The 144,179-nt window shown below is 43.1% G+C and overlaps 1 pseudogene; it reads right to left on the reverse strand.

Moving 5' to 3' along the window:
* Positions 1-37,446: 37,446 nt before the first annotated feature.
* Positions 37,447-83,092, reverse strand: LOC126474638 (calcineurin B homologous protein 1-like; annotated as a pseudogene).
* Between the last annotated feature and the right edge of the window lie 61,087 nt (positions 83,093-144,179).

The raw sequence follows: 144,179 nt of genomic DNA on the forward strand, positions 1-144,179 counted from the left end.
CTCATAGATGACGATATTTGTCTATTGTAGTTTTGTATTCCATTCAGCATTTTGAGAGCGTCAAAGCTTCATTTCAACGTGAGAGAGCGGTAAAATCAATAGATGTTATTGAATTGAAAGCCTTCATCAGTCTCTTGTTTTTAATTGTTGTTAACAAAAGTAACAGATAAAGCCTGGAAGATCTCTGTGGAATTGATGGGGATGGAATTGAAAAATTTCACCTCGCAAATGAACTTAAAATGTTTCAAATTTATTGTGGAGTGCCTTAGATTTTACAGTCGCGCTATTCGTGATGAAAGGAGACAAGTAGACAAGCTAACAGCATTTCGGGAAATATTTACTGTGTTTGTACGCAACAACCAGAAATCTTATACCCTCAGAGAAAATGTTACAGTAGACAAGAAGCTGGAAGGATTCTGTAGAAGGTGCAGTTTTCACCAATATGTACCTATCAAAACAAACAAATATGAATTTAAAATATATGATTTCTGTGGATTCTTAAGTATTTTACCTGTACAAGTTGGAAATATACACTGTGTTGCAACCAGAAGGATTTACCAACTGAGCAATAAACATTTTGATGTTGTTCTGTGACTGTGTAACCTATATATCAGTCAGGTCGAAATGTGAAAGCGGACAACTGGTATACTAGTATTGGAAAAATAATAGAGCTATGAAGGGAGGATTTTTCTTTTGTTGGCACGATGACGAATAACAAGCATGAGATTTCTCTAGAGTTTGCTATCAGTAAAAGAAGGGCTGCCCACAGTTCCTTTTTTGGCTTCCACAAGACTGAACTCTAGTTTCCTCTGTACCTAAAAAGGGGAAGTGTGTGATCCTGGCATCACGTTTACATGAAGATAATTCGATAGATGCTTACAATGTAGATAAAAGGAAGCCATCCAACGTAAATTTTACAATAGCGTTAAGTGTGGTATTTTCACAGAGCATAAGCTGAATGCTTTGTACAACGCTGCAAGAAATGTGCACCGTTGGTCACTGGTTATATTTTTGTAATGATCAATACGGATGGAATCTATGCACAAGTGTATTATTGTGGCAACAGTAAGAATTGTACCAGAAGGAAAGGGTTGCTGAATCAACTATGTTATTCATTGTTGTAAATTCTGCAGAACTATTGAAATTTTGTACAAAGAACTCTAGAACTATGGCATATTTATCAAGAATTCTGAAAAAATATACATTTCTGAAAAAAAGGGTGCCAACTTCACAGTAAGTGAAAATATTTTCTCCTTAAATTGCAATTATCTCGCAAACTATTAGCTGCACAAAAAAATGTTATTTGGATTTTCGATAGAACTATTGGGGCTCTGTTGAGAACTCAGAACTGTTGTACGAATTTACTTTTTGCGAAAATCGACAAAAAATCGTTTCGATACCACAATTTTTACGAGTGCTGTTGTTTTCTTCGTTAAATTCTGCAGAACTATTGAAATTTTGTACAAAGAACTCTATAACTATGGCATATCTGTCAAGAACTCTGAAAAAAATATACATTTCTGAAAAAAAGGGTGCCAACTTCACAGTAAGTGAAAAGATTTTCTCCTTAAATTGCAATTATCTCGTAAACTATTAGCTGCACAAAAAAAAATGTTGCTGGGATTTTCGGTAGAACTCTTGGAGCTCTGTTCAGAACAGTGCTCAGAACTGTCATACTTATTTACATTTTGCGGAAATTGACAAAGAATATTTTCGATACGAGAATTTTTTCGAGTATTGTTGGTTTCTTCGCTAAATTCTGCAGAACTATTGAAATTTTGTACAAAGAACTCTAGAACTATGGCATATTTATCAAGAACTCTGAAAAAAATATACACTTCTGAAAAAAGGGTGCTAACTTCACACGACTGAAGGCCATTGGTCACTGCTTTGTCCGTGGTGAGAGGTAATGCCTGAAATTTTGTGTTCGCGGCACACTCTTGACTCTGCGGAACCCGGAATATTGACTCTCCTAATGATTTCCGAAATAGAGTGTCCCTTGCGTATAGCTCCAACTATCTTTCCGCTTTCAAAGTCTGTTAACGCCCGGCGTCTGTCTCCATTTTAAACCTACGCCGTGAATCTCATACTTAGATCAAATGCACGTCACTGTGGCAGCAGCCGGTGTGTAAGACAATGAACTATAATCGTAATCAAGTGGAGAACATTTTCACATGAATCACAAGAGTATAAATGACAACTCGATCGATGAACTGCCCTTTTATACCTTGTGTACGCGAGACTGCTGCCATCTCTAAATGTGCATATCGCTTTTCCCGTCACTTTTATCACCTCAGTGTATTTTCAGTCATTATTGTTCCCAATGCTTTATCGCCAATAGTGTAAACAGATCGTAATGGATATTTTAAAGCTACGCCGTAAATCTCATACTTCGATCAAATGCACGTCAGTGTGGGAGCAGCCAATGTGTAAGACAGTGAACTAGTATCCAGGAGCATAGAAAGTCAAATCTCCACCTGGACATCCAAAATTAAGTTTCCCGGAATTTCCCCTAATCTGACAGGATGCTTACTTTAAAAGGGAACGACCGACTTGCATTCCCAATTTACCCCAGTCCTAGGACCCCAGTCCTAGGTTGTGCGCCGTCTCCAATGTCTTCATCTTTCTTCAAATACGCTTGCACGCTACAAAAATTCCTCATGGTTATTACAGAGTAATTAATGAATAAAAAATACAACAGGGGTTCTTCAGTCCAATTGAAAGAACTACGCCATAGTGACATACAAGGTGATTTTCCGGAACTGTTAAACACATCGTAATTCTATTTTCATGCAGATCAAATAACATAAAATCCTAACTAAACGACGTATGGTCTCTTTCCCTAGCCACTAGTTTGTCAATTACTGAGGCATCACTATTAACTTACATTTCTCAGATGTAACTGCGATAAATGAAGGCTTTCGCGCAATAACCAGATATTTCCACTTCTGCCCAAAATAAGAATTTACTTTCATTGCATAGTTAGAAGGGAAAGCAGAAAGGTCGAAGGAGTATATAGATGGTCTAAACAAGGGCGATGTTCTTGAGGACAATATTATGAAACTGAAAGAGAATGTCGGTAAAGATGAAGTGTGAGATATGATAATATGTGAAGAGTTAGACAGAACACTGAAAGACCTAAGCCGAAACAATTCCCTGGGTGTAGACAACACCCCATTAGAACTACTGATAGCCTTGGGAGAGCCAGCCCTGACAAAACTCTACCATCTGGTGAGCAAGATGTATGAGACAGGCGAAATACCCTCAGACTTCAAGAAGAGTATAATAATTCCAATCCCAAAAAAAGTAGGTGTTGACAGATGTGAAAATTACCGAACCATCAGTATAATAAGATACGGTTGAAAAATACTAATACGAATTCTTTACAGACGAATGGAAAAACTAATAGAAGCCGACTTCGGGGAAGGTCAGTTCGGATTCCGTAGAAATGTTGGAACACGTTAGGCAATACTGACCCTACGACTTCTCTTACAAAATAGATTAAGGTAAGGCAAACCTACGTTTCTAGCATTTGTAGACTTAGAGAAAGCTTTTGGCAATGTTGACTGGAATACTCTCTTTCAAATTCTGAAGGTAACAGGGGTAAAATACAGGGAACGAAAGGATATTTACAATTTGTACAGAAACCAGATGGCAGTTAGAAGAGTCGAGGGACATGAAAGGGAAACAGAGGTTGGGAAGGGAGTGAGACAGGGTTGTAGCCTATCCCCGATGATATCCAATCTGTAAATTGAGCAAGCAGTAAAGGAAACAAAAGAAAAATTTCGGAGTAGGAATTAAAATCCATGGAGAAGAAATAAAAACTTTGAGATTCGCAGATGTCATTATAATTCTGTCAGAGACAGCAAAGCACCTGGAAGAGCAGTGAACAGAATGGACAGTGTCTTGAAAGGACGATATACGATGAACATCAACAAAAGCAAAACGAGGATAATGGAGTGTCGTCTAATTAAATCGGGAGATGCTGACGGAATTAGATTAGGAAATGAGACGGTTACAGTAGTAAATGAGTTTTGCTGTTTTGGGAGCAAACTAACTTACTATGGTCGAAGTAGAGAGGATATAAAATGTAGACTGGTAATGGCAAGGAAAGCGTTTTTTAAGAAGAAAATTTGTTAACATTGAGTATAGATTTAAGTGTCAGGAAGTCGTTTCTCAAAGTATTTTTATGGAGTGTAACCATGTATGGAAGTCAAACGTGGACGATAAATAGTTTAGACAAGAAGAGAATAGAGGCTTTCTAAATGTGGTGCTACAGAAGAATGCTGAAGATTAGATGGGTAGATCACATAAGTAATGAGGAGGTATTGAATAGAATTTGGGAGAAGAGAAATTTGTGGCGTAACTTGACTAGAAGAAGGGATCGGTTGGTAGGGCATATTCTGAGACATCAAGGGATCACCAGTTTAGTATTGGAGGGCAGCGTGGAGGGAAAAAATCGTAGAGGGAGACCAAGAGATGAATACACTAAGGAGATTCAGAAGCTTATAGGTTGAGTAGGTATTGGAGATGAAGACGTTTACACAGGATAGAGTAGCATGGAGAGCTGCATCAAATCAGTCTCTGGACTGAAGATCACAACAACAACAACAACAACAACAACACCAATCTTTATAATCGATTCCCTGATTTAAAATTCCTTCAGATTTCTTTCAAGTCTTTGTTAAACACAAGAGGCGAACTGTTACCTCTGTTAACTGGTGAATCGTCTTTACGTGCCTCGTCCTTTGTTTGCAGTTGGTATGTCGGTCCAGACAAATGTACCAAAGTGTACCAGTTTTAAACTCAACTTTCCTCCCCTGATCTGGTGTTTTAAGTAAATTCTCTTAACTGCATCCGCTTGATGCGGCTGATCCGTACACCAGCACCATCTTTCACAACAGACAGTAATCGGTTTGATGTGACTTCTGAAATTTTCCCGGCCTATTTCTTCTTCCAGTAATTTTCTGGTTTGCAACCGGATCCCATCAACATTCCACCACGATATTTCGGCCCAGAGACGTCCGGCCGTCCTCAGTTGGGTGGACGAAGTACTGAAGGGACCTGATGCAGTCATGGTATTTATGGCGAATTCTACGCATCCGAACCGTACAGGCGGTTCACGTTAGGAGGTGACATGCGTGAGGCAGTCAAGTTGTGTGTGCTGCTCACAGTGCTGAGGTAAGAACAATCTAATCGCTGAGTATCAACTGAGCATGTCGATTGCGTTGTGACCGCATAATTTTAATTATTGGATTCCAATTTTTATCCATTTGAAAGCCATTATCACGATTCATTAAATTATCAGCAAGACATATTTCCACGGATTCTTCAATTACAGAGTACCAGAAGCTGGAAACCGCTGCTAAAATTTTGGCATTATCGTATTCCATTGAGTGTACCATGGAAATGCAATGTTCTGTTACTGCTGATTTTATAGGTTGCCGCAGACGGGTGTGTCTTTCATGTTCTACACAGCGTTCCTGCACCGCTCGTGTCATCCGACCTACATATTCAGAGCCACACTCACAAGGGAATTTTATAAACACTCGCCTTTCTCAATTGTAAATCGTCTTTAACGGATCCGACTAAGACACTGCTCTTTGCTGGTGAACGGAAGATGACATTAATATTATTCTTCCTAAGCAATCTGCCTATTTTAGAAGACACGTTCCCGGCATATGGAAGGAACGCAGTTGATATATAATCGTCATGTCTCCTCAAAGCGTTGCTTCCTGTTATTATAATTGTGCATGGCCTTTCGTATTTGACGCGAAGTATAGCCATTCTCTTTGAAAATCTTCTTCAGATTATTCATTCTTCGTGAAGGCTATCAGCATCCGATATTACATGCGCCCGATGAAATAAAGTACTTCATTCAACTCACCAGATGATGCCCGGATGTCTCTGGGCCGAAATATCGTGGCAGAATGTTGATGGGATCCGGCTGCAAACCCGAAAATAACTGGAGGAACAAATCGGTTTGATGTTGAAAACAGACATATCCGGAGTTCAGAACACTGTGAGTTCTCCGAAACTACTAATCGGACTTTGATGACCGAAACGCAGTTGAATTCGCCATAGAGCTACGATGTTATTAGTTGACATTGTTGTCCTTTCGTCTGTCACAGAAAGATTTAAACTGATTTATCTATAGTTAATATTATTCTGAAGAGAGATTACACTTCATATAGTGTATATTTTTCCACAATTCAGTTGGGTGAAAAAATAATTATATTTTCTTAACAGGTTCAGGAATCATCAAAAGTGAATTGCTTAATTGAATAATCATGTATACATATAACAACATATTCGGTAACGGCTTTCTTATTCCCGGCATGTCAGGTTAGCAATATCACTGTTACATTTTTAAGTCTATACACATTCTTGTTGTAAACATTATTAAACATGACAAGGAATTTGCAATTGACTGTATTGTATCTGTGACAAAGCAGAACTCTATTGCGACAATTTTTCTGCAGAATATTACATGACGATCATTAGCTATGTAATGTAATGTAATGTACTTATGTACATTATCTATGCTGTACTAGTAACCTGCCCTGGCTTCGCACAGGAAGTATCTACGGCTGAACAGCTTGTCTCGCGTTGCGGTAATGCATCATATACGCGAACCTTCGTCGTCAGTTAGTCTTTGCATTAGTGAAATCTGTATCAAAATCCCTATAGAAGTTCTTGATATTAGACTTCCCCCACAGACAAAATAACGCCATGGGCCACTTCACCTTGTAATATGTATAGATGTATAGACATGAACATTGATCAGCCAGAACATTATCACCGCTACATAGCCGGTATTTCTACATTTGGCAAAAATAGCAGCGGCGATACGTCTTGGCATGGAAGCAATGAGGCCTTAGTGGGTCGCTGCAGGGAGTTGGAACCTAATTTCTCGGCACCTAATTTCCGTAAATTCCGGGGAGGGGGCGAGGCACTCTGACGCCATGTTCAATGCCAGCACAGATGTGTTCGTTCGGGTTCAGATTTGGCGAACTAGGGGGCCAGCACTTCCATTGGAAATCGCCAATGTGTTCCTCGAATCACACTCTTGGCTTTGTGACATGATAGCTTGCTGAAAAATGCCGTTGCCGTGGGGAAAAGTGCTCGTCATGTGGAGGTGCACGTGGACTGCAACCAGTGTACAATCCTCCTTGACCACCATGGTGCCACGCACGAGCTCCATTGCACCCATGAATACCCATGCAAATTTTCTCCAGAGCATAATGGATCCGCCGCCAGCTTGTCTCCGTCCCACCGTACAGGTATCAATGAACTGTTCCCCTGGAAGACGCCGGATTCGCGTCCTCCCATCGGCATGATGAAGAACGTATCAGGATTCATCAGACCATCCAACACACTGCCACCGCGCCCACGTCCAGAGCTGATGGCGAAGTGCCGATTTCAGTCGTAGTCACTGATGTCTTGGTGTTAACACTGGCACACGCATGAGCCGTCGGCTGCGGAGGCCCATCGTTAGGAGTTTTGGTGCATTGGGTGTTCAGACACGCTTATTCTGTGCCCAACACTAATGTCTGATGTTAGTTTCACCACAGTTTGCCGCCTGTCCTGTTTTACCAGGCTGCCCAGCCTACGACGTCCGACATCTGTAATGAGTAGTGGCTGCCTAATCCCACGATATCTAGACTTAGTTTCACCTTGGTTTCGCCACATTTTGAAGACACTCACGACAACACTCCCATAGCGCTCCTCGAACACTCGACAAGTAGCGCAGTTTTCGAAATGCTCGTGCTGAGCATTGGGGAAAATTACAATCTGCTCTTGGTCACACTCAGATATATCGTGCGCCTTCCGCATTCAACACACGGACAGTACGCTCACTGATACTTCATACACAGTGCTTGTGTCGGACTAGCAGTAACTCCTCCTCAGGTGATGCTGCTATTGCCTAAAAGGATTTACATCGATAGTACATCGGTGATCGTAATGCTCCTGCTGCTCATTGTATAGGTTCTAGTCAAGCTTCGCTGTTCGCTGAAGTTGAGCCGTCTGTTTACCGCTTCTGCTGACAGACACCGCCTCCTATGTAGCTTACCAGGTCCACGCTCTCATCACTTTTACGAGATGTTGTGGGTCGGCGGGTGGAATAATTGTTGTTTAAAATGTTCCTATTATTTATGCTGTTGTTTTGGCGTTCTCAACACTGGCTCTCTAACTACAATTTTGGCAACCAGAAAGTGATTAGCAAAACGTGAAGCCTGTAAGTTATTGAATAAATCATAGCTTCTTTCGCCGATGGCAAATGAAGCTCTCAATTTAAATGCGCAATCAGCACACAGGTAAGTAATCATAATAACAATCTGACGTGGCTAAGTAAAATATTTTGGGCGAGAGAATGAATTTAATTACACTACACGCAATAGACGAGCTCTGAATTTGCCCTTTGGAGATACGCTATTGCTATAGTTTTATAGTCATTCAGTTGAAACTTCTCACATCTTTATGATTATAGCGAATCTCCCTTCTACTTAAATTTAAACGTCCTAGCCTAATTTATTAGCCTACTTAATCTATCTTGCTTCCTTAATTTTTAAGACAAAAACCAGAAAATTATGAATTTCAACAAAAATTTTAATTTATGGGATCCAGAATACTGTTTCTATTAAATTATTATGAAAAAGGAATCTAAATATAAAATTTTAAGTCTCTAGCTCTTTTCTGTTGCGCCAATGATTTTTACAGAAAAAAACATACGAATTTCCAAAGTGGTTGAAGTTATTGAACTGACATTCAACACACATTGATTTAGTATTACTCATGACATGCTAGAACCGTTTCAGGTTATTTACTTGATTATAAAAGTATTGCGCAACATTCATGACGTCAGAGCTAGTTTACAGCGGACTAGGCTGGCACACAATGGAAAGACTGATGAGAATTTATTACGGCGTGAGTTGGCTGCTTCTCTACAATGTCACTCTAACGGTATGTTAAATATGGAACAAATAATAATACAATTACTGTAATTAGAAATTAGATGTACAAACCGGTCTTGTATGTCAGTCTATCTTCTAGTGAAACTCTATCTAAAACCGTATAGTAGTTTCTGATGTTAGCCTTCAATTACAGATAGAAAAACCCAGCGTGGCACATTAATTTATCGGATGTATAGCTATACACTACTGGCCATTAAAATTGCTACACCAGGAAGATGATATGCTACAGACTCGAAATTTAACCGACAGGAAGAAGATGCTGTGATATGCAAATGATTAGCTTTTCAGGGCATTCACACAAGGTCGGCGCCGGTGGTGACACCTACAATGTGCTGACATGAGAAAAGTTTCCAACCGATTTCTCATACACAAACAGCAGGTGACCGGCGTTGCCTGGTGAAACGTTGTTGTGATGCCACGTGTAAGGAGGAGAAATGCGTACCATCACGTTTCCGACTTTGATAAAGGTCGGATTGTAGCCTATCGGGATTGCGGTTTATCGTATCGCGACACTGCTGTTCGCGTTGGTCGAGATCCAATGACTGTTAGCAGAATATGGAATCGGTGGGTTCAGGAGGGTAATGCGGAATGCCGTGCCGGATCCCAACGGCCTTTATCACTAGCAGTCGAGATGACAGGCATCTTATCCACATCGCTGTAACGGATCGTGCACCCGCGTCTCGATCCCTGAGTCAGCAGATGGGGACGTTTGCAAGACAACAACCATCTGCATGAACAGTTCGACGACGTTTGCAGCAGCATGGACTATTAACTCGGAGACCATGCCTTAAGTTACCCTTGACGCTGCATCACAGACAGGAGCGCCTGCGATGGTGTACTCAACGACAAATCTGAGTGCACGAATGGCAAAACGTCATTTTTTCGGATGAATCTATGTTCTGTTTAGAGCATCATGATGGTCGCATCCGTGTTTGGCGACATCGCGGTGAACGCACATTGGAAGCGTGTATTCGTCATCGCCATACTGGCGTATCACCCGGCGTGATGGTATGGGGTGCCATTGGTTACACGTCTCGGTCATCTCTTGTTCGCATTGACCGCACTTTGAACAGTGGATGTTACATTGCAGATGTGTTACAACCGGTTGCTCCACCCTTCATTCGATCCCTGCGAAACCCTACATTTCAGCAGGATAATGCACGAACGCATGTTGCAAGTCCTGTACGGGCCTTTCTGGATACAGAAAATGTTCGACTGCTGCCCTGGCCAGCACATTCTCCAGATCTCTCACCAATTGAACACGCCTGATCAATGGTGGCCAAGCAACTGGCTCGTCACAATACGCCAGTCACTACACTTGATGAACTGTGGTATCGTGTTGAAGCAGCAAGGGCAGCTATATATGTACACGCCATCCAAGCTCTGTTTGACTCAATGCCCAGGCGTATCAAGGCCGTTATTATGGCCAGAGGTGGTTGTTCTGGGTACTTATTTCTCAGGAGCTGTGCACCCATATTGCGAGAAAATGTAATCAGATGTCAGTTCTAGTATAATATATTTGTCCAATGAAAACCCGTCCGTATATTATCTGTATTTCTTCTTTGTGTACCAATTTTAATGGCCAGTAGTGTACAACTGCGGTATTTATACGGTTTTCAGTGGAAACAGTTTGAGTAATTCATAAATTTACAAAAAGTTACAGAAACTTCTGTATTGCGCTGTCACTGAAATGTTTTAGTGAAAATATCTTCAAAATGATTAATCGTGCAGACTGTGTTACACTATTTTACCTAGATAATGTTCTGAATAGAACTCATCAGTGTTGCAGTTTCAACAGAGAGGTATGAAGCAGGACAGACGTGCAGTGTGTATCGATTCCGTTTAACACCGGTGCATATTCAAACGATGTCTTAATGTGCGCTCTAAAGCGTAAAAGACAGAATTGCAAAGTAAGATTCGAGTAACAAAGGTTTTTCGTACGTCAAAGGCTCTTAAAGAACACTTTATTGTGCATGTAAGTTGAAACGCTGCTTGCACGCTGACCTTCCTTTGATAGGTGAAGCGTGAGATCTAAGGCGAACGAGGAAGGGCGGATCATATTTCTCTTTCCGCGCAGATATGACGTTGTTCACACCCCTCACACATCGTCCCACACCTAAAAACAACACTAACATGAACAAAAGTAATGCACTCTGGTTGCCCTAATATCTGTCACAGAGAGTTACAACTCTGGTCGGTTACATACTCACCGATCGTGAGTAAGTGTGTGAAGTGACACTGATATACGACAATGTCTTCTGGGTGATTTACTTTTTTTATCAAGAGATATACAGAGAATTTCCAAATGAAAACAAACCAAAACATAGACGTGAAAGCAGTTGTTAAGAATTATTACTACAGTCTTTCGCATTATGTAGCCCAAAAAATTAAGCCTTGTTCCATTAAATATGTTTTATAGAACTGAAAATTTGTTTTACTGTTTTAACAAGTATGATACAGTGCTTATGACGCAATGTAATGTGCAAAAGTCACATTAGAAGGACATAGAACAATATGATGCAAAGAGCACGGCGATGTGTGTGTTGGATACATTCGTAATACCGACTTCGGACGAAGATCTGGATATATTGCCCACAAGAAATAATGAGATGAAGTTGGACATGCTTTAGGAATTAGAAACTCAAAAAAAAGTTAAGCGCAAGAGTGGTTTGAATGTGTAGGTTACCACTGTCTCATGCTTCTGCTTTAAAAGATTTGTTATATGAGAGCCTCAATAATTGCTGTTCGCGGACAGGATATGCAGAAGGGCAGGTTAGGACTGTTATTGCAGCGTTATAGCGCTATCTCTGTCAGTGCATACGAAATCGATAGTTCGGAATCCAGCTCTCGATGTATCCGAATATCGATGACTGTGACATCGAATCGCTGGCACAAAATGTCGTTTGGCTTAGTAGCCTAACAGAGTATTCTACACTTCTTAGTGAGACAGGCGCACCGACACATATCTCGCAGGACCAACGATAACTGCGTGTGTAGCAGGACGAGTCATGGAGTTGAACGCCATGCAAAATAAGATGAGTGTTTAGAATCGACAGAAGTAATTGAGTAAGATAAGTGGGTGTTTTAAATTAAGACAGAGCCTGCACAGTCGTTTCAACTGAAAGTTGCAAGCATTTTTTAATAGTCTGAAAGTTTTTGCGACCCAATCCTCAAGATGAGAACATCCTTCTCTTGAAACGTATCGGTTTATATGTGATTACTATATCTGTTTGCTCAAGTAAATTGTACATTTTCGTAGCAAGACTAATCTAAAATGTTCAAAGAAGAAGGAATTGCAGATCTATTTCAATAATGCTGTAGGACCTACCCATGCAACAACCACAGAATAGTAGTAAATTCAGTTTCCTATAGGCAGGTATGAAGATAAAATGAAACTTAATTAAAAACTTGAGCCGAGTTGCGGCTGACGTTGGTGCCGTTGCTAAGCTGGCATCGTGTAATAGGGGATAGTAGCGTTTCGTTTTCTTCTTGTCTTTACTGGCGCCACTACGTTTCGTAGCATTGTCTGTCCACGAGTGGCAGCAGCAGCGTTTATCGATATCTAGTACCGTGGTACTATCTTTGAAGAACGTCAAGTGTTTTCTGGGTCGAGTGTGTCGGAGTTCAGGTGGGACGGAGCAGAAGTGAGATCGGCAGTGTGCAGACATGCCGGGACCGCTGGCAGCACGCAGCCACTGCCAGATTGAAGAGCTGTAGTTGTGAGGGCGACAACCTCGTTCTCCACCGGACCTAGGGCGTTTCAGATGATTGAACATTAATCTAGTAGTGAAACCTCCACTATTTTGAGATCACGCTGTTTGTTCGCGCGTTGCTGCTCGCAGGGTCGCTGAGATGAAGAGCAACGGGTCGAGTGTTTAGAGTTGGCGAAATTAATTAGCCATCCTCCACTTCTTAATATTAATCATTGAATTCCCCGTGTTTATTGAAGAAGTTCAACCAGCGGCATTTTTCCGCCCAGTGGCCACTAACGCCCCAGTTACCTGCCCTGGAGGATAGCGTATTTTCGCGGCAGTGTGCCTCTCCTCACCTTGTCGCTGCTGTCAGTTAAGGCGTGTAGATCGACAGCCTCCCTGATTGTGGTTCAGATATTTTGTCCTTTTGGACTACCTTGGTTGTGGTGGTTCCTTCTGCTTCTGGATGTTCTGAACACCGGATTCTGAAGACACAGTGCTGTCCACCAGTTCCACCTTGCGTGGGTTATTCCATCATTGTGCTGGTTACCAGATGTTAGGTAGATTTTGCGGGAGTGTTGCTCTGCGTTTAAACTGTCACTAGTTTGAGCTGCCATCCGGTTCAGTGAATACAACTCTTGGCTGCCTGGTTCATTGGGTACGAAGTTGAGCGACGTTCCAAGGCCAATCCTTGGAGCACTGTCTAAGACCCATTTCCCTCTTGGTTTGATCAGAATCTCTTTTTTTTTAAATATATTTTAGTTTTGAGTTATTACTGTTTGGGCCTTCAGCCGACAAATAATTTGAATTTCTGGTCAATAAGGCCTTCAGCGATGAATGCAACTTGTCTTAAGAATTTGTAATTAGATATTGTCTCTTAATAGTGATATTTTAGTATCTCTTGCAGAAGCTTAACTGTTTTTAAGAATTTGCTATCCAGCTTTCAGTCGCCAAATTATTTTTGAATTATTACTATTGGGGCCTTCAGCCGACAAATAATTTGAATTTCCGGTCAATAAGGCCTTCAGCCATGAGTGCAACTTGCTTAAGAATTTTTTATTAGACATTGTGTCTTAACAGTCAAATTTGATAATTGTTCCTTATTACCAATCTCATTTGCAATTGGTTCCAAATAAAGTGTACGTGATTTTTAAAAAAAAAGAAAAGTAAGTAACCAACGGTAATGGAGTAAGGCCCCCAACCACACCGAATCCTGCCTTTCCCTAAGTACCACGTAAAACTCGTAAGTATAGAGTTTTGGGTCTTATGGTCTGAAGCTTCCCACTACTTTAAGTATAATTAAAGACCATGGGTTAGGCCTTCTGCCTTTGGGAAACTCGGTGACCGACTTGTATTGTTTTGATTATTATTATTATTATTATTATTATTATTATTATTATTATTATTTGTGAATAAGCCTATTAGGAGAACGCAAAATACTTACAAGTGGGAATTTGAGTTTCTCTGTGCCCATATTTCTTTCATTCTCTTCCTGTGGATTTCCTGTCTCTCCTCGGACCGCGTTGTTCCAGTCTTCTTCTTTGGTTTTTCTTCTTGGTCAACTTGACAGTTGTGAATTTTAGAGTTGAGATTTTTTTGGCATCTTTTGGTGCAACTGCTGCCAATTACAGGTCAGGTTTCATCCCGCCAGTCCATTTCATCGTGTTCCTCTCGGCTCTACTCCTATTGTCAACGAATTCCACGACTTGTATTTTTTTTTAACTTTTAAGTCAACCATAGAATATTAACCTGTTCCTTTCTAATATCACTATGGATATTTGTGTATTGTTTGACTTCCTGTTTGCCTCTGTCAGTACTGTTCAAGTTTTGGGCCTAGTAATTTTCGTATGATATTGCGCTCGCTTCTCTCAGTGTTTTCAATGTCTGTTTTCCTGCTCAAAATTACTGTTTCTAATCTAGATATGCACTCTGATTTTCTTGTTGCACTTAATGTGTGCTAAAACATACATTTCTTCTCCTACATCATTGGGATAAGTCTGTATTCCAGTTCCATTGTTTGCCGTCTAATTTCATTTCGTTTTCTTTCGATTCATTTGCCCAAACAGTTTCCAGGAGACAATTAACTATGGAACTGCTGTAATTTAATTATGTCATATTTGTTCCTCATGAATTTTGGTTCTTGTTTGTTGTGGGTCTCGCATTCCCTCTTTTCAGAAGGTAGGCCTATCTAGGGACCGACATTTTCTGATCTTTCTTTCAAGAGTTCAGTCTGATTTTGAGCTAATGAAAACTCGCTAGAGAAGACTGCTACATTTTCTACAAATTCTAGGCAATATATAGATAGATGGCCTCTGTCTAAAGTGATTCGCTGGTCAGTTTTGAACAGTCATTTCTGTGGCACCGTTCTTATACCACATTCTCAAGGATACAGTTGAAAAGTAATGGAAACAGCTCATCTCCAGCCGGCCGCGGTAGCCGAGCGGTTCTAGGCGCTTCAGTCGGGAAACGCGCGACTGCTACGGTCGCAGGTTCGAATCCTGCCTCGGACATGGATGTGTGTGATGTCCACAGGTTAGTTACGTTTAAATAGTTCCTAGTCCTAGGGGATTGATGACCTCAAAAGTTAAGTTCCCATAGTGCTCAGAGCCAGTTTGAAGCTCATCTCCCCACTTTCATTTCGAAAGGCCTTGAGATTTCCCCCGCACATTTAACGGTGGACTTTATGTTTGCAAGTGTTTGTTTTATGATTGCAAATGTTTTAAGATGTAGATATTTTTCTTAAGAACAGGGTGAGTGATTTGCGTTCAGCTGAGTCACAGGCTTTTTTGAAGTCGTAAATATGCAGCCTAATTTTTGCTGCAATTTCTTTGATATCTTAGGCATGGCTCAAAGTTCAAATGCTCAGCACACTAACGGCCTGGTCTGAATCCTACCTGATATTCTCCAATTTCTGGTTCAAGTTGTCCCTGTGCACCGTGGAGAAGACACTGGGATAGAATGTTGTATGCAACTGATATTAGTGAGATTCCCATGTCGATATTTGTCTGCTCTGTCTCCCTACATGTGTACTACAGCGTTTTTTCAATATTCTGATCCGTATTTGTTCCGTCTGCCAAATAATTTGAAGTTTCCTTTATAGTGTTTGAGCATGCTAATTTGAAGATTTCTGCTATCATTCCATTTCACCCCGCTGCTTCATTGTTGTTCATTTTGTCCCATCTGCAGGTAGTGAATTTGGTTAACTGTCAGAGTCAACACGGGTTTTGAGTTATTATTTAATCAAATCGTCCGCTTAGAAAGGGAGAAATGGAAGATACACCAATTCAGGTGTGTATAAGATAAAATATGGCACCTGTTGCAAATTTTACATAAGCCGAATGGGTTGATATATTAACGATTTTTTATTGAGCACTGTAAACTAGGTATTAATAGAACAGCGTTTGTTCTCATTCCTAAAAGTGCCGCCATAGATAAGGACGCATAGATCGAGATCTTGGACCCCATTTGGGTACACATGAAGAGCTTCAAATATTAAATATTTAAAAGTAAACACCGACAGCAGTCTTTACGAACAAAACCATTTCCACAATGAAGCATTCTTTGTAGTATGAAGGCGTGTTGAAAAGTAATCTCTCTGGATTTTTTACTCTGTTCTCAACATCGTTTGAGTTATTACATGTGATGCTCATTATCCGAACGACTTTTTCGCTTCGCTGACGCAAGTTGCAACCCTCTGCCGTTAGAGGACTCAGAATTGCTGCGTGTAACATGACGGCGTTTGCCACAAATAAGTCTGAGCGTGAGAAACGGCGTGCTGTAATAGAGTTTCTAATCACAGAAAATGTGCACCAACTTGAAATCCTTAGAAGAATGAAATCTGAGTACGACGATGATTGTATTAGCATCAGCAATGTGCAATGTTGTGTTCTTCCGGTCATAATGAAGAAAACGGTTGTCGTAACCACAACGTGTGTGACAGAGCTGAGAGTGAACGTCAGCATACGGCAAGAAACGAAACACATTGGAAGCGGGTTGATGAACTCATAAGAGAAAATCGTCGGATAATACTGACACTGCTCTCAGATGACTCGCAGAGGCTGACTCGATTTTCTCTGAAAAATTCATCAACCCTATTCAGATGAGTCTGGTCGGTCGCCATACGCGTGATCTACGCCGAGCTCTGTCACATAAGGTGTGGTTAGCACCATCTTTTCCTTCATTAAGAGCACGTCCAGCGCAACGTCGCACATTACTGACGTTCATAGAGTTATCACCGTACACAGCTTTCATATGTCATGGATTTTAAACCGGAGGTTCATTTTTTGCGGTTAGAAACACGATTACAGTATGCTGCTTTTCATACACCGACGTAGTTACACTACTGGATATTAAAATTGCTACATCAAGAAAAATGCAGACGATAAATGGTTATTCATTGGACAAATACATTATACTAGAACTGACATGTCATTACATTTTCACGTAATTTGGGTGCACAGATCCTCAGAAATCGATACCCAGAACAACCACCTCTGCCCGTAATAACGACCTTGATACGCCTCGGCATTGAGTCAAACAGAGCTTGGATGGCGTGTACAGGTACAGCTGCCCATGCAGCTTCAACACGATACCACAGTTCACCGAGAGTAGTGACTGGCGTATGGTGACGAGCCAGCTCCTCGGCCACCATTGACCAAACGATTTCAATTGGTGAGAGATCTGAAGAATGTACTGGACATTTTCTGTATCCTGAAAGGACCGTACAGGACTTGCGACATGCGGACGTGCATTATTCTTCTGAAATGTAGGGTTTCGCAGGGATCGAATGATGGTTAGAGCCACGGGTCGTAACACATCTGAAATATAACGTCCACTGTTCAAAGTGCCGTCAATGCAAACAAGAGGTAACCGAGACGTGTAACCAATGGCACCCCATACCATCAATCCGGGTGATACACCACTGTGGCGATGACGAATAGACGTTTCCAATATGCGTTCACCGCGATGTCGCCAAACACGGATGCAACCATCATGATGCTGTGAACAGAACCTGGATCATCCGAAAAAATAGCGCTTTGCCATTCGTGCATCCAGGTTCGTCGTTGAGTACACCATCGCAGGTGATCCTGTCCGTGATGCAGCGTCAAGGGTAACCGCAGCTATGGTCTCCGGGCTGATTGTCCTTGCTGCTGCAAACGTCGTTGAACTGTTCGTGCAGATGGTTGTTGTCTTGCAAACGTCCCCATCTGTTGACTCAGGGATACGAGGTCGTTGGGATCCAGCACGGCGTTCCGTATTACCCTCCTCAACCCACCGATTCCAAATTCTGCTAACAGTCATTGGATCTCGACCAACGCAAGCAGCAATGTCGCGATACGTAAACCGTAATCGCGATAGGCTACAATCCGACCTTTATCAAAGTCGGAAACGTGATGGTACGCATTTCTCCTCCTTACACGTGGCATCACAACAACGTTTCACCAGGCTCGCCGGTCAACTGCTGTTTTAAGTGTCGCTACTGGCGCCAACCTTGTGTGAAAGCTCTGAAAAGCTAATCATTTACATATCACAGCATTTTCTTCCTGTCGGTTAAATTTCGCGTCTATAGCACGTCATCTTCGTGGTGTAATAATTTTAATGGCCAGTAGTGTACGTCACATACCGCCATGTTACTCGCTGCAGTTGGGAGTCCTTTACCGTTAGTGGTTTGTAACTTCCGTCAGCGAAGCAGGGAAGTCGGCCGTGTAACATCCTAACATGTAATGCCTTAACCGACTGTTGTGGTCTTCAGTCCAGTAACTGGCTCGATGCAGCTCTACATGCTACTCTATCCTGTGCAAGCTTCTTCATCGCCAGCTAACTATTGCAACGTACATCCTTCTGAATCTGCTTAGTGTATTCATCTCTTGGTCTTCCTCTACGATTTTTAGCCTTCCAGCTGCCCTCCAGTACTACATTGGTGATCCCCTGATGCCCCAGAACATGCCCACCAACCAATCCCTTCTACTACTCAAGTTGTGCCACAAATTCATCTTCTCCCCAATTTTATTCATTACCTCTGCATTAGTTAAATGATCTACTTATCTATTTTTCAGCATTCTTCTGTAGCACCACATTTCGAAAGAGTCTATTGTCTTCTTGTCCAAACTATTTAGCGTCCATTTTTCACTTCCATGCACGGCTGCACTCCATACAAATACCTAAACTCGATGTTAACAAATTTCACTTCTTCAGAAACGCTTTTCTTGCCATTGCTAGTCTACATTTTATATCCTCTCTGCTTCGACCATCATCAGTTATTTTGCTCGGCAAATAGGAAAACTCATCTAATACTTTAAGTGTTCCTTTTCCGAAGCTAATTCACTCAGCATCACCTAATTTAATTCGACTACATTCAATTATCATCGTTTTGCTTTTGTTGATGTTCATCTTATATCCTCCTTTCAAGACACTGTTCATCCCGTTCAACTGCTTTTCCAGGCCCTCCGCTGTCTCTGACAGAATTACAATGTCATCGGCGAACCTCAAAGGTTTTGTTTCTTCTCCATGGATTTCAATACCAGCTCCAAAGGTTTCTTTTGTTTCCTTTACCGCTTGCTCAATATACAGACTGAATAACATCGGGGATAGGTTACAACGCTGTTTCACTCCCTTCCCAACCACTGCTACCCTTTCATACCCCTCGACTCTTACAACTGCCATCTGCTTTCTGTACAAATTGTAAATAGCCTTTCGCTCCCTGTATTTTATCCCTGCAACCTTTAGAATTTGAAAGAGAGTATTCCAGCCAACATTGTCAAAAGTTTTCTCTAAGTCTACAAATGCTAGAAACCTAGGTTTCCCTTTCCTTAATCTTCTAAAATAAGTCGTAGCGTAAGTACTGCCTCACGTGTTCGAACATTTCTACGGAATCCAAACTGATCTTCCCCGAGGTCGGCTTCTACCACTTTTTCCATTCGTCTGTAGAGAATTAGTATTTTGCATCCGTGACTTATTAAACTGATAGATCGGTAATTTTCACACTTGTCAACTCCTGCTTTCCTTGGAATTGGAATTATTATATTCTTCTTGAAATCTCAGGATATTTCGCAGGTGTCATACATCTTGTTTACCAGGTGATAGAGTTTTGCCAGGGATGGCTCTCCCAAGGCTATCACTAATAATGGAATGTAGTCTACACCCTTGTTCCGACTTAGGTCTGTCAGTACTCTGTCAAATTCTTCACGCAGTATCGCATCTTCCATTTCATCTTCATCTACGTCCACTTCCATTCCCGTAATATTGCCCTCAAGTACATCGGTTTTGTATAGTCCCTCTATATACTCCTTCCACCTATCTGCTTTCCCTTCTTTATTTCGAACTGGTTTTCCATCTGAGCTCTTGATATTCATACAAGTGGTTCTCTTTTCTCTAAAGGTCTCTTTAATTTTCGTCTAGGCATTATCTATCTTACCCCTAGTGATATATGCCGCTACATTCTTACATTTGTCCTCTAGCCATCCCTGCTTAGCCATTTTGAATTTCCTGAAGATCTCATTTTTGAGACATTTGTATTCCATTTTGCCTGCATTTACTGCATTTTTATGATTTCTCCTTTCGTCAATTAAATTCGATATCTCTTCTGTTACCCAAGGGTTTCCACTAGCCCTCGTCTTTTTACCTACTTGATCCTCTTCTATCTTCACTCAAAGCTACCCGTTCTTCTTTTGCTGTATTTGTTTCCCCTGTTCTTGTCAACTGTTCCCTAATGCTCTCTCTGAAACTCTACAACCTCTAGTTCTTTCAGTTTATGCAGGTCTCATCATTTAAATTTCTATCTTCTTGCAGTTTCTTCACCTTTAATCTACAGTTCATAACCAGTAGAATTCCACACCTGCACACCTTGAAATGTCTACCAATTTAAAACCTGTTTTCTAAATCTCTGTCGTATCATTATATAATCTATCTGAAACCTTCCTGTGTCTCCAGCCTCTTCCACATATAAAACATTCTTTCATGATTCATAGCTATGACCAAGTTACGCTATGAGCAAAATTCTACCAGCCGGCTTCCTCCTTCATTCCTTACTCCCATTCCATATTCACCTACGACTTTTCCTTCTCTTCCTTTTCCTACTACAGTCCCCCATGACTATTAAATTATCGTCTTCCTTCACTGTCTGAATAATGTCTTTTATCTCATCATACATTTCTTCAATCTTTTCGTCATCTGCGGAACTATTTGGCATATAAACTTGTACTACTGTGACAGGTGTGGGCTTGGTGTCAATCTTGGCTACAATAATGCGTTCACTATGCTGTTCGTAGTAGCTTACCCCCACTCTCATTTTTCATTGATTATTAAACCTACGCCTGCATTACCCCCAGAAGTCTTGTTCCTCCAGCCACCGAACTTCACTAGTTCCCACTGTATATAACTTTAACATATCCATTTCCATTTTTAAATTTTCTTACCTACCTGCTCGATTAAGGGATCTGACATTCCATGCTCCGATCTGTAGCATGGCAGTTTTGTTTCTCCTGATAACGATGTCCTCCTGAGTAGTCCCCACGGAGATCCGGGAATTTTACCTCCGGATATTTTATCCAAGAGGACGCCATCATCATTTAACGATACAGTAAAGCTGCAGGTCCTCGGGAAAAATTACGGCTGTAGTTTCCACTCGCTTTCAGCCGCTCCCAGCACCAGCACAGCGAGGCAGTTTTGGTTAATGTTACGAGGCCAAATGAGTCTATCATCCAGCCTGTAGTCCCTGCAACTACTGAAAAGGCTGCTGCCCCTCTTCAGGAACCAAACGTTTGTCTGGCCTCTCAACAGATACCCCTCCGTTGTTGTTTCACCTCACCTTCGGTAGGGCTATCTGTATCGCTGTGGCAAGCAAGCCTCCCCACCAACGGCAAGGTCCATGGTTCATGTGGAGCCTTAACCGATATTGAAACAGAATAAATTCTAACTTCTTCAATAATCCGATTGTTCTGTCGAAATTTTCCAGTCAGAGGGTTTCTTCTGCGGTGAGCGGTAGGCTGTTTGGGCTCGTGCTGACGTTCCCGTGGTTTTCGCTTTGAAAGCGGCGTCATGGGTTGGAAGGTGGCTGCCCGCGAGCTGCCGCTATTGTCGCGGAGCGTGACTACAGGCGCCGGGCAGTCGGTTGCAGTGTGTCTAGGGTGGCGGGTGTGACTTGTGTAGTAGCGCGGCCAGGCTATCCATTGTCTCGAAAGGCTCTATTCGCATCCTGAAGAGCAGATCAGGAGACTGCTATTCTGAAATTCTGTGGAGCTGACTCCCGTGGAGTCTGCAATGAACTGGTGGCACTGTTGGAGAGCACTGTGGGAGTCTTGTCAGTTATTCGTGTTCTGGCATCCTGTCGCCACCCTGTTAGTTGTGGATGGTCTTGAGAGCTAAGCTATGTGCCGATAGTTTTTTTTTCTACCATGTCCTCCAGAAAGTGGTGAGAATTTTTATACTACTTCTACTGTTTCCGCACCCTGATTACGTCAGAAAGCTGAGTTATGTTGATTCTCATGTCAACGTCTGAACAGTGCTGTGACAACTTGGTCGTGGTTTGGTAACATTCAGATCAATAGCTACTGCACGTAACAGGTGTATAAGTACCATCCTTAACGTTTTAGTTATGTTGGTTGCTTTTGACAACGAATGCTTGCTTCTAGTATTTCTGTCCAAATGTTCTTTGTTAACGTATTGTAAAGGCCACCTTGACGAATGATGTTTTGTTAAAGACCCTGGAGGTAGCCATTTGACCGTGGATCCTGTACCTATGGGCCGGTCGGAGTGGCCGAGCGGTTCTAGGCGCTACAGTCTGGAACCACGCGACCGCTACGGTCGCAGGTTCGAATCCTGCCTCGGGCATGGATGTGTGTGATGTCCTTAGGTTAGTTAGGTTTAAGAAGTTCTAAGTTCTAGGGGACTGATGACCTCAGCAGTTAAGTCCCATAGTGCTCAGAGCCATTTTTTCGTACGTATGTGTTGTTTTTTGGAGCCAGGATCTTACGTAAGTAAGCTCAGTTTTAATTTGTCGTGTTGTAAGCCTAGTCATTGTTATAAATTGTTTCTTGCAACTACCACTGTTTCTGATAAGATGCATCAGTTCCCATAGGTAGATGCTGTTTGAAATGACTAAGACGTAAGTTATTTGGTATTTGTGTAGTAAAGGTTAAATTTTGAAGTGTTCACTAACTGAATTTATGTAATCGTTGTTGCTCTTTTAAAAATCTGTTCACTGCAGTAGTGAGCCTTGCTATAACGCCTTTTTTTTCAAGTTTTAATTATTTGCTTGGTTTCTGCAAATTCTTTCTTCTGGAATTTGATTACTACGGAACGCAGGACATTATTTTCGAACGAAACATGTTAGTAGACGTTTTTAAAGCTACTTTGGATAGAAGTTGCATCCTGTGAATCAGTGAATGGAGAGAAAAGTAATGAATTACATAAGCGAGTTTTACGTTGAAACGTAGGCACAGAAATGTGAATACTTTACGTTATGCATTTCTACATTATACACATCATTCTAGGATTACTAAATTTATTACAAGTGACAATAAGTCTCGGGTATTTTAAAATTTCCCTAGCGTAGAGCGACGATGACTAAATATACTTATCTACTGTGTAAAGTCTTTATCCCTTTCACATACAGTTTGCTAAAATACAGGCAACAGAACCTTAGTGTTTTCCTTAAGTACTTTTCGTTTAAATGGATGTTAATTTGTGGAATCTCACCTGCTTCCGTTGGATTGACATGACTGTAGCATTAAAGCAGAAAGAAAGTCTTAAAATGCTTTGACTGCAAGAAAACTGACTGCTAACTCAGATTGTAGTAAACGAAAGCCACTTTGAAAACTGATCTTACTTTTTGACATTAAAATCGGTTGAGCTCACTTAGCTTATTCATAGACAACTGAATACATACTTATCAGTTACTGAATAAAGTGGCTGTGCCCTTCATTTATTAAAAAAGTCTAATGACATTAATAAAAGCAGAATGTAACGTTTAGTATGTTTTGATTTTGCGCAGCGCAGTGCAGAATAGGAAAGTACGTGCCCATACTATCCTTCTTTATTCCATAACTGCTTAACTTGGTTCATTTTAGAATTTCAAAGAATTCTTAAGTTTTTGGTCGCTACACCTGTGTTGTTCGTTTCCGCCGGCAATCTAGAAGTTTTTCAAGACGGTAACGTCAAAGTGCTGTCTTAGCTTAAATTCTCATCATCGCCATACTCGACGTAAGTTTCATAATACCACTCGAATATTTCATAATGCGCTAAAACATACTTGCGAAAGAGCAACTTAACATTTAATGGGTTTATGAAGGAAGTTTCACAAGCTACGCTCGATATATTCTTATTTACCCCACCAGATTTTCCCCGTTTATCGCCTACGGCGTTTGCACGGCAAATGTATAACCGAAAAGAAAGGTGCCTTACCTGACATTGCTCTTAAAGCACAACGAATACACGTAAATTCACAATTCAGCGCTCATATTTGCTACTGAACGTATAACCTTTTCGGGAAAAAGATATCCATTAAGTCTCCGTTTAGCTTTGTTACTCATTAAGTATTTTTAGAAATATTTTATGTAAATCAATGCTACTGATCCCACGATATTTAGTGCATAGCGAGAGCTGAGTACTACAAATGACACGAGAAACGCTGTCATCGTTGTTGTATTAATTGTTTGTTCATTAGTGACAGACTGACAGCAATCATGTTACTATTTGTCTTCTTCCATGCCCTATCTTCTTTCCTGTTACTTCATACGGTCGTTCGTATCAGGTAGTATTAATTTGGTAGGTTTAGATTGCCATATTCATCCACTAAGACTCAAATGTCGTACGAGGCGTGTTTTTAATGCGAGTACCGTTCTATCTTCTTTCCTGTTACTTCATACCGTCGTTCGTATCAGGTAGTATTAAGCGGGTAGGTTTAGATTGCCATATTCATCCACTAAGACTCAAATGTCGGACGAGGCGTGTTTTTAATGCGAGTACTGTTCTATCTTCTTTCCTGTTACTTCATATCGTCGTTCGTATCAGGCAGTATTAAGCGGGTAGGTTTAGATTGCCATATTCATCCACTAAGACTCATATGTCGTACGAGGCGTGTTTTTAATGCGAGTACCGTTCTATCTTCTTTCCTGTTACTTCATACCGTCGTTCGTATCAGGTAGTATTAAGCGGGTAGGTTTAGATTGCCATATTCATCCACTAAGACTCAAATGTCATACGAGGCATGTTTTTAATGCGACTACCGTTTTGAAATGTGGCCGTTGGAACTTTGAGGTTGCCGAACGTCCCATGCTTGTAATGTGTTTTCGACTGTTAGCTATCCACGAACGCCTTTACTGTAGTTTTCCCCTGTACTGGCGTCCATTTATGCGTGGGTAAAATTACTCACACGATTCAACATGCCACCGAATTCGTTTATGCGCTGTTATTCGTTTCCTAAACGCAAGAGACGTGAAAGCTGCTGCAATGCAGTACATTGGCAGATTAGTGAAGTGTCTAGAGTTAACGCTATGAGTGCTGAAAGATTAAAAAATGGCGCGGCATTAAAAGATGACCACATAAACGTGGACTATCAGAAACGATGTGGACGACCGTCTGTCGCAATTGATGACCTGGAGCAGAAAGTCGATAAAAAATTAGAGAAGACAGACTAAAAGATTTCATCATCATTTCAAGCCGTTCCTCGCTTTCCAAAAGTGTTCTGTATGAGATTGTGACAGAACGCCTACAGTATCGAAAGATGTGCGCACGTTTGGTTTCAAAAATACTGACTGAAATGCACAAAATAAATCGTTTAGTTAGTTCAGTGATATCTCCAGAGGTACTGTGACAAAGAAATAAGTTTTCGCGCTAAACTATCACAGGTGACGACACATGAGCTGCTGACATTACAACGAAATCAAAGCAGCAGTCCCTGGACTGGAGACATTAAATATCCCCCAGAAACTTAAGTCCGAGCTAAAAAATATGTGCACTATGTTTTGGGGCAGTCATGGGGTTTTGTTTCTCGATTTTTTTTTACCAAAGAGTAGTACCACCAATGCAGACAAGGATTTTGAGATCTTAAAGAAACTGCGAAGTACAGTCCAAAACAAAAGGCCTGGAATGCTCAGTAGAGGGAACGTTTTCTGCATGGCCATGCACGCACCATGTGGCTCATCACAATCGAAGCCTCATCACGTCGTGTGGTTGGATTCACTGACGAAAATGAAATCGCAACACCAAGAAGGAGTTGTGCGAATTAAACAAAACTTGGTACGCATGTGCCTAAAACTGAAACATGGTATGTGTGATTGTGAAGTTATCTGGACACGTTTAACAGGGCTAGGGGAAATAAAGTTAATTGTGGGATGTTATTACCGGCCACCAGGTTCCAGCGTGACTGTTCTAGAATCATTCAAAGGGAGTCTACATCCTGTTTCGCAGAAGTACCCGGATCATGCTATATTATTCGGAGGCGACTTCAACCTACCTAGTATAGACTGGGATGTCTATGGATTCATTACAGGTGGTACAGACAAGCCGTCGTGTGAATTACTTTTGAACACATTATCCGAAAACTGTCTTGAGCAGCTAAATCGACAGCCAACGTGTAATGGAAATATTTTAGATCTGGTAGCCACGAACAGACCAGACCTCATCGACGGTGTCAGTATTGAGACAGGGATTAGTGATCATGATGTCATTACGACTATGGTTACGAAAGTTAAAAAGGCGGTCAACAAGGCTAGGAGAGTATTCTTACTAGAAAGAGCAGATAAGCAGTTGTTAGCGTCCCACTTAGTAAATGAATCGACTTCATTTACTTCCGGTACGATGCACATGGAAGAATTATGGACAAATTTTAAACACATTGTAAATCACGCATTGGACAATTATGTGCCGAAAAAGTGGGTTACGGACGGAAAAGACCCACCGTGGTTTAACAGCGCGATTCGGAGAATGCTCAGGAAGCAAAAGCAGTTGCACTCGCGTTACAAGAAAGATCGGGAGAATGAGGACGGGCAAAAGTTAGTAGAGATTCGTGCTGCTGTAAAAAGAGCGATGTGCGAAGCATTCAACCACTACCACCGTCATACCTTAGCAAAAGATCTTGCTGAAAACCCAAGGAAATTCTGGTCTTACGTAAAATCGGTAAGCGGGTCGAAGGCTTCCATCCAGTCACTCACTGATCAGTCTGGCCTGGCAACGGAAGACAGCAAAACGAAAGCTGAAATTTTAAATTTAGCATTTGAGAAATCTTTCACGAAGGAGGATCGTACAAACATACCGCCGTTCGAGTCTCGTACAGATTCCCGTATCGAGGACATAGTGATAGACATCACTGGGGTTGTGAAGCAGCTGAATGGGTTGAAAATAAATAAATCGCCAGGTCCTGATGGGATTCCAATTCGGTTTTACAGAGAGTACTCTACTGCATTGTCTCCTTACTTAGCTTGCATTTATCGCGAATCTCTTGCCCAACGTAAAGTCCCGAGCGACTGGACAAAAGCGCAGGTGACGCCTACATATAAGAAGGGTAGAAGGACGGATCCTCAAAATTACAGACCAATATCCTTAACATCGGTTTGTTGCAGGATTCTCGAACATATTCTCAGTTCGAATATAATGAATTTCCTTGAGACAGAGAAGTTGCTGCCCATACATCAGCATGGCTTTAGAAAGCATCGCTCCTGCGAAACGCAACTCGCCTTTTTTTCACATGATATCTTGCGGACCATGGATGAAGGGTATCAGCCGGATGCCATATTCCTTGACTTTCGGAAAGCGTTTGACTCGGTACCCCATTGCAGACTCCTAACTAAGGTACGAACATATGGGATTGGTTCCCAAGTATGTGAGTGGCTCGAAGACTTCTTAAGTAATAGAACCTAGTACGTTGTCCTCGATGGTGAGTGTTCATCGGAGGTGAGGGTATCATCTGGAGTGCGCCTGCGAAGTGTGGTAGATCCGCAAATGTTTTCTATCTACATAAATGATCTTTTGGATAGGGTCGATAGCAATGTGCGGCTGTTTGCTGATGATGCTGTGGTGTACGGGAAGGTGTCGTCGTTGAGTGACTGTAGGAGGATACAAGATGACTTGGACAGGATTTGTGATTAGTGTAAAGAATGGCAGCTAACTCTAAATATAGATAAATGTAACTTAATGTAGATGAATAGGAAAAAGAACCTGTAATGTTTGAATACTCTATTAGTAGTGTAGCGATTGACGCAGTCACGTCGATTAAATATTTGGGCGTAACATTGCAGAGCGATATGAAGTGGGACAAGCATGTAATGACAGTTGTGGGGAAGGCGGATAGTCGTCTTCGGTTCATTGGTAGAATTTTGGGAAGATGTGGTTCATCTGTAAAGGAGACCGCTTATAAAACACTAATACGACCTATTCTTGAGTACTGCTCAAGCTTTTGGGATCCCTATCAGGTCGTATTGAAACCAACCTAAGGACATCACACCCATCCATGCCCGAGGCACGATTCGAACCTGTGACCGTAGCGGCGCCTAGAGCCGCTCGTCCACTCCGGCCGGCCGTTCTAGACACGCTGCAGCTACACCTGGAGGGGTGGTCTGGGGTGCGATTTTGTATGACATCAGGAGCACTTTCGTGATTATTCCATACACGTCAGTCTGGTGATGTGATCTATTGTGCTGCCTTTCATGAACAGCATTCCATGGGGTGTTTTCCAACCCGTTATCGCTCACCCGTACCACTGCTGAACCCAACATGTTCTGCAGAGTATCGAGATGCCCCTTGGCCTGTTAGACCACCAGATCTGTGTCCAGTCAAGCACGTGTGGGACATCTTTTTTTTTTCTTTGGTCATCAGTCTACTGACTGGATTGATGCGGCCCGCCACGAATTCCTTTCCTGTGCTAACCTCTTCATATGAGAGTAGCACTTGCAACCTACGTCCTCATTTATTTGCTTGACGTATTCCAATCTCTGTCTTCCTCTACAGTTTTTGCCCTCTACAGCTCCCTCTAGTACCATGGAAGTCATTCCCTCATGTCTTAGCAGATGTCCTATAATCCTGTCCCTTCTCCATATCAGTGTTTTCCACATATTCCTTTCCTCTCCGATTCTGCATAGAACCTCCTCATTCCTTACCTTATCAGTCCACCTAATTTTCAACATTCGTCTATAGCACCACATCTCAAATGCCTCGATTCTCTTCTGTTCCGGTTTTCCCACAGTCCATGTTTCACTACCATACAATGCTGTACTCCAGACGTACATCTTCAGAAATTTCTTCCTCAAATTAAGGCCGGTATTTGATATTAGTAGACTTCTCTTGGCCAGAAACGCCTTTTTTGCCATAGCGAGTGTGCTTTTGATGTCCTCCTTGCTCCGTCCGTCATTGGTTATTTTACTGCCTAGGTAGCAGAATTCCTTAACTTCAATGACTTCGTGACCATCAATCCTGATGTTAAGTTTCTCGCTGTTCTCATTTCTACTACTTCTCATTACCTTCGTCTTCCTCCGATTTACTCTCAAACCATACTGTGTACTCCTTAGACTGTTCATTCCGTTCAGCAGATCATTTAATACTTCTTCACTTTCATTCAGGATAGCAGTGTCATCAGCGAACCGTATCATTGATATCATTTCACCTTGTATTTTAATTCCACTCCTGAACCTTTCTTTTATTTCCATCATTGCTTCCTCGATGAACAGATTGAAGAGTAGGGGCGAAAGGCTACAGCCTTGTCTTACACCCTTATTAATACGAGCACTTCGTTCTTGATCGTCCACTCTTATTATTCCCTCTTGGTTGTTGTACATATTGTATATGACCCGTCTCTCCCTATAGCTTACTCCTACTTTTTTCAGAATCTCGAACAGCTTGCACCATTTTATATTGTCGAACGCTTTTTCCAGGTCGACAAATCCTATGAAAGTGTCTTGATTTTTCTTTAGCCTTGCTTCCATTATTAGCCGTAACGTCAGAATTGCCTCTCTAGTCTCTTTACTTTTCCTAAAGCCAAACTGATCGTCACCTAGCGCATTCTCAATTTTCTTTTCCATTCTTCTGTATATTATTATTGTAAGCAGCTTCGATGCATGAGCTGTTAAGCTGATTGTGCGATAATTCTCGCACTTGTCAGCTCTTGCCGTCTTCGGAATTGTGTGGATGATGCTGTTCCGAAAGTCAGATGGTATGTCGCCAGACTCATGTATTCTACACACCAACGTGAATAGTCGTTTTGTTGCCACTTCTCCCAATGCTTTTTGAAACACTGATGGAATGTTATCTATCCCTTCTGCCTTATTTGACCGAAAGTCCTCCAAAGCTCTTTTAAATTGCGATTCTAATACTGGATCCCTATCTCTTCTAAATCGACTCCTGTTTCTTCTTCTATCACACCAGACAAATCTCCACCCCCATAGAGGCTTTCAATGTATTCTTTCCACCTATCTGCTCTCTCCTCTGCATTTAACTGTGGAATTCCCGTTGCACTCTTAATGTTACCACCGTCGCTTTTAATGTCACCAAAGGTTATTTTGACTTTCCTGTATGCTGAGTCTGTCCTTCCGACAATCATATCATTTTCGATGTCTTCACATTTTTCCTGCAGCCATTTCGTCTCAGCTTCCCTGCCTTCCTATTTATTTCATTCTTCAGCGACTTGTATTTCTGTATTCCTGATTTTCCCGGCACATGTTTGTACTTCCTCCTTTCATCAATCAACTGAAGTATTTCTTCTGTTACCCATGGTTTCTTCGCAGCTACCTTCTTTGTACCTACGTTTTCCTTCCCAACTTCTGTGATGGCCCTTTTTAGAGATGTCCATTCCTCTTCAACTGTACTGCCTACTGCGCTATTCCTTATTGCTGTATCTATAGCGTTAGAGAACTTCAAACGTATCTCGTCATTCCTTAGTACTTCCGTATCACACTTCTTTGCGTATTGATTCTTCCTGACTAATGTCTTGAACTTCAGCCTACTCTTCATCACTACTATATTGTGATCTGAGTCTATATCTGCTCCTGGGTACGCCTTACAGTCCAGTATCTGATTTCGGAATCTCTGTCTGACCATGATGTAATCTAATTGAAATCTTCCCGTTTCTCCTGGCCTTTTCCAAGTATACCTTCCTCCTCTTGTGATTCTTGAACAGGGTATTCGCTATTACTAGCTGAAACTTGTTACAGAACTCAATTAGTCTTTCTCCTCTTTCATTCCTTGTCCCAAGCCCATATTCTCCTGTAACCTTTTCTTCTACTCCTTCCCCTACAACTGCATTCCCGTCGCCCATGACTATTAGATATTCGTCCCCCTTTACATACTGCATTACCCTTTCAATATCCTCATACACTTTCTCCATCTGTTCATCTTCAGCTTGCGACGTCGGCATGTATACCTGAACTATCGTTGTCGGTGTTGGTCTGTTGTCGATTCTGATTAGAACAACCCGATGACTGAACTGTTCACAGTAACACACCCTCTGCCCTACCTTCGTATTCATAACGAATCCTACACCTGTTATACCATTTTCTGCTACTGTTGACATTACCCGATACTCATCTGACCAGAAATCCTTGTCTTCCTTCCACTTCACTCCACTGACCCCTACTATACCTAGATTAAGCCTTTGCATTTCCCTTTTCAGATTTTCTAGTTTCCCTACCACGTTCAAGCTTCTGACATTCCACGCCCCGACTCGTAGAACGTTATCCTTTCGTTGATTATTCAATCTTTTTCTCATGGTAACCTCCCCCTTGGCAGTCCCCTCCCGGAGATCCGAATGGGGGACTATTCCGGAATCTTTTGCCAATGGAGAGATCCTCATGACACTTCTTCTATTACAGGCCACATGTCCTGTGGATACACGTTACGTGTCTTTAATGCAGTGGTTGCCATTGCCTTCAGCATCCTCATGTCGTTGATCATTGCTGATTCTTCCGCCTTTAGGCGCAATTTCCCACCCCTAGGACAAGAGAGTGCCCTGAACCTCTATCCGCTCCTCCGCCCTCTTTGACAAGGCCGTTGGCAGAATGAGGCTGACTTCTTATGCCGGAAGTCTTCTGCCGCCAATGCTGATTATTTGTCAAAATTTAGACAGTGGCGGGGATCGAACCCGGGACCGAAGACGTTTTGATTATGAATCAATGACGCTACCCCTAGACCACGGGTACGTGGGACATCATCGGACGACAATTCCAGTGTCATCCGCAAACAGCATTAACCGTCCCTGCATGGACCGACCAAGTGGAACGCCATCCCACAAACTGACAACGGGAACCTGTACAACACAATTCAAGCACGTTTGCATGCTTGCATTCAACATTCTGGCGGTTACACCGATTTTGTTGATGTACGAGAATTTCATATTTGCAATGGCTTATCTTGCGCTTACAATTACCTGTTATCTTGAATGTTAATCAGTTAAATATTTTACCTAGACAATTGTATTACCGCAACTTCATCGCTCCACATTAATTATTTTCTGGTGTTGAGACTTTTTTCACTCAGTGTATATGCCTCCGTACGAACCCCAATTTCTCTTACTCTGCATATGCGGATCTTACCCGGCATCTATGTTGGTGACAGTAGAATCGCTTCCTTTCTGTCGCAAGTGCTGTTTATCTACGCTTCCTCGATAAAGTTTCGCGAAAAGAACGACTTATTCTTTCCATAGATTCCCATTTGCTTTACGGAGCCTCTCTGTAACACTCATGGATTGATCAAACCTGTCGGTAATAAATCTAGCACGTCTCTGAGTTGCTTTGATGTCTCCCTTTAAACCGACCTGGTGGAGATTCTAAACATCCCAGCAGTACTTAACTATGGGCCGCAGAAGTATTCTGTATGCGGCCTCGTTTGTAGCTGAGGTACACATTCCCAAAGTTCTCCTCTTGGACAAAAGTCAACAATTTACCTTCCCTTACAGCGACCTTGCGTGCGCGTTCGTTCTCGTGTCGCTTTCTTTCTGTACGCCTTGACATCGCAGTGACTGAGTCGAGCAGCAGTGCATCAGTACTGTATCCGAATAGTATAGGGCTGTTTTACCCACTCGTCTGCATTAACTTACAGCTTTGCACATTTAGAACAATCTGCCATTTACCGGGATAACCCTGCAAACTTCTCTAGTTAATTCTATTTTGTCAAAAACTGACATTTTGAGCCCGTGGCTGTGTACAAAATATAGGTTGACTCTTACACAGCAGATTACACAAACAGCCACTTTTTACAATGCTATTTATCTAAACAACACCGTTACCGGTGTCGAACTGACACGTTCATCTTCAGACGGCCAGTTCACGTTTTACATTAGATTTCGCCTTTTGTTTCCCCACCTGACGAAATTTCTTTGGGGTGGTGGTGCCCTACAAGCAAAACAAGATGTGATACAACGTCTTTTTAACTGTGTTGTGCCTCACAAGGACTTGAAGTGATGTAAACAAATTATTATTATTAAAGGGAAGATTCTTCGGTTACTCACGATTAAGAATCCGCATAATTCGTTTGTATCACTTAAAATAGTTGTGAGACACAATTACAGTTAAAAAGACATTGTCTCACATCTTGTTTTGGTTGTAGGACACTACCACCCCAAAGAAATTTCGTCAGGTCGGGATACAAAAAGCGAAATCCAATGTAAAACGTGAACTAGCCGTCTGAAGATGAACCTGTCGGTTCGAAACCGGTAATGGCGCTATTTAAACAAATAAATAGATAGCATTGTAAAAAGTGACTGGTTGCTGTAATCTTCTGTGTAAGAGTCAACCTATATCTGTCGTTAATTATTTTCTGAATTTCTTTAGTCAAACACTCGTTAGATGCCATCTAAAGTCGCTGAGAAAATGTGCAGGTATTTATCGCTTCTAAGGCAACCGCAGAGCTGTAGAACCGTATGGAATCACGAGACGCAGAGATACTGGACCTATTTATTGGGCCCTGCCCCAGCCTATTGGTCCAATAGCATGCAGCACTAAAGGTTCTGGCCGATATTTCACGTGGAATGAGTAGAAGCGATCTGTTTTACTTGGTAAAAAAGTTACTGTGCCCAAGGTCTCATAAATATTGATTTTCCACAACCGGTTTTGACAGGCTTTGGTGTCATCTTCTGATCTTCAAAAAGGTGTTCATTGAGAGCTAGAGCCTCATGTCAAGTTGTCACATTAGTGGATAAACTGTACCACATTGTACAAAGGTTTGTCAGAAATAAAATGCTTACAATCACAAAGTACCTTGTGCACGTGGCCAAACAGATCATCACGCCACCCTGAATAGTCGTTTGGTTGCCATGTTCCCTCAATGATATTAGAAATTCCGACGGAATGTTAAGTAGCTTTTCTGCCTTGCTAGATCTTGTGTCTCCGGGAGGTCTTTTAAATTGTAATACTGGATTCCCTATGTCTTCCGTATCAATTCCAGTTTCTTCATCTATCAAGTCATCCTACAAGTTCTCCCCACACAGAGGCCTTCAGTGTACTCTTTCCACCTATCCACCGATCCATCTGCATTTAATAGTGGAAATGCCTTTTGACTCTTGTAAGACGTGTATATTTCTATTGTCTACTGTCAAACTACAATTTATGAAATACATTTATATTTTTAATAGTATTCAGTAGGTATAATTAATATTTGTCATGTTGGAAATAATTGTGGTAGCAGGGAATGTCTCCACCAAAGTATTGTTGGCAAGAGAGACCGCGCATTGATATAATTTTAAAAAGGGCGGGAGAGACAGCGTATGGATACATTTTAAGAAAAGAGCGAAAAAGACCACGCATTGATACATTTTGTAATGGTAGCAGGGATTGTCTGCACCAGAAAGGAGAGACCGCACTTCAGCGTTCGTAGGAAGTCAGTAGTAAGCGAGATGTGAAGCGAGTCGGTAGCAGGTCTGAAGCGAGGGGTTGAGAGGATCGATGTACCTGCCAGCCACTAGCTATGATTTACAAGAGATTATAAACGGATGTACAGTGACATCAGCTCACTATTATCAAAAGAGGAACTAATATTATTGAATTAATTTTTTGAGAAACTCAAGGCTACTGAAGGTATGTTTACGCATTGCTGGTTGTAAGATTATTGTAAAAAGTAAGTCCCATTTGAACGTTTGTAAAATCATTTCATTCAGAATATAATTAATTTTTGCCAGCAATATTACATTATTGATTATAATCCATCTCTAGAACCATCAACGTAAAACTTCGCAAAATTTTATTGTCGTCAAGAAAAAGTTTAACTACGAATTACGTAACTTCAGTTAAATTAATTAAAGAATAACGCCAGATTTGCTATTAAAGAATAACGTCAGCTTTGCTATTAAAGAATAACGTCAGTTTTGGTAATAAATACAGCCACTTATTATGACATCCCATCAGCAGCTAATAGAGTATAGTAAAACAGAGTAAGTATATTCATGTCGCGGTTCGATGTAGCAGTCAGTCCAGTAACAGTAAAAAAGGGAAGAAACAGTTTTGGGTTATTGCAGATAACGACTGAGGGCCACGACGACGACACATTCTATGTTTCGTCGAAATAATCAGACAATCACTTTTAATAAGCAGCAATTATATTTGTATGCGAAGATTGAGAAAGAGAATAAATTTCAAAGGGAAGATACCAATTGTTATTATTAAGCAAGAGGTAGAAATTCTAAGCGAAGGTTTCATAGGTTATAGTAAAAGGGTAGGTTGCGTAACAAAAGAGATATAGAGGAGACGGTTATTGCGTAGCAAAAGAGATATAGATGAGACGGGAAGGTTTCACTTTTAACACTACCATCACTGCTTTTAATTTCACCGATGGTTGTTTTGATTTTCTCAATGCTGAATCAGTGCTCCCTTCGATCATTTCTTGTTCGATTTCTTCATACTTTTCCTGCAACCATTTCGCCTTGTCTGCTCTGCATTTCGTATTTATTTCACGCCTAAGTGATTTTCATTGCCGTTTTCCATGGACAATTTCGTACTTTTTTCTTTCGGCGATGAACTAAAGTATTTTTTCTGTTAATTAAAGTTTCTTCGGAGATACCTTCCATATACCAATGTCTGATTATGCAGGATCTGTTATTGCCCTATTTAGAGATGTACAGTCCAATTAAACTGAGCAGCCTTCTGTTACATTCATCATTGCAGTATCCACATCCTTAGCGGTCTTCAAATGCGTCTCATCCATCCACAGTACTTCACTATGCCACTACCTTCCACACTGATTCTCCCGTACGATTCCGTTAATCTTAATTCCAATGTTCATCATTACTAAATTGTTCTCTGAGTCCATATTCGCTCTTGGGTATGTCTTACAATCCAATATCTGATTTCGGCATGTCTGTCTGACCACCATTTGATCTTTCCTTGTGTCCGGGCCTTTTCCATGTAAACCTCCTCTTGTAGTAATTCCTGACCATAACAATCCGTATTACTAGTTGAAATTTATTGTAGAACGCAATTACAGTTTCTCATCTCTGATTCCTATTTACAAGCCTTTATTCTCCCTTAACCCTTTCTTCTACTTCTTCCTCTGTAACAGCATTTCAATGGTCTGTGATCAACAGATGTCCTACACCCCCTTACATACCGAAATATACTTTTTGTATCTTCACACACATCCTGTATAACTCCACCTTCCGCTTACGACGTGGTCATCTATATCTGAACGGTTGTTATTGGCGTTGGTTTGCTGTCGATTCTGATGAGAGCAGCCCTATCACTGAATTGTTCACAGTATCTCACCCACTGCCCTACCTTCCTATTCAGAACAAGTCTTACTCCCTTTAACCACTTTCTGCTGATGTTGATACCATCCTATAATTGTCTGTCCACAAATCCTTGTCTTCTTTCCGTTTTACTTCACTGATCTCCCTACATCAAAATTGAGCCTTATAATTTCTCGTTTCAGATTCTTTAGTTCCCCGTATAACGTCCAAGCTTGTGACATTCCTCGCCCCGACTTGGTTATTCCATCTTTTCTTTATGGTGAACTCCCCCTCGGCAGTCCCTTCCCAGAGATCCGACTGGGTGACACATGCGTAGATCATCAGGACACTTCTTCAAAATAGGCCACGTTTCCTGTGGTCACACCTTCTGTGTCTTTAGTGCTGTGGTTTCCACTGCATTCTGAAGACTCGTGCCATTATCACCGATGATTCATCCGCCTTTTGAATCAGTTTCCCGTCGCGTGGTCAAGAGAGTGCCCCGAGCTTCTGTCCACTCCTCCACCCTCTTCGACATGGCCGTTGGCAGACCGAGAGAGATTCCTTATGTCGGAAGTCTTCGGTCGCCATTGTTAATGTTTTTACTCAAAATTTAAGCAGTGGTTAAGTGTGAACCCGGGACTTGTGACGTTTTGATTATTAGTCGAAGCCTCTACCCCCAGACCAGTTTTTTTTTTCATAGAACTTTACGCATAAAACAGAAATTTGACAATTACATTTGAGTAAATACATTGTTGCCTCAGCTGATCACTATGATCCTCTTATCAACTATCGATGTACACTATAGTACATTATTTAAACAATATATCTGTGCTGAATCTAGTGGTACAACACAACATTTCCTACAAGGTAAGTTATAAATAACAATTCTAGTCGCACGGAGTGGCCGCGCGGTTTGAGGCGCCACCTCGCGGACAGCGCGGCCCCTCACGCCGGATGTTCGAGTCCTCCCACGGACATGGGTCTTTGTGTTGTTCTTAGCACAAGTTAGTTTAAGTAGTGTGTAAGTCTAGGGACCGCTGACTTCAGCAGTTTGGTCCCTTAGTAATTCACACACGTTTGAACATTTTAACAATTCTATTGACAAGAAATCACAAGACCGTATTGAGTCTACGTAATACACATATTACCACACCAAGAAAATAAAACCTATCCCAAAAATTATTAAACTAGTTAAAATTTCATAGATTTTAAATGCGCTGCACTTCATGATCTGATTAAGAAATCAAATCCACATCTTGTGTTCCACATCTGCCCGGTCAAAGCCCTTACAGAATTCTTTTAATATTGTACGTTCAGCGACGCTTGTCAGTTTATTTTCACTTACGTTTGCTCCTATACGATATGAAGAATGGCTAGCAATTCATCTCTGGCTATTTTCTCTCCATTATCCAAATTACACTCTTTAAAGGAAAACTTCAGTTTCTGTCTCTTGAATTGAGCTTATTGTCTCGACTTTTCTTAATCTGTCGGAAGTGTGCTAAAACTTAAAACTTGCATGAACTGTAGAAACTGACACGATCGCTGCAACCTTCTTCAAGAAATGCGTGCACGGCCCTGTCATCAAATGGAGTGGTTTGACAGCTCCAGTATGCGGAGAAAGTCTTCCCACCTAATGTTCCGCAACCATCGTGGTCTAAACTTGTGAACCTGCTGTACAATCTCTCAGTGTGTTGGGTACTAAATCCAGTGTCTTCTTGTATCCACGCGATCTCTTCTTCTCTCAAAAGAAGCGGAGATCCATTACCATGACTAGCTGAAGGATGTCAGTTCTTCAAGGCACACAGTTTAAACGCCTCTATGTAACAAACAAAGATCATCTGAGGCCGACACGCTTGCGCTTTGCCCAAACCACGGGTCCAAGATTCCAAGCAAATTAGCACAGGCAAAGAGAGCTTTCATAACCGATAGCAGTCTACTAGTATGAAACATTAGCTCAATTTGAAGAAGAAGTTTCTGGAGCACAGCATTGTATGAAGTCAATCATACTCTTGGGAAAATCTAAAAACAATTCAAAGAATTTGAGATGTCTCACCATAGTAGGATATTGAAAATTAGATACACTGGCAAGAAATAAAAAAAAGGGCACTCTATAGCGTCCCCATTGCTAGATTACGAAAAGACTTAAAAAACAGTATTTATAAAGAAGAGACATTAAAAAATTGAATAATATATTTTTATCATGTAGCCGTAAAATAATAATTTCTCTGTGCAGGTTTAGATTGCAAAGAAATAATTTATGACAAAATGATCTAAAGAGACGACAAGATACGCTCTTTTGTTAATTTTTTAGTCGTCTTCACTTCCTCTTTTGTCTTGAGCGTGTATAGACGGACATCTTGCGAGTGCTGGCAAATGTAAGCATATTTGTATGAGTTAGGCAGACAATATATTAATTGAATATTATTGTGCACTTTTAATTTGTAAGAGGTGATCCCGATTTCATGTCTGCCTTCCTTGAATTAAGCTGCATTCAAGTAATTTTTCTCCACAGCTGCACGAAGTTGCAGAAATACGTAGCTTTAAGATTCTAATTTTCAGTACCATAGCCGACAGCCAGAGCCAGGATCCCGACTACGTGGCAATGATTAACGGAGGTAAGAAAAATACTCTCGCGCGTGTGTGGGCCGCGATTGTAATTAACTAAAGATCTTTTGCTTTAAAGTGAGCTGACTAGCCGAGGAAATTAATATGAAAAAATTTATTACATTGTTCAGCTTACATGCTCATGTTTTAAGATTCAGCGAGTCTAACATTCATTCATTAACGCAACAAATAATTTGAAATTAATATTGTTAAAAAGGAGAACTTCAGGAAAGCATTTAATCGTAAAATCAAAATTAAATGAAATATCATTTTTATTAAGGCCCACCACGTAATCAATCAAAAAATAATAATGACAATAATAATATATTAAATTACGACGGACGCGAGATTGGCGCCGCAGCTTTGGGGCCCGAATAATATGATTCTATTTTACTGAATGTAATTATGTATGTGTCTAATTGTTGTAAAATATTAACGCTTATATGAATTGTTTTACATGTACAACAACAAAACCACACCCTGAGGAGATCTGGAGAAGAAAAAGTGTAGAAAAGAAAAGGGATTGCGAGAAAGAAAAATAAGTAAGGTAAGGCCTATTGTGCAAGCATCCTGTGTAGCTCTGTGCGGAATATCGTATCCATGTGCACATGAGATACCTTCGGTGTTTTGTGTATTTATGTGTTTATTTTTGGAGGGGATAATTATTCGTTTTGTGTATTTATATGTTTATTTTTGGAGGGGATAATTATTCGTTTTGTTTATTTATATGTTTATTTTTGGAGGGGATGATTATTCGTGTGTGTATCAGTGTTTAAGATTCGTCAGTGGCTTAAAGTGAATTTATTATGGGTAAGATAGGACAAGCTAAAGCATCCGTACCAGACGAACAAAATTTTGTTAATATGGAAAGTGAGGGTCATTTGCAATACGTAAACGAATCCCAAGCCACCGCCTCGGATAGCATAATTTCCGGAGCGGGGGGCGAGGATCTATGGACGGTGAATGACGCTCCACAGCAGAATGGGAATAGAGTAACAACTTCACTGCCTGGGCAGGAGGGCCAATCGAGTGCTAGATTAAGCGGGGCACCAGTATGCTCACCGATTGCAGACCCATTTGCAGAATTTCTGTGCAGGTTAGAAGAAAGAGATAGGGAAAAAGAAAGAATGTCATAACAGAGGGAAAAACAGAGAGACGAAAAACTGGCTCAGATGCTATATGAGCAGGAGAAAAAATTAACGCAAATGCTACATGACCAAGAGAAAAAATTAACGCAAAAGCTCATTGAGCCAGAGCAGCGCAGTGAAGCGAAGCTAGATAGTATCCAAAGCGAACTTACCGAGATGCGGGACGCTTGCAAAGATATCCCCGATCTTGTGCAAAGCTTAGCCGGGGAGATGCAAAAATTACAGATATCGCAGGTTAGGCTTGATGGCAATGTCCAGACTTTAACCACCCGCGTCGATAATGTGGAGGTAGATGCACGGAATAGTATTGATACATATTTGGAAGTGCAAGCTCAAAAAGTAGAAAAAGAATTAAATGAATGGCTAGAAGTAAAAGATCGCGAGATATCTGCAAAGATTGAAAGCAACGTAAAAACAGCTGTAGAACAAGCGACTGCGGCCGCGAGTGTAAATATTGACGCTAGCGCTGCCGCACTACATGCCGAATTAACACAGATCAAATCCCGTGTGACTGCGGAGTTGCCAAATTGGCAACAGGAGGTCGCGCGGAGACTGTCTTCATTGGAAAGCAATGTAAGCAGTGGCGGACAGATAATGAATCCAACTCCGCGTACTGATTACTATAATAACGCAGACTGTAGGCAGGGTGCGAGTGCGCAACCGCACCCTAATGCGGATTATGAGCACGAACAACATGCGATACCGTGCAGCGCACATCACGAAGTAATGAATGTCACAGAATGTAGCAATCAGATGTGCAAAAAAGAGGACAATGTAATAAAACACAGGACGTTCCAACCCTTCAATAGCGAAAAACGAAATGTCCACCCTGTGGTATTTATTAAGAGCTTCAGGAATGTGTTTCCCAGGACATGGACGGAAAGACAAAGAATACAGTTCGTGGTCTCCTTTATTCAAGGTGACACGGCACTGTGGGCCACCGACGTGTCCGAAAAATGTCTAACGATGCAACAGTTTGCTTTAAAGTGAGCTGACTAGCCGAGGAAATTAATACGAAAAAATTTATTACATTGTTCAGCTTATATGCTCATGTTTTAAGATTCAGCGAGTCTAACATTCATTAACGTAACAAACAATTTGAAATTAATATTGTTAAAAAGGAGAACTTCAGGAAAGCATTTAATCGTAAAGTCAAAATTAAATAAAATATCATTTTTATTAAGGCCCAGCATGTAAGTCGGCAACAATCAAAAAATAATAATAACAATAATAATATATTAAATTACGACGGCCGACGGACGCGAGAACTCTCAGACAGCATGTGTTAAGACATCAAGGAATAGCCTCCATACTGCTTCAGAGAACTGTAGAGGGTGAACCTGTAGGGAAAGATATTAACTTCAGTATATCCAGAAAAGAACTGGAGACGTTTGCTGCAAGTGCTGCTATGAGATGCAAAAGTTGGTACAGGATAAAAATTCATGGTGAACCGCATTAAACCAGGCAGTCGTCTGATGACACATAAAAGACCTAGTTTCCGTAGACGTTCTGCATTCGCATGTTGACTTGCTTCACCGTCATTTTACCTAGCAGGCGTTCAGCTGAAAAGCACTTCCACCTTTACGCAATCCTTATGCGAGAAGAATGACAAAGATATTTCATATATATTGAATAAATTTCGTGCCTTAACGTCGAGACCACACCTGATGCGCCTAATCCTGTCATTCACAACGCCACAGCTCGCCTTCCTGCAACTACTGTCCGCTGCGGCTAATGTTTCACCGTAACGAAGTTGGCTACTGTATCCTATTACTAAAAGCGCTGCAGATAATGTAATCTTCTCAGCAGATATAAATGTTTTTCGCCCTGCTTTTCTACTTGGGGAACAGAGCGCGCTTCTCGTAGACGGAACTGACATTTCTTCGTAGTTTTTCGCGATGGTGTCCTCGTGTACAATTCTCACCATGTACGAAGGAATGCACTCTCTTCCCGTGTTTGCGCAAATTAATTACTCTCCGGGTGACATCACTTCACTAACAGTAATCCAGATCTTTATTCTGAAAAAGACACGTATCAGTCCTGAGATTTCATAGCCAAGGAATAACAACGCTCCAAAGTGTGTTAGCCACACTGCCTTCGGGATTCAAATGCCATTAGAATGAAAATATAAACAAACAAATAAATAAATAAAAATAATGAACTACTTCATTAATATTCCCTGAAAACACTGTTACTAAATAGTTTAATTACAACCCACATTAGAAACCAAGATTTGACAAGTATAAGCTTCCTGCTAAGTTCAGAAAAACAGATTACCTACAAAAGTAATTCTGGAATAGGTCCTGAACTGATAAGTCCCTCATGAACAAAGTTTCAATGCATGTATTAAACTAGGAACGTGATCTGACAGCAAAATGTATACAGTATGACATAGACATTGAATCTCCACTTTTTACAAAGATTTAAAATGGGGATATCAAAAGGAAATTGAATTTATGTACACTTTAATAGTAGCAACATGCATCTCCCTTTACGTGAAAACGAGAAAAACTTCGCTTACATTAGTCCGAGAGTCGGTAGCAGAAAAATGCATCTAATTTTAGACTACTACTTGGTGTTTTAATATGTTGCTATTGAAGATTTAACAAATAAAAAGCTTGTTATCATTAAGTTTGCATTCTGGAACACATGAGGCACGATCAAACGTGTCGTAAAATGTTATTTCCGGAGGCTACCTTACAGTAGCTAAAACTTTTTATGCATTTATAACAGTATAAATTGTTGATAGAAGACCTCAGCAAGCACCTAGTTCCACATCTATTTACATCTACGCCAATACTCTGCAACCCACTTGACGAAGTGTGATCCAAGGTACTTCTTGCACCACTAACAGAGCCCCCCTTCCCTGTTCCACTCCTGAGTGGCGCGTGGGAAAAATGATTGTTGGTGAGCCTCTGTATTAGCTCTAATTACTAGAATTTTCTCGTGGTCACTTCGCGAGATGTATTTGGGGGAAAGTAATGTGTTTTCTGGCTCTTTCCTGAAAGTACTTTTGCGAAACTTCGACACTTAACCTCTCCGTGATGCGCAACGCCTCTCTTGTAACGTCTGCCACTGGAGTTTGTTGAGCATCTCTGTAACGCTCTTCCGCCGACGAAACGATCCCGTGATGAAACACCCCGCTTTTCGTTGGATCTTCTCTATTTCTTCTATCAGTTTTACTTGGTAACGGTCCCAGACTGACGAACAATACTCAAGAAAAATCGGTCGAACAATCGCTTTGCAAGCCACTTAATTTGTAGATTAGTTACATTTCCCTAAGCCCTAAGAATCTCAGTGTGGTCTACTATTTGATTTATGTGGCCATGCCACTTAAGGTCACTCTGATAGTTACTCCTAAATATTTTACGGTACATAATGTTTCCAGCTCTTTGTCATCAACAATGTAGCGGTAATTTGTTGTCAATAGTGCAGTTGTGCATTAGTGGATTTATTTTCCTATGCATGCGCTGTGTGCTATATTTATTTACGTTCGCGGTCAACTGCTAGAACCAGCACAATCAATGCTTCTGTAATGCTTTCTTTCAGGAGTGCTAGTTCTGCAAGGTTCGCAGGAGAGCTTCTGTAAAGTTTGGAAGGTACGAGACGAGATACTGGCAGAAGTACAGCTGCGAGTACCGGGCGTGAGTCGTGCTTCTGTAGCTCAGATGGTAGAGCACTTGCCCGCGAAAGGCAAAGGTCCCGAGTTCGAGTCTCGGTCGGGCACACAGTTTTAATCTGCCAGGAAGTTTCATATCAGCGCACACTCCGCTGCAGAGTGAAAATCTCATTCTGGAATGCTTCTGTAAATTGGTACAGTCGTCTGGCGCTGCTCCTTTCGTATAGGCAGCCGCCTCTTCTGCGAACAGTCGTAAGGGGCTCCCGATGTTTTTTACCAAGTCATTCATATTCATTGTATGGAGAGGTGGTCCCATCATACCTCCTTGGAGAACTTCTGAAATTACCTTTATATCCGTCGCGTTTGTTCTATCTACAAGGAAGTTCTGTATCCAGTTGCACATCTGGTCTGATACATAAGCTCGAATTTTTTCACCAAACGGCAGTGCGGGACGGTGTCGAACGCTTTGCTGAAGTCAAGGAACAAGGCACCAGTCTGAGCGCCGTTGCCTAAGCGTAAATGATTTCTTGTACGAACAGAGCGAGCTGAATTTAACAAGATCTCTCTTTGCGGAATGAATGTTGATCTGTATGGAGCGGGTTTTCGTTCTCCAGAAACATCATGATTCTTGAGCATAAAACTAACATGTTCCGTAATTCTACAACACACTGAAGTCAATGAAATGAAATGAAATGAGCGTATGGCATCGTTGGGCGGGAGGCCCCTATCCAGGGAAGTTCGGCCCCCAAGTCTTATTTCATTCGACGCCACACTGGGCGACTTGCGCGCCGGTGATGACGATGAAATGATGATGAAGACAACACAACACCCAGTCCCCGAGCGGAGAAAATCGCCAACCTGGCCGGGAATCGAACCCGGGCGTGGTTGCATGGGAGGCGTGCCCGTTACCCCCCAGCTAAGTAGGGCGGACGACGTCAATGATACAGGCCTATAAATATATGTATCTGTCGCAAGACTCTGCTTTAAAACGAGAATGACCCGCGTTGTTTTCCAGTCGCTAGGTACCCTTTGTTGCTCCAGCAAATTCTTTCGCATAATGTTTGTAGAATTTTACAGGTATTTCAACTGGTCCTGACGCTTTTCCATCACTGAGCGACTGTAGCTGCTTTCCTGTTCCCAGATCAGTTATTCTAATATCTGCCATTTCGACGTCCGTCCGATGATCAAAGGAGAGACCGTGTTGTGATCTTCCACGATGAAACAGTTTTGGAAGACCGAATCCAGTATTTCGGCCTTCTCAGTTCTGTATTCCGTTTTGGTGCCAGTATGGTCTCTGGCTGACTGAAAACAATTTCGAACTGTTCACTGATTTTACGTAAGAACGAGACGTCTTAGGGTATTTAGTGAGATCGGTTGACGAAACCATACTTTCAAAGTCATTGAACGCTTCTCTAATTGCTCTTCTTACTTTCATTTTCGCTTCGTTCAGCTTTTGTTTGTCAGCTTTGTTCTGACATCTCTTGAATCTCTGATAAAGTTCTATCCGTTTACGTAGCAGTTTTATAACACGGCTATGAAATCACGATGAATCTTCCCAGTCCCTTAAGACCTTATTCCAAACATACCTATCAAGGCAATCGAACGATGCTTTTGAAAATATCCATTTGTGCTCCACATCTTCTTCCTCAGCACTGAATATTTGATGTTAACTACTCAGATGCTTCGCAATTTGTATCGTGACACTCCTGCTAAATTAAAAATTTTCCTGTCATTCTTTGTAACACCCGTGGTCACAATTATTATCAGTGTCTTATGATCATAGATAAGTCTCCATGAACTGACTCGGTAAGTTCAGTTCTGTTTCTAGCTAGGAGGTCCATGACTTCAGCTTCACGAGCTCTTTCTCTAATTATCTGCTCGATGTAATTTTCAGACAAGGCATTCAGAATAATGCTACTCGAATCCCTGTCTCTTGCACCAGTTTTCAACGTATGGCTCTACCAGTATGTATCTGGCTAGTTGAAATCGCCTCCAATTGCAAAGGAATGATCAGTAAAGTTACTAAGATATTCTGTAAGTTCTCTCTGGAGCGCTCTTCCACTACAGTTCCTGATCCAGGCAACCTATAAAAGCATTACATTACGTTTTTAGATAGAACTTTGAGGTTTAACTTCACCCAGATTAATTCACATTCGAAATCCGTGATAACTTCACTAGATATTAATGAATTTTTTATGAGATAAATACTCCATCACTGACAACTGACGCATCCTTAAGATAAATATTCCAGTCTGAACATAGGATTCGTTAACTATTCGCTGTCTGTTCAACAAAACTTCTGCTCCATATCTTATTTGAACGTTATGAGCTTTAATAAGCGATACCAATTTTAAGACATCTCCTTGGAACTATCTGCAATTTGCTGATATCATATTAACTTTTCCTACATCCAACCTTCGAGGATGAGCAAACTCAAAAAATATTATGGCTGATTTGTTTTCGATTGCGGTACGCAATTCTTCTGTGATTCTGAGGGAGTTGGGGTTCTTCTAACCTAAAAAACCCCTATGAATGCATCACATATGCTCCGCTACCTTAGTACCGCTCACTGCGTGTAGTGCATGCCTGACCTATTAAGGGGAAGCCTACAATCCTACACTCGATAGCGGAGAAATTTGCATCCGACAGCGTCACAGAATCGTCTCAGCCCCTGGTTTAGACATTCTATTCTGCAACGATCGACCCTAGGCGTGATGCTAAAATTAAAGAGTTTAGCCTCAACTCAACGTGTGTTGGTTGCCTTTACCATATCAGCTATCTGTCGGAAGGTACGGAGGATAGCCTCAGAACCCTAGGGTAAGGCGTCAGTTGTGACTAAATGTGTCACTATTTGCAGTCGGTTGCATCCAGTACGCTCGATAGGCACCGGCAGAGCAACCTTCAAGCCGTGGACGTGGAGCCATTTAAGAGTTTAAAAGACACAGAATACAGAATTAAAACAGGTCGCTTCTTATTAGAAGCTGTGTCAAATCACAAACTAAATGGTGTGCATTGATGGGCTGCTGCAGGGATGGAAGCTATCTCTCAGCTTCTAATTCCGCCAGCAATGTTCCAAAGGTGTGAAAACAATTATATGGTCCAAACATTTGACGCTCTTTGGAACCTTTGAATCTTGCTTCGTTTCTCATCATATTATTACACAAAAATTTTGTATCATACATTTTTTGGAATATGGACAGTAAACAAAGCGGAAAGTGAAAATACACGTCGAATCTAGTTATACTGTTTTTTTTACCAAGTTTTTTGTTTAAGCAGTACTTTAAGTTTGTTTAAAATATCTATGCAAATATACAAACGTATATTATCAACGTAATTTTGACTTTACTATTTACAATCTGCTGTTGCTATTATTAATAACATTCAGCACAATGAATGGTATTTGAGAATGAATGGTATTTGAGCCGGCCGTGGTGGCCGAGCGGCTCTAGGCGCTTCAGTCCGAAACCGCGCGACAGTTACGGTCGCAGGTTCGAATCCCGCCTCGGGCATGGATGTGTGTGATGTCCTTAGGTTAGTTAGGTTTAAGTAGTTCTAAGTTCTAGGGGACTGATGACCTCATATGTTAAGTCCCACAGTGCTCAGAGCCATTTAAACCATTTTTGAATGTTATTTGATTTCGAAAAAAATTCTATAATTCATAACGTCATACTCGTCAAACGATATCATCATCATTTTTGTTGCTACGTAACGCCTTCCATAAAAGATATCGAGTACTGTCTTCCCAACACAGATGAATTACCAAACTGCCATATCCTCCAGATTTCAGCTCTGAATTGATGAACATCAAATTTATGGAGGCGTTTGTTATTTTTAAATCAATCAGTGGATTTACAACGAAATAATACAATGCCGTGGTAAGAAACGAGTGAAAATCAGTAATGGTGAACGATACAACTATCACGTGTCTGAAGAGCGGATTGTAAAAACACTATTTTTGGGTACAGTACACACGAACAAGTGTATACAAGTACTGCGTATCACGCCTGTAATATCCATCATGACCCTTCTATTTTGATTCGTTGTCCCGATACTGATATTTTTAAAACCATTGTAGTAATGTAGCCAGTATGAAACGTAAATTTACTATTGGATGGAAATGGTCGTGGGAAGCGCCCATTTACCTTACTACACTACACGAAAAGGCGGAAAAACTGTTTCATAGCTCTTTCGTTGGTTTTCACTTTGGCCCCGAATTCTATAGAAAGAGGAAGAATGCCCTTCGCTATTTTGAGATATTCTGAAGTATATCAAATGGCATTAAAAAATCTAAGCCAGTTACCTATGGAATGTAAAGTTTCTGAAACTCTGTACACCTTCTTTGTGTCACCCGGACAGCTTCAGAAATCTCAGTTCAATTAATGATGCAAGATTAGCAATCTACAGTTTTAAAAATACAGACAAAAATTTAGCCAGGAATACTGATGCCTCAATTTCGCAACCCTGCCAGAGATAATTCAACACACACGTTGCAAAAGTTGCATATATCTCACGTACATGGAAAAATTCGAATTTAAAAATATCGCAATTCAGGCACCTTTAAACAACGGATGACAAGAAGTTAATAATTCATATGAGTGCCTGGAGTGCCACTGCTCTAATGGGGACCAAATACCGACTTCAGTAACCTACACTATGTCATCAAAAGTATTCAGACACCCCCAAAAACATACGTTTTTCATATTAATTGCAGTGTGCTGGCGCCTACTGCCAGGTACTTCACATCAATGACCTCAGTTGTCATTAGACATAGTGAGAGAGCAGAATGCGGAGCTTCGCGGAACTCACGGACTTCGAAGGTGGTCACGTGATTGGGTGTCACTTGTCTCATATGTCTACATGCGAGATTTCCACGCTACTAAACATCCCTAAGTCCACTGTTTCCGACGTGATAGTGAAGTGAAAACGTGAAGGGACACATACAGCACAAAAGAGTACAGGCCGACCTCATCTGTTGACTGGCAAAGACCGCCGCCAATTGAAGACGGTCGTAATGTATAATAGGCAGACATCTATCCTGACCATAACACAGGAACTCCAGACTGCGTCAGGATCCACTGCAATTACTATGACAGTTAGGCGGGAGGTGAGAAAACTGGGATTTCATCGTCTAGCGGTTGCTCATAAGCCACATACCACGCCGGTAAATGCCAAACGACGTCTCGCTTGGAGTAAGAAACTTAAACATTGGACGATTGGTCGAAAAACATTGTGTTAAGTGACGAAGCACGGTATACTATGTGGCTATCTGATGGCAGGGTATGATTATGGCGAATGCCCGGTGAACGTCGTCTACCAACGTGTGTAGTGCCAACAGTAAAATTCAGACGCGGTGGTGTTATGGTGTGGTCGTGTTTCTAATGGAGGGGGCTTCTTCTGCGTGTCACTATCACAGCACATGCCTACACTAATGTTTTAAGCATCTTCTTGCTTCCGACAGTGGAGGAGCAATTAGGGGATGGCGGTTGCATCTTTCAACACGATCGAGCACCTGTTCATAAATTACGGCCTGTGGCGGAGTGGTTACACGGCAATAACATCCCTGTAAGGATTGGCCTGCACAGAGTCCTATAGAGCACCTTAGGGATGTTTTGAAACGCCGACTTCGTGCCAGGCCTCACCGACTGACATCGATATCTCTCCTCAGTGCAACACTCAGTCAAGAATGAGCTGCCATTCCCCAACAAACCTTCCAGCACCTCTTTGTACTTATGCCTGCGAGATGGAAGCTGTCATCTAGGCTATGGTTGGACAAATACCGTATTGAATTCCTACATTACCGATGGAGGGCGCCATGAACTTGTAAGTCATTTTCACCGACGAGTCCTGATACTTTTGATCACATATTGTATGTTCTCATTCAACCAGGCCAACAGATAGGTCTATGTTTTCACGTAATAAAGCTATGAATAATTGTCTGATACACGTTCTTAGTTACTTTGTAACTGTATGCCTGCAGAAGACTCAGAAACAGAATGCGCAGAAGAAAACGGGGGCGTTTGCAGTTCTAATGATGTTGGGAGCCATTCAGTTGGTGCGACACGCGTCCTGCGCGCTTTCACTTTCAGCGTTGCTTTCTGCCCAGGTTCCGTTCCACAAAATTTCATTTTTTTATAAAAATATGATTAAAAACGAAGCAAAAGAGAGTGTTTCAAAGAGCATAACATGATAGTACCATAAACTTTTTGACGGCTTTGGAATTTTATTGTTTGCTGATGTATCCCGTCAGCAGTATTCATTGTCAATAAAACAGAAAAAGCCTTTCAGCTAGCATAAGGTATTACTCTAACTACGACACGATTCAAGTCTGCATGGCTTTGAGTGTCCCAGAATTCAAACTTTACGATAATGGGCTCGTCAACAACAAGATATTGAAACATCAAGTAGTGGTATGATCTGTACATGAAACTAATTGAAAAACGTTTGTTTATTGCCATACGCGTTTCGTCCTTTTATTTGTGAAGTATTCTCAGTGGCTTGTAATACATGTTTCCTTTTATATATGTAATAAACGAATTATGTGATAGTTACAATATGTTACTATGTTACATTTTGTCCGGTTTTTCTCTCGTTTTTTAGGCTAGAGTCAACTTCTGTAGCATAAGTTTTGGGCTGTGCAGTAATCATTCGGTGTTTCAATTTCCAGCGCTGTCAGCTCATTTGTGTGATCCTGGCGATGTGTTCATTAGTCTCCATCCTCCAGTTGACCGATTTTCTACGTTCTTTCACCCACAATTGATACAACACATCGCATACATCACTTGTAAGGATACATTTTGGGTTCATCATGTGTGTATTTTCGGTGTGTAGTGTTACCAACTGTCCCTGTGTGTTTATCATTCGTGTTTTACTTATTTGTTTGTTTGTTGTTTGATCTTTTCACTTATTGTGTCTACATCTGCATCTACATTTATACTCCGCAAGCCACCCAACGGTGTGTGGCGGAGGGCACTTTACGTGCCACTGTCATTACCTCCCTTTCCTGTTCCAGTCGCGTATGGTTCGCGGGAAGAACGACTGTCTGAAAACCTCCGTGCGCGCTCTAATCTCTTTAATTTTACATTCGTGATCTCCTCGGGAGGTATAAGTAGGGGGAAGCAATAATTCGATACCTCATCCAGAAACGCACCCTCTCGAAGCCTGGCGAGCAAGCTACACCACGATGCAGAGCGCCTCTCTTGCAGAGTCTGCCACTTGAGTTTATTAAACATCTCCGTAACGCTATCACGGTTACCAAATAACCCTGTGACGAAACGCGCCGCTCTTCTTTGGATCTTCTCTATCTCCTCCATCAAACCGATCTGGTACGGATCCCACACTGATGAGCAATACTCAAGTATAGGTCGAACGAGTGTTTTGTAAGCCACCTCCTTTGTTGATGGACTACATTTTCTAAGCACTCTCCCAATGAATCTCAACCTGGTACCCGCCTTACCAACAATTAATTTTATATGATCATTCCACTTCAAATCGTTCCGCACGCATACTCCCAGATATTTTACAGAAGTAACTGTTACCAGTGTTTGTTCCGCTGTCATATAATCATACAATAAAGGATCCTTCTTTCTATGTATTGTGTGTGTGTGTGTGTGTGTGAGAGAGAGAGAGAGAGAGATAGATAGATAGAGAGAGAGAGAGAGAGAGAGAGAGAGAGAGAGAAAGAAGGGGGAGGAAGATTCGTTAATTATTTATTCTGCTTATGTTTCGGATTTCTGTTTGTGATTGTTTTAGTTGCTAACATGGATTTGGTCACTGAATAGCTTCTTTTACGTTGGAGTGGCTCTTTGTATGTGGACGCTTTCTTCCAATGTCAGGAGCTTTTTGTTGTAATTATTCACTCTAATAACTGTCATGTCACCTTCCATGCTGGATAGCTTGTGTCCATGTTGTATCAGGTGTTTAGCAAAGGCAGAACGGCTATTCTCATTTTTCCGACTCCTTATATGTTCTTTACATCTAGTTTTGAAATTCCTATCTGTCATCCCCAGATACGCTAATTTAAATTCTCGGTACTCTAACTGGTAGATCCATGCTCCTTGGTATTTATCTAGTTTGTCTGTTGCTTGAAAATGTGACTGGAATGTGTTTCTTGTTCTGTGAGTAATATTTAATCCATGTTTCTTTAATATATTTGCTACCTCATGTGTTTGTACGTTAAAGTGTTCCATTTTTTTCTGTTAGTCATGTCATGATTGTTAATGTTTTGTGTTTCCGCATGTGCTGTAGCGTCTGTGGGGTTCTTTAGTGTTTGTGTTCTCTGATTATTTTCATTTTTCTTTAGTAATGTTTACTTCTTTGGTTCAGTTTTTGTGCGATATGAGCGTTGTAACCATTGTTTGTGGCTAGGAGTTGTATTATTAGTAATTCTTTTTCATAGTTTTCTCCGCTGAAAAGAATGTTGTTTAGTCTGTGTAGCATGTGTTGCACGACCGTTACTTTTTAACTTTTTGGGCGGTTGGTGAATCATGTATAATTGTGTCTGTGGCTTTTGGCTATTTGAAGATGTTCAAATTTGTGTTTATTGTTCACTCTCTACATTATTATGTTCAAGAAATGTATTTACTTTCTTGTTTCTTTTTCATGGTGAACTGAATATTTTTATGTATGTTGTTTATGTGTCTATGAAGTTCACGAATTTTCTCTGTTGGCTCTGTTGGTTCATCTACCATACAGATTATGTCATCTACATATCTGTACCAGTAAACAGCTTTGTATCCTTTCCTTCTTATGACTGTACCAAAGATTGTGTTTTCTATGTGTCTGATGAATATATTTTCCAATGATCCTGATGGAATGGGAATCCCATTGGCAGCCCACCTTCTTGTAAGTAAAATTCCTTTTCACATTGGAAGTAATTTTAGGATATGGTTGCTTTATGGTTTTTAGTTATTTCATTAATATTTTCTGAGGTATTTCCTCGTATGTCAGTAAGTTTTCTTCAATTACTTTTATTGTGCCTGCAGTGGGTACTGAGGTGTACATGTTTTTTGTGCCAAAATAGATAGTTGATGCTGTTTGTAGGATGTGTAAGTCTTAATTTGAGCTATTAGTTCATTCCTGTTTTCCACTGTTCTCCTGTTCTTCTTCTCATAATGTTGCACTACTATTTTGCCATATGGTATGATCGCACCTTCATGAAATTAATAACAGGCCTCAACGGAATAAGAGGTTTTTGGAAATTGGGTTGGGAGATCCCCCATATCATGAACATTTCTTGCGTATTTCAACTTAGAGGGACAACAGCAAACATACATTTGTCGGCTTTACAGAGCCAACAGCCACAGACACAATTACACCTGATTCATCCAACCACACACAAAATCAAAAATTAGCGGCCCTACGACACATGTTAGACAGATTAAATAACATTCCATTCAACAACAGAAACTATGAAAATAATTACAAGAAATGCAACTCACAGCCACAAACAATGGTTATGACAGTCATACATTACAAAAACTCAAAGAACCAATAAAAACCCAATTAAAGAAGAATCAAAACAATCAGAAAACAAAAACACCAAAGAACCCCACAGACGCTACAGCACACACGGAAACACAAAACAGTAACACTCATGACATGAGTGACAGAAAAGAATGGAACACTTTAACATACAAACACATGAGGTAGCAAATATATTAAAGAAACAGGGATTAAACATTTCTCACAGAACAAGAAACACATTCCAGTCCATTTTCATGCAACAGACAAACCATATAAATACCAAGGAACATGGATCTACCAGTTAGAGTATCGAGAATTTAAATCAGCGTATCTGGGGATGACATAAGAATTTGAAAAATTAGGTATAAAGAATATATAAGGAATCGGAAAAATGAAAATAGCCATTATATCTTTGCCAAACACCTGATACAACATGGACACAAACTATCCAGCATGGAAGGTGACATGGCAGTTATTAGAGTGAATAATTACAACAAAAAAGCTCCTGAAATTGGAAGAAAACTTCCATGCACAAAGAGCCACTCCAGTGAAAAAGAAGGTATCCAATAATCAAATCAATGTAAACAATAAATCTCTGATCATGACGAAATAAATCTCGGGTGAACAGCCTGGTATGAGTGTGCATAGGACACAATATTTCGGCAATCGACCACGTTTCCATCATCAGGTGCGCTGATGTACTGTAGTTATTTTTATTTCGTCATAAAATACGCCTGGAGAAATTGAAGAATCAAATCTCTGATCATGTTAGCAACCGAGACAATAAGAAACAAAAATCCGAAACAAGTATATACAAAACAAGTGAAATTATCAATCCACACACACAACACAAACCAAAGACGAATGATAAAGATACAGCGATAGTTGGCAACACTACACACCGAAAACACAAAACACACACATGATGAGCACAAAATGTAAAGTGCAAGTGATGTATGAGATGTGTTGAATCAGATGTGGCCGTAACACCGCCAATTGGAGCATGGAAACAGATGAACACATCTCTAGAACAACACATATGAGGTAACAGCGCTGAAGATCGTAACCCCGAACGATAATTTCGCATCACGATATTTGTGCTACGAAAGATCATTCTAATCTAAAAAACAAGAGAAAAACAAGAAAAAATGTAAGAGTAACATATTGTATATACAACATAATATGTTTATTATGCGTATAAAACGAAACATGTATTATAGGTTACTGAAGATGAGTCACAAATAAAAGAAGCGAAACTCGTAAGGCAATAAACAAACTGCTTTCAGTTAGTTGCATAGATGGAACATACACTATGTGATCAAAAGTATCCGGACACCTGGCTGAAAATGACTTACAAGTTCGTGGCGCTCTCCATCGGTAATGCTGGAATTGGAAATGTTCTTGGCCCACCGTTAGTCTTGATGACAGCTACCACTTTCGCAGGCATACGTTCAAACAGGTGCTGGAAGGTTTATTGGGGAATGGCAACCCATTCTTCACGGAGTGCTGCACTGAGGAGAGGTATCGATGTCGGTCGGTGAGGCCTGCCACGAAGTCGGCGTTCCAAAGCATCCCAGTGGTGTTCTATAGGATTCCGGTCAGGACTCCGCGCAGGCCATTCTATTAAAGGGATATTACTGTCGTGTAACCACTCCGCCACAGGCCGTGTATTATGAACAAGTGCTCGATTGTGTTGAAAGATGCAGTCGCCATCCCCGAATTGCTCTTCAACGGTGGGAAGCAAGAAGGTGCTTAAAACATTAGTATAGGCCTGTGCTGTGATAGTTTCACGCAAAACAAGTCCCCTCCATGAGAGACACGACCACACCGTAACATCACCGCCTCTGAATTTTACTGTTGGTACTACACACGCTGGCAGATGCTGTTCACCGGGCATTCGCCATACCCACACCCTACCACCGGATTGCCACATTGTGTATCGTGATTCGTCCCTCCAAGCAACGTCTTTCCACTGTTCAATCGTACAATGTTTAAGCTCATTACACCGGCGTGATGGGTGGCTTATGAGTAGCCACTCACCTCCCGCCTAACTGTCATAGTACTTGCAGTGTATCCTGATGCAGTTTGGAATTCCCTTGTGATGGTCTGCACAGATGCCTATCTATTACACATTTTCAGCTGTCAGCGGCCTCTGTCAGTCAACAGATGAGGTCGCCCTATACACTTTTCTTCTGCACGTGTCCCTTCACGTTTCCACTTCACTATTATGTCGGATACAGTTGACCTACGGATGTTCAGGAGTGTGAAAATCTCGCGTACAGGCGTTTGACTCAAGTGACACCCAATGACCTGACCACGTTCGAAGTTCGTGAGTTCCGCGGTGAGCCCCATTCTGTGTCTCTCACAATGTCTATTGACTACTGAGGTCGTTGATATGGTCTGCCCGACAGTAGGTGGCAGCACAATCCACGGAGTATCAAAAACGTATGCTATAGCGTCTTTTCAAACCCGCTATCCAGGGTTCGCCGCGAGGCCGGGCGGGATCTGACTGGCTCACTAAACTGAACTCAAAAGGAGTCCTTATTGAACATGCCAGACCTGGTTCTAAAGACAAATTATTTTGTTAGCAGTCGAAAACTGTGTACAGAAACATATCTTGGAAGAAAACCAGCAGCAAATAATACGCGAAGTAACAGTGACAGATGCAGATGTAGAGGGTAACTTTCACAAGCTCAGGAACTGGCTAAATAGTTCGTTTGCAGTGAGCGTCTAAGGAAATAGTGTTGGGAAAAACTAGAAATTTCACAAGAAAGTTTACACTAGATGATTTCCTGCAATTTTCATAAAGACTTAACAGCAACGATTCGAACAAATCAAATGGTTCAAATGGCTCTGAGCACTATGGGACTTAACATCTGAGGTCATAAATCCCCTAGAGCTTAGAACTACTTAAACCTAACTAACCTAAGGACATCACGCACATCCATGCCCGAGGCAGGATTCGGACCTGCAACCGTAGAGGTTGCGCGGTTCCAGACTGAAGCGCCTAGAAACGCTCGGTCACAACGGCCGGCAAGAATTCGAACAGCGTCATTCAACGTTTGATTATTTTAACCTCCAAAATTTAACATTCAAGCAATAGCAATTAAAACAGTAACATCATCAATCCGATTGGATAAGGAAGTTAACATATACGCACTACAAGACTATAAATTTTTTAACTGACTTGTAAGTAGCTATTCCCGTACCATCTCAACTCAATAACATTCTAATTAAATCTGGACTAATAATCTAAAACCTATTGACAGAATAAATAAAAAACAATAACAATAAAACGATTTATACTCTTTTCAGAAGACATAAAATGTTTCCAGTAATAAATAACTAAAGAGCAGATATACACAAGGTGTCCGGGGAGGAATGGTCATTATTCATGGATATAACAGGAACGACAATTCGAAGCAAAATAGTCCAGTTTATTTGGGCACTAAGATGCAGACTTTAAGAGTTGAGAGCATTTCGTCTACGATGCTACGGAAAAAATCTCTTCTACTGAACGCTCTTTGCTTTCCGTATTTAGGCAGACTGTAGTATGTACGAAAACAAGAAAAAAACATTCAGTAAAAATGGCTCTAGAATGTATACCTTCACTGCTACGACCATTTCTTCAGTAGGACACATGCGTTACGGAATGGCGAAGATGAATAAGCGCTCAGAGACTTTAAGGTACGCACTTTAGAGCCCATGCTGACTGAAAATCTTTCTCTTGTTTTGGTTCATACTGCCACCTCTAAAAATCTGTAATACTGAGTGTTTTAGTAGAAGGGATTTTTTTCAGAGTATCGAAGGTGACGAAGCGCCCTTAGGTCTTACGTATGCAATGTAGTGCTTTGTTTACTTGACTTATTTGCTTCGAATGGTCGTTCCTGTCATATCCCTGAAAATCAAAGTTCTTCCGGAAACAGTCTGTATAACAAAAGGTATGTAAATGAAATACACTCCTGGAAATGGAAAAAAGAACACATTGACACCGGTGTGTCAGACCCACCATACTTGCTCCGGACACTGCGAGAGGGCTGTACAAGCAATGATCACACGCACAGCACAGCGGACACACCAGGAACCGCGGTGTTGGCCGTCGAATGGCGCTAGCTGCGCAGCATTTGTGCACCGCCGCCGTCAGTGTCAGCCAGTTTGCCGTGGCATACGGAGCTCCATCGCAGTCTTTAACACTGGTAGCATGCCGCGACAGCGTGGACGTGAACCGTATGTGCAGTTGACGGACTTTGAGCGAGGGCGTATAGTGGGCATGCGGGAGGCCGGGTGGACGTACCGCCGAATTGCTCAACACGTGGGGCGTGAGGTCTCCACAGTACATCGATGTTGTCGCCAGTGGTCGGCGGTAGGTGCACGTGCCCGTCGACCTGGGACCGGACCGCAGCGACGCACGGATGCACGCCAAGACCGTAGGATCCTACGCAGTGCCGTAGGGGACCGCACCGCCACTTCCCAGCAAATTAGGGACACTGTTGCTCCTGGGGTATCGGCGAGGACCATTCGCAACCGTCTCCATGAAGCTGGGCTACGGTCCCGCACACCGTTAGGCCGTCTTCCGCTCACGCCCCAACATCGTGCAGCCCGCCTCCAGTGGTGTCGCGACAGGCGTGAATGGAGGGACGAATGGAGACGTGTCATCTTCAGCGATGAGAGTCGCTTCTGCCTTGGTGCCAATGATGGTCGTATGCGTGTTTGGCGCCGTGCAGGTGAGCGCCACAATCAGGACTGCATACGACCGAGGCACACAGGGCCAACATCCGGCATCATGGTGTGGGGAGCGATCTCCTACACTGGCCGTACACCACTGGTGATCGTCGAGGGGACACTGAATAGTGCACGGTACATCCAAACCGTCATCGAACCCATCGTTCTACCATTCCTAGACCGGCAAAGGAACTTGCTGTTCCAACAGGACAATGCACGTCCGCATGTATCCTGTGCCACCCAACGTGCTATAGAAGGTGTAAGTCAACTACCCTGGCCAGCAAGATCTCCGGATCTGTCCCCCATTGAGCATGTTTGGGACTGGATGAAGCGTCGTCTCACGCGGTCTGCACGTCCAGCACGAACGCTGGTCCAACTGAGGCGCCAGGTGGAAATGGCATGGCAAGCCGTTCCACAGGACTACATCCAGCATCTCTACGATCGTCTCCATGGGAGAATAGCAGCCTGCATTGCTGCGAAAGGTGGATATACACTGTACTAGTGCCGACATTGTGCATGCTCTGTTGCCTGTGTCTATGTGCCTGTGGTTCTGTCAGTGTGATCATGTGATGTATCTGACCCCAGGAATGTGTCAATAAAGTTTCCCCTTCCTGGGACAACGAATTCACGGTGTTCTTATTTCAATTTCCAGGAGTGTATATTCAATCCATAATCAAAGTTATGACCACTGAAAGTTTTCCGAAACTCTTCGTTCCAATTAATGCAGAAGGTAGAGAACACGAAAACAAATATATTTGGCTACGGTAGATATGGTCCCTGACGGCAGATTCTGATGCTATGGCAGATTTACACAAAAGGTAGTTTAGCAAGATAATTACAGCGGTGGCACTTACAGGAACTGCTGGAATGCGTGACCATTGGTCCGTATGAGAGCAGTAGATCGTCGGAACATTGACTGTCGTATCCGTTCGAAGATCCCTGGCATGTCCGCAATGGTAGAAGCAGCGACGACAATTCTAGCGATGTGGTGTTCTTGTGTTTTCAGAATCGTTTCTCCCTGTATCTGCTTCATAATAAATTGAAATACGTGATATCAGGTAACCTGGGTGACCAGGCCATAGGGCCAACTCGCCCTGTTTATCGATTCCTGTTGATTCTTCACAGCAATGCTGAAGTGGACTGCCACCCCTTCGTGCTGGAAGTACATCCTTTGACTGACGTTCAGAGGTCCATCCAACCAATATAGTCAACTATCCGTTGATAGGGCAGTTTTCAACATCAGTGCACATTTCCAGTCAGCGATGCCGTTACGACATTAAACGTCAGCACCATTAACAAAATGTTTCCTAACATTACAAACTGACTTCAGAGAACATACGTCCGTATCGAAGCACATTTGTTTTGATGTTCTGTAGCTCCTGTATTAATCTGGACGAATAGTTACGGAACGCCATGCATAGAGCAATTTAAAAAGTTCCCATCAACGAAAACTCCAAAGCTATTAGTAAATAGGAAATCCCTAAAATAAAAATTAGTTCTTCATAAAAACGAATAAAATAACGAAGTACATGGCTGAAGGTGAAGAACTTCATGTCATCGATACCACAAAGCAAACACAGCGCCATCGTCTCAGGGCATTTCCCTGGACAACACCCTTATGGTTTTCCCCTTGTTATCTGCAGCTGCACTTACTACAGTAGGGGAATCTATGCTCCAATTATCTTGAGACTTTCCAATTTCTTGTTGAAACTATTTCCGTGCTTGTCAGTCTACATGGCTTCCTTGAACAAACAGGCATAGTAGTTTTCCTCCACTGTGGGAACCCGTTATCCTTGACGCTTCTTATTTCGTCTCACTCCTCGGAACGTACGACGGGCGTTTGAAAAGGCCGTGCAAAGTCCGAGAGATGACACCACCGAGGTCACGTTTAGTTAGTAGCATCTTTGGAAAGAACGCACACCACGTTTCAGCCATATTTGTCTGTTTCTTTGTGTTTGGCATTCGTGTGAATCAAGGAAGTCGAGTGATTGTCAAAAAATGGACGAAAAAGAATTTCGTGTGGTGATTAAACGTTCCCTTATGAAAAGCAAGGCCGCGCCGGATTAGCCGAGCGGTCTAAGGCGCTGCAGTCATGGACTGTGCGGCTGGTCCCGGTGGAGGTTCGAGTCCTCCCTCAGGTATGTGTGTGTTTGTCCTTAGGATAATTTAGGTTAAGTAGTGTGTAAGCTTAGGGGGACTGATGACCTCAGCAGTTAAGTCCCATAAGATTTCACACACATTTGAACATGAAAAGCAAAACACCTCAGGAGAGCAAAGAGAAGCTTGATAAACATTACCGTTACTCTGCACCTTCCATTAGAACAGTTTATAAGTAGTTTCAAAATGTTAGGAGTGGCCATATGGGCACAATTGACACTGAACCTTCTGGACGCCCTCCAGAAATCATTGATGAAATTCATGATATGGTGATGGATGACAGAAGAGTTAAGGTGCGTGAGATTGCTAATGCTGTGGGGATCTCGAATGAACGGGTACATAATATTTTGCATAAACATTTGGTCATGAGAAAGCTATCCGCAAGATGGGTTCCGCGATTGCTCACGCTTGACCAAAAATGGAATCATGTGAATTGCTGCAAGGATGGTTTGCAGCTATTCAGGAAGAATCCGCAGGACTTTAAGCGTCGTTTCGCCACTGTGGAAGAAACATGGATACATTGCTGTACTCCTGAGACCAAAAAACAACCTAAACAATGGGTTACCAAGGAAGAATCTGCACCAAAAAAGGCGAAAACCATTCCTTTGGTCCGAAAGGTTACGACGACTGTCTTTTGGGATTCTCAAGGGATAATCCTCATCGACTATCTGGAAAAGGGTAATACTATTACAGGTGCATATCATTCATCGTTATTGGACCGTTTGAAAACCGAGCTGCAAGAAAATCGCCGGTGATTGGACTGCAAAAAAGTCCTTTTCCATCATGACCTCAGCAGCTATGGTAGCAAAATTATTGGGAATAGGATTCCAACTCGTTTCACATCCCCCCTATTTTCCAGACTTGGCTCGCTCGGACTACTGTTTGTTCCTCAATTCTAAGAAATGGCTGGCGGGACAAAGATTTTATTCAAACGAGGAGATGATTGCAGCAACTTATAACTATTTTGCAGACTTGAACAATTCCTATTATTCGGAAAGGATCAACAAATTAGAACAGCGTTGGACGAATTGTATAAGTCTAAAAGGAGACTATGTCGAAAAATAAATAAGGTTTACCCAAAACACGTAAGTAGTTTTTATTTTTGCACGGTCTTTTCAAACACCCCTCGTATTGTAGGTGGAACAGGTCGCCTTACAGACAAGGGGAGGACTACAGTGGTAATGATCAGGAAACGGCACCAAACTGTGGCGCGGCAACTTCGCATAGCCGTCGGCCGTGTGCTTGATTCTACTCTGCCACTTGCAGTTAATCTTCGTACATCCGTAGTTGAAATGGAGGACAGTGGGACGTCAGCTAGTATAAATTTATATTAAAAATGAAGAAGTTCCTCCAGCTGTATTTAAGGTGTCGATTTTATTTTGGCAACTATTTTCAACGTCATCTTCAGGCCCATACACTTGTTGACGTCAACTGCGTGCGGCTGATACTAGAAGTCAGTGGTGAGATACGGACGTGCTCCGTGTGGAAGGTGGTTAGTAACTCGCAGTTAAGGTGATGCTGGCAAAATGCCTACGGTGTCAAGAGAACGATGCATGCGTGTCCGAAGGAACGTTGTACAGTTCTTCTTTACAACACAGACACTGGAATATCAGTTTTGTAAGAGTCTCCAGGCAGCTCGGTAACGTCAGTATGCCAGCACGGCCTTCATTGGCCAGCGAGTTACCTAGATAAAATATAGTTCGACTCTCTGATCCCATTACCACTTCCTAACCAGTTAACTTGAGTCCACGATTTGCCATCACTCTGTCACTCCGTAAAGTCAATTCGGACCACGATTGAGCCGAACAGAGGGGATTAAAGGGCTTGTCCCAACTGGACTCTGCAGCGTTGGCAGAATTCTGCCCGTCGCCTCTCCGCAGTAAGACGGCCCAGCATCAGTGGCGAGAGCGGACACCCGCATAAGGAAGAGAACCATCGAATAAGTCGGGACGAGCTGGCAGCGGTCACCCTTAGAACGCCGAAGCTTCCCCTCTACCCTTTCGCACCGCAGCTCGCCGCTCGTCTGCATAATGCGGACATTCGTGTGCAGAGCTGGCTACGCCTCGCGCGCCACGACTCGCGCCGCCCCTCTGCCGCCCCCGCCGCCACCGCCGATGCTGACGCCGCCCCCGCCGCAGATTGCCGCCGTTACACGTCCGGCCGTCGCCGCCGGCGCTCCGGAACAATTCGTTCGGCAGCAGAGGCGGAGGCCGGCCTGCCGGCGCGGATACTGCTTGGTAGTAAAGTGTGGCGCCGCGTGACGGGTTGGCTCGCGCCTCGCCCGGGCTTTCAGAGGCCTTCCTGGAGCGCCGCTGGAGGGCAGGTCGCACACGTGCCCTGGACAAAGCCCACACCGGCCTGAGAGCCCAGCTCAAAATTCAGCCGTCTCTGGAGCCATGTTCAGATATAGGCAAGTTAAGAATGTCAAGGAAAGAAAAATTAAAAGCAGGACGCCACTTTTCCGTCACTTGCTTTCCGTCTAGATTGTTCTACCTCTTTTCCTTTTCGCCATCTGAGGAGCACAATTCGGGTCAGTTACTCTTCTTCTGGTTTTTATCCTATATTCTTTCGTTCTCATGCTCTGCAACTTTCTTCCTTCATCAGTCCATGAGGATTTAAACCTGGATCTACGTCTATGCTGAAAATCTAGGGGTTGGGTTGTTTGGGGAAGGAGACCAGACAGCGAGGTCATCGGTCTCATCGGACGAGGGAAGGACCGGGAAGGAAGTCGGCCGTGCCCTTTGAAAGGAACCATTCCAGCATTTGACTGGAGCGATTTAGGAAAATCACGGAAAACCTAAATCAGGATGGTCGGACGCGGGATTGAACCGTCGTCCTCCCGAATGCGAGTCCAGTGTCTAACCACTGCGCCACCTCGCGTGGTGAAAATCTAGGACAGCCTGATTTTTTTTTCTCTCTTCTTCTTTTCATGAAAGGCACTCTGTTGTGAATCTCTCTTCCCAGTTTCCCATTTCTTCCAGATACCTTTTGTACCGTTTAGTTCCCTTGTTCAGAAGAATCTGTTACCTGAACAATCTATTGCCTCGGGTGTTAATGTTACCTTATCTATTCTAAAGATGTGTCAGAGAAAGAAGCTCCTTATGGTTACCTGAAATTGTCAGGAGGAGAACGATCTCGTATTATGAAAAATATAATCTTCTTGTTAAACAAGATCTTTGTCAGCTCGCAGTAATTACGTCTATAAACGACTAGTTTCGGCAAATTTTAATTGCCATCGTCAGATCATCACCATACATCAAGGGTTGTGTCACTGTACGTAGTGTATTGTTCATGTCTAGATGTTGCACTACACAGAGTGGCACAATGTCTAATGTATGTAGATGATCTGAAGATGACAATTAAAATTTGCAGAAACTAGTCGTTTATACACCTAATTGACCTAATTACTGAGATCTGAGGAAATAAAACTTCTCTAATAAGAAGATTATGTTTTACAATATGCTCCTTTTTCTAATGGTGATCGAGATTCTCTTTATCTGGATATACATCATCTGATCAAAAGTATTCGGACTCTCCTTGAAAAAAAATTCAAATGGCTCCAAGCACTATGGGAGTTAACATCTGTGGTCATCAGTTCCCTAGACTTAGAACTACTTAAACCTAACTAACCTAAGGACATCACACACATCTATGACCGAGGCAGAATTCGAAACTGTGACCGTAGCAGCAGCACGTTTCGGGACTGAAGTTCCTAGAATCGCTCGGCCACAGCGGCCGGCCACTCCTTGAAGCGCGGAGTTGACCACTAATATCACGAGAGCTGAACCCGCCAGTGTAAAGAAGAAGTGAAGTATTGTGTTGAAACTAGAGAAGCAGTCAAAGCAGCCTGAGTGGGTCATAAGAGCGCTGTGACTTCGGAGGTGGAATACTCCCTGGATGTCTCGTGAGTAACAAATCTATCAGGGACATTTCAACCTCAACTGATGATGTTATTTTGAAATCGAAACGCGAAGGAACAACCGCAGTTAACCCAAGACCAGACAGACCTCAATTACTGACAGACAGCAACCTTCGATCATCGTGATGGATGGTTGTAAAAATCGCACGAAATCAGTGCAAGGAACCACTCGTGTGTTCCAGAGTGCTATCAGCAGTCCGCCAGCACAGTCACTGTGCGTAGGGAGTTAAAACAAGTGGGGTACAGTGGTCGAGCAGCTCTTCAAAAGCCACACATTTCTGTTGTCAAAGCTAAGCGACGCGTGAGGTGGTGTAAAGGGGGAGGCCACTGGACACCTTGCTTCTGGACGACTGGATGTGAGTGATTTGGAGATCACTCTGTACCCTGCGGCAATCCGATGGTTTGGGAGAAGCCTCTGCCATCACGTGTAGTACCAATAGTAAAGTATGAAGGACAATGTGTTAGGGATGGGGTATTCTGGTGATTATGGTGTGGTCCTCTTATTGAACTTAAGGAAAGGAGGGATGTGAACATGTTTTATAGCATTGTGTACTGCCCAGAGTAGAGGAAACTATGTATCATCATGACAATGTACCATGTCATAAAGTAGTCTCTGTGAATATGTGCTATGCGGACAATGGCATTTCTAAAATGGATTGGCTTGTTTTGAATCCCGATCTGAACCCAATTAAACACCTTTGGGATGACTCAGAACGTCGTATTCTCTCCAGACCGCAGCGTCTAACATCTCTACCTTCTCTGGCGTCGCCTCGTGAGGAAGAAAGGGCTGCCAGACGTTCAGGGACCTATTTAAAAGTTTCTTTAGCACAATTTAAGACCTCAGGGCGTAGGTTGCACACACCCCATATCAAAGTCGACCGATAGGTGGCTGGATATGTTTGATCAGATACACTCCTGGAAATTGAAATAAGAACACCGTGAATTCATTGTCTCAGGAAGGGGAAACTTTATTGACACATTCCTAGGGTCAGATACATCACATGATCACACTGACAGAACCACAGGCACATAGACACAGGCAACAGAGCATGCACAATGTCGGCACTAGTACAGTGTATATCCACCTTTCGCAGCAATGCAGGCTGCTATTATCCCATGGAGACGATCGTAGAGATGCTGGATGTAGTCCTGTGGAACAGCTTGCCATGCCATTTCCACCTGGCGCCTCAGTTGGACCAGCGTTCGTGCTGGACGTGCAGACCGCGTGAGACGACGCTTCATCCAGTCCCAAACATGCTCAATGGGGGACAGATCCGGAGATCTTGCTGGCCAGGGTAGTTGACTTACACCTTCTAGAGCACGTTGGGTGGCACGGGATACATGCGGACGTGCATTGTCCTGTTGGAACAGCAAGTTCCCTTGCCGGTCTAGGAATGGTAGAACGATGGGTTCGATGACGGTTTGGATGTACCGTGCACTATTCAGTGTCCCCTCGACGATCACCAGTGGTGTACGGCCAGTGTAGGAGATCGCTCCCCACACCATGATGCCGGGTGTTGGCCCTGTGTGCCTCGGTCGTATGCAGTCCTGATTGTGGCGCTCACCTGCACGGCGCCAAACACGCATACGACCATCATTGGCACCAAGGCAGAAGCGACTCCCATCGCTGAAGACGACACGTCTGCATTCGTCCCTCCATTCACGCCTGTCGCGACACCACTGGAGGCGGGCTGCACGATGTTGGGGCGTGAGCGGAAGACGGCCTAACGGTGTGCGGGACCGTAGCCCAGCTTCATGGAGACGGTTGCGAATGGTCTTCGCCGATACCCCAGGAGCAACAGTGTCCCTAATTTGCTGGGAAGTGGCGGTGCGGTCCCCTACGGCACTGCGTAGGATCCTACGGTCTTGGCGTGCATCCGTGCGTCGCTGCGGTCCGGTCCCAGGTCGACGGGCACGTGCACCTTCCGCCGACCACTGGCGACAACATCGATGTACTGTGGAGACCTCACACCACACGTGTTGAGCAATCCGGCGGTACGTCCACCCGGCCTCCCGCATGCCCACTATACGCCCTCGCTCAAAGTCCGTCAACTGCACATACGGTTCACGTCCACGCTGTCGCGGCATGCTACCAGTGTTAAAGACTGCGATGGAGCTCCGTATGCCACGGCAAACTGGCTGACACTGACGGCGGCGGTGCACAAATGCTGCGCAGCTAGAGCCATTCGACGGCCAACACCGCGGTTCCTGGTGTGTCCGCTGTGCCGTGCGTGTGATCATTGCTTGTACAGCCCTCTCGCAGTGTCCGGAGCAAGTATGGTGGGTCTGACACACCGGTGTCAATGTGTTCTTTTTTCCATTTCCAGGAGTGTATTTACTTAATCCTGTTAGAGATCCTAGTAACCTTCTGAGAAACATTCATTCCATAAATTCTACCCTGTCAATTAATCCTGTTGTTATGAGTCGGAGACGTTATGCTGCGTGTACAGCTGCAGGTTGTCTCAATTTTTCATTGACCGAAATGTTCTTATTATTGTATATGTTCATTTTTTACTTTATATGCTAAATTCGTCTTGTTTATTAGTACTCCCATTGCTCCTTTTACTGCCAGATCAGTTTCTGTTCATTCTTCTAGGTATCTGAATTTTCCCTTCTTCTATTGTTACCCACCTAGGAGGTCTCTCCTCATTAGATTTCTGCGGATCTGCTTTAGATACCTGCGTCGTGTGATTATACGCCAGTTCTAATGATTCCGACAATATCGCCTGCGAATACCACACAGTCTACCTGTTTTCGGTTATTCTTGCACCCCAGTCGTAGTCCACCTGCTCTTTTCATTTCTCGTAGCCATTCTCTGATCATCTTATCAACGAGAAACTTAAAAGGAAAAGTTGAGAGTCTGTCTCCCTTCCTGCCTCCGGTTTGCATCCTGAAGGATTCTGAAAGTTTTTTCTGTACTTGACCTTGGATGTGATGTTGCTTACGGTCTCTTTATTCAATTCACTGGATTTTCTATCGAATCACATCGCCTCCAACAGTATGCTTCTTTCACTGTTTATTCAGTGTTAAATATTTCCATCACTGTTCAGATTCTCATGCGCATATTCCTGCACGGTAGTATCTAATGCTTTACACAAAAAAGAAAATTTGGAAACAGTTAAACATCTCGCAACTACCTCAGTTGCGCTGTAAAACTGCCGTGTTAGTTCATTGCCACCTGCGGTTTTAGCCAATATAAACTCAATTTCAAACGTGTTAACATATTTTCAAGTATGCATTCGTTATTTTTTCATAGAGTTTGCATGTTTACGGATAGTTTTCTCTCCAGTATGGAGTGTTAACGGTAATATTAACTTTTGGAATATCTTTAATTTTAGTAGCTATTATTTTTCGTCGTTTTCTAACTAACTTAAAAATTACGTAGTAGTAACGCTATTATACAATGTCTAAATTTGTGTTATAGCCAGGTTTTGGAACATTTTGTCAATATGACTAACCTGTGCCTTTATCATTCTTCCAGGGCAAGAACAATGCCAAAATGTATATTCCGCACGGGAAAAGCAAGAAATGGGACTAAACAAATATGAGCACGGCGATTCTTGCAGTCAGAAATAAAGCTGCGGGGGTTGCCCAGACAGTAATGCACGGCTTCTTTTTTTTTTTTTTTTCTCAACCGGAAACTATGCTACGAATGCGAAACGTTACGTATGTATTATTTGAAGTCTCCTGAGTCAGATCACCAAGTTTCTGTCACTTCCGACAGATAGCGTTGCTGCAAGACAGTTTCAAAATTGCGTCTGTAGGTGATGTACGTTACAAGCAGGTTGCCGTCATTGAATTTCTCACTGCAGAGAAAGAAACTATGGGGACTATTCACAAACGCTTGGGCAAGGTCTATGGAGCAGCTGCTGTCGACAGAAGTACAGTTAGTCGATGGGCACGGAGGTTGAGGTCATCCGAAGGCGATTCAGTGGAGCGCCACTATTTGCCAATCCCGTCTCCGGCCATCCTGATTTAGGTTTTCCGTGATTTCCCTAAATCGTTTCAGGCAAATGCCGGGATGGTTCCTTTGAAAGGGCACGGCCGATTTCCTTCCCAATCCTTCCCTAACCGGAGCTTGCGCTCCGTCTCTAATGACCTCGTTGTCGACGGGCCGTTAAACACTAACCACCACCACCACCTCCACTATTTGCACCGGTCGGGGAGACTATCCACGGGTGTCACAAACATAGATGTTGCAGCGAGCGGATACTAACATTCGCGAGAACACATGCGTTACGACTCGGCAGTTGGCGCTGCAGCTACCAATCAGCAAAGGAAGTGTGGGTGCAATCATCCACACTCTTGGATATTCAAAAGTGTGTGCAAGATGGGTCCCGCGATGTCTAACGGTAGATCACAAATCGCACAGAAAAAACATTTGTCTTGATTTGTTGTAACGTTCTGAAGTTGAGAGGGAGGCCTTCTTGTCCCGGATTGTTACAGGAGATGAAACCGGGGTTCACCATTTTGAGCCCAAAACAAAACGGCAGTCGATGGAATGGCGCCATTCCCAGTCTCCACAGAAGCAAAAATGCACAGCAGTTGCTTCCGCTGGAAAGGTCACGATCACCGTGTTATGGGACTGCGAAAGTGTGATGCTCGTTGATGTGATGTCAAAAGTCTGTGCCATTAATTCAGAAGCATATGTCAATACATCAACGAAACTCAAGACGCGCTTCCAGCAACTTCGGCGCCACAGCAACCCAGGTGATGTTTTGCTGCAACACGATAATGCACCGCCCCACACGAGTCTGAGACTACTTAACACATCGCAAAACATGGTTGGACAGTGTTACCCCATCCATCCTGCAGCCCTGACCTAGCCCCCTCGGACTTTCATTTGTTTGGGCCATTAAAGAAAGCCATTCGTGGAAGACATTTTGAGGACGATGAGGAGATGATTTACACAGTGAAACAATGGCTCCGTCACCAGGAAAAGGATCGGTACCCATAGGACAAACATGCCCTTGATTCATGATGGAGGAAGGCCATACAACGGGATGGAGATGAAGTGGAAAAATAGGGTGTGTAGATAAGACACCATTCTTTGGTGTGTGTCATTCCCATTATGTTCAATAAAGAACTGTTGAAGAAAAACATGCGGTGCATTACTTTCTAGGTAACCCTCGTATATGGACACTGAAGGCTCCTAAAATCTTAATCAGAAGAGAAATTTTATGGCTTCATATGTCGTTACAAGAGTCGAATAGCTTGCCAGTTAGCGTCAAGGAATTTTCTGCGACCTTCGTTAGGAAGAGAAGGACGGAAAAGGTTGGGTAAATATTGCAACATCATAAGAAATGGACGAGAATTAATTGTTTTTAATTATATAATTTGAGGCCAACTGTAAACCTCAACAGAGGATTCTCAGTTTAACTGCTCACCTCCAAGGGAAAAATTTGTATATATTTGTTTTCTGAATGTGGACGATCAAAATCACACGAGGGTTGACACTAGGCAAGACTGAAACCTTGCAATTCGTTTTTCTCTCCTGCGACGCTTGACAGAGCGCTAAACCTTGCGAACTCCATCGGTTTGCAGTCGCGGCTTTCATGCCATGTAATAACTTGCGTTTACTTGTGAATGAAGACATATCGATGTCACTACCATTTTAAAAACTTGCTTGTACTTTTAGCTATATTTAACTCGCAATGATACATAATGTAAGCTGCACACTATCACACTTTTTCAACACAAGGTATGTAAACGAAGTATTGTGCATTTACAGGTAGAGTCATTTCACAGTGTGAAAATGTCAGATTTTTTAACCGCGTGCTTTCTCCAGAATCGACTTAGAAGATTATGGAACCTGAAACTAGAAGTAGCAGCTTTCTTTTTTCACAGAGAAAATAGACTTACAGTTTCTGATGAAAAATTCAATGCCTAAAACCTTCAAGGGTTTTTACAGAGAGAAAATCGGAGAAGAGGGCTTTGCCCCCTTTCCCGAGCAATAAGAGCGTAGGAGGCTTGAACGAGCTTAAGTTAAGTCGAATGCAGTTGCTCCCTGTGTCCAGATCTACTACCTGTACATCTGCTGGATTTTCATAGAACTATGTACACCAAACAATTTGAACGAAGATAAAAGGCAGATGCAGGCCTCTGGCACCAAATGACACTCTTGGCTGAATTTACCATCTACTTCTCCAACCGGTTGCTTTTGAGGCCTCATGAACGAGGCTGCATAAAAAAAAAAAAAAAAAAAAAAAAAAAACATTTATGTATGATAAAAGTTTACGTACAAGTTGTCCACGTATAATATATGTACCTTCTTTGAGTCATCAGTCTTGTGATTTGTTTGTCGTGGCCTACCAAGAAGCACCTCTCCTGCGCCAACAATTTCACCTCAGAGTAGTAATTGCAGCCTAGGTCCTCACTTATGTGCAAAATGTATTTGAGTCTCAGTCTTCCTCTACAGTTTTACCCTCGAGGGCTCCCTCTGATACCATGGAAGTTACTCCTTGATGTCTTAAAAGATGTCCTACCAACGTGTCCCTTCTTCTTGTCAATGTTTTCAATATATCCCTTTCCTCACTGATTCTGCGGAGACCCTCATCATTTCATACTTTATCAGACCAGCTAATTTTCAATATTCTTCCGTAGCATCACATATCTTCACATCTTTGATCTCTTCCCTCAGTCCATGTTTCACTACCATACGACGCTGTGCGCCAAACGTACATTCTCATGTCTTCTTCATATTAAGGCTTATCTTCCATATTAGTAGACTTCTCTTGGCCAGGAATACCTTTTTTCCAGAGCTGGTCTCATTTTTACGTCCTCCTGGCTCCATCCTTCAAGGGATAGTTTGTTCCCCAGGTAGAAAAATTCGTTAACTTCACCTACTTCATGATCATCAATTCTGATGTTAAATTTCTCGCTGTTCTCGTTTCTGCTATTTCTCATTATTTTCGTCTCAATCCATAATCTGTACCCACTAGAATGTTCATTCCATTCAACAGATCCTGTAATACCTCTTCATTTTCATTGTGGATAGCAATGTCATCAGAGAATCATGTCACTCATATCCATCCACCTTGAATTTTAAACGCACTGATGAGCATTTCATTTTTTCAGCCATCACTTCTACGATGCCTAGATTGAACAGTCGAGGGGAAACACTTAATCCCTGTCTTACACTCTTTTTAATCAGAGCACTTAGTTCTTGGTCTTCCATCCTTATTGCTACCTCTTGCTTCTTGTAATATTCTGTATTACCAGTCTTTCCGTACAGATTACCCCTATTTTCTCAGTATTTCGAACACCTTGCACCATTTTATTCTTTCGAATCCTTTTTCCATGTCGAGAAACCTATGGAAGTATATTGATTTATCTCCAGTTTTTCTTCCATTAGCAGTTGCACCGTCAGAACTGCCTCTCTGGTGCCTTTACCTTCCCTAAGGCCAAAATGATAGTTATCGAACAGATCCTCATTCTTTTCCTTTTTCTGTATATTATACTTGTCAACAGATTGAATCCATGGACTGTTAAGGTAATTGTGCGATAATTCTCGCACTTTTCGGCTCTTCTTGCTATTTCGGAGCTGTAAGAAAGATGCTTATCCGAAAGTCTCATAGTATATTGCCAGTTTCCTACATTCTAAACATCAACACGAATAGAAGTTTGGTTGCCATTTCTCACAATGTTTTAGGATTTCTGATGGAATGTTATCTAGCCTTTATGCCCTGTTTGATTTCATTCAGAGCTCTTTTAATTTCTCATCGCAATACTGGAGCTCTTATTTCTTTCCTTTCAACTCCAGTTTCCTCTTCTATCCCATCAGATACACTATGTGATCAAAAGTATCCGGACACCTGGCTGAAAATGACCTACAAGTTCGTAGTTCCCTCCATCAATAACGTTGAAGTTCAGTATGGTGTTGGCCCACTCTTAGCCTTGATGACAGCTTTCACTCTCCCAGGCATACGCTCAATCAGGTGCTGGAAGGTTTCTTGGGCAATGGCAGCCCATTCTTCACGGAGTGCTGCGCTGAGGAGAGGTATCGATGTCGGTCCGTCAGGCCTGGTATGAAGTCGGCTTTTCAAAACATCCTAAAGGTTTTCTATAGGATTCAGGTCAAGATTCTGTGCAGTCTTGTCCATTACAGGGATGTTATTGTCGTGTAACCACTCCGCCACAGGCCGTGCATTATGAACAGGTGCTCGATGGTGTTGAAGGATGCAATCGCCATCCCCGAACTGCTCTTCGACAGTGGGAGGCAAGAAGGTGCCTCAAACATCAATGTAGAGCTGTGCTGTGATAGTGCCACCCAAAACAACAAGACGTGCAAGCACCCTCCATGAAAAACACGACCACAGCATGACACCACCGCCTCCGAATTTTACTGTTGGCACAACACACGCTGGCAGATGACGTTCACTGGGCATTTGTCATAAACACACCCTGCCGTCGGATTGCCACATTGTGCACCGTGTTTCGTCATTCCATACAACGTTATCCACTGTTCAATCGTCCAATCTTTATGCTCTTTGCACCAAGCGAGGTGTCGTTTGGCATTTACCGGCGTGATGTGTGGCTTATGAGCGGCCGCTGCACCATGAAAACCAAGTTTTCTCACTTCCCGCCTAACTGTCATAGTACCTTCAGTGGATACTGATGCAGTTTGGAATTCTTGTGTGATGTTCTGGATAGATGTCTACCTTTTACACATTTTGACCTTCTTCAACTGTCAGCGGTCTCTATCAGTCAACAGACGAGGTCGGCCTGTATGGTTTTGTGCTGTATGTGTGCCCTGACGTTTCTGCTTCACTATCGCTTCGGAAACAGTGGATCTAGGTATGTTTAGGAGTGTGGAAATCTCGCGTACAGATGTTTGACCTAAGTGACTCCCAATTACCTGACCACATTCGAAGTCCGTGAGTTCCGAGGAGCGCCCCATTCTGCTCTCTCACGATGTCTAATGACTACTAAGGTCGCTGATATGGAGAACCTGGCGGTAGGCGGCAACAGAATGCACCTAATTTGAAAAACGCGTGGTTTTGGGGGTGTCCGGATACTTTTTATCACATAGTGTAAATCGTCTCCCTCATAGAGGCGTCCAATGTACTCCTTCCATAGATCCAGTCTCTCCTTGGAATTTAATAGTTGAATTCCCATTGGCTCTTAATGTTACTAAACTTGCTTCTAACTTCATAATAGGCTGTTTTGACTTTTCTGTCTGTTGAGTTATTCCCCCTACCCGACAACCATTTCCTATTGATTTCTTCACATTTTTGATGCAGCCACTTCGATTTAGCTTACCTGCACTTCCTATTTATTTCATTCTTAAGTGACTTGTATTTCTGTATTCGTAATATTCCCTGGACGTATTTGTATTTCCTTCCTTCGTCTATCAATTGAAGTACTTCTTTCATGAATGCTTTCATGATGTTCTTTCGCATACGTATGAAACAACAGGCACCACGCGGAATTCATGGCTGTTATATGTATTATGGAAACTGAAGGTGGTGGGGAGAGATAGGAAAGGAAAGTGAAGGTATCATTGACGTTAGCTGCATCAGGACTTTATGCGGAATCAGCGGAGATGAATGAAAATGCGTGCCAGACCGGGTCTGGAACCCGGGCCTCCTCCTTACTGGATAGTTGCGTTAACTACTGCGCCATCCAGACACAGTGATTGTCACAATTGCGCGGACTATCTCGGCACGCCTCCCATCCGACCCACACTTCCACCGAGCACCACCTACCAACAGCCTGCATCGATGTGCTCTCCATAGTCGGTACTTTAATGTTCCCACAGGAGGTCGAACGTAGTTGCGCATCCGCACTGATAGTGGCAATTTTGTGGCCCGTCGAGGCAGCAACTGTATGAACGCGTGGTGCTGTTCTTCGAGACATGCCGAACAATGCAACGTGTCACACAGCCCTCAGTGTATGTTCGCTATTTGAAGAGCACCAGGACGAATTTACCGTATTCCCATGGCCACCACACTCCCGGTATTTAAACGCAGATTAAAAGGCCTCTAAGGGGCTCTTCGCACCATGGATCCTCAACCGAGAATCCTAGCGCAGCTGGTCACGATACAGAAGTCGGCATGGCCCCACATCCATGTCGCCACCTCCTGGGTCCTCGTTGACGCTCTTCCTGCATGCCTTGCAGCACTCCGTGTTGCAAAATGCGGTTTTTCAGACTTTTGACAGGAGGTCACATAAATGTGACTGAAATGTGTATTTGTTTAATGCACAGACGCACTGTAAATTCTCAAATTAATCGTAGATGAGACGTAATTCATCACTACGAACCACAGAGAGATCGGCAGAGCACTGTGTTGGAACATAAATCTTCGCCTAAAACAATGAAAGGTTCAAAAGCCAAACTTCGGCAGATAATTGACGACAACAGTGGTCCTGTGGTTGGATTCAACATCAAAATTTGGGAGCATAAGGAGACAAAATGAAGGAATTCTACTGCCTGTGACGGACGAAGCAACGTGGACACAATATACACCACTGTAATGGGTGGCTTAAAGACGACATATCCCTTGTTGCTAAATATCTGAATATTTAATGTGTTTCGCATTTATCTGACCCTCAGAACATCAAACAAAATGCGTTTATACAAGTACAATCTCACATGCGTACACTCTCAATTGAACATCGATGTTGAGGGTGTACATATGTGACGTTATACTTGGTATAGACGCATTTTGTTTGATGTTCTAAGGATTGGGTAAGCCCACTCCCATCTGTCATTGATATTGTTTCACCCTGAATTTTAATGCCTCACCCCAAACTTTCTTTCGTGTTTGTTATTGCTTCTAGGATACTGAGATTGAACGGTAAAGGTGGAAACCTACACTGCCTGACAAAAATAGGTGATGCGCAATGTCTTACGTCAACGTAACTTTGTACACCTACATTCCATCGGTAGATTCTGTGAATGAACTGAAATTTTCTGTGACAAATAGAATAGCCACCGTTGTGCATTTGTGTTGTTTGTTCTTAGGGATGTTACGAAGCCTGGTGGGGCATACACTGTCCAGTCACATTAATGTGACTACCTTCAAAAGCCTGAGTAACCACATTTTGCAGGGCAGACGTGCAGGGTAAGACCCAGTGAGGTTCTGGAAGGAATGTGGAGCGATAGGGACTCCAGTGCCGTGGTCAGCTGCGCTAGGATTCATTGCGCGAACAGCTCAATCGAGGTGACCCCACAGATTCTGGTTTGGGTTTCAGTCCGAGAGTCTGGTAGCCAAGGGAGTACGCTAAACCCTTCCTGGTGTTTATCGAACAATGCACGTACATTGTTGGTTGGTTGGCTGATTTGGGAGAGGGGACCAAACAGCGAGGCCATCGGTCCCACGGGATTAGGGAGTAATGGAGAAGAAAGTCGGTCTTGCCGTTTCAGAGGAACCACGCGGCCTTTGCCTGAAGCGATTTGGGGAAGTCACGGAAAATCTAAATCACGATGGTCAGCCGTAGAACAGTCGCCCTCCCGAATGCGAGTCCAGCGTGCTATACATTGCGCCATCTCCGTCGGTATGTACACTGCCAGCTGTGTGACAAGTTACATTGTCCTGCTGGTGGATGCCATCGTGCTAAGGAAAGAAACAGCCTGAATGTAGAGGTAAACATGACCCCTAGGGATCAGTGCCTTCCAGAATGACGACATCTCCTCAGGAATCCCACGGAAAGACTCCTCAGACCATAATGGCCTCTCCTCTCGGTGGACTCTGTATAAGACAACGCCATCTGTCTGATGGGACTTCTGAAAAGGCCACCTGCCACCACTCAGTAGACGTCCAGATTCGGTACTGGCGTGTAAATTCCAACCTTTCGTTGCAGATGAACAACAGTCAGTATGGATGCATGAGCCAGGCACCTCCTGCAGAGGCCAATACGCAGCAGTGTCCTCTGAACAGTTGTAGCCCCTAGGTTTATCAGCGGTCAGTAGTTCAACAGTTGCGCGTATATTCACCCGTAGAAATCTCCACAGCCATCATTCACCCCTTTCATGAATCCAGTACATCATCGCCTGCTTTGGATAGTGCCATTTTGCCATTCACGGTATACTTTAACGACAGTAGCACCAAACAGTTTACAGACTTAGCCGTTTCAGAAATGCTTCTACCCTTGGCCTGAAAGCCAATGATGGCCCCCTTTTGGACGTCGGACAAATCGCTCCGTTTCAGCATATAAGACAATGATTTGGTTGTTTTCAGCACACCCCGAAATTCCCTATACACCTACCATTGCAACTGTTGCCACCTGCCGTATGTGAGACGTTATTGCACGTTGACACTGAACATAGGCGGTGATCAGAGAAATCCGACTGGAGAACGTTGACTGGTCAGTGTCAGGGATGCAGCATACAGGTGTAAGAGATTTTTTCAGAACCTGGCGACCACTAGTCGAATTGTTCAACATCCACATTTCCAGGGCATTCAAATTGGTCAGTGACCCTATGTCAGACTGTCTGGGATAGTGCTGTGATTCGTAAGCATAGGCTGCTGAAAAGCGTTATACTTTGTTTAGTAGTGAATCGTGGTTCTGCACTTCCCTGGACGAGTACTGTCGGCGAATGTGGCGGCATTCTTCCAAAGTTTTGGAGAAACACAGCAGTTTTGCTCCTGGTGTCATGTATGGGGAGACATCGGTTACGACTTCATTTCTTGGCTGGTAATAGTTAAGCAAAATCTGATGGAACAACAGTGGGTCACAGTGAGCCGTGCGCGTCTCGTGTTCGTGCCGTTTATTGCTTCACCTCTTCTCTCTGAGGTTCCTTATTCGATTTACTGGGCGTCACTAAGCTGCTGGCTTGCCTGCGCATGAGTGGCAGCAGCAGCGCTTATCGACAAGAGCACTGTCGTACTATCTCTGGAGCGACCGCTACTATTTCTGAGTCGTCATGTCTCAGGAGTTGAGTGGGCGACGGAGCAGCAGTGAGGTCCTGACAACCATGACTCGCCCAACCGTTGCCGGCACTCATGCACTTTTTTTTTTTTTTTGCATTTTGTTCGTTATTGATCGTTGTGTTTGGTCGTTGCGGACGTTGCAAAACATCCTGTTCAAGTTCGGTGGTTGGCCGTTCCACTCAGTTTTTTTTTATTACAGAGGCCAACCGGCTCTCTGACCGAACACGAAAGAGCTACCGTGCCGGCTGAATGCACTGGGAACGACCTTGGTTGGTCGTCTCATCGGACGACGTGTGTTATGTCGCCGACCACTTCCGGGTTCTCTGTGTATGTCGACTTGTGATTCCTCCTAGTTGTTCCACAGCGACTGGTTTTAGTATTGTTAGAGTTGTTTGTGGAAGTGTTTTTGCGGAACCATGTGTAGCTTGTATCGTTTTGACTGAGCAGTTATTTTAATGCTGTTTGCGTGCTGGATTGAGTCAGTCAGTTGGGACAGAGCAGTGAGGAATTCTCTGGAGTGTGAGGCCAGGCGCCGGCCGCGGTGGCCGTGCGGTTCTAGGCACTGCAGTCCGGAACCGCGTGACTGCTACGGTCGCAGGTTCGAATCCTGCCTCGGGCATGGATGTGTGTGATGTCCTTAGGTTAGTTAGGTTTAAGTAGTTCTAAGTTCTAGGGGACTGATGACCTCAGATGTTGAGTCCCATAGTGCTCAGAGCCATATGAACCATTTTTTTGAGGCCAGGCCGGGACTGCTGACGGCGTGCACGCACTGTCGGATCGTGAGGCGCTAGCATCGTGAGCGGCAAAGTTCTTTGCCCACTGAAATTGGACGCTGAAGTTGAGTGATCAGTTAACCTGTTATGTAACCTCAACTATTGTGACATCTCTTCGTTCATTTGCAGGTTGTTGCTCCCTGGGCAGTTTGGGCTAGCAGCAACGTATGATGTGTTGGATTCAGCGAAATCTTGCAGCCGTCTTCCCATATTGTGATTAATTATTAAATTTACTGATACTTGCCAGTTATGTGCACCAGTGATATTTTCTGCTCTGTGGCCATTAACGCCCCAGTTACCTTCCCTGGTCGTTAGCGTAGTTTTCTGGCAGTGTGCCTCTCCTCGTCGTGTCGATGCTGCCTGGCATGGTATGTAGTCCGACAGCCTTTTAAGTTGTTTGGTTCATATTTTGCTTAGAGTGGTCATTGTTCCATTGGCTGTTTTTAGACGCCAATTTCTGAAGACGTTGTGCTGTTCGTACCCTTGTCCTCGGCCAGTATTTTCCATCGTTGTGCCATTGATCGGACGGAAGGGAATTGGTTAAATTGTTGGTCGGTCCTTGGGCCACCCCTAGTTTGTTTGTTAACTTCAACTCTTGGCTGCCTGTCTCACCTCACCTTACGTTTGAGCTACCTTCTCAGGCCGACCCTTGGAACACTCCTGAGCACCACTTGTTATGTTAGTTTTAGACTGTGATTTTCATTTTAGTTTGAAGTATTGTGCGAGGTGTTTGGCCATTATTAATTCTGTTCTTTTTAAATTTTACATAAAGCCCTTCAGCAACGTTAAATTAAAATTTTGAACATTGATTTTATTTTTCTTAAAAAAGAAATTTTTTGTCCCTTAAAACTGGTACTATCTAAAAAAAAAAAGTTTGTAATCCAGGCCCTAAGCTGTTAGTTGTTCGTTGTGTTATGTGTCGCCTTCAACAGAGGATTTACGTGAACCCCTTTTAATAAGGCCTTTAGGTGTGTGTATTCTTTAAAGGAAAAATTTTAATAAGAAGGAAGGGGTTTATTTTAAATTGTTTGTCTGACTTGTTGTTCAGGCCTTCAGCCGTTGTTTCATATTTGTTTGTGGCCTTCAGCCGTGCAAACAGTTAATATTTCTTTAATTAGGCTTTTGGCCGTCCTGTTGTAAGTTTAAAAAGAAATTTCTTGGTTGGAAAAATTGTTTATTATTGCGATTTAGTTATAGTTGTACTTCAGACGTGTAGTGTTGGTCTTCAGCTGCTAATTGTTTTCAATTGGATGTTGTTTTTTAAATTTATCTCCTATTTTTAATTGCTTCTGATTTCTAAGCCAGGCCTTCAGCCATCCTTGTTTTTGGTGTTTCACTGTTCGGATGTCCTACTTTATTTATCAGTGATTTCCGCACGTCCATTCAGGAGAATACTAGTAAACTTGATTGGTTTCGACAGGGCTAAGCTACCATCTTCAGATCCACAGAGTGCAGCATGATTTCATAACCTGCACTATGTGCATCTGAAGATGGCAACTTGGTTGGTTGGTTGGTTGGACAAATAAAGGGGCCAGACTACTAGGTCTTCAGTCAAATCAAATTCAAATGGCTGCAAGCGATATGGGCCTTAACATCTGAGGTCATCAATCCCCTAGACTTAGAACTACTTAAACATAACCAACATAAGGACATCACACACATCCATGCCCTAGGCAGAATTCGAACCTGCGACCGTAGCTGCATCGCAGTTCCTGACTGAAGCGCATAGAACCGCTCGGCCACAGCGGCCGGCGGTCATCGGTAATCCACTTGCACAGACAAGCGATCAAGCCAATGAAAAAAATTATATCAGAAACTTTCTTTACACTGAATTAATTGATCGCTGTCCAGCCGACAGTGTAAGGCATGTGTGATAATGGCAGACTTTCTTCAACATGACAGTAGTTCATTTCTGTTGTCATTGCCGGAAATAGGCGCTTTCCATTGGAGTTTCCTTTGTTGCTTGCCATTGGTGGAAATCGGCGAATAGGAGATTGAGCGGCGACTGCAGCGTGGCGTTGTTTACTAACTGCCTAGTATGGGCTAGGGCGCGTCACAACTCTGAGTTCCGCCCTCCGCTGTAGCCTACTGCGCGCCTGTTGCTTTGCGAGAGCCGTCCTTCCGCAAAGCTGTCACTGCTGGCAACCAAGACGCTGGGAGTCCGTACCCGTCTTCTCTATTCATGTTGTCGGGTCGCTTGGCTATTTCTATAGCCTCTCTGATCTTCCTCCTCAAGCTAAACGGCTCTTTCGCCAGTACGCGGGCCTCCCGAAATTCAATCTTCATCCTGCACTGTTCCTGATGTTCTGCCACCTCTGATTTGTTGTATTGTCCGAGACGGATATATCTCTCGTGCTCAAACAACCTTGTCCTTATTGGACCCCCAGTATAGCCTACATACGCCAGTTCACATTCGCACCCGATTTCAGAAACTCCGGCGGCATGAAACTTGTCAATTGTATCTTTCGTCGAGCCCAGAATGTCTTTTATTTTGTTGTTGCTATGAAAAATTGGCTTAATAAAAATGGTTCAAATGGCTCTGAGCCCTATGGGACTGAACATCTCAGGTCATCAGTCCCCTAGAACTTAGAACTACTTAAACCTAACTAACCTAAGGACATCACACACATCCTGCCCGAGGCAGGATTCGAACCTGCGACCGTAGCGGTGGCGCGGTTCCAGTCTGAAGCGCCTAGAGCCGCTCGGCCACCAGCGGCCGGCTTGGCTTAATACCTGCCCGGCGGAGAATTCCGCTCAGACGTTCAGTGACCATTTGTATGTATGCCAGTAGGACGGTGTTCTGTGCTTCGTTCTACATTTCCCTACTGCCCTCCTCCTTTGACAGCATAGTTTTAAGTATCATCCTCATGTCGTAGCCATTAGCTCCAGAAACGGACCTGAGAGTCTGTAGTTTAACTTTGAGATTGTGTTCATCACCTATCCTGTAGGCTCTCTTAGTTAACGTCTGCAGGGCCGATTTCTTTTGCTTAGGATGGTGGTGGGTGGATGCATGCAGGTATCTTTCCGTGTTGGTGGGCTTTCTATAAACTCTGCTTCCCAGCAGGCTTACGGTAAACTTCCACGTCGAGAAAAGGCAATACACCGTTCTTTTCTATCTCCAAGGCGAAGTGAATTTTGCCGTGCTGCTGATTGAGATGTTGGTGGAAGTTATGAGGCTCTTCTTCTCCGAGTGGCCAAATGACAAAGGTGTCGTCAACGTATCGCAGCCAGCATTCTGGACGTAATCGTGCGGACTGAAGTGCTGCTTCTCCGAACGCTTGCATAAAAATGTCTGCTTCGACAGGCGGTAGAGGGGAACCCATAGCTATACCGTCCGCCTACTCATAGGAATCCCCTTTCCACCTGAAACAGGTGGTCGTCAAACAGTAGCGCACTAGCTCGCAGATATCAGGTGCCATGCGTTCCTCTAAGATGTTCATGGTGTCCGCCACGGGTACATTCGTGAATAAAGACTTCATGTTGAAGCTGGCGATCAGATCCACACCAGAGACACGCTTTTCTTTGAAAAGTGCTACAAAGTGGGTGGAGTCCCTGACGTATGAATCTGTGTGGCTCACTAGATGCCTAAGCTTCGGAGCCAATTCTTTTGCTAGCTTGTAGGTCGATGAATTAATACTACTCACTATCGACCGTAAAAGAAAGGATTCTTCGTCGAGCTTTGGTACACCATGTATTCTTGGTGCCTGTGGAACTTGTGGAATGAGTCTTCGGGCCGTATCAAAATAGTTTGCTTCAGCAGCGCTTGCGGCGATTTCATTACCTTGGCCGTCGGACCCCTTACGTATATGGTAAATGGATACACTCAGAAGATCCTCCATCCACTTGTCTACAACTACATTCTGTTTGATTTAGTTACAGATCCATCAACAGGTCCATGCTAGTAATGAACCGTCTTTGACACATCAAGGCAGACACAAATAACAGTAATAATTAGGTTTTCCTGTAGATGACGCAACTTTAAAAACATTTTTTACAATACATTTTCTATTACCCTCTAATACCGCAGCTACAGCTGCAATTCATTTATTTTCCCTCCACCAAACAGGGTCTAACAATCCTTTACATTAAACCTTACATCGTTTATAGCAGGTGATGGTGCCAGTACTGAATGAACAGTTTACTCCACACTGATTTGGATCTAATGTCTGACAGTTACAAAAAACGAAAGCGGTTTTCCTGGTATGTTGAAATACAACAAAAGCATGTACTCAGTAAACGGTGAACAGAAATGTTTCCCAGACGAGGAACTGTCGTCATATTAATCGTCATTAAGTTTTTAACTAAGGTCTCCCCTTGGCTTCCGCACATTTAGTGGAAGAAGCTGGAAATTTATCCAGAAGTCCCATAAATGTAAATGGAAGGCGGCACATGCTTTCGAAACAAGATAAATGCGCTACCAGAATGGTAAGCTACAGAATACAGTAAGTACTGGATTCGCTTCCAGAGAACTGCAGAGGAGCCAGGAAAGTATTGACAGTGATAAAAAATATGACTGTAGGGGGAGTAGGGGGAAATACACTGCAAAATACATCACTCATATTATTGCAACAAGAGAAAAATTTTACTTTCTTATTTTTGGAGGTCCTTAATTCGTCCTGAACTGTCTGTCTAAGCTAAACTGTTCATAATTAAAAACGTTCTCGTACATGTGCATCTACGACTACACTCCGCAGGCTACCTGATTGTTGGGTCTACTATCTGCCCCTTGTCCGTAAATCTCCGTATTAGATCTAAATTCTCAAACTTTCTCCTTGTGGTCACAGTGAGAAGTATGTAGAGGGAGTAACATATTGTCTGGGTCTTCCCGAAAAGTACTCTCTTGGAATTTCAATAATAAACGTCTCGCGTTGCATTACGCTTCGGTCGTAGTGTCTACCATTGGAATTTGTTGAAGATGTTTGTAAAACTTTCTCAATTAGATTAGATTAGATTATATTAGTACTTGTTCCATAAATCTACACTAAACAATCCCCTAACGAAATGTGCCACACTCATTTGGACCTCCCCCGTCTCTTTCAATGATCCAACCTGGTAACTATACCGTCAAGATGGCTCAGTGGTTAGCACAGAGGACTCGCACTCAGGAGGACTACAGTTCAAACCTGCCTCCGGTCATCCCAATTTAGGCGCGGAGGACGGCGGATGTTCAGTCAGCTGCCCACAGGTAGAACGGACACGTCTTCTGGAAGCAAGTGTCGAGTGTGTGGTGGGGGCCGGCTGCGCGCCGACGACATTCAGTGCGAGGCAGTGTGGTCTCTGACTGCAGCGTAGGCTGGAGACTAAGCCTGTGTTCAGTGATGAGTGGTCAGTGAAGGGGAGTCGCAGAGGAGATACCAAAGAAAACAGTTCTGTGGGAAGCCAGGTCCAAGACCCTCACCAAGCAGGCGTGTGCCTCAACATCAGAGTGACGTGGCCAGCAATTGTGGCGATGGCGTGTGGGCAATAACCTGTTGGACCAGATGCTATTTTTTCCTTTCGCACATTCGACATCGCAAGAAGGCTTCAGCAGATTGCAGTGAGCACAGTGAGACTCTTACTATTTAAGTTATAAACTATAGATTTTTTTCTTACTTTCATGTGTGATGCTTCAGTGACAGGTGGGAATGATGTATTAGATGTAAGTTGGCTCCGAAAAAAAGAACCTGCTTACGAAGTAGCTGTGCTTGTGTGTTCTGGCATTCCTAGTGACATAGTTGTCCCAGGTCGTGTGGTAGGTGTTGGGTGAGTCGGTTTAAATGACTGAAGTGTATTACAAGTACGTGAGTAATACTGTTGGTGTTGTTGGTTTGAACCTCTTGCATTTGGACCCTGTTGATCAGTTCTTGCACTGTGAATTACCTACGGCAAGCCACGTGCATAGATTACTACCCAGCGTTGCTCGTTATAAGAATAGGTAAAGTGATCTGTTAGGAGCTGTTGAGGATGAGAGGGTATTCAAATTAAAGGTGTTGGAGAAGAGGTTGGTTGGTTCAAAATGGTTCAAATGGCGCTGAGCACTATGGGACTCAACTGCTGAGGTCATTAGTCCCCTAGAACTTAGAACTAGTTAAACCTAACTAACCTAAGGACATCACAAACATCCATGCCCGAGGCAGGATTCGAACCTGCGACCGTAGCGAAGAGGTTGGTCCGATTAGAAATTGTGGTCGGGGATCTACACTGAATCACCCAAGAAACTGGTAAAAGCATGCGTATTCAAATGCAGAGGTATGTAAACAGGCAGAAGACTGCGCTGCTGTCGGCAACGCCTACATAAGACAAGTGTCTGGTGCAGTTGTTTGTTGGGTTACTGCTGCTGCAATGTCAGGTTATTAAGATTTAAGTGAGTCTGAACGTTGTGTTATAGTCGAAGCACATGCCATGGGACACAGCATCTCCGAGGTAGTGATGGAGTAGCGATTTTCCCGTACGACCATTTCAAGAGTGTACCGCTAATATCAGGAATTCGGTGAAACATCAGATCTGCGACATCGCTGCGGTCGAATAAAGATCCTGCAAGAACGGGACCAGCGACGACTGAACAGAATCGTTCAGCGTGACAGAAGTGCAACCCTTCCGCATATTGCTGCAGATTTCAATGCTGGACCATCAACAAGTGTCAGCGTTTGAACCATTCAACAAAACATCATCGATATGGGCTTTCGGAACCGAAGGCCCACTCCTGTACACTTGATGATTGCACGACACAAAACTTTATGCCTTGCCTGGGCCCATCAATAACGACATTGGTTTGTTGATGACTGGAAACATGTTGACTGATCGGAAGAGTCTCGTTTCAAATTGTATCGAACGGATGGACGTGTGCGGGTTTGGAGACAACCTCTTGAATCCATGGACCCTGCATGTCAGCAGGGGGGGCTGGCTCTGTAATGGTGTGGGGCATGTGTAGTTGGAGTGATGTGGAGCCCCTGATACGTCAAAATACGACTCAGACAAGTGATACGCAGGTAGGCATCCATTCATGTCCATTGTGCATTCCCACGGACTCGGACAATTCCAGCAGGACAATGCGACATCCACACGTCCAGAATGGCTACCAATGTGATGCTTTTAAACTGTGGCACATAGAAATTGTACAGTTAATCTATCAGTATACTAACGGTGCTTCGGCAAGTAGGATGGGTAAGTCCGTAGCGGGAGACGTCTCCCCTCTCAAGTGTCACAGTTTAATCAACCATAGAATACAACAAAGACATTTCACCATATGAGATGGGGAATCAACTGAGATATCTTTATTACTAAACACTGCCACTATTGTGAAGAGTAGTAGCAAGCTGTGTCTGCAATCCTATAGCTGTCCCTGACGACAACAGGTCTTTAGTATCTTGCGTCATATCATCGTTCACTACCTTGTTTAAATCAGTACGACTCCCTTGCAATGATCGCATTGGTTATGCACTGAAGAGGCAAAAACGGAGACGAGATGTATTCTAGGAACAGTGGTAAGCTGAATAGGACAAAGACCAGGCTCACGGGTATCTGCCATGTGTGCGAGGGTTGTTACTCCAGTTTCTACGCTGATTTCAGTCCATCTGCTCCTAAAGAGTAAAAAGAAGTCTTCTCTCTCCTCAATTCAGCTTTGTGGTTTCTGCTGATCAGTTATGAATTTTTGTAAAGCAGTTGAAATTCCCTCCATTCTGCTAGCGAAGGAGGTGGAAAATGTTTCAGGGAAGGACTGTATCGTGTCAAAAGGCGCTGCTATGCTCCCGGTGACCTTCTTCTCGGCTATGTAGTAATGGTGCCATCAGAGTTCACCCGCTGTGAGACTTGTAACCTTGGGGAGCACCGCTGTGTCCATGCTGACAATGGGCGCGAACGGCAGTCGGAGGTCGGCGACCAGTCAGCTGGACTGAAGTAGAACGTACACATCTCGCGGAGGCAAGTGCCGAGTCTGTGGTTGCGGCTGGCGGTGGCGCAGCGTCGACAGTCAGCGCTGAGCTCGGGGAGCTGTGGCGGCGGCCTGTGCTGGAGGCTAGGCGTGCTCACAGACAGACGGTCAAGATGTTGCTGGAGAGGCGCCAAGGAAATAAGTTCTTAGAGAAGCAGAGTCCAAGACCCTCGCCAAATAGTCCTGCGCGTCGACAGCAGACGGGCATAGTCAGCAATGGCGGCGCTGGCGTGTGGACCCTTTTGAAGTGGCTGCTATTTTCTCAGGTCGCGCACAGGCACTGCAGGAAGGCCAGGAACGGCTTCAGCACACTGCATGCACAACGACCAAAGATATTTTGTTGTCCTGGTGCTCTTGTGTTCCACTTGAGTCTATGTGTCATATGCAACGGTAGATAAAGCGTAGTTGATTGTAACTCACTTCTTCCAGAAGGTGAGCATCCAGTTACGGCTTCTTGTCATTATACTTCGTGTGGGCGTTCAAAACGAATATTTTGTATTGCGTGTTGGACTTGCTGAAATCAATACTTTGTCGTAAGGCAAGCCGGTTACAAGACTACACTGGAGTTGTGGTATTATGTGAAAGGCGACAGGCGACTATGAGTTTATGCCCTAACAGCAATCACTTTAACAAGAAAGCCATTTGACTGCTTGGTCCATGTGTCTGCTGAATTGATTTTTCCCTTTTACTCTGTTGTTGATAGCCTTCAGTATGGATTACCACATTTATCAGAATCTAAATTAACTTGCATGCTGCAATAACACTAATGAAATGATTGCCCTCTCATTATCGTAGTCAATTATTGATGGGTGATTAATATGTCAGCTCACGATTGATCTTTTATAAATGTTATGATACAAGTTTATTGATTATTTTTATGGCTGCCATTACTGTTCACAAAGGACATTTACGACACTGTCGAAACGTGTTGGCTGGGCGACATGCATTTCTCTCGCGTCCCTGCCCTTGCTGTGGCTAGAAGTGAATAACAGGCAGGTCCAAGTAGACAGTTTTCCCCCTCTTTGGCCGAACGTATTGTCTTCACATCGGTGCTAGAAATTCTTGGGATCAGCATTCCGTCCCCGGTAAGTGCTTCAAGATGTTCCTTTCCCTAATAGCTGCACATGGCTTCCAAGCCCCAGACATCAACCGCAAGGTTGAAATGCACACGGAGTGAACACTGGATTTCTTCCCCTCCTTAGCCGCCATATCCCTAAGGGGCCCCATTACGCGCCTAACATTGTAGCTCCCAACTACCAATAAGGCCACCCTCTGCGATTGCCCGGACCTTGAAGGCTGAGAATGATCCTCTGAAACAGGGCAGGCAGCTGCATCTGGCTCAGCCAGAGACAGTGCCTGAAACCTGTTTGTCAGACGCACCGGGGAGGCTTTCTGATCAGCCTCCGGGGACGTCTTTCGCTGCCTGCCACGCCTTGGAACGACCTCCCAATCAACCAGCCCCACTGCGGGCAGCAACCGGGGCAACCACAGCTGCAGACCGATCTGGAGACAGACGGGACGAGGTTGCCATCCCTGTGACACCCAAGTCCGGCTCCCCACAGTGGTGCCCATTAGCAACAGCCTCAAGCTGCGCGACAGAAGTCAGTGCCGCCAGCAGCTGTGAGCGAAGGGATGCCAACTCAGCCCTCATCCGAACACAGCAATCACAGTCCCTGTCCATTCTAATCGATGTTGAACAACAGTTACTGAAACACGAGTCGGTGCCTAGATAACGCAAGGGAAACACGCAAAGAATGTATGAACTAACCTGTACAAATGCCTAACGACTGCGCTACAATCTGCCTGAATTTACGATTACAGTAACTAAAACTCGAAATACACCTCCTATACGAAACTCACACGCAATTTAAGTTAGAATCTAAGAAGAAAACACTAAAGTGTGATGCTACAACTCTCAAATACTATAATACACCTGAAATGTATGAATTAAACAATGCAAGTACCCAAAAACACGCAAATAAATTAAGAATTAAACTATGTAACAAGTAAGTAAGCTAAGAGTATACGACTTGCTGCTGGCAGCTGCTTATCCAACGGCGGCAGGGAGCACACTGATGTGGAAAGGGTCCTTCCGGATGCCATGAAGAGCCCAGGGTGCAGCCAGCTGCAGGTGGTGGCACATGTCGGCACTAATGACGTGTGTCGCTTTGGATATGAGGAAATTCTCTCTGGATTCCAGCGGCTATCTGATTTGGTGAAGGTTGCCGGTCTTGCTTACGAGATGAAGGCAGAGCTCACCATCTGCAGCATCGTTGACAGAACCGACTGCGGACCTTTGGTGCAGAGCCGGGTGGAGGGTCTGAATCAGAGGCTCAGACGGTTTTGCGACCGTGTTGGCTGCAGATTCCTTGACTTGCGCCGTAGGGTGGTGGGGTTTCGGGTTCCGCTGAATAGGTCAGGAGTTCACTACACTCAGCTGGAGGCTACACGGGTAGCGGAGGCTGTGTGGCGTGGACTGGGCGGTTTTTTAGGTTAGAAGGCCTCGGGAAAGTACAGGGTGGGCTGCAATCTCAAAGGGTGCATGGCAAATACAGGACGTGCTTGGATCAAGGAACAGTCGGAATTGTAGTTGTAAATTGTTGTAGTTGTGCTGGGAAAGTCCCTGAGCTACAATCACTAATAGAAAGCACAGAAGCTGAAATCGTTATAGGTACAGAAAGCTGGCTAAAGCCTGAAATAAGTTCTGCAGAAATTTTTACGAAGTCTCAGACGGTGTTCAGGAAAGACAGATTAACAGATTAGGCAGAATTGGTGGAGGAGTGTTTGTGTCTGTCAGTAGTGGTTTATATTGTGGTGAAGTCGAAGTAGATACTCCGTGCGAATTGGTATGGGTGGAGGTTATACTTAACAGCCGAACTAAGTTAATAATTGGCTCCTTCTACCGACCCCCAGACTCCGATGATATAGTTGCTGAACAGTTCAGAGAAAATTTGGGTCTGATAACAAATAAATACCCCACTCATACGGTTATAATTGGTGGGGACTTCAACCTTCCCTCGATATGTTGGCAAAAATACTTGTTCAAAACCGGTGGTAGGCAGAAACCATCTTCCGAGATGGTCCTAAATGCTTTCTACGAAAATTATTTCGAGCAGTTAGTCCACGAACCCACGCGAATTGTAAATGGTTGCGAAAACACACTTGAACTCTTAGCCACAAACAATCCAGAGCTAATAGACAGCATCATGACTGATACAGGGATTAGTGATCACAAGGTCGTTGTAGCTAGGCTCAATACCGTTTCTTCCAAATCCACCAGAAACAAACGCAAAATAATTTTATTTAAGAAAGCGGATAAAGTGCCACTAGAAACCTTCCTAAGAGACAATCTCCATTCCTTCCGAACTAACTATGCAAATGTAGACGAGATGTGGCTCAAATTCAAAGATATAGTAGCAACAGCAATTGAGAGATTCATACCTCATAAATTGGTAAGAGATGGAACTAATCCCCCATGGTACACAAAACAGGTCCGAACGCTGTTGCAGAGGCAACGGAAAAAGCATGCGAAGTTCAGAAGAACGCGAAATCCCGAAAATTGGCTAAAATTTACAGACGCGCGAAATTTGGCACGGACTTCAATGCGAGATGCCTTTAATAGGTTCCACAACGAAACATTGTCTCGAAATTTGGTAGAAAATCCGAAGAAATTCTGGTCGTATGTAAAGTACACAAGCGGCAAGACGCAGTCAATACCTTCGCTGCGCAGTGCCGATGGTACTGTTACCGACGACTGTGCCGCTAAAGCGGAGTTATTGAACGCAGTTTTCCGAAATTTCTTCACCAGGGAAGACGAATGGAATATTCCAGAATTTTAAACACGAGCAGCTGCTAGCATGAGTTTCTTAGTAGTAGATACCTTAGAGGTTGCGAAGCAACTCAAATCGCTTGATACGGGCAAGTCTTCAGGTCCAGATTGTATACCGATTAGGTTCCTTTCAGATTACGCTGACACAATAGCTCCCTACTTAGCAACCACATACAACCGCTCGCTCACCGATAGATCTGTACCTACAGACTGGAAAATTGCGCAGGTCGCACCAGTGTTTAAGAAGGGTGGTAGGAGTAATCCATCTAACTACAGACCTATATCATTGACGTCGGTTTGGAGTAGCGTTTTGGAGCATATACTGTATTCAAACATTATGAATCACCTCGAAGGGAACCATCTATTGATACGTAATCAGCATGGTTTCAGAAAACATCGTTCTTGTGCAACACAGCTAGCTCTTTTTTCGCACGAAGTAATGGCCGCTATCGACAGAGGATCTCAGGTTGATTCCGTATTTCTGGATTTCCGGAAAGCGTTTGACACCGTTCCTCACAAGCGACTTCTAATCAAGCTGCGGGCCTATGGGGTATCGTCTCATTTGTGCGACTGGATTCGTGATTTCCTCTCAGGAAGGTCGCAGTTCGTAGTAATAGACGGCAAATCATCGAGTAAAACTGAAGTGATATCGGGTGTTCCCCAGGGAAGCGTCCTGGGACCTCTGCTGTTCCTGATCTATATAAATGACCTGGGTGACAATCTGAGCAGTTCTCTTAGGTTGTTCACAGATGATGCTGTAATTTACCGTCTAGTAAGGTCATCCGAAGACCAGTATCAGTTGCAAAGCGATTTAGAAAAGATTGCTATATGGTGTGGCAGGTGGCAGTTGACGCTAAATAACGAAAAGTGTGAGGTGATCCATATGACCTCCAAAAGAAATCCGTTGGAATTCGATTACTCGATAAATAGTACAATTCTCAAGGCTGTCAATTCAACTAAGTACCTGGGTGTAAAAATTACGAACAACTTCAGTTGGAAAGACCACATAGATAATATTGTCGGGAAGGCAAGCCAAAGGTTGCGTTTCATTGGCAGGACGCTTAGAAGATGCAACAAGTCCACTAGAGAGACAGCTTACACTACACTCGTTCGTCCTCTGTTAGAATATTGCTGCGCAGTGTGGGATCCTTACCAGGTGGGATTGACGGAGGACATCGAAAGGATGCAAAAAAGGGCAGCTCGTTTTGTATTATCACGTAAAAGGGGAGAGAGTGTGGCAGATATGATACGCGAGTTGGAATGGAAGTCATTAAATCAAGGACGTTTTTCGTCGCGGCGAGATCTATTTACGAAATTTCAGTCACCAACTCTCTTCCGAATGCGAAAATGTTTTGTTGAGCCCAACCTACATAGGTAGGAATGATCATCAAAATAAAATAAGAGAAATCAGAGCTCGAACAGAAAGGTTTAGGTGTACGTTTTTCGCGCGAGCTGTTCGGGAGTGGAATGGTAGACACATGTGACTCATCGACGAAAGAAGTAGCTTATAAAACGCTTGTTCGTCCGATTCTTGAGTATTGCTCATCAGTATGGGACCCTTACCAGGTTGGATTAATAGAAGAGATAGACATGATCCAGCGAAAAGCAGCGCGATTCGTCATGGGGACATTTAGTCAGCGCGAGAGCGTTACGGAGATGCTGAACAAGCTCCAGTGGCGGACACTTCAAGAAAGGCGTTACGCAATACGGAGAGGTTTATTATCGAAATTACGAGAGAGCACATTCCGGGAAGAGATGGGCAACACATTACTACCGCCCACATATATCTCGCGTAATGATCACAACGAAAAGATCCGAGAAATTAGAGCAAATACGGAGACTTATAAGCAGTCGTTCTTCCCACGCACAATTCGTGAATTGAACAGGGAAGGGGGGATCAGATAGTGGTACAATAAGTACCCTCCGCCACACACCGTAAGGTGGCTCGCGGAGTATAGATGTAGATGTAGATAGTATGATTGTGGTTCGATGAACCCTCTGCCAAGCACTTAAATGTGAATTGCAGAGTAGTCATGTAGATGTAGATGTAGGTTTACAATGAAATGACCAAAAACTATGTGCTTATTGTCAGTTCCAGAAATCACTGCTCGAAGAAGAGCCATCACAAATATCCCACATGAATTAACAATGTACATGTTCCCATCAGTATCAGCTCATGTTGAAAACTTCTCGTCTCCACACAAAAATGATGTATTTGATGTAAAATCAACAACGAAAGTAGCCTTAAATATAGAGAACAGTGAGAGAGTGACTCGTCCTCTCTCACTGCCCCCCCCCCCCCCCCCCCACCTCCAAGGTTGATTTCTGCATGTGTAGTGTCTCATTTCAAGAATGTCATAGACTGATATGGAACAGAGGAAATTATCAAATAGTATTGAGTTTGACGTGAGTCTTGGGAGTAACTTCGCCAACCAAGAAAACATCCTAACTTGACCTCATTCATGTCAGGGGCCACTCACTCACACAAACCGGCACATCTGCAAGACATACACATGAACGTTGCTAACTGTAGTATGATTCATGTGGACCCAGGGTCATGGCAAACCACAGCCTTCAAATGGACAATTACTAAGTGATTTAAAAGGCTTTCAAGCAGTATTTTTACTCACTCATATAATTTCTGAGGTCGGAGGCAACTAACGTCCATAATCATGTTGCAATTCTATGGATTTTGCGCAGTTCTCTGCCTAAGTGATTTACCCCTGCACAGTTATAAACAACGTTACATTCCTCCGGAATACACAAACGGACAGTAATTATAACTTCAGAAATGTACTCGCTATTAAAATCTAAACAAGTTGGTAACATATGTCATCTGTTGTGCTTGTTTCCTATGGCAGTATAATATTGTTAATGCTACCTACATGACATTTGAAAATCACTCTCTTCAAGTGAAATTAACATATATCCGTGACTAATTATCTACAGTAGATCAGCTGTATAAAAAATTAAATTAATTTCATAAGAAAATATACAGAATTACATGAAAACCTGAGTCGTAAATCATCGTGTTGCTCCCTCCACAAGAATCGTATGTGTGTGTGTGTGTGTGTGTGTGTGAGGTTTGAGGTTTTCGGGCGCTAAACCCGAAAACCTCAAACCACACACACACACACACACACACACACACACACACGATTCTTGTGGAGGGAGCGACAGGATGATTTACGACTCAGGTTTTCATGTAATTCTGTATATTTTCAAGAATCGTTGGGGAGACTATTTACATTTACTAAGTCACTAAGTTTCAGCTAGCAACAGCCTCTGTTCAAGAATCACAAGAGGAGGAGGTATAGTTGGAAAAGGCCGGGTGATAAGAGAAGATTTCAGTTAGATTACATCATGGTCAGACAGAGATTCCAAGATCTCATGCTACATTGTAAGGTGTACCCAGGAGCAGATATAGACTCAGATCACAATATAGTAGTGATGAAGAATAGGCTGAAGTTCAAGACATTAGTCAGGAAGAACCAATACGCAAAAAAGTGGGATACGGATGTACTATGGAATGACGAGAAGCGGTTGAAATTCTCTAAGGCTATAGATACAGAAATAAGGACTAGCTCAGTAGGCAGTACAGTTTAAGAGGAATGGACATCTCTAAAAACAACCAGCACAAAAGTTGGGAAGGAAAACATTGGTACAAAGAAGGTAACTGCGAGGAAACCATCGGTAACAGAAGAAATACTTCAACTGATCGACGAAATAAGGAAGTACAAAAATGTTCAGCGAAATTCAGGAATACGGAAATACAAGTCGCTGAGGAATGAAATAAATAGTAAGTGCTGGGAAGATAAGACGAAATGGCTGCAGGAAAAATGTGAACACATCGAAAAATAAATTATTGTTGGAAGGAGAGACTCAGCATATAGGAAAGTCAAAAAAATATTCGGTGACATTAAAAGCAAGGGTGATAACATTAAGAGTACAACGGGAATTCCACTGGTAAATGCAGAGGAGAGAGCGGATATGTGGAAAAAATGCATTGAAAGCCTCTATGAGGGGGAAGATTTGTCTGATGCGAAGAAGAAACAAGAGTAGATTTAGAAGAGATAGGGATCCAGTATTAGAATCAGAATTTAAAAGACCTTTGGAGTGAACTGTAAAATTACTACTGGTTCTCCAGAGGTTATTAATCTCAATCAGTACACAGAATGTAAAAGTAGAGGTAGGTGCCAAGGAATAACTGTTGAAATTACACACGATTTTTAGTAACATTTTTTATTCAAATTTGGCGCAAGACTTTACGGCATTTTTTAAAATACCAGCAATCATTACGATATTAAAGGACCTTTAAATTATTATAAAAAATTTCACGCCAGTAAAAGGCAAGTACAGGCAACAGGCAAGTAATTTTCACGTATACAACGCGACGCTGTATAATATTTGAAGCTCAGCTAAATTACACGTGAATTTCACTCCATTCATTAAATGGTGCAGAATCTAACTGCAACGTATAAAGACAATCCTGTTTACATAAGTTCTCAAAACAGAAAAACCAAAACGCATGAGTCGTGCACACGTGGGGACACTCACAGTTAATAACATTAACATTTCCAAAATATATAAAAAACAAATTTTACAAATTTCTGCCAGTTAACTTAGGCAAACACACACACTCTCCAGGTAGGACTTGCGAACATTTACAACATTCTCCTTTCAAGACAACAATTTCTACCCGTAATGAAATGGCGAACGTTTGCATGGCAAGTAAACCAACTACTTGTATAAAACACATAAGCGCGTTGAGTAAAAGCCTTAAAAGGTATTGAATTGGAAAACCACAACCGTTTTTGCTGACTAGAAACAATATAAAAAATCCACTACGGCGTACGTTAAGAAGCTTGATTAATCATAGTCAAATATACAGGCCCATAAACACAAATATATGTAAGTTACAGCTTCCAGATGAACAGGAAGTCGTTATGCAATTGAGTAGTTCTTACCACGAGGCAAAAGGAATTTTTCTTCTCCCTTAGAGTACCTTTTACATGTGAATCTAGTAATACTAGTTACGGCAGGCGAGAGAATGGATCAGGTCTTAGTGCCTTGCATTTTAAACAGTACAGTCACTGGTGCCTTAGGCTTTCACAGACATGGCAGAGGCTAACAGTCGAATAAACCTGTAGGTAAGCTGGGAGGGGAAAGAAGCGATCCGAACCACAGATTTACTCTGACTCCCCCCCTTTTGTCATCAAAAGGGGACACACGGAGCACCCTTTCTTATATCACCACCTTCCCGCGGGTGGGCAGACGAGAATGGCGAGAAACCCCCAAAACATACGGCTGGTATAATTAACAAGAATAAGTAAATTGAATTGCATTAAACTTCATAAAATCTGTTAACGATCAATACTCAACTTCTGGTGCGTTACGACTCCCAGGACTGAACCAAGGCAGCGCCTCCAAATGCTCTGCCGGGCCGCCCGCTGCCAGCCACTTCCTCGGACGTAGGAAGGTGCGCCGATTTTCAGAACCTCCTCGCCGGTCGATAGCATATGGCCGAACTGCAGATTAGGCCCCTTGCGGATCCACGCTCAGGAAGATTCCTTTGGCGACGAGCAGTTAACGCCCCATACCACGGAGCCGCTGCTCTCGTCGCTTACGCTGATGCCGCGGTCTGCGTGCTGTCCCTCTAGCACCGGCAGAGAAGTCGCTTCTTGATGCACCGACTGCCAACTCTCCACGAGAGCCCATACAGCCACTTCTTAAACCCACGCGAACAGTCCACTTTTCCCCTTTCCCGCTAGAGGGAGACACCGAAGCCTTCAATTGCGACAAAGGCGCCACCGCCAGAAAACGGAGGGCGACTGCTTCACGCTGCGCGCTGCGGAGCTCTTTTCAAAGCTAACTTTACTACGGCTCATGGAGGACTTAAGATCAAATAAGAAAGAAGGGTAGATAACATTCCATCAGAATTTCTAAAATCACTGGGGAAGTGGCAACAAAACGACTATTCACGTTGGTGTGTAGAATGTTTGAGCCTGGCGGCATACCATCTGACTTTCGGAAAAGCATCATCCACACAATTCCAAAGAAGGCAAGAGATGACAAGTGCGAAAGTTACCGTACAATCAGCTTAACAGCTCATGCATCCAAGTTCTTTACAAGAATAATATACAGAAAAATGGAAAAGAAAATTGAGGATGCGCTAGATGATCAGTTTGGCTTTAGGAATGGTTAAGACACGAGAGAGACAATTCTGGCGTTGCGGTTAATAATGGAACCAAGACTAAAGAAAAATCGGGACACGTTCGTAGGATTTGTCGACCTAAAAAAAGCATTCGACAATGTAATGTGGTGCAATATGTTCGAAATTCCCAGAAAAGTAGGGGTAAGCTATAAGGAAAGACTGGTCATATACAATATGTGCAATAACCAAGAGGGAATAATAAAAGTGGACGACCAAGAACGAAGTGCTCGTATTAAACAGGATGTAAGACAACCTTTCGCCCCTACTGTTCAATCTGTACATCGAGGAAGCATTGATGGAAATAAAATAAAAGATCAGGAGTGGAATTAAAATTCAATATGGAAGGATATCGTGATACGATTCGCTGATGACATTGCTATTTTGAGTAAAAGTGAAGAAGAATTACATGATCTGCTGAACGGAATGAACAGTCTAATGAGCACAGAGTATGGATTGAGGCAAATCGAACAAAGACGAAGGTAATGAGAAGCAGTAGAAATGAGAACAGCCAGAAACTTAACGTAAGGATTGATAGTCATGAAGTAGATGAAGCTCAGGAATTCTGGTACCTAGGCACTAAAATAACAAATGACGGGTGGAGCAAGGAGCACGTTAAAAGCAGACTATCAATGGCAAAAAGGGCGTTCCTGGCGAAAAGAAGTCTACTAATGTCAATTATCGGCCTCAATTGAGGAATAAATTTCTGAGAATGTACTTCTGGAGTACAGGATTGTATGTATGGTAGTGAAACATGGATTGTGGGAAAACCGGAACAGAAGAGAATCGAAGCATTAGAGATGTGGTGCTACAGACGAGTGTCGAAAATTAGGTGGAGTGATAAGGTAAGGAATGAGGAGGTTCTGCCCAGAATCGGAGAGGAAAAGAACATGTGGAAAACACTGATCAGCTGAAGGAACAGGATGATGTGACATCTGTTAAGACATGAGGGAATGACTTTCATGGTTCTAGGGGGAGCTGTAGAGGCCAAAAACTGTAGAAGAAGACTGAGATTGGAATACATCCAGTAAATAATTGAGGACATAGGTTGCAATTGCTACTTTTACATGAAGACGTTAGCACGGGAGAGGAATTTGTGGCAGGCCACATTAAACCATTCAGAAAACTGATGGACAAAAAGAAAAATGTCACACAAATAGAAGATGACACTAAACACCCAAAGACACACTCAGATAGTCTTTGCACTGGCAGAAGCATCGAGATGCAGTGAGATTGCACCTTCATCTAAGGTTTGGTGTAGGTGCAGCACTGGATGGCTCTGGACACCCATCTGGTCCATGGCACCACCAGGAAGGCAGCTGGCCTGTTGGCATCATCTTGACCTGGCAGGAGTTGGCAGTCTGGCATGCTGTTGGGCGTGATGGATATGACATCTGGTGGGAAGGCAAGAGACATGGGTATGGTTGTGCAGTGCGCAACATCTCCATCTCGGGTAGTGACATCTCTGCCTGTGTGTCGTCTCTCGATCTGGTAGCTGAAAGAGAGCAGTGTACCCTTGGATTAGTTGGTGAGACAGCATTGCATTTGGTGTGCAACTCATCTCTCCCAGTGAGCCAGTGGATAACGTCTCCCCCATCGCCAGTGCCCATCTGCGTCATAGTACATGACTGCAGGAGCACATTTCCGGATCTCGGCCACCTGGTTCTGCACACCATCTCTAGAGGGGGTGTCTCCGCCCGGGGAAACCCTCTGAGACTTTCTGTGGCCCTGGCTCACCTACGGGTCCTCTGAAGGCATGGCATGATGTCTGGGACAAGACTCCAGTCCAGTGGTCCAATTCACAACCGCTCAGTGAGTGGCTGCTGGCGGCTGTCGTTTACTCCCGTCAATTACACATGTCTGCCAGGCTGTCAAGGAAGTTATGTGGTATCAATGGTGGGCCATCCTTGTCCAGCAGGTCGCCTCCTTTCACGGCCACCCAGGGCAGGCAGGTTTATGGCAGCTGTGGCACATGGTGCAGCTCCCCTCCACTTTCACTTTCACTGCGCTGCTAAGGCGCCAGCCAGAACCCCAACTGCCCCACCATTCATTCAGTACTGACAACCAGCCATCCACTTGGCAGGTCTCTGGGCCACTCACTACAGGTGTTCTCCTTCAGGCTACCTCGTGATCGATGTCACCGACCATAGGATATTGTCTCATGATGTCCCTCAGTATGCATCGATAGTGGGTTTGACAGCTCCTAAAACCTTCGCAATCCTCATAGTATGTTTCAGTGCCAAGTATTACAATGATCTACCCACATCAAAAATGTTTTGCATCACCCCATTTCTGAGAACTCCTGATGGTAGACGTTGACTGTGGACATTGTATCACAGACACACTCCCTTTGACTGTTCAGAGGTGTCACTAAACTTGCCCAAAGATGTAAACAACCAAGCATGAGCAGTGCCTGTTAGATGGAGGGGGTCCGACAGTCAGTCAGTTTCAGTCATTCCACCAGGGAGGAGGTACATGGTTCGTGTTGTCTGTTTGGTTCGACTGCGTCCACATTGTTACTTTCTGCCAGAAAGGGCACTCACAAGGGAAATTTCCAGGAGTTTCTGAGTGAACCAAAGTGATATTGTTCGGACATGGAGGAGATACAGGGAGACCGGAATTGTAGCTCAAGGGCTACTATTGCAGTGAATGGCCGCTACCTATGGATTATGACTCGGAGGAACACTGACAGCAACGCCACAATGTTGAATAATGTTTCTTGTGAAACAACACGACGTCGTATTAGGACTCAAACTGTGCGCAAGAGGCTGCATGATGCGCAACTTCACTCCCGACGTCCATGGCGAGGTCCTCCTTTGCAACCACGACCCCACGCAGCGGGGTACAGATGGGCCCAACAACATGCCGAATGGACTGCTCAGGGCTGGCACCACGTTCTCTTCACCGATGAGTGTCTCATAGGCCTTCCACCAGACAATCGTCGGAGACGAGTTTGGAGAAAACCCGGTCAGGTTGAACGCCTTAGATACACTGTCCAGCGAGTGCAGTAAGGTGTAGGTTCCCTGCTGTTTTGAGACGGCATTTTGTGGGGCCGACGTACGCCACTGGAGGTCATGGAAGGCGCAGTAACGGCTGTACGATATGTGAATGCCATCCTCCGACTGATCAACCATATCGACAGCATATTGGCGAGGCATTCGTCTTCATGGACGACAATTCGCTCCCCCAACGTGCACATCTTGTGAATGACTTCCTTCAGGATAACAACATCGCTCGACTAGAGTGGCCAGTATGTTCTCCAGACATGAATCCTGTCGGACATACTTGGGAGGGATTGAAAAGAGCTGTTTATAGACAACGTGACCCACCAGCCACCCTGAGGGAGGAAAGGGACAATCTGGACCAACAGTGCCTTGATGAACCTGTAGATAGTATGCCACGATTAATGCAGGCAAGCATCAACGCAAGAGGACGTGCTACTGGGTAGTAGTGGTACCAGTGTGTACAGCAGGCTGGACCACCACCTCTGAAGGTCTTCTGTACAGGTTCCGGAACTCTTGCAACCGAGGTGATGCAAAACTTTTTTTTATGCGTGCATTATGAAAAAAAAATGGTTCAAATGGCTCTGAGCACTATGGGACTTAACATCTGAGGTCATCAGTCCCCTATAACTTAGAACTACTTAAACCTAACTAACCTAAGGACATCACACACATCCATGCCCGAGGTAGGATTCGAACCTTCGGCCACAATGGCCGGCTGTCCCGTCTTTTAGATTCTGTGTTGGGAGACATGAAGTTCAAGTGTCACAATTATCTTGGCGATATCGTGATTTATAGCGAGAGCTTTGAACAACATTTAAGTCATTTAGGTCAGGTGTTAGGCTGGCTGCCGGATGCGGGGTTAACGGTTAAGCCGTCAAAAGTTAGCCTCGAGAGGAAGGAAATTTCCTTTTTGGATCACATAGTTTCGGGCTATGGGGTAAGAATTGGTGAAGAACGTACGAAAGCCATCCATCAGTTTCCGGTGCCTCAGAATAAGCATATTGCGGGATTCATCGGAACGACCAATTATTTTCGAAAATTTGTGCCGAATTTTGCATAGTTGGCGGCCCCTCTTAATCAATTGAGGCGGAAGGTGGAAAAATTTGTTTGGGGCGAATCTCAGCAAGCATCCTTCGACGCTCTGAAAGTCACTTTATCTAATGCGCCGGATTTGGCCGTACCTAATTTCGAGAAGGATTTATTTCTCCAAACCGATGCTTCTAATTCTGGGATTGCCGCGGTCCTCTTTCATAAAACGTGGGTGATAGACGGCCAATTGGCTATCCCTCTAGATCTTTATCCACCGCGGAAAAGAAATATTCGGTATATGAGTTAGAAACGTTGGCGATGTTATTCGGCTTGGAGCGTTTCAGGTTTCATCTAGAACATTAACCTTTCCTGTTAGAAACCGACAACCAAGCGTTGTCATGTGTTTTGGCCCGGCAACGGAAAAGAGGACGCATAGCCAGGTGGGCGGAGAGAATTTCCGCATTCCGTTTTAGCCGCTATTTCGGTCTTGTTTGGTGATCTGAGTCAGAAGTAGAATGAAACTCCTCAATTAGCTCCCATAAAGCAGAAGCTGCTGCAAAGGGTGGAGGTTCCGGGATATTACATTAAAAGAGGAATCCTGTGTTTTAGTACTCGTTATAATTGCAAACAGAAGTTGTCTCTACCCAGAGGTTTGGTGCTGGTTGCGTTTCAGTATTTCCATAAGTCCGCGAATGGGAGTCATTTGAGTGTTTATAGGACTATCATGAAGATAAAGCAAAACCTTACCTGCCCACCTTCAATGGGGACGTCCGATAGTTAGTGGGTCGATGCCAAACATTTTGTAAAGCGAAACCCGTTCAGAATACGCGTAAAGGGGAACTAACTTCGACCAGGGAGGAAAACCCTATGGACAAATTCTTTGTTGATTGCTTGGGCCCTTGCCATGCACCCAGGACAGAAACAGGTATCTCTCCGTCATGGTTGACGCCTTCTCTATATGTGAATGGTTAACGCCGAGTAAGTCAGGAACGTCGGAAACCACTATTGAACTTCTGGGTCGGGTGTTTGCTTGCTTGGTCCTCTCAAAGTATTGTTGTTGTTGTTGTGGTGGTGGTCTTCAGTCCTGAGACTGGTTTCATGCAGCTCTCCATGCTACTCTATCCTGTGCAAGCTTCTTAATCTCCCAGTACTTACTGCAGCCTACATCCTTCTGAATCTGCTTAGTGTATTCATCTCTTGGTCTCCCTCTACGATTTTTACCCTCCACGCGGCTCTCCAATGCTAAAATTGTGATCGCTTGATACCTCAGAACATGTCTTACCAACCGGCCCCTTCTTCTTGCCAAGTTGTGCCACAAACTCCTCTTCACCCCAATTCTATTCAATACCTCCTCATTATTTATGTGATCTACCCATCTAATCTTCAGCATTCTTCTGCAGCACCACATTTCGAAAGCTTCTATTCTCTTCTTGTCCAAACTATTTATCGTCAATGTTTCACTTCCACATATGGCTACACTCCATACAAATACTTTCAGAAACGACTTTCTGACACTTAAATCTATACTCGATGTTAACAAATTTATCTTTTGCAGAAAAGCTTTCCTTCCCATTGCCAGTCTACATTTTATATCCTCTCTACTTCGACCAACATCAGTTATTTTGCTCCCCAAATAGCAAAACTCCTTTACTACTTTAAGTGTATCATTTCCTAATCTAATTCCCTCAGCATCACCCGACTTAATTCGACTTCATTCCATTATCCTCGTTTTGCTTTTGTTGATGTTCATCTTATATCCTCCTTTCAAGACACTGTCCATTCCGTTCAACTGCTCTTCCAAGTCCTTTGCTGTCTCTGACAGAATTACAATGTCATCAGCGAACCTCAAAGTTTTTATTTCTTCTCCATGGATTTTAATACCTACTCCGAATTTTTCTTTTGTTTCCTTTACTGCTTGCTCAATATACAGATTGAATAACATCGGGGAGAGGGTACAACCCTGTCTTACTCCCTTCCCAACCACTGCTACCCTTTCATGTCCCTCGACCCTTATAACTGCCATCTGGTTTCTGTACAAATTGTAAATAGCCTTTCGCTCCCTGTATTTTACCCCTGCCAGCTTTAGAATTTGAAAGAGAGTATTCCAGTCAACATTGTCAAAAGCTTTCTCTAAGTCTACAAATGCTAGAAACGTAGGTTTACCTTTCCTTAATCTTTCTTCGAAGATAAGTCGTAAGGTCAAATATTCCCTCACGTGTTCCATTGTTTCTACGGAATCCAAACTGATCTTCCCCGAGGTCTGGTTCTACCAGTTTTTCCATTCGTCTGTAAAGAAGTCGCGTTAGTATTTTGCAGCTGTGGATTATTAAACTGATAGTTCGGTAGTTTTCACATCTGTCAACACCTGCTTTCTTTGGGATTGGAACTATTATATTCTTCTTGGAAGTCCGAGGGTATTTCGCCTGGTTCGTACATTTTGCTCACCAGATGGTAGAGTTTTGTCAGGACTACCTCTCCCAAGGCTGTCAGTAGTTCTAATGCTGTCTACTCCCGGAGCCTTGTTTAGACTTAGGTCTTTCAGTGCTCTATCAAACTCTTCACGCAGTATCATATCTCCCATTTCATCTTCATCTACATCCTCCTCCATTTCCATAATATTGTCCTCAAGTACATCGCCCTTGTATAGACCCTCTATATACTCCTTCCACCTTTCTGCTTTCCCTTCTTTGCTTAGAACTGGCTTTCCATCTGAGCTCTTGATATTCATACAAGTGGTTCTCTTATCTCCAAAGGTCTCTTTAATTTTCCTGTAGGCAGTATCTATCTTACCCCTAGTGAGATAAGCCTCTACATCCTTACATTTGTCCTCTAGCCATCCCTGCTTAGCCATTTTGAACTTCCTGTCGATATCATTTTTGAGACGTTTGTATTCCTTTTTGCCTGCTTCATTTACTGCATTTTTATATTTTCTCCTTTCATCAGTTAAATTCAATATTTCTTCTGTTACCCAAGGATTTTTACTAGCCCTCGTCCTTTTACCTACTTGATCCTCTGCTGCCTTCACTACTTCATCCCTCAAAGCTACCCATTCTTCTTCTACTTTATTTCTTTCCCCCATTCCTGTCAATTGTTCCCTTATGCTCTCCCTGAATCTCTGTACAACCTCTGGTTTAGTCAGTATTAGCGAACGATAATGCGCCGGCATTTGTCTCAAAAGAATTTAGAATTTCTATTTTGGTACTGGGATATCTCACGCAACCACCATTCGGTATTACTCTCAGCCATCCTTCGCCGAGAGAGTCAACGAAATTTGAAGACGGCGCTTACCGTCTTTCACTCGCATTCGCACCAAGTGAGAACAATCTATTGTGTGGCTAAAGTTTGCTTTGAATATCTCTGTGCATGATGCCCACAAGATGACTCCTGCCAAGTTGATGTTTCCTTATTCAGTCAATCCTCCAGTTTCTAACTTCTGGTGGATCAACGATTTGCTCCCGGAGGATAATGATCCCGAAACCATAAGGATTCATTGGGAGGCTGATAAGAAAAATATTCAGCTGGCGGATAGAAGGAAGGCTGTTCGCTACAATCAAGGAAGGTTTCCGGTCTTGTTAACGGTGGGTAGTTCTGTATTTTTTGGAGAATTTCTGGGCACAAAGTAAAGGTGCTCAGAAGGTCATTGCTAAAATGTGTAACTCCCAAGGATTTGGAATCCCTCTGACCGCAAGGGCACATGGAGCATTACTGTCGCCGGTAGAGGACAGGTCGGAGTAGAAGGCAGTTAAGGGCTGTGGCGACCAGGAGAAGAGGGTAAGTGTGACACGGCGACGAAGAGCGCAAGTGAGGTGGCGTGTTGTTGTGGCCAAGCGTCTGCCGTGGCCCGTTGGCAAGAGTGGTCTCTTTGCTCACTGTGGGTTTGGCGGGGCCGAGTGTTGGTCACAGTCCCTAAACATTGCTCGTTAAAGGCTGCCTCGGTAGGACGCTCAGTATTCGGCGTGTCCTCTGCTATTGAAGTTGCAAGCAGTTTGTGTCCACTGTGGTGCCGGGTTGCAGTCCAGTCTGTCCTTTGCAAGTACTGTACGCAGTGGCGTCTCCTGGATGATACCCGTGGGATTTCGGCTACGAGTAATTTTTGTTACATTCTTCTCTCTGCGCTCTCTAAGCAAGCGTTTGTCCATGGGCGCTGGATTTTACAAGAAGTCGCGGTGACCATCCTATTAGTGTGCACGTCACTTGGTGTCGTGTGGTGGTCATTTTGACTCCGTATCCTAGTTGCATGTTGTTATGTATATAGATGCATTATTTATGAAGGTTTTATCTGGTACCAGTTGAGTTCAGTTACGTCAATGTGTGTGGGCTTCTGGCTGTCGCTATTCCAAACTCATTTTAGAATCCGAGGGTACAGAATGCAGATGTAATTATTCTTATTTTCCAATTGTACTTTGTAGTCAGTGAAAATAGTTGAATCTAGCTACCTTGTTTCTGAAGCATGTCTGTAGTTACCTGTTGGTTATCACGAGCTCGAGCTGTTTACTAATTTGTTTGCTTCTACAAAAAAATCTGAAGACGAATTTGTGCATTTGTGGTGTGTTTAATTTTTACTACATACTCGTAATAAATGAGTTGTCTCTGTGTTACAGGAGAGGGGATTGTATCTCTTGTTAACTGCGATTTGGTTAAAGATGCCTGTGTACCACGACTGAAATTTTTAATGAAGGTTTCTAGTACTGTGGTAGCGGCAACCGATACTTATGTTAGTAGAGAAGGAGGAATTATTGCTACTGGCGTTGCCTCTGCCACCGCCTCTATCATCATAAATTTGAACCACATTTGTCAGCCATTTGAAGGCAATGGCATTTTGTTAATTACTGGCAATAGCCGATGGTTTATATCTGTGACACAATCATTTGATCATATGTTTTGCTGTTTGTAATGTAAATGTATTTTTCTTTACTTCATTTAATGTTCTTTACTTCATTTAATGTTCTTTACTAAAAAAGTATGCGATTTTATACTGTTGCCGTTTTGAGGTGTTTGTTATCATTTGTGTTATTGAAATTTAGTCTTTTCAGTCAATGTTATTCTTATATTTTTGCTTTTAAAAATAAATTCATTAGTGTTTTTAGAAAAGTTAATATATTCGCTATGGCTCAGTGCCTTTCCACTCAACAGCAGCTCCCTAGTGCATTTCATTTTCCCAGCACCTTAATTTTCCAAACAGCCGGCGCTTCTACCTTATTACTCCCTAGAGTTATTTGGAAATAAATAATAAATTTAAACGTCATGCATGTTGCGGAGTTTTTCGCGCATCTCAGAGTTTATGTCGTCTGTGTGTGATAATGTGGCATAATTTTGTAGGTACATTCATATGTGAATACAGTCTGCAGAATGTGGTGCGAATAGTGTTAACACCGAAGAAGTAATAAATTTAAACACCATGCACAATGCGATAGTTTTTCATGCGTGTCATTGTTTATGACGTCATAACTCTTGAGCTATGATAGGTAGGTGATCCCTATACCCACACAAAATGGTGCCTGCCTATAAGGAACATGTGTACCAAGTTAAATTGAAATCGGTCCAGTTGTTTAGGAGCAGATGTGGGATATGCAGATACACACACACACGTGTATATATACAGGGTGAGTCGCCTAACGTTACCGCTGGATATATTTCGTAAACCACATCAAATACTGACGAACCGATTCCACAGACCGAACGTGAGGAGAGGGGCTAGTGTAATTGTTTAATACAAACCATAAAAAAATACAGGGAAGTATGTTTTTTAATACAAACCTACGTTTTTTTAAATGGAACCACGTTAGTTTTGTTAGCACATCTGAACATATAAACAAATACGTAATCAGTGCCGTTTGTTGCATTGTAAAATGTTAATTACATCCGGAGATATTGTAACCTTAAGTTGACGCTTGAAACCTCCGACGTTCAGTTGCGTGTTGTAACAAACACGGGCCACGGTCGGCGAGCAGCATCTGCAGGGACATGTTTATGATGACGACCGTGCTTACGAGTGTGGCTGTAGTGCACTGTTGTGGTTTGGTCTAGCCGTCGCAGTGTCCGCATTTAGCGCTTGCTGCTATTGTTATTCTGCATTCGTCTTCGCACGCAGACTAACTGTAGTACACCGTGTTACCAGACGTCTGTGATAGTGTAGTGTTGTAGCAACTGTGACCATGGTGTACTCGAACTCTGAAAAGGCGGATATGATACTCACCTATGGCGAGTGTCGACGAAATGCAGCTGAAGCCTGCAGGGTGTATGCAGAACGGTACCCGGACAGAGAGCATCCAACGCGCCGCATAGTGCAAAACATCTACCGCCAACTGTATGCAACAGGTATGGTCGTAGCACGCAAACGGGTCCGTAACAGGCCCGTCACAGGAGAAGCGGGTGCAGTTGGTATGTTAGCTGCTGTTGCCATGAACCCACACATGAGTACACGGGACACTGCGAGAGCCGGTGGACTGAGTCAAAGTAGAGTCATGCGCATACTGCATCATCACCGCTTTCACCCGTTTCATGTGTCGCTACATCAGCAATTACATGGTGATGACTTTAATCATCGAGTGCAATTCTGTCAATGGGCATTAACAGAGAATGCGTTGCAGTTCTGCCTGTTTACCGATGAAGCGGGTTTCACAAACCACGGGGCAGTGAATATACGGAACATGCATTACTGGTCCGTGGACAATCCTCGCTGGCTCAGACAGGTAGAGCGACAGCGACCGTGGACTGTAAATGTATGGTGCGGAATCATTGGCGACCACCTCATTTGTCCTCACTTCATTGCGGGGACCCAAACATCTGCAACATACATCGCGTTTCTACAGAATGATCTGCCAACTTTGCTCGAAAATGTCCCACTGGAAACGCGTCGACGTATGTGGTATCAGCATGATGGTGCACCTGCACATTCCGCAATTAACACTAGACTGACCCTTGACAGGATGTTCGACGGGCGTTTCATAGGACGTGGAGGACGCATAAATTGGCCAGCCCGTTCTCCTGATCTTACACCTCTGGACTTCTTTCTGTGGGGTACGTTAAAGGAGAATGTGTACCGTGATGTGCCTACAACCCCAGAGGATATGAAACAACGTATTGTGGCAGCCTGCGGCGACATTACACCAGATGTACTGCGGCGTGTACGACATTCATTACGCCAGAGATTGCAATTGTGTGCAGCAAATGATGCCCACCACATTGAACATCTATTGGCCTGACACGTCGGGACACACTCTATTCCACTCCGTAATTGAAAACGGAAACCACGTGTGTACGTGTACCCCACCTCTCATGGTAATGTACATGTGCGTCAGTGAAAAAGACCAATAAAAAGGTGTTAGCATGTGGACGTAAGGTGCTGTTCCAGTCTCTTCTGTACCTAAGGTCCATCACCGTTCTCTTTGGATTCCTACGTAATTCGGTGCTCTCCGATACACACGATCGAACAGCGGAGGAGTGGTACTCAAGCGTCAACTTTAGGTTACAATATCTCCGGATGTAATTAACATTTTACAATGCAACAAACGGCACTGATTACGTATTTGTTTATATGTTGAGATGTGCTAACAAAACTAACGGGGTTCCATTTAAAAAAACGTACGTTTGTGTTAAAAAAACATACTTCCGTGCATTTTTTTTTCATCGTTTGTATTAAACAATTACACTAGCCCCTCTCCTCACGTTCGGTCTGTGGAATCGATTTTTCAGTATTTGATGTGGTTTACGAAATATATCCAGCGGTATGTAATGTTAGGTGACTCACCTTATATATATATATATAAGTATGGATTTTCCATTTTTATGTTATTTTGCTTCAGGCAGAACCATTTCCACCAAATACATTCAGGCATTCTTTTTTTCCCAGTTGATATTCAACAATGGAACAGTAGATAAATGGTTGTGTGAACCTCTGTCAATAAATTACGTGTGAATTGCAGACTAATCATGTGCATGTAGATGTAGACTATTTGCGATACCCATGTCTGACTACTTTTTTCTTCTTCGTTCTATCCGATAAATGACAGTGTTAATTCTTGATTCGTTTTTCGTGGCTCTCTGCTGTCCTATGTCTACTCTAATGCGTAATGTAGTCTATTTTAACACATACACTGCCCTACGGTACCAGTTCGTGTGATTTCCGCTTCTGTTTCCTTTCTGATATTATTCTTAGTGTGTGGTAGTAACTTACATTACGCGAAGTGCATTTCTCTTCTCGTTTTTCTCTGCTGCCACTATTATTCGCGTTGCGGTGAATACGAGCAGTAAACCCGTTCGTGAGCCATCTATGTTCCAACGTTTCTCTCGTCCTTCTCTTGAAATACTAGTCATAACCGGTAACGCAGTATTTTCCTGTTTAACGACGTTGTCTCACTCTTGGTGACGTAGTAAAACCCTTCAACTACTATACGGCCGTCTGTACGTCTCACGACCACCCAGAAAACTCCATGTTATCCCCCAAAAATGGCGTAACTAGTAAAATAGGACAGAGATTTATTTTCTAGAGCACTAAACCTAAAGGTTTTCGCCCGTGAAAAGACAAGAGAAAAAATGACTAAAATGATGTAGTTCATATTTTTACTCATTTTGATTAGAATGTCTTTTTATTCTTGTTGTTGCTATTGCTATCTTCAGTCGAAGAATGATTTGATACAGCTCTCCACTCTAGTCTATTCAGTGCAGTCCCCTTCATCCCAGCATAGCTACTGTAGCTTACACTCGTTTTACATTCCCTGTTGCACTCTAGCTTCAGCCTCTATCCTATCAGCCAACCCCCATCTTTTAGATAAGTTGTGCCTCAAATTTATTTGTACGTCTGTTCTATTCATTACCTCTTCATTAATTATCCACACTAACCACATGATCTTTAGCATTCTTGTACTACACCACATTTCAAACAATTTTTTGAACTTGTTATCGTTCTTTTCACTTCTGTACAAGGCTACACTCCATATAAATAACTTCAGCAATGACTAACATTTATACTTGAATTTGATGTTAACAAATTTTTTGAGAAATTCTTTTCTTGCTATTGCCATTCTACATTTTATATCCTCTCTATTACGGCCAGCATCAATTTTTTATACCTACGTAGACAAATTCGTTTACTACTTTTAGTGTCTCATTTTCCGACATAGCGTCCTCTGATTTAATTAGACCACAAACCTTTACCCTTGTTTAACTTTGTGTGACTTTCATCTTGTAACATCCGTTTATAACATTACAAAGCATTATTAATTCCGTTCAACTGATCGTCTAAGCCTTTTGCCACCTCTGAAAAAATTACTCTCATTGGCAAACCTCAAAGATTTTATTACATTGTTTCGTTTTCTTGATTCCTCCTGATTTATCTGGCCAGTTTACTCTACATAACTGAGCTACTGAAAACGAGTTAATATTAGTACTCCACTTAAAATTTCAGTGGAGAGGACGAATTAGCAAAGTAACAGGGCCCTCACACGCTCGTTTCCACGAATCGGATGCCCTAAGCTACACACATCATGTAATTGCAGCACCTGCTTTAGAACAGTATTACCTCTTGTACACGCCACTAATTACTCCATCAAATTGTTTTGCTCTAGGCTTCAAGTGGAGGTTTTGTCACAGCTAATGAACAATTTACCTATACATTGGTGTTAATGAAGTTACACCGTGTGCAACGTGCCTTTGTAGTCCATTTACATTGTACTGTTGCCTACGGAATTTCGCAGATCGATGGAAAATACTTTTCGCATACTGAATATTGCCTGAATCAATGACTTGTCTGCATTCAAGCTTCTCTTAAACTAAACAAGGCAAAAAATACTGAAGAAGAATCTCTTAGTAGTGTGTCATTATAAACGGAAGTATCATAACGACCATTATCCTTAGCGTAATTAGTGTGTGTTATATAGTTAATCAATCACTTAGTGCGACCAATGAGCAATTAAGTGATAAAAAGTATAAGAGGCAATGAAAAAGTTTCCATTTGAGGGCGATGCTGCAGCGTATATGCAACATCGTGCGACTCCGTTACGGGAATATAATGACATTTAGGCAAGGTATTAGTGTGTCACTCGTGTCTTTCCGACGTGCGTGCGGTAAATGCGGAAACGTGAAGTATTATGACATTATTACCAAATGTGTCCAAAATGGACCAACATATTGCTATTTTCCGTTGCTACCGAAGGAGAAACACCGGTAGACATACTCGCAGAATCAAGAATGTGTATGGTGCAGTACGTCTGTCGAAAACTACCTTTGTGGAACGAAAACTGCGACAACAGGTGTTGCTACTTCATGATGACGCACTTCCCCATATTGACCACCCACCCTGCAGTCCTTACCTCTCCCCATGTGATTACACGCCTTCGGTCCTTTAAATTAGGCCATGAAATGTCGGCGACTTCAGTGGGATGACTTTGTGCAGCAGGCGGTTACCGACTTCTTCAAGCAACAGGACACTGTGTATTGCCCAACGGGTATCTTCAAGCCAGTGCGTAGGTAGGATGATGTCCTCAATGCTCACGGGCATTTTTCCTGATTGGCACTCCGATTCTGGACTGTAGGCCATCAAACGGAAACTTTTTGATCGTCCGTGATACAACATGCACAAGAACAGTTAAGGATGTAAACAGAGAACTATGAGTTGACATTAAAAAGGGTGTAAGACTGAGATGGAGTATTCCGCCCTGCTTTCAATATATACACTCTGTTAAGTAAGAATGTAATCGGCATTACACGCAGATGGTAAAATATATCGCCTTACCAGAATGAGATTTTCGCTCTGCAGCGGAGTGTGCGCTGATATGAAACTTCCTGGCAGATTAAAACTGTGTGCCCGACCGAGACTCGAACTCGGGACCTTTGCTTTTCGTACTTGCCCGCGAAAGGCAAAGGTCCCGAGTTCGAGTCTCGGTCGGGCACACAGTTTTAATCTGCCAGGAAGTTTTATATCGCCTTTGTTCATTCACAACCCCACAGAGGGAACCTTTGTCCTTCATGCAATTTCCGTATAGCATTACCCTGAATTCGTGATTGAGATACACAAAAAGAGGCATGAGTGCAGCTTTGTCAAAGATGTTTGATGCCGATTGTCAAACGTTGGTTCATCTACAAAAATGAAGACTGGATACAGCAGGAGGACAATGGTACAAAGCACGGCAGCAAGCTTTAGAGCGACTGAAAGAATTAGAGAGGTGTGCAGATACTGGATTGGTCCTCATACTCACCTGACGCCAATCCTATTGAAAATGTATGGTCTTACATCAAAAAGAAGTTGCAAGGATAAAAGATATACACTTTGAAACAGCTGTAAACCCAGATTCGACGCATTTGAGAGTCTCTTCCAAGTGAATACGCGGAAAACTTGGTTTCAAGGCTGCCTTGGCGAATCCAAGCAATTATCGACGCTGTGAGTGACTGGACGTATTATTATTTGTAATTGCATTTTTCCTTTGTTTATATATGATGTGCGTCTACGTTTTAGTCTGTCATCATGTACATTATTCTACTGATTAACCCGACCAAGATCTTACTTAACAGACTGCACGTCGAAGAAGCAATGACGGAAAGAGAAGTTCAAGAGTGGGATTAAAATTCAGGATGAAAAGATACCACAGAACTCGCTGCTGACGTTTGTAATCTATACTTCCTTCCTTGTTGTTGCTACTGTATACTATGGTAAAGTCTTTTCAGAAGATTCGAGAGGAGTAAGATTTATAATGCACTTTTTACTTATCTTTTCTCGCACAGTTGGTCCAGTTCTACATGTCTAGGGGTCTGATTCTTGAAGCTGAAATTCTCACATTTTAGGTTCTCATGGTTCAACTGATCTAAATAATTTTAAGAACGTCGATACAGAATTTTTGTTTTTACGATAATTTACTCTCTCACATTTAACTACATCGCACTGTCTTTTGAATTTTCACACTAACAAAGCCGAAAATACATTGTTCTACGAAATTACAAAAATACATCCGGTCACATCAGAGACATGCTGACCACTACTTCACTCTGCGTTAATAACACTATTCCAGAGGGTTTACAATTTTTCTTGACAAATGAATTTCTATTAGTTTAGATTACTATTTTATAAATGAATCAGAAATAATCATAATAAACAGTATTAGATTGCGTAATCATTAATAGAAATTTTAAATGTGCCAAATGTTTAACAGATGTATGTAAAGGTTTTTTAAATTACCGCTACCAGTTACAAACTTTGTTTACTGTTGTATTACATATTTATCTAGCGACATGTTTCGAGGAATACCTCATCTTCACGCTAAATGGCATTACGAAAACAATTTTACAATAAGGTCACACTGATGTTACATAGTCTTTTCGTAAATGCTGTGGTTATCCTGTGGAAGAAGAGAAAATTTAGTAAGAGGCGATGTCACTTTGGAAGCTGGACTGATATTTGCATGAAAATGTTTTATAAAGGTCACTCACTTTGTTCTTCTGGCGTGGCACTCTCGCTGTGATGCGCTGAAGTGTTTCCATTTCCGTGGCTCTCTTGGCTTTCTTGGTCACAGTTCACAAATTTTCACTATTTGTGAACTGTGACAAAGAAATCCAAGAGAACTTTTTTGCCATTACCATTCCTAAAATTCTGGAGATTCATTGGCCTAGGGGTCTGGCGACCATTTCATTATCCCCTTTTTAGCTAATCGGTGTTTTCTTTGCATTATCAGTATTTTTGTAGTAAATGTCATGTGTTACCCTTTTTCCGACCTGTGTGTTTCGTGAGCGATTACACTATATCCCACCCATTTCAAAATTATCACCAGTATTTGGATTAAGTTGAGAACAGATTCTTCCTTCAGAAGAGACTGTTGCACACTTTCCTCCTGCTAACCAAAGTTATTTTCCTTCGGTAACGATAGCACTACTCACCGTAAAATTTCATTAGGCAAATCCGAGCACGGTCAGCTATATCCCAATGTAGTAGGCCGATTAGGAAGGGGGAGGTTGCACCCTCCCCCAAATCAACCAACCAACCTTAAGCGATTCTTACAAACTTAGTGCATATGGATAGATCTCTTTGATTATTTGTAAATTCCACCTGATTTTAACAACAAGCCATCCAGAAAAAACTGAATTTTCTTATAAGTAAGATATAAAACACTGGAAATACCGCTTTCTTGCTAATTAGATGTAGTTAGGGATGTATGAGTTTAATTACACCTACGAAAAATTACTTCATCACCAAGAACGAGTTGTTTGACATAAACGACAGCTTCTACATCTGAAACACGATGTCCATTCAAATTTCGCGACAGTCGCATAAGAGTGGCGCTAGTAGCGCCACTATGAGGATCCAAATCAGGTTTGCTTTAAATATTCTCTCTCTAACGGTCGAGAGCGTTAGCTATCTTTGAGACTGGACGTGGTGAGTTAATGTTACTCAGGAACCCCTTTAGGGCGACCAAGACGGTATTACTAACACCTCACTGAGTTTGGATTAGGTCGTGAAACAGGGCTACAAAGAAGCTGGATTTTCCTTCAGCGATATTATAGAAAGACTTAGTTACAATATAGCCACTGTACATAATTGATAACAGCGGTGGTCGTGGGAACGTACCGCCCTAAAGACCGTGCTCTGGACGGTTACGTGGCACTACTGAGAGAGAAGACCACCGCGTTCGGCGTATGGCTCTGGCGCACCGTACTGCATCCGCAGCAACAATTTGATTAGGAATTGGCTCCACAGTGATGCAGCTACCTTTCTTCAACGATAGCTTCGACCAGGCACCTTGCAGCGTGCATTCCACTGACCCGAAACCACTGCATTTGCAACTTCAGTGTTCTCAAGGGAGAGCTCATTGGAGGGCAGAGCGAAGGTCTGTTGTGTCTTCTGAGGAATGCTGGTTCAGCCTCCGTGTCAGAAATGACCGTGTATTGGTTGTAAGGCGGCTAGTTGGGGGTCTGCAACCAACCTATCTGCTTACTAGACACGCTGGACCTACACCTAGAGTTATGGTCTAGAGTGCCATTTCGTATAACAGTAGGAGCACTCACATGGTTATCCCATGCGTCCAGACTGTATGTATATCTGATTATTCGAGATGTTGTTCTACCATTCATGAACACCATTCCCGGGGGGAGGGGGCTGTTTTCCAACAGGATAACGCTTGTCTACATACCACTACTGTAACCTAATATGCTCTACACAGAGTCTTGCCTTGGCTTGCTCGATCGTCAGATCTGTCTCCAATCGAGCACATATCGGTGATCATCGAACGACAACTCCGGCGTCATCCACAGCCAGCGCTAACAGTTCCTGTATTGACGGGCCAAGTATAACAAGTGGAACATCATCACACAAACTGATATCCAGCACCTGTGCAATATAATGCATGCATATTTGCGTGCTTGCATTCAACATTCTGGCGCTTACATTATTAATGTACTAGCATTTCACATTTGCAACTATATTAACCTGAGATCTTGCAATGTTAATAATCTAAATATGTTACCTGGACAAATATATTTCCGAAATTTCACTACTCTACATTAAGTATTTTTTGATGCTGCGATTTTTTCCTCAGAGTAGTTTTAATTGTTTTTAGTTTTTGATAACATAACAACGCAAAATAGTGTCTACGCACACAGAAATATTATTTGTGATCAGACCATATGAGTTACAGAAAAACTACAAACTGCATTACAGATGTGAGACAATTCAAGCGCCAATCCAAGTATTATACGTCTGTATAACTTCAAATTTGTAGGTTTTGGTATATTTCGAAGGCGGAAGTGAGTTCTCAATCCCAGTGCCTCCGCAGCTCGTGGTGTAGTGGCTAGCTTTGCTGTTCTTGGAACACGGGATCCCGGGTTCGATTCCCGGCCGGGTTGGGAATTTTTTCTGCCCCGGGACTGGGTGTTTGGTTTGTCCTCATCATTTCATCATCATCATCATCATCATCATGATTCGTGACTGTGGCTAGATTGGACTGTGTAAAAACTGGACTGAGAAAAAACTGGGACTTTGTACGGTGCTGATGATCGCACGGTTGAGCGTCCCGTAAACCAAATATCATCATCATCATCATCGACGTCAGTGCGAAGGTTTAAATACCGGCGGCCATTTTCCCGCGGGCTGATTCTGATGGAATGTCATCGATCCCTTCTGCTTTATTTGAAGTCCTCCAATGCTCTCTTAAATTCTGACTCTAATACTTGATCCCCCATATCTTCTAAATCGACTCCTGTTTCTTCTTCAATCACACCAGACAAATCTTCCCCCTCATAGAGGCCTTGAATGTTCTCTTTCCACCTATACGCTCTCTCCTCTGTTTTTAACAATGGAGTTCCGGTTGCACTCTTAATGTCACCACCCTTACTTTTAATTTCACCGAAGGTTGTTTTGACTTTTCTATACGCCGAGTCGATCCTTCCGACTACCATTTCTTTTTCGATTTTTTCACATTTTTCATGCAGCCATTTCGTCTTAGCTTCCCTGCACTTCCTGTATATTTCAATCCTCAGCGACTTTTATTTTAGTATTCCTGAATTTCATTGAAAGTTTTTGTATTTCCTTCTTTCATCGATCAACTGAGGTATTTCTTCTGTTACCCATGGTTTCTTCCTAGTTACCTTCTTTGTACCTATGTTTTTCTTTCCAGCTCCTGCGATTGTCCTTTTTAGAGATGTCCATTCTTCTTCAGCTATACTGCCTACTGGACTGTTCTTTATTGTTGTATCTATAGCCTTAGAGAACATCAAGCGAATCTCGTCATTCCCTAGGACTTGCATGTCCCGCTTCTTTGTGCATTGATTCTTCCTGACTACTCTCTTAAACTTCAGCCTACTCTTTATCATTACTATATTGTGATCTGAGTCTATTTCTGCTCTTGCGTATGCCTTACAATCCAGAATCTGATTTCAGAATCTCTGCCTGATAATGATACAATTAACTGAAATCTTCCCCTATCACCCGGCCTTTTCCAAGAACACCTCCTCCTCTTGTGATTCTTGAACAGAGTATTCGCTATTACTAGCTGAATTTAATTACAGAACTCAATTGGTCTTTCTCCCCTGTCATTCCTAGTCACAAGCCCATATCCTTCTGTAACCTTTTCTTCTACTTTTCTCCCTACAACTGCATTCCAGTCCCCCATGACTATCAGATTTTCATCTATGTGTATTGTTTTACCCTTTCAAGATCCTTATATACCTTCTCTGTCTCTTTATCATCAGCTTGTGACGTCGGTATGTATACCTGAACTATCAATGTCGGTGTCGGTTTGCTGTCGATGTTGATAAGGATAACTCTGTCACTGAACTGTTCACAGTAACACACTTTCTTCTCTACTTTCCTTTTCATAGCGAATCCAACTCCCGTTATGCAATTTGCTGCTCTTGATATTAACCTATACTCACCTTACCAGAAATCCTTGTCTTCTTCCATTTCACTTCACTCTCCCCTACTGCATCTAGATAGAGCCTTGTATTTCCTTGCGATCTTCTAGCTTTCTTACCACATTCAAGCTTCTGACATTCCGCATCCCAACTCAAAGAACATTATCCTTTCGTTGATTATTCAATCTTTTTCCCATTGTCGTCTCCCCATTGGCAGTCCCCACCCAGAGATCCGAATGGGAGACTATTCGGAAATCTTTTGCCAATGGAGAGATCATCATGACACTTTTTCAATTACAGGACACATGTCCTGTGGATACACGTTATTTATCTTTTATGCAATGGTTTCCATCGGCTTCTGCTTCCTCATGCTGTTGATCATTGCTGATTCTTCCGCCTTTAGGGGCAGCTTCCCACCCCAAGGTAAAGAGAGTGTCCTGAACCTCTGTCCGGCCCTCCGCCCTCTTTGACAATGTCGTTGGCAGAATGAGGGTAACTTCTTACGTCAGAAATCATCGACCGTCAGTGCTGACTGTTAACCACAATTTAAGTGGCGGCGGGTTCCGAGCCTGGGACCGCTGACGTTTTGGTTAGGAATCAAAGACGCTACCCCTAGACCAAGGGTCTCATCTTAGCCAGCCTCCGCGACACATAAATGCGGTCTAACCAACTAGTGAATTGACTCGTGTGAAACGTGAATCCAAGGTCGTTGTCGCGCCGTACCTCCCAGGTATCCCGTGGGGCTAGATCACGAATAATGAGTCACAGTTCCTGGCACGATGTAAAATTCGGACATTGATCTCTCCGGCCGAGTGCGCAGTTAAAGTTCCCACCAAAGAGGAGATGTTCATATCGACCTAAAAACAGTGGCGCAATCTCCTCCACATAAAACCGTACTCTTCCACTGCGACGTCCATTATCAGAAGGCGCACAGACGTTAATGACACACTTGGAGAGAATCGTAAAAGCCATACCCCTGACGGACGGGAGATACATGATGTCGTCAATCAAGATGCCGTCGCGTACATAGACCGCAACTCCACGGCCAAAGTGATCGCCTTGAAAGGCATAGAAGCCATATTACGGTATCCAGGGTAGCGCTGATAAATGCAGCTCCTGTAATAGTCCAATGTAGTTCCAAAGCTCATATCATATTTCCAGGAGATGTATCTTGGATGGCGCGCGGACGCCGTTGACATTCATTGTCGCTAAACGGTATGGGTGGAGCAGTGCCCTATTGGGGTGGGGACCTGCAGGTCGCTGTTGTGAAGATACTGGGGCACCTAACTAACCTAAGGACATCACACACATCCATGCCCGAGGCAGGATTCGAACCTGCGACCGTAGCAGTCCCGCGGTTCCGGACTGAAGCGCCTAGAACCACACGGCCACCTCGGCCAGCCGACTTATCGCCATTGCATATGTGATGGGAAGTACCGTAGACGACGAAGGGATGTACTACAGCTCCAGCTGGTAGCTGCGTTATCCGTCGTTGCAGACAACAGATCTAATAGATCCCTCTTTTCCACAATCAGAACAAGTAAGCGGCTGTTCCTCGTACATGATTACGGACCGACATCCGCTGATGGTCAGATAAGACGGACCACGGCAGCGCAGATCAATTGTGATCTGGCGCAGCCCGTTAAGAACAGGGGATGTTAGGAAGTGGGCGCAGCGCTCCGCCTTACATTCATGAACAGCGCTATATGGCCAGGAAGTCGCTATGACGTTCTCGACAGGTACCTCAGATGGCAGTTAGAGCACGCGAATAGTTCTAACGCCTAATCCCGCCTGTTCGACCTTTACCGCGCCGATGTTACCGTCAGCGTGATGGAAACGGAGTCCCTGTTCGGTAGCGTTCAAAACTCGCACTCATGCAGCGTCGTTGGTCATTTTAACGTAAACGGTGTTGCTGAGAATCGAGAGGTGGATACCCAGAAGTTCGGCTGATGAGGTCTTGGCCCCCTCAAAGAGGAAACGTTCCACATCTAGGGCTTTCGGTAGTGCATATTCTGGGCAAAAGCTGAAACGTAATGTCGATTTCCTGAACTTATTTGCCATGATGTCAGCGAAGGAAGCCCGCGCGCAGGCTAAGTCGCAGTGCAAACAAACACGAGCTCACACGCTCCGCAGGCGGAAGTACGGCGTGGCCACTCTGGGCGGTCGCTAAAGCCAGACTGAACGTACCTAGACCACCGGTAACCTTTTTAAAGTCATTGGAGTCATCGACCCAGAACAGCCATCGGCTGCAGCTACACTTCTTCTCTCCTCATCTACGGCCGTATTCAGCCTTCGCGCTCGCCCTCATCACGTGACATTTCATTACACGACGCCGGCTCGGAGGTCTGGAGGAGTGGAATGAGGTGTCATGCAAAGACGAAGTCCAAAAAAAATTTTTCAAATGTGTGTGAAATGTTATGGGACTTAACTGCTAAGGTCAGCAGTCCCTAAGCTTACACACTACATAACCTAAATTATCCTAAGGACAAACACACACACCCATGCCCGAGGGAGGACTCTAACCTCCGCCGGGACCAGCCGCACAGTCATTGACTGTGGCACCCTAGACCGCTCGGCTAATCCCGCGCGGCAGACGAAGTCCCTTGGAAAAGTTGGTACCTCACGACGGAACCATAAGTAAGGCTCGCTGACACAGCAATGAATGAGAAACGTCGACGTAGACACGTCCTCAAAAGCCCCCATACTCCCCGGCTGCTGGAAGAGTATATATGTGAGAGCAGAGTGCCACTTAGCCCCCAGTCTGCAAATCATAGCTTACGACAACAACGTCGTCTTAGATTCAGCAGCGCGAGTTGTGTTAGAAGCCAGAACTCCCACTCACCATATAGCGGAGATGCTGAGTCGAAGAAAGGCACAACAAAAAGACTGCGTGGCTACAGTTGCCTTAGATTGCAGTAATGTGTATGTGAGTTGTGTTTGCGTGTATGTGAGTGGGGGGGGGGGGGGGTCTGCCTGTCGTCTATTTTTGACGAAGGCCTTACGGGCCGAAAGCTTAATTTGCAACAATCGGTTTGTTGTGCCTATCTACGACTCAGCATCTCCGCTATATGGTGAATGGCAACTTCCCTTTTCATAATATTGTTACATTCCATCCGGGATTTTCCATTGTTTGATTTGTATCATGTAATAAATTATAAAGTACGGCGGCAGTATCGAGTATATGTGACACTTCTGTGGACATGGATTGTTTGCAAGTTAAGTACATTGACGGAAAAAAGCCACTACACCAAAAAGTAATTAATGTTGACAAAATGAAATTTCTGGAGTACGTTTGTCTAAGTAACACATTTTAAGTGGATAACATTGCAAGATCTCAGGGTAACATAAACTTGGGATAAGCCATTACAAATGTGAGACGCTGGTACCGTAATCGTAGGTGTAACCCCCAGAATGTTGAATGCAAGCATGCAGACGTGCACGCATTGCGTAGTACAGTTGCCGGATGTCAAATTGTGGGACGGAGTTCCAGGTCTGTAGCACCAGGTCGGCGAAACCCGGGACTTATGATACTGGTTGTGGATGGCGCTGTTGTTTGTCGTCTGATGATATCCCATACGCGTTCGATTAGAGACAAAGCTGGCGAACGGGAAAGCCAGGGCAACATGTCGGCATTCATACAGTAAACTGGGTTCAACAGCGGTATGTGGACGAGCATTATCCTGTTGGAAAAACCACTAGGAATGCTGTTCATGAATGGCAACACAACAGGTCGAGGCACCAAACTGACGTACAAATTTGTAAGCAGGGTGCGCGGGATAACCACGAGAGTGCTGAGTGCTGCTGCTGTCTTACGAAATCTCACCTCCGTCCATAACCCCAGGTGTAAGTCCAGTGTTACTAGCACGCAGACAGGCTGGTGCGAAACCCTCAACTGGCCTCCTTCTAACCAACACACGTCCACTAGTGGCACCGACGCACAAGTGATTTTCAACAGGAAACACAACAAATCTCCATCCTGCCCTCCAATGAGCTCTTGCTCGGCACCGTTGTAGTAGCAAATGGCGGTGGTTGGGGACAAATACAAAGCAGGCAACAGGGTGTCTGGCTTGTAGTTTGTCCTTGAAGTAACCGATTTGTAAATGCTGACTGTGTCATAGTAGCCCTATTACACGATCTCCTTCAAACTCAGTAAGATGTTGATAACGGTGTCTTTGTCGCCTCAAAGGCATTCTTGACTAAAATCAGGTCACCACGTCCACTGTCAAAAGTAACTAACGCTTTCGACCCTTTCAGCTTGTGTTTAAAGCAACCCAGATTTGCATCCTCATAGTTGTGCTACTAGTGCAATTCTTATGTGACTATCGCGAAATTTTGCTAAACATCATCTTCCATATGCGAAAACATGCCTACCAACTTTCGTTTATGTTACGTAACTCATTCTTTGTGTTGACATTTCTGATTGTTCAAGTTATAATAAAGAGATGTAATATTTTATGTGTGTTGTAGTATCCCCTCGACCTCTTTCAAAAGTGAATCTAGCCTTGCTAGGACCCATTACAGTGTCAACGCGAATGGCTCAAGAGTTTTGTCGTCTAGCGCTACAAAGAGAGCATCTGTGGCCAAGAAATCTTGTACCAGTTATCTGCTCTGATTTAAAGAAGAAGTTTCTGTTAATGTACTTTTGGCGGACGTCAGTGTATGTTAGTTAATAGTGGGCTATGAAAACCGGAAACCTGAAAGGCAGAAAATAAGAGTATTGAAATGTCTGAAATGTCGTGTCTTAGAAAGATGTTTAAACTTAGGTGAACTGGTAAGATAAGGAAAGAGCAGGTTGTCCGCGGTATCCGCGAGGAAAGGAACATGTGCAAATCCCTGACAAGATGGAAGGGATGTAGCTCATGTGTTAAGACATCACAGAATAACTGCATATGTACCGTGTGACAACAGCTTATTACTCACAGTATTTATAAGTAACAAACAAGAAGGTGTAAATGTTTGGCGACAAGATACAGTTGTGAAGGGAGGTATTTGGTATGGAATCATTGTAAGCAATTTTATAAAATATAACTCATCAACGAACGATAAAACTTAATGACAGTCGTCTTCTGCGAGGTGTTTCATAATTCATGTTAGACACTGCTAGAGGTTGTAGAGGGTACCTAGTAGATCAAATTTTACATTAGACCCCAGGTGCGGAAATGTCATCCAATGACCCTACAGAGTGTCAAAGTTATAGGCGCGGTCGCCTGTAAGTGTGTGTGTATACATGCCGATTCCGTTTTGATGTTATCAACTTTCTAGGATGATGAAGAAGGATAAATGTATAAATTTGCGTTAAGAGTCTGTATACCGAAAACGAACGAGTCGAAAGTTATAAGCGGAAACCGTTCTGATACCTAAATACACTCCTGGAAATGGAAAAAAGAACACATTGACACCGGTGTGTCAGACCCACCATACTTGCTCCGGACACTGCGAGAGGGCTGTACAAGCAATGATCACATGCACGGCACAGCGGACACACCAGGAACCGCGGTGTTGGCCGTCGAATGGCGCTAGCTGCGCAGCATTTGTGCACCGCCGCCGTCAGTGTCAGCCACTTTGCCGTGGCATACGGAGCTCCATCGCAGTCTTTAACACTGGTAGCATGCCGCGACAGCGTGGACGTGAACCGTATGTGCAGTTGACGGACTTTGAGCGAGGGCGTATAGTGGGCATGCGGGAGGCCGGGTGGACGTACCGCCGAATTGCTCAACACGTGGGGCGTGAGGTCTCCACAGTACATCGATGTTGTCGCCAGTGGTCGGCGGAAGGTGCACGTGCCCGTCGACCTGGGACCGGACCGCAGCGACGCACGGATGCACGCCAAGACCGTAGGATCCTACGCAGTGTCGTAGGGGACCGCACCGCCACTTCCCAGCAAATTAGGGACACTGTTGCTCCTGGGGTATCGGCGAGGACCATTCGCAACCGTCTCCATGAAGCTGGGCTACGGTTCCGCACACCGTTAGGCCTTCTTACGCTCACGCCCCAACATCGTGCAGCCCGCCTCCAGTGGTGTCGCGGCAGGCGTGAATGGAGGGACGAATGGAGACGTGTAGTCTTCAGCGATGAGAGTCGCTTCTGCCTTGGTGCCAATGATGGTCGTATGCGTGTTTGGCGCCGTGCAGGTGAGCGCCACAATCAGGACTGCATACGACCGAGGCACACAGGGCCAACACCCGGCATCATGGTGTGGGGAGCGATCTCCTACACTGGCCGTACACCACTGGTGATCGTCGAGGGGACACTGAATAGTGCACGGTACATCCAAACCGTCATCGAACCCATCGTTCTACCATTCCTAGACCGGCAAGGGAACTTGCTGTTCCAACAGGACAATGCACGTCCGCATGTATCCCGTGCCACCCAACGTGCTCTAGAAGGTGTAAGTCAACTACCCTGGCCAGCAAGATCTCCGGATCTGTCCCCCATTGAGCATGTTTGGGACTGGATGAAGCGTCGTCTCACGCGGTCTGCACGTCCAGCACGAACGCTGGTCCAACTGAGGCGCCAGGTGGAAATGGCATGGCAAGCCGTTCCACAGGACTACATCCAGCATCTCTACGATCGTCTCCATGGGAGAATAGCAGCCTGCATTGCTGCGAAAGGTGGATATACACTGTACTAGTGCCGACATTGTGCATGCTCTGTTGCCTGTGTCTATGTGCCTGTGGTTCTGTCAGTGTGATCATGTGATGTATCTGACCCCAGGAATGTGTCAATAAAGTTTCCCCTTCCTGGGACAATTAATTCACGGTGTTCTTATTTCAATTTCCAGGAGTGAACATGAGCTGGCACTGCTGTTGGCACTATGGCAGGGTAGCCAGCTTTCACAGGCGATAGTATTGACCTAAAGAAGAAGAAAGTCCAGTGAAAGGGGTGTAAAATGCAAGCTTTAAGAGCTATGAGCATTTGTTCAATAGAGGAGATGTGTTTCATAGCAACGAAGATGTGCAAATGCTCTTATCTCCTCAGGTAAACATTTTGGAGCCCATGTTTACTGGGCATATTTCCTTGTTTCTTCCCTACCATCTCTGAAAGTTACCTACTCTACATTTTTAGCAACAACAGCACCATTACGTGTACACCACAGTCAGTAGTACCAGATCGGTTTTCGCTTATAACTTACGACTCGTTCGTTGCGGTACAGGGACCCTTACCTCGATTCAATACATTTATCCCTCGTCATCATCTTAGAAAGTTTTTAATATTATCACGGAATGTGTGTGTGTGTGTGTGTGTGTGTGTGTGTGTGTGTGTGTGTGTGTGTGTGTGTGTGTGTTTCTGGACATGGGTTCCTATGTAAAACTTGATCTGTTAAGTCCCCTCTACAACTTCTGGAAGCGTGAACATGAATTTGAAACACCCTGTAGCATATTTTCCGAAATGCTCACAAATTCCTGCGTCCAGAGAACTCCATAAAGTTCGAAGTTCTATGTGAGTCATCCTTATAGTAGTTTATAACAAGTGAATACTGGCCAAAACATCTAGTTGGAAGAATCAAGATTAAGATGTACTCTGGTTGTTTAAGTAATTGAAGTAATTTTCTTACAAATCTAGTTGAGAATCAATCATGAACTATCGTAGCCGTGTGGGATTAGCCGAGAGCTCTAAGGCGCTGCAGTCATGGACTGTGCGGCTGGTCCCGGCGGAGGTTCGAGTCCTCCCTCGGGCATGGGTGTGTGTGTTTGTCCTTAGGATAATTTAGGTTAAGTAGTGTGTGAGCTTAGGGACTGATGACCTTAGCAGTTAAGTCCCATAAGATTTCACACACATCTGAACATTTTTTGAACTATCGTATGTTGCTTACTCTTCAACCGTGTTGCACCTCGTTTTCCATTACTGCAAGATTAAAATTGTTTGCCCGGTTAGAACTCATACGCAGTTGTTTTCTGTTTTACAGGTAATAATCCAGCAGGCGAGCTATCCAAGGCATTCGGATTTTAGTGAATTCAATACCACGACCCTTGGTCTGGGAAAGGAAGGTTCTGCACCATACTAGGCTTCAAATGATTTACTCATTAACATAGTCTATCATGTGTCTTTCGTAAACAAGACAGTATAAAATGTCACGAATAAAAACTAGAAATCACTTAGTACCGTCGCGTCGAATCCACATTTAAGTCTAATTTAAGAGACAGGGTCGTGATGGAAGTACTACACTTGGAGCTGAAAGCACGTTTTTTTACGAGCACCACTATACAGCCACACGCGACTTCGTAGACGAAGAGTGCAAGCTATTAATACAAAGATACGATACTCCAGAATGCTAATATTTACAGATACATCGAATACTTCACAGTGTACAAACATTATGGCCATTAAATATTTCAAGAACATTCCTAAACTTGATCAATAATAAATAACATCTGGCGACCCTCAGATCGCTAGGCAGTTACTCTAACCACTAGGCCTATACCACACCACGTCCGTTGCAGCTCCTAGCAGCATTTTAAATATTCAGCTTTCAGAACGTCAGTTGTTCAGATGTACGAAACATTTTATTTGACTTGTGAGTTGTGAGCATTTAGTGTTTGACGTTAAAACGCTAGCTTTTGTTTTAATCACGTAAATTCGCTCCACTGTTTTAACAGGAGCGCGGGTGAAAAAGACAACGCCTTGTAAACGATACTTAAACGACATCATTTCGGACAGAATTGTTAAATTATTCAAACCAGAGTACTTTTTCAAATGATAAGTTTTACTGATTGCATAAACTACCTTATATTATCCTTTTCCGTACTACTGATTTATTAGCTTGAAAATCAAATACTATTAACAGCCTTTTACTCATAAAACCAGCGAATATGCACGTAAACTTACGAACGTGAAATTACCAACAAGACGTCACACACATTCATTCCCATGAACTGCCCTTCCGTACAACCGTAATACTTGCCTCTGTTTCCATTCCGAAAAGTTTCCATTTATGGGTACATATTCTAATTCTGCTGCAAATAAAAATAAAAGAAACATTTCACTTCTCGCACTACCGTGAAACTGGAACCGAAATGTAATCACGGACCGGTCAAGCGCAAAACAGCAACGAAAAATTTTACATTTTATCGTGCACGCAGGATGAATGTGCGTCTGACAGCCGGTCGATTCACTCGGATCATTCTTCCATTGGACGGAGTGGGATAGCCTATGCGGCTTCCGTGGTCTGCCTAAAGCAACATCTGCGTAAGCCGGCCAACGTCTGTTAAGACGTCCGCTATAGAGTTGGCTAGCGGAAATTGTGCAGCCGTCGGCAGCCTAATGGTACGCGAGATATACGTGCAGTAAAACAACCCCTCGGATTACGAGAGCATCCGAGAAACGCTGTTTAATCATTTTAAACGGAGATGAAATAGTGGGTGAATCTCATTTCACTTCAAGTGGCGAATCTCCCGTGCATAACGACGTCTGCCCTCCTTTCTTCTTTTTCTTTCCTTACCTTCCCTCTGTCGCGCCGCACTTCCCCTTTAACTTGGTCCGTCGTCTCACCGACCCCCAACACCGCTTCTCTCTATCCGACCCACTATTTATATCACGCTCTCTCCTTCACGACATTCATCTCCATTTCCGTCACGAACAGATACATTCAACCCTTTCACAATTTGCTCGTAAATCCCTAATTTTGTTTTATTCTGACTCATCTGCCTCCCCTCTCCTGCCCCCCCCCCCCCTCCCTGCGTCATGCCCTTTATTACAGGCCCTTTATTCCGAGTCATTAAGCGGGCTCGTGACGTAACAGCCAACACATAAAGATGTCAGCTGCAACAGCACTGCCCCTCGTTCGGGTGGCAACTTTCTGACGACTACGAGGAGCCGTTCTTTCACAGATAACGGTGTATTGGAAGAGGCTTGCCAGCAGCACTGCCAAAAAGTATTGCACGAAAAAGTATCGCGGAACGATGCAGTTCGAGCGATCAAACGAAAGCCTCAAAAACCTCTTAACAGTAGTTCCACTTAACCCGCTAAAGGAAGCTATAGCTTCACGATACGGCCAACCAGCAACGGAGAGTTAGTTGTGCTTTATGAACTATATTCACGATAACCACTGTAAACTGCAAACTTTCATCTGGACAATGATAACATACTCTCCATCTTCCTAGATTTCCGAAAGGCGTTTGTCACTGTACCAGATTATCGACTACTGACAAAATGCGATTACAAACTGTTCGTTCTCAAATATGTGAATAATTAGAGAAATATTTGACCAACAGAACAGAGTACGTTAAACCAGACGGCGAATGTTCTGAACTAAAGAAAGTGGCATCTGGTGTGCCCCGAGAAAGTGTAAAATGTCAATAAATATTTTTAGCATGTATAGGGCTGACAGTTGTTGTATTGCCGCCTCGCACATCAGGCGAGTAGGTTCTGCCTGTTCCAGCCTCTATCGTGGCTTAGCGAGAGCTTCCTTGTTTTCCCTCATGGTCGTGGGAGTCCTCGTGTGATTCGCATCCCTGTTTTTCTCTAAGTGTCTCGTGTTTGCGACCCATTTTTGACGCGGCATTGGTTTGCGCCGGGATGTCTTCTATGGCTCCCAGGAACATTCCACGTACAGATAGAGTTAGATTTAGTTTTGACGAGTCCATGCGGTATGCAACAGCCAAGTTCGTTAGAATTTCACGACTGGCTTGTAGACACGATCAAGGTAACTTCAGAAGAGATTCACACGGTTTACTTCGATTCTGATTCGTATGTGTTTTATGTTACGCTTCCAGAACCGCTTCAAGTTGACAGGCTCCTTTCTCGGCACAGACACGTCCCTGTCACTCATCGCAATGGTTATAGTAGTATGGCTATTCTGCGGAACGTTACGTGGAATATACAAATGCTAGGGTGTTTAACCTTCCGCCTGAAACTGGTGACTGTTTCCTCAAGACCGTCCTGCTTCCGTTTGGAGACATACAGAATATACGGCAGGAACGCTGGTACGTTGATGGAACATCGCTTACAAATTTATAGTCGATCCGTGGACATGGTGGTAAAACGGAATATCACCTCTCACTTGCAGGTTTGTGTATACAAGGTACATATAATCTTTACAGGAGAGGAAGGGACCTGTTTTATACGAAATAAGAGTGGACACGTCCGCATAAATTGCACGCATCGTGTCGGTCTTAAAATCCACTTGCGAACATCGTAAAAGGCTAACTTTAGTGGACCTCATTCCCTTAGTGAGAGCCAGTGTGCGTAATCAAATTCCTGAGGGGCAACTAGAGCCATTGCTTGATGGCTCTGGTGTGTTTCCTCCGCTGACTTCACGTAGGCACTTTGCCACTGTAGCTTCAGCGCCGCCGCAACCACCACTTCAGAACAAGCATAGGCGGACGCAACATTGTGAAGCGTCAGACGATTCCTCTTCCCTTCTCCGTTCTACTGAAAAGATTCCGTTGGAGGAGGCCTCTCCCCTACCCGAGTTCAGACCGGATGACATGTCAGCTGCCATTCACCTCCTCCGATGTATCTCCCGAGACCGGGACCATCTCTTCGGTATCGAATGTGGGTAGACCTGTTCCGCAGCTCCTTAGTACATCGACGGACTTTCAGGGCATCCCTGAGTCTGTAACGTACTCCCTCCCTTCTGCTTCACCCCTGGATGGACCGGCCGCGGTGGTCTAGCGGTTCTAGGCACTCAGTCTGGAACCGCGCGACTGCTACGGTCGCAGGTTCGAATACTGCCTCGGGCATGGATGTGTGTGATGTCCTTAGGTTAGTTAGGTTTAAGTAGTTCTAAGTTCTAGGGGACTGATGACCACAGATGTTAAGTCCCATAGTGCTCAGAGCCATTTGAACCCCTGGATGGGAAAGCATGCCACAGGCCGTTGCTTATTTTTGCAAGAAGTTTAATTTATCATTTACCTATACCCGGCTTTTCGATGCTTTCTTTCTTTTTTTTTCTTTTTTTTTTTAACGTGGCTAGTGAACTATCTACTGGCACTTCGTTGTTTTACAGAGAGATATACAGTTCATTTATTTCGTAAAACTTGGCAGAAACATCTGTCAGCCGGAGGTTTTCATTGTGTTTTGCCTCCTGTGGATCAGATCCCCAGTTTAAACTTCAATAACTAACTAAAGCATTTGGTGCGCTCTTCGCAAATACGCGATGCGTGAATCTGTCACTATCCGACTCTTGTTCGAATGGTTCAAATGGCTCTGATCACTGTAGGACTTAACATCTGAGTCATCAGTCCCCTATAATTTAGAACTACTTAAACATAGCTAACCTAAGGATATCACACACATCCATGCGCGAGGCAGGATTCGAACCTACGACCGTAGCGGTCGCGCGGTTCCAGATTGAAGCGCCTATAACCGCTCAGCCACACCGGCCGGCTCTTGTTAGGTATTGTAAGTATGCTGTTTAGGTTTTTTATTGGTAACGCCACCTCTGTATGAAAATCACTGGCTGTGCTGTGTGCAGTCTGTGGGTAGTGTGCATTGTTGTCTGCCATTGTAGTGTTGGGCAGAGGCAGCTGGCTGTGAACAGCGCGTAGCGTTGCGCAGTTGGAGGTGAGCCGCCAGCAGTGGTGGATGTGGGGAGAGAGATGGCGGAGGTTTGCAATTTGTCATGAACTGATATATATATTATGACTTGTGATGATATTAAGGTAAATACATTGATTGCTCTCTATTAATATCTTTCATTTGCTAACTATCCCTATCAGTAGTTAGTGCCTTTAGTAGTTTGAATCTTTTATTTAGCTGGCAGTAGTGGCGCTTGCTGTATTGCAGTAGCTTGAGCAGCGAAGATTTTTGTGAGGTAAGTGATTTGTGAAAGGTATAGTTTAATGTTAGTCAGGGCCATTCTTTTGTAGAGAATTCTGAAAGTCAGATTGCGTTGCGCTAAAAATATTGTGTGTCAGGTTAAGCACAGTCGTATATAAATTGTTCAAAGGGGATGTTTCATATGTCGACCCTTAGCCTAGGATACCTCACTGGAATCTTCTGATTTTTCTTGTAGTTTGTGTATTTAGTGTAGCTTTTGTTTATTGCTAGCGCGTAATTGTAGAGAGAATTTCCTTTGTAGTTGTAGTTTTTCATTGTTGTACAGTAAAACAGTTGTGGCATGCATGTAGATTTGCACCAAGTATTTCGCAGCTGCAATTAACTAGATATTATTTTCAGTGCTATGTTAATGTGTTCTCTTATTTTTGATCTTCAAATTGTGCTTTTCTGCGTTGTCGTGTGAAATATTGTGACAATTATGGCGTGTGAAAAACGTAATACTAGGCTCCAAAGTAAACTGAGAAATGACAGTGAAAATGAAAGCAGTGTGTTAGCGCCACCGAGTAATGAATTAACTGATGTTCAAAGTAGTAATTTGGTAATTGTGAATAGGGAAATGGAGCGGGCTGCAAACAATGGCGTGGACAGTGAAACAATTAGTGAAGAGGGACGCATTATCGATCGATCGGTCGGCAACAGCTCGCCTCAGGAATTGGGAATAACAGAACACAATATTGCAAATACTGCAGATTCAGGTTTTGGGTCATCACCGTTTTCTCAAATAAGTCAAGACACAGTTTCTGCTTGTCAAAATGTGAATGTTGTCGGTGCAAATGCACTGCCGAAAAGCGTAGAGAAACAGATTCCAGACACTAATACATTATTGTTGCAATTAATGCAACAAATGGAACAAAATCAGAGACAAACACAGCAAAAGCTTGAAAAGTTAGACTCATTGGAACAAACACTTGAACAAACACGTGAAGATTTAACTACTGAGTTACATAAAATCGAATCGAAATGTCAAAAAGTCTGTAACGACGTAAAAACACAAATTTGTGAGCATTTTCAACCTATTTTTTCGTGGCATGAAAATGCATTACAGAATCACGAAGCAGCCATAAAAGAACTGCAAATTATTGTTCATGAAAATCATGAGACCTTGCAAGCTAAATTTGACTCAGTTGCATCTACCGATTCGGTTACGCAACTTGAAAAAACTCAGGAAAACTTTAAGGACACAGTAGATACTCTGAAACTTGGTTCAGAAAAACACACTGAAGAAATAAGTACACTATCGGAGAAAGTAGCCGAACTTTCGGATCAGGTCACTAACTTATCTACAAAGGTAGATGATGATCTGAATGACACAAGACCCGTAGCCTTCACTGACACAGAAGAGTATGAACAAATAAGAAAATTCAAACAAAATCAGAACCAAATTAATACACAACACCAAAGAGAAATCCGGGAAGTACAAGATCAGCTGACACAGGTAATACAAGAATTACGTATTTCAGAGGACACTCGCGCTCCAACACGGGAAGAGGGACTTAGAAATACGGAAAAGACGCAAAATAATAACACAGGGCATTTCGGAAGTTATGAAAGAAACTGGCAATGTGCACCGAATTTCGATATGGAACCGCCGACACGACGTAACAATGACCGACATGCGACTCGCCGACATGACGATTTTGACTATAAGCTGTTCATTACTACACGTAAATTCAAAACATTTAAGAATTCTGGCAACGACATTCATCCACAAGCATGGCTCCATCAATTCTCGCATTGTTTTCCTCCCAACTGGTCGTTGGAACACAGATTAGAATTTATGTGTGGCTACTTAGAGAATGAACCAGCTGTAAGAATGCGATCGGTAATTCACGATTGCCACAGTGAAGGAGAGTTTTACCATGCCTTCCTCTCAGCATATTGGTCTCAAGCCACACAAGACCGTGTAAAACATAGCATCATAATGATGAAACGTTTCGAACAATCTGAATTTTCCAGTCTTATGAAATACTTTGAAGACATGTTGCATAAGAATCAGTATCTTTCAAACCCATACAGTCCCTCAGAACTCATCCGCATTTGCTTAATCAAACTGCCTGAACATTTACGACATATTATTTTGGCAGGACGTTGCAAAGACGACATTGAAGCTTTTCAGGGACTCCTACAAGAATTAGAAATTGACACTGACAGTCGCCGGATGCGAAAACAGGAAAACAATCACTACAGGTCACATACGTCACAATTCCGTGACGACAGAAACAATAACTGGACACGACAAGGCTATTCTTACAACGCAAATCGTGACCAAAACAGACACCACCCATATGACAACCACTGGCAGAGTAATAATAGTTACAGAGAAAGATTGCATTTCCGTAGTAATGAATATGACAGAGATAACCACAGAAACAGACAATATGGGAACCAAAACAATTATTACCAGGGGAGACAGAATAACTTCAGACGCAACAGTCCAGCGCGCAGTTTCGATTCAGGGAGAAATTCTCCACCACGTGACCGACAAGAAAGAAACTATGGCATCTACCGACATGACGACAGACGATATGATCATAACGACAGACGTCAATTGCATCAGAACTGGCGGGATTCAAACAGAGCAGGGCCCTCTCGGCAAGGCGAATTTGTAGAAGTTAGGTCTCCTAATCCCAATAACGACGCGCGCCAACAAAGAGACAGACAATGACTCGCACAGCAGGCAGCCGCGTGCGCCAGGTGGCTCAGAGTAAAATAACATAGACGCTAACCTTGAGAAAAACTCCAGTATTCTTTACCGACGTATACCGCCTGACAATTGCATTCAAGTTCAAACTCTGAGTACTATGAAGAGTAAAGGTTTACACCACATTCCACATGTAAAACCGTTTATTGAGAGATAATCTGCTTTTTACCTTTGTCTTTGCCATACAACCTTTCACTTTACGTTGCTAGTATGCTTTGTCAGACTTAGAATCTGTTAACATGTAACAATGTTTGAAGTGAAATATCCAGTCAAGAACCAAGAGAACTTATTTAAACAGAAATGACGAATGCATTGTTATAGTAAACAGACGTCACAGTGTTATTGTGTGTGTACATTCTTGCTTGTTTGTTGCACGATTACGTAACGACTATAAGGCTCACATACTTAGAACATTTACCAGTACTGCTAATGAGATTTTAATGCAACATTTTGGTTTACTTGTAAATACATTCCGGATTTAAAGTACTTTCTGAGAGATACCAGATGACACAGAGGTTAGTTTATGTGACAGCTACACGATTTTTATCACGACGCTACTAATGAGTGACAATTTACAATGTTGCTTTTGCGGTGTATCTGTTTTATATCTGCACAGTTTTCTGAATTCTTCTGGAAAGTAAAACAGGTTTTAGTAGTAACTTTTGTGGTATAGCTACAATGAGACTGCCTTTTCCGTAGCACAACAATACGTTACAGCACAGTACTTTCCTCATCACGGCAATAAGCGTAATAACTAAGACATTTATACGTAAAGCATTTCACTTTTGTGTATTATGAGGTAAGTACATTGACTTCTGCAGAACTTAGCTTTCGGAGGACGATAATTACGACACTTCCACAGAATTATCTTACAGCAAGACGCACATTTAGCGCTACAGGACACGCATTTGAGTGATTAATCTTATACTTAAAACACTTATTTTCAAAGATTTTTGAATTACAAAGAAAGTTTTCCATGATACATTTCATTCCATTGCTGTAATCTGTAACACCTGAGGGTATAATTACATTAATCCTCAGGGGGGTACACGCTTACTTTGTGTACCATGTGTTTGGCAAGCACAAGGAGCCCTAGCTAATATGGTATTTGCTTATACAACTTTACACATCGGTACCTTATTTCTCTAAAACACAGAATTACACAGCTATCTGATCATTTAACTGAGAGATAAACATTTTTTTACTACATCAGTGACACATGTTTACGCAATTACACAGTTGGATAACTTCACACTTATGAAATTGTATTTTGTCTGTACTTTGTGAACTGTTCATATTTTTTCGGAATCATTGTGATACTATGAGAGCTTTGAATGATGTATTTGGTATGAGATCATGATTTTTAAAGTACGTTTGAGGCAGCTGACACTTTTGACATGAGCAGAGAATTTTTTTAGGCTTAGAAATTATTGGAGGAAGTTACGACGATTTTGAGATTTGACTGAGGTGTTATGATGTTATTATTACGACGACGATGTGTATTATGTTGTTGAGGAATGTTTATTATGCTACGTATTTCTCATGATGAAATATTGAAGAAGTGTCGACGAATATGTATATGTATAATGAGGTAAGGAATAATGAGTAGTGTTTAGGGACTCTGATTTATGAAAAGGATGTTGGAAACCAAGAAACGTACTTTAAGAGTTATGAAATGTGTGTGTATATTCGTGAATGTATTACAATGCAGACGAAAATTTTTTTTGGACACTGTTATATCAATAGCATTCAGTTTCTACAGATTTGCAACGCTAATTCTTGACCTGTGAAATATTTTTATATGACTGCCACGGTAGCGGAAACTGCTGTCGTAAATATTTCCGTAAGAAAGTTAAGTGACCACCTGCACGTAATGCGTCGCGGGTACCCAGCTGTGTCAGACGCCTGGAGAAAAAGCCATTATTGCGAGCCCTTTTCAGCGGCACAGGTAGAACAAAAAAAAAGGGGAGGCCATTATCCTCGGAAATATTTTTACATCTGCACACCTGATTACGACAAGCGTCTTTCTACGAGAGTTGAGAGAATTTCTACTAACTTATGAAATGTCACATGACTATTGAATGATATTTTTATGCTTTGGTTTGCGTAATTGCTTATTTCATTTGATACCTGTTTTTCAGCTGTGTTGCAGCATTGCTTTTATAAAATGAAATGCATTTGCTAATGTGAACACTTTCTGTCAACAGATCTATTAAATAATTATTTTATGATCCACATTCTTTAAAAAAGGAGCACTTGGAAAGGAAAGAACAATAAGAAGGATCTAGTAACAGTAACACATAATTTTCTTTTCAAGTACATGGTAATATTTCTTTTTACAATCAGTTGTTGTGGTGCACCACTTTAATTACATAGATATTAAGATGTGAATATACATTTCCCTTATCTGCATTGTTGTTTTTACTGTAATATCTTTTTTGCTTGAGCTATGTCATGTTTTGATATAAGTTATTACATTTGCTGCTGCTAGCTTTGCCAATCTGTATTTCTTGTCATTGCTGCTTATATTAATTGTTTTATGTGCTGCTGCATTGCCTCGTCCCTTAGTTTAGCTTCTGAGCTCAGTAGATTTAAGTTAGCTTAAGAGGGGGTAGACTATGTAAGAAACTGACTATGGAGAATAGGTAAAGAAATGCATTGAGAAAACAGGTTTAGGTAGGATTTTCTTGGAAATAAATGTTGAGGTAAGAAATGTATGAACATATAAATACAGAAAGCATGCTTAGATAGAATTTTTGGGTGGAAACAAAGGATGAAATAAGAGGAAAGATATATGAAGTTTTGGGTTGGACTGCAGTACCACATGTTACACTGAAAACGAACCCTGTCCTTTCCCTTTTGTGTTATCCCACTATATGTTTGTGTACCCTTGTGTATTTGTTTTCTTCCTGTCTCTGTGTACAGTTTCATAGAATTTTTTTCTCTTTTAATATTAAGCTACATTCACTATGATGAGGAATACTGTTATCCTCGAATATAATTGGCATTAATAATGTGTTATTTACTTTGTAAAGATGTTTAGACATTATTTACTCTACTTTGTGTTAATGCTCATGTGTGAAGTTGATGTTTCGAAAGTTATTCTGATCTTTTATCTATGTACTTATGTCATAATTCCTGTAACACTGATGTATATGTCTATTTCTATTCTTTTGTAACGCCTGTTTTACTACAAATGTTATCTGTATTGTTATGTTCTTTAATGATGTATTTTGTACCTTTGTTATTGTATTCTTCTGTTATAAAATTGTAATTGTCACCAGTTCATGATATTATTAACTTGTTAGTTACATTTCACTGCACACGTTTCTGTTGGTCATAGTATGTGGACAATATGTGAGAAGTAGGGACTGTTAGTGTTTGCACGTGTGTTAATAACTCAGCAAGGGACTGGATAACAGCATTGCTGGTTCTAAGGACAGTTCCAAAAACTTTGTGAGTGCACAAGTGGTGGTTTATGGACTTGCTATATTCTCCGCAAGACTCTTCGATGGTGATTGTGCACCTGCACAGTCGCAACAGATCGCAACAGATGGCTGCTGGCCATCTCTTCAAGGACTACAGTGGGTCTACATCTTTGATGATCCACCAATACCATTATCTCTACAAGGACTACAGTGGGTCTACATCTTTGATGACCCACCAATACCGTAATCTCTACCAGGACTACAGTGGGTCTGCTCTGTGATGACCTACCTACCAATATTCATCAAAACTTCGACTGACTCTGCAGTGGGTTTGCTCTGTTGTGGCCCACTACCTGTCAGCATGTCGAGAGTCAGCACTGTCTTTCCGTTGGAAGGAGAACACTACTTCTTCAAGACAGCATGGAAATCCACTACTTCTGTGTGCATTTTCTTTTACTGCTCAGACTTTGAGAAAAACACTGCTATTTTACTGTGATGAATCAGGACTATCTTTATGGACTGTGAGAAAATTTTAGCTTTTGACCAACATTGTATCAATAAGTGTGTGCATTTGATTTCTTTGTTATTGTAATTATGAAAAAAATTTTTTCAAATCTGTATTGGCCACTGCCCAATCCAATATGTAAAAATTTTTGTGGGGAGCATGGGGGCTATGTAAGTATGCTGTTTAGGTTTTTTATTGGTAACGCCACCTCTGTATGAAAATCACTGGCTGTGCTGTGTGCAGTCTGTGGGTAGTGTGCATTGTTGTCTGCCATTGTAGTGTTGGGCAGAGGCAGCTGGCTGTGAACAGCGCGTAGCGTTGCGCAGTTGGAGGTGAGCCGCCAGCAGTGGTGGATGTGGGGAGAGAGATGGCGGAGGTTTGCAATTTGTCATGAACTGATATATATATTATGACTTGTGATGATATTAAGGTAAATATATTGATTGCTCTCTATTAATATCTTTCATTTGCTAACTATCCCTATCAGTAGTTAGTGCCTTTAGTAGTTTGAATCTTTTATTTAGCTGGCAGTAGTGGCGCTTGCTGTATTGCAGTAGCTTGAGCAGCGAAGATTTTTGTGAGGTAAGTGATTTGTGAAAGGTATAGTTTAATGTTAGTCAGGGCCATTCTTTTGTAGAGAATTCTGAAAGTCAGATTGCGTTGCGCTAAAAATATTGTGTGTCAGGTTAAGCACAGTCGTATATAAATTGTTCAAAGGGGACGTTTCAGTATACACATTTTACAGCTACTTACAGCAACAGACACGATTGTTTTTATCTTTTTGATTCTTTACCTCGACAACTGTTGGAGAAAGATGTGATACCCACTTGTTCCACTGATAGCTGTGCCGTAACTGTAACCTTAATTCATGTTCCGCAACCAGTAAAACTGTATCGCCTCCCCTTGAAGTTGAACACGTCTCTCTTACAGCATCCTTCGCTCAAGATTATCGTCACAAAGCTTTGAGCCCGTAGCTTGCGTTCTCTTGTGCTGTGGTGGTCAGGGCATGGAGAACCATTGCTCCGGAAAGAATTAGTACGTTACGGCGCTGAGAGGGCGAGAGAACTCCGTGGATCCGGGAATTTTATTATTCCGTCTTGCGACAACTTTATGTCGGTGCCAGACAGGCTGCATTGTGAATGATGGATGTCCGCCATGTTAAGGCGAAGCTTCTTCAGTTAAAGTGACAACAAATGGAAGTATTCAGGGTGTGATCAAAATCACGCTCCCTCGCTCACACAGGTGAGCGCGTACTGACGTTCGAACGTGACATTTTCAAAACGATCTACAGTTACTTTGTTCCATAAAATTTCGGGCGTGCAGTCGCATAAATTAAGCTTCTGCTAATATTTCGGCTTAATACCGTCCAGCCATCTTCATTGTGAGCCGAGGTGACTAACATAGCCGGCCGCTGTGACCGAGTGGTTCTAGGCACTTCAGTCTCGACCCGCGCTCATGCTACCGTCGCAGGTTTGAATCTTGCCTCGGGCATGGATGTCTGTGATGTCCTTAGGTTAGACAGGTTTAAGTAGTTCTAAGTCTAGGGGACTGATGACCTCAGATGTTAAGTCCCATAAGCTTAGAGCCATTTTTTGACTAACGATGCAGCAATTGCTCCTTCCTTTTAAACTCGAGGACCGAACCACTGCGTATGCGGCCAAAGATACACATGGCGCCAGAGACGTTGACAGGCGGCAAAGAGGTGTAACATTTGTATGGAAATTAAATCTATGGCTGATCAGTCAATCCACACAGTGATATCGATGTGTCACGGAGAGCTGTACCGTCGCGACGTCTTTGTGACGGTACAGCTCGAGTTTAAAAGGACGGAGCAATTGCTGCAGCTTTATTCACCTCGGCTCACTCTGAAGATGGCTGGACGATATTCAGCCGAAATATTAGAAGAAGAGATGGAATTTATGCAGCTGCACGCCAGAAATTTTATGGAAGAGTCTTCACGCCGCGAAAACATGAAGAAGCATATAATTACTTTACCGACCTATATGATGTTCGTGCTGCTGATACGATTGTTCCTGGTGCATTTACTCCTCCCCTGTACTGCGTTGTTACTCCTGCATTAAATGATGAATGATTTCTATGGGACTTTACTTGAGATGATATATAAATATATGCATTCCTTAGTAATACCATCGATAATGCGATATATTTACAGTGTCTATATACCCCTTATCGTTGGTATGCTAAGGAATTTTATGAACATTTTGGATCACTTATGGGTGATACCATTACGTCACTGGTAAATGAGGTGATACTTCGGAGGGATCTGATTCCTGACTTCTTCAAATTTGGTAAAATCGTTCTAATTCCGAAGAGAATCGGAAGCACAGGCATAAAGTCAACCTGATCACACTAGCTAATTTCAATTACAAAACTATCGTCCGGGCAGTCAATAGCCGTTTGTCGATATTGCTAGAGAAAATTCTTGCTGTTCACCAAAGCAGTGAACTTGTTTACTATCCTGACTTCTATAGTCGAATGCCAGGACGTCGTCTCTGTGGCTGCAGCGACTTCTTTCTCTGCAGCCTTAACTTTTATCGACTTTGATAAGGCGTTTGAAGGGATCAATGACAGTCTCTCGATGCAGGTGCTCAAAGTGACCTGTCTCAACCATACTGCATGTCAGATATCATCCAATCTTTTTACTAGTATTCTAAAACTATCGTAGTGAATAGACAGTTTACTCTCCAAATCACAATACGACGTGGCTTACGGCATTGAGTCCCCAATTCACGTCGCTATTTGTCTTGTCCCTATAATCTTTGCTTCGCCGTATTGCTGATCAATTATGTGGCTGGAAGATAGTGGGACAGACCTTCTCGGTACGAGCGCACATGCATGTTGTTATGATGTTGCTACGTCATATCGATGACAAAACCTTGTTCAGGGACATATTAGATTCCTTTTACTCTCTCTCTCTGGAGCCCATATTAACGAACGGAAGTGCACCCTGTTACCACTTCTAGGTTTTCATCAAATTGTCATTCCATGGGCAACGAGGAATGCTCGCCAAAAATCGTTGGGGACTACCGTGGATCGCTGCCCGATGAATATGGCTACACTCAATTGGAGGGAGGTGACGAATCGAATTCAATAGGAATTCGTGAACACGAACGCCGTTGGCTTAGCGATCTGCACAAAGTTATTGTTGTTGTTGTTGTGGTCTTCAGAGACTGGTTTGATCCACTCTCCATGCTACTCTATCCTGTGCAAGCTTCTTCATCTCCGAGTACCTACTGCAACTTACATCCTTCTGAACCTGTTTAGTGTATTCATCTCTTGGTCTCCCTCTACGATTTTTACCCTCCACGCTGCCCTCCAATACTAAATTGGTGAGCCCTTGATGCCTCAGAATATGCCCCACCAACCCATACCTTCTCCTAGTCAAGTTGTGCCACAAATTCTATTCAATACCTCCTCATTACTTATGTGATTCACCCATCTAATCTTCAGCATTCTTCTGCAGCACCACATTTCGAAAGCTTCTATTCTCTTCTTGTCCAAACTATTTATCGCCCATGTTTCACTTCCATACATGGCTACACTCCATACAAATACTTTCAGAAACGACTTCCTAACACTTAAATCTATACTCGATGTTAACAAATTTCTCTTCTTGATAAAAAGCTTTTCTTGCTATTACCAGTCTACATTTTATATCCTCTCTACTTCGCCCGTCTACAGTTGTTTTGCTCCCCAAATAGCAAAACTCATTTACTACTTTAAGCGTCTCATTTCCTAACCTAATTCCCGCAGCATCACCCGATTTAATTCGATTACATTCCATTATCCTCGTTTTGGTTTTGTTGATGTTCATCTTATATCCTCCTCTCAAGACACTGTCCATTCCGTACAGCTGCTCTTCCAAGTCCTTTGCTGTCCCTGACAGAATTACAATGTCATCGGCGAACCTCAAAGTTTTTATTTCTTCTCCATGGATTTTAATTCCTACTCCGAACTTTTCTTTTGTTTCATTTACTGCTTGCTCAACATACAGCCTTGTCTTATTAAACTGATAGTTCGGTAATTTTCACATCTGTCAACACCGGCTTTCTTTGGGTTTGGAATTATTATATTCTTCTTGAAGTCTGAGGGTATTTCGCCTGTCTCATACATCTTGCTCACCAGATGTTAGAGTTTTGTTAGGCCTGGCTCTCCCAAGGCTGTCAGTAGTTCTAACGGAATGTTGTCTACTCCCGGGACCTTCGACTTAGGTCTTTCAGTGTTCTGTCAAACTCTTCACGCAGTATCATATCTCCTATTTCATCTTCATCTACATTCTCTTCTATTTCCATAATATTGTTTTCAAGAACATGACCCTTGTATAGACCGTCTATATACTCCTTCCACGTTTCTGCTTTCCCTTCTTTGCATAGAAATGGGTTTCCATCTGAGCTCTTGACATTCATGCAAGTGTTTCTCCTTTCTCCAAAGGTCTCATTAATTTTCCTGTAGGTATTATCTATCTTACCCCTAGTGATATGCGCCTATGCATCCTTACATTTGTCCTCTAGCTGCCCCTGCTTAGCCATTTTGCACTTCCTGTCGATCTCATTTTTGAGACGTTTGTATTCCTTTTTGCCGGCTTCATATACTGCATTTTTGTATTTTCTCCTTTCATCAATTAAATTCAATATCTCTTCTGTTACCCAACGATTTCTACTAGCCCTCGTATTTTTACCTACTTGATCCTCTGCTACATTCACTATTTCATCTCTCAAAGCTGCCCAATCTTCTTCTACTGTATTTCTTTCCCCGTTCTTGTCAATCGTTCCCTAATGATCTCTCTGAAACTCTGTACAACCTCTGTGTCTTTCAGTTTATCCACGTCCCATATCCTTAAATTTCCACCTATTTGCAGTTTCTTCAGTATTAATATCCAGTCCATAACCAATAGATTGTGGTCAGAGTCCACATCTGCCCCCGGAAATCAAACCGAAAAAAAAAATACAAACACCGAAACTTGTCTAGCTTGAAGGAGGAAACCAGATGGCGCTATGGTTAGCCCGCTAGATGGTGCTGCCATAGGTCAAACGGATATCAACTGCGTTTTTTTAAAATAGGAAACCCCATTTTTATTACATATTCGTGTAGTACGTAAAGAAATATGAATGTTTTAGTTGGACCACTTTTTTAGCTTTTTGATAGATACCGTTGTAATTGTCACAAACATATGGCTCACAATTTTAGACGAACAGTTGGTAACTAGTAGGTTTTCTAAATTAAAATACAGAATGTAGGTTCGTTTGAACATTTTATTTCGGTTGTTCCAATGTGATACCTGTACCTTTGTGAGCTTGTCATTTCTGAGAACGCATGCTGTTACAGCGTGATTACCTGTAAATACAACATTAATGCCATAAATGCTCAAATTGACGTCCGTCAACCTCAGTGCATTTGTCAATACTTGTAACGACATTCCTCTCAGCAGCGAGTAGTTCGCCTTCAGTAATGTTCGCACATGCATTGACAATGCGCTGTCGCATGTTGTCAGGCATTGTCGGTGGATCATGATAGCAAATATCCTTCAACTTTACCCACAGAAAGAAATCCGGGGACGTCAGATCCGGTGAATGTGCGGGCCATGGATGGTGCTTCGACGACCAATCCACCTGTCATGAAATATGCTATTCAACATCGCTTCAACCGCACGCGAGCTATTTGCCGGACATCCATCATGTTGGAAGTACATCGCCATTCTGTCACGCAGTAAAACATCTTGTAGTAACATCGGCAGAACATTACGTAGGAAATCAGCATACATTGCACCATTTAGATTGCCATCGATAAAATGGGGGCCAATTATCCTTCCTCCCATAATGCCGCACCATATATTACCCCGCCAAAGTCGCTGATGTTCCACTTGTAACAGCCATCGTGGATTTTATGTTGCCCAATAGTGCATATTATGCCGGTTTACGTTACCGCTGTTGGTGAATGACGGTTCGTCGCTAAATAGAACGCGTTCAAAAAATCTGTCATCGTCCCGTAATTGCTTTTGTGCCCAGTGGCAGAACTGCTCACGACGTTCAAAGTCGTCGCCATGCAATTCCTGGTGCATAGAAATATAGTACAAGTGCAATCGATGTTGATGTAACATTCTCAACACCGACGATTTTTAGATTCCCGGTTCTCGCGCAATTTGTCTGCTACTGATGTGCGGATTAGCCGCGAAAGCAGCTAAAACACCTACTTGGGCATCATAATTTGTTGCAGGTCCTGGTTGATGATTCACATGTGGCTGAACACTTCCTGTTTCCTTAAATAACGCAACTATCCGGCGGACGGTCCGAACACTTGGATGATGTCGCCCAGGATACTGAGCAGCACACATGGCACACGCCCGTTGGCATTTTGATCACAATAGCCAATACATCAACACGATATCGACCTTCTCCGCATTTGGTAAACGGTCCATTTTAACACGGGTAATGTATCACGAAGCAAATACCTTCCACACCGGCGGAACGTTAGTAATACCATGTACTTATACGTTTGTGACTATTACAGCGCCATCTATCAAAAAGCTAAAAAAGTGGTCCAACTAAAACATTCATATTTTTTACGTACTACACGAATATGTAATAAAAAAATGGTGGTTCCTATTTTAAAAGAAACGCAGTTGATATCCGTTTGAACAATGGCAGCGCCATCTAGCGGGCCAACCATAGCGCCATCTGGTTTCCTCCTTCGTTCTTTGTAGTTTTTTCGTTTGATGCTTATTCGTGAGATATTTGACCCAGTCACTATCAATAGACCAACCTGTATAATCTATCTGAGACCTTCCAGTATCTCCAGGCTTCTTCCATGTATGCAACCTTCTTTCATGATTCTTGAACCAAGTGTTAGCTATGATTAAGTTATGCTCTGTGCAAAATTCTACCAGGCGGCTTCCTCTTTCATTCCTTACTCCCATCCCTTATTCACCTACTACGTTTCGTTCTCTTCCTTTTCCTACTATCGAGTTCCAGTCACCCATGACTATTAAATTTTCGTCTCCTTTCACTATCTGAATAATTTCTTTTATCTCATTATACATTTCATCAATCTCTTCATCATCTGCGGAGCTAGTTGGCATATAATGTTGTACTACTGTGATAGGCGCGGGCTTCGTATCTCTCTTGGCCACAATAATGCGTTCACTATGCTGTTTGTAGTAGCCTACACGCATTCCTATTTTCCTATTCATTATTAAATCTGCTACTCCATTACCCCTATTTAATTCTGTATTTATAACCCTGTATTCACCTGACCAGAAGTCTTGTTCCTCCTGCCACCGAACTTCACTAATTCCCATTTTATCTAACTTAAACCTATCCATTTCCCTTTTTAAATTTTCTAACCCCTGCCCGATTAAGGGATCTGTCATTCACGCGCCGATCGGTAGAATGCCAGTTTTCTTTCTCCAGATAACAACGTCCTCCTGAGTAGTCCCCGCCGGGAGATCCGAAGGGGGGACTATATTACCTCCGGAATATTTTATCGAAGAGGACGCCATCATCATTTAACCATACAGTAAAGCTGTATGCCCTCGGGAAAAATTACGGCTGTAGTTTCCCCTTGCTTTCAGCCGTTCGCAGTACCAGCACAGCAAGGCCATTTTGGTTAGTGTTACAAGGCCAGATCAGTCAATCATTCAGACTCTTGCCCCTGCAACTACTGAAAAGGCTGCTGCCCCTCTTCAGGAACCACACGTTTGTCTGGCCTCTCAACAGATACCCCTCCGCTGTGGTTGCACCTACGGTACGGCTATTTGTATCGCTGAGGCATGCAAGCCCCCCCACCAACGGCAAGGCCCTTGGTTCATTGGGGTGAGGGGTGGGGGTTGCACAAAGTACGTATGTCAAATTCCTACGTTTTCACTGAAGTGTACCGTTTTATATAAACATTACATGTACACGGTACGGTCATAGTAGTGTGAGCAACGTCTATGTTTGACATCAACGTACAATAAGCACTCACAGACGGCAGGTGGCATCACTAGCAGAGGACGGTGTAGAAAGCGTGTCGAGGAGGACGCGGTAAACAGTGCAGCCGTTGTCGTAATGGGGAAACGGAGCGATGTATCTAACCGTCCAAAAGGGCACGATCATTGGCATTCGGGCCAAGGGTGGAAACATTTTCGAAACAGCTAAGTTTGTAAAAAAGTTCGTGTGCCACCGTTGATGATGTATGCCGTGAATTATTCACAATAGGTGCCGATGCAGTTGAGGTGCACCATGGGCTATATATGACAGGGGCGAACGACGGCTGCTGGGACGTGTAGGGGTGAACAGATATGCAACTGTTCAGCAACTGACAGCGCAGATGAGAGAAGCGGCTACCAACAATGTATCCTCAGCGAACGTAGTTGTTTATGGGCCCCCGTAGCAGGCGCCTGGTTAATCAACCCGTGCTGACTGTTCTTCATCGGCGATCGGCGAGGAAGTCTGAAATTTGCCTGCCAATGTCGCAACTGTGCGTTCACTGAGTGCGGACAGATGGCCTCTTTACATGGACCACGTTTTATGCACCATCGAACAGATGGCCACTGGCGTGTACGGTCCTGCAACAATCTTCGGAATGGTCGAGGCTAGAGAAGGAAGCTTAACGGTTTGGAGAATATTTCGTGGGATACCCTGAGTGACTGCCTTTTGAAGACTCAACGGATGAACACAGTTATGCATCAGTCCTTGGGGACTACTCAACCACTACACAATGGAACGTGTCACACAGCTTGCAGTGTACGTGCGTGATTCTAAGAGCACCAGGTTGAGTTAACCGTATTCTTCTGCCACCTGACTCCCCACATCAAGAATCTGTGAGACCTCCTCTATCGAGCTGTTCACGTCATGGGTCCTCAGCCAATAAA

The sequence above is a fragment of the Schistocerca serialis genome, chromosome 4, assembly GCF_023864345.2.
Source record: "Schistocerca serialis cubense isolate TAMUIC-IGC-003099 chromosome 4, iqSchSeri2.2, whole genome shotgun sequence".
Taxonomy (NCBI): Eukaryota; Metazoa; Arthropoda; class Insecta; order Orthoptera; family Acrididae; genus Schistocerca; species Schistocerca serialis.